At 45.1% G+C, this 141,031-nt stretch overlaps 3 protein-coding genes and 1 non-coding gene across 16 annotated transcripts in view; 2 read left to right on the top strand and 2 right to left on the bottom strand.

Moving 5' to 3' along the window:
- The window catches only part of ATG14 (autophagy related 14), a 20,342-nt gene extending 976 nt beyond the window's left edge, over positions 1-19,366 (bottom strand). The window contains exons 1-10 of the mRNA XM_074869155.1: positions 18,724-19,366; positions 13,254-13,316; positions 13,086-13,128; positions 12,594-12,675; positions 7,507-7,744; positions 6,862-7,091; positions 6,290-6,411; positions 5,108-5,194; positions 4,912-4,997; positions 1-2,110 (exon numbers count right to left, since the gene is read on the bottom strand). The exon at positions 1-2,110 is cut by the window's left edge and continues 976 nt beyond it. Coding sequence (XP_074725256.1) covers positions 1,804-2,110; positions 4,912-4,997; positions 5,108-5,194; positions 6,290-6,411; positions 6,862-7,091; positions 7,507-7,744; positions 12,594-12,675; positions 13,086-13,128; positions 13,254-13,316; positions 18,724-19,007 — 1,542 coding nt within the window. The 5' untranslated portion in view covers positions 19,008-19,366 and the 3' untranslated portion in view covers positions 1-1,803. The remainder of the gene's footprint in view (positions 2,111-4,911; positions 4,998-5,107; positions 5,195-6,289; positions 6,412-6,861; positions 7,092-7,506; positions 7,745-12,593; positions 12,676-13,085; positions 13,129-13,253; positions 13,317-18,723) is intronic.
- A 2,370-nt stretch (positions 19,367-21,736) lies between these two features.
- On the bottom strand, positions 21,737-31,562 carry TBPL2 (TATA-box binding protein like 2). Its single transcript, XM_074865259.1, has 7 exons — positions 31,514-31,562; positions 28,141-28,549; positions 27,045-27,132; positions 26,266-26,357; positions 25,227-25,394; positions 23,585-23,679; positions 21,737-21,867 (listed from the first exon to the last, which is right to left on the bottom strand). The coding sequence occupies exons 1-7, from the start codon at positions 31,560-31,562 to the stop codon at positions 21,788-21,790; spliced, it is 981 nt and encodes a 326-aa protein (XP_074721360.1). The 3' UTR covers positions 21,737-21,787.
- On the top strand, positions 31,392-31,463 carry TRNAG-UCC (transfer RNA glycine (anticodon UCC)). Its single transcript has one exon. It is a non-coding gene; the product is annotated as a tRNA-Gly (tRNA).
- A 12,566-nt stretch (positions 31,563-44,128) lies between the features above and the next one.
- On the top strand, positions 44,129-123,035 carry KTN1 (kinectin 1). Of its 13 annotated transcripts, none has more exons than XM_074869131.1 (45): positions 44,129-44,224; positions 51,967-52,119; positions 68,908-69,359; positions 71,047-71,184; positions 73,691-73,858; positions 76,158-76,288; positions 78,421-78,537; positions 81,154-81,294; positions 83,400-83,506; positions 85,109-85,241; positions 86,263-86,350; positions 86,660-86,826; positions 87,473-87,541; positions 89,361-89,398; positions 90,005-90,095; positions 90,417-90,485; positions 91,202-91,239; positions 91,355-91,445; positions 93,758-93,826; positions 95,135-95,169; positions 95,304-95,394; positions 96,307-96,375; positions 97,253-97,290; positions 97,923-98,013; positions 98,176-98,244; positions 99,863-99,900; positions 100,575-100,665; positions 100,784-100,861; positions 101,768-101,805; positions 102,846-102,936; positions 103,040-103,108; positions 103,525-103,562; positions 104,490-104,580; positions 106,626-106,712; positions 108,534-108,623; positions 109,732-109,812; positions 110,272-110,361; positions 110,451-110,543; positions 111,895-111,966; positions 112,434-112,517; positions 112,712-112,795; positions 115,148-115,231; positions 116,559-116,651; positions 121,330-121,453; positions 122,537-123,035. In XM_074869131.1, the coding sequence occupies exons 3-45, from the start codon at positions 68,942-68,944 to the stop codon at positions 122,539-122,541; spliced, it is 3,987 nt and encodes a 1,328-aa protein (XP_074725232.1). In that variant the 5' UTR covers positions 44,129-44,224; positions 51,967-52,119; positions 68,908-68,941; the 3' UTR covers positions 122,542-123,035. The 13 variants fall into 13 exon arrangements, with proteins under 13 accessions (XP_074725232.1, XP_074725226.1, XP_074725229.1 ...); XM_074869125.1 differs by having other exon boundaries at positions 68,908-69,464; XM_074869128.1 differs by lacking the exon at positions 87,473-87,541 and having other exon boundaries at positions 68,908-69,464.
- Positions 123,036-141,031: the final 17,996 nt, after the last annotated feature.

The raw sequence follows: 141,031 nt of genomic DNA, 5'->3' as shown, positions 1-141,031 counted from the left end.
GGAGAGGCCGGGGGGCTCCGTCCCCGTTCAGGCTGCAGTAGTCAAGGGAATCTTGGCTGTTCTCTTAAAACAAACCCAACTCTTGGATTTAGACCAAAAGAATGGTAGGATCGAGGGTGTCTTCATCTAACACCGTGCGTGCTGTTAGTGCGGAGTTAAGGGTCTTTGGTTTTAAAAAAAAAAAAAGAACTGACAACAGACGCCCATCCGCAAGGCCAAAGAGAAAGAGCTGCCGTAGGAGAGGGGCAGGGGGCTGGGAGACACGCGACTCAGCCAGTACCCCTGGCGTGGGGCTCACTGGGTACCAAACTGCTTTTCCACCTGCTCCTCCTCAGTGGAGCCAGGAGGCAGCACTGGCTGGGCGGCAGAGAAACCCCCTGGCTCTGTGGCAGCCAGAGCAAAACCACCACAAACCATGCCAGGAGACGGCCGGGGAAGCCAGCCCCGGAGCTGGAAGGACATGCAGGAGGACGCTGCCTGATGGCAGGGACGTGGCTCGTGCATCGCTCCCCACAGCCTCGCCGTGCCCCCGTTACGAGCTGCATCGCCACGGGGAAGCTACAGGGAAGAGTGGCAAAAATCGTCCCTCCCGGAGGGCTGGGAGGATGCTTTTACCCTGTGGAGGAGTAACGTCCCAGCTATATAAAATGTAAACCATACGTTGGAAGCCTCGCTGAGCAAACCCATCTTTAAGTAATACACACGGCAAGGCAGAGGAAGCGGAGGAGCACTTGTTAACGGACGCATCTGTCAGCGTCGCACCTCCCGTAGTTTTACAAGCCAGCCAGCTGCGCCGCGAGCATTTCTGCAGTGAAATGAAATCAACTTCTTGGCATTCAGTAAACAAGAGGAAAAAAAACCCGCCATAAACATAAAATAGAAGAGGGTTTAAAACGCCTGTAGTGTGGAAACCGTGTGACTTCATTAAACTAGCTTGAAATGAGGTTTTTTTTTGAATATTAAAAAGCGGCAACATGGTGTCGTAACCGATTATTGCAACAACGCAATCCTGTATCAGCATCAAATGTGGGTCTAGCTAAGAGAACGTCCAGTGTTTCTTTGGTGTATGATATTAAGAGTAAAGAGCCTGTGTGCTTTGGACAGCACAACACGAAACTTCTAGACTACCTGCCAGTGGAAACAGCATGAAACAAGCCAGTTTTCTGCAGCAAAACTGGGTAAAGATTCACAACCAAATCTAAAATAAGAGCAATTTGCTGTGTGAATTCCTGTCCACGCTGATTCTTTGTATTAAAAATATGGCAACAGAGATTAGAAAACATGTTAAAAATGCATAACTTCCATGTTCCTGAATGAAAAAAATTTAGAAATACGCATTTTTGCATTATGCAAGACAGATTTAAAACACACACAAACGAAAAACCCTGTAAGGAGTTAAGAAAATGTGAACTGCATTTGCACCACCGTCCAGACTGCACACTGAGCAGCCTTCTCTCCGTACTCATCCCGATCCAAATACTCCAAAATCTGTTTCTTCTTTAGAAAGTAGAGCTGGAGGCTGCCGGGTCCTTATTCTTGGATACTCAACAATGCAGACAGAACCAAGACACAAAGTGCCGTCACAGAATCCGTCAGAAGTACGTAGCTAGCTAATTTACAAAATGGTACTATCACAGTCATCTTGGGTAAATAAAAAGGTTTTTCTGGTTTACAAAATGAAAGTCTGACCTTTTCTTTTGTTCCAGGCACTACTTAACTGAATAGGTAAAGGTTTACTACAGCATTGTTGGGGAGGGATTCCTTCCTTCCACAAATCCTATGATCCTTTTCTTCGCGTGCTCGTTAGCGATGTCCAGTGTACGCCTTCAGCCATGAGGTCACCGAGGCAGCAGCGGACGAGATCATTCCACCAGCGCTGCTGCTGGCGATGGGCTGGGACACCTGCGTGCTCTGGCTCTGCAGCATCTCCACCTGCTGAGAGGGGATATCGCAGAACCTGGGGCTCGGCAGATTCTCCCAGTCTGTCCCTAGGTCTGTCTCTTCGTCGCTGACATGCTCATCTCCGCTCTCATCTGTTTCGCCGGTGGCACTGGGATCCACAAACTCCATGGAGTCTTCGAGATCAGCACTAATTTCGAAAGGCCCAGACCTGCAAACACGGACACAAGGCCGTCAGCCCGTTTGGTACCACGCAGGAGAGGGGCTGTCACGTCGCTGGGATGAGTCCTAGGCGTGCCAAAGCACCCTGCTCTGTCAAGCATACAGCAGAGAAATTAAAACCACCTCTGTGTTTATCAGTTGGCAGGGAGAAACTCACTGGCTACAGAGATAACTGTATTATGAACGGTGAAAAGAAAACAGTTGGCCAAAGAAGCGAGAGCTGGGTTCCAACCCATGGAGCAGGAACGGTGGAAGAGCTGTTCCGCTTTGGTGGTGGACAGTGAAATACGTACACACAGAAGAAAAAGCTACTGCTAATAACTCACAGCTCCACTGGTGGCAATTTCAGCTCGATGTGGAACAGCTTTTATTTTTAACACTAGCACTGGCCAGGCCAGGCCGGCCGCAGCTCTGTCAGCAAGAGGAAGGGTGTAGCTTACGACTTACAGAGCTGCGTTGGCACAACTCACTAGTGGAGACTTCACCCTGAGCAACATCTCAAGATCTTTTTTACTATGAGGTTGGTCAAACACTGGAACAGGTTGCCCCGAGAGGCCGTGGAGCCTCTGTGGGAGACAGTCAAAGCCCCACCGGCCACCGAGTAACTTGCTCCAGTTGGCTCTGCTCTGAGTGGGGCAGTGGCCTGGGTCTCCAGAGGTCCTGCCCAAACCCACCTGCGTGGGACTCCCAGTTCCCTGCTGCCGCTGCCTGGTGGGAGAAGCAATTACATCCCTCCCCATCCCACTGCTTTGCACTAGAGCACGGGCAGCCGAAATCTGAAATATCTTCACTAAGCCAAAGCAGGCAGTTTCAGAGGCCTGTGACCCACGGTCCGAGTGCGCAAGGTTTTCGCGGAGGCGGCAAAAGGTGGATTCCCCACAGCAAGCAGCGTCCCTGCCAAAGTTCATTCCAAATCACGAAGCTGCTCAGTGAAACAGGAGCAAGAATTTAACATGGGTAAGAGTGTTTCTCCAGCCTTAGTGAGAGAAGAAGCCTGAAGGAGCCATTTAACATGGAAAATTGTAATCCAAACGATTAAAGCTTGGTAAAATTGTATGCACCTGATGTAGCTTATGAAGGGGACTATTGGGCAACTATAAGCCTAGATATTGAAAGGAAAATAAAGAGAGCTGGTTGCTGCAAACTTTGCAGACAGCTGAGAAATTAAAGATAAACACTCCTCTTTCATAATCCAGAAAGGAATGGGAGCGCTGCCTTCTGGCAAAGCATTCTGCTTAACAAGACAACATAAGAAAAGAGTCATCAGGTTTAAGGCCAGAATGGAGCATCAGATCATCTCGAGTGACCTCCTCTGTAACAAAGGCCATTACGTTCCACCCGTTCCCCCTGTCCTGAGCCTGATGAAAGCATCCATTCCAGAAACTCATCCAGCCTTGACAGGATGACATCAGGAAACAGAGAATCCCCACCTTCATTCTTGCAGGTAATTAAATCTCCGCGTTAAGCGCATGCGCCTCATTTCAACCTAGCTCAGACTCTTTGCTTCCAGGGGTGTCTATAAAGCCATTCAGTAGCCTGTATTTTCTCCCCGTGAAGGCGTGGAAATGAAGTCATGTCTCAATCTCATCTCTATTGAGCTAAGACAGTTTTATAGGACTAAACTATCCCCCTCACTGGTAGGTATTTTCTCCAGCTCTTTCCTGTAACCTCCTCTTTTACTACGTGGACCCAACTGATGCCTGTGGAGCTCTGTAACATCTGCACAGAGACGTGAGACCCACTGTGGTACCTGGACCTTTTACAGCAGCTGCTTTCCAGGACACAGTTCTTCGTTCTCTGGGTATTTCCTGCACTCTCCATGTTTTCAGGCAAGCAGCATCAAGCACGTAATTTTTTCCAAACCGTTACAAAGATTTGGCTCCCCATATCTTTGGGCTGAATCAGCAGGGACATATCCAAAGAACTTTGGGTAAGTGGTTAGAGGTTTGTGCATTCAGTTCCTCTTAGTGGCACTGCAGGTTTTTAAATAAAATAGATCTGTACACGAGAACAAAGTGGAAAAGTGGATTTCAGACTATTACTGTGTTTAAGGGGGAATAAGCAGTAGTCAGATTAAGCAAATATTTGCAGACTGTCTCAGGCACAAGTGACTTGTGACTGGATTATCCCAACAGGAAATCAATGTTGTTGGCTTTCTCGTATTTAAGTTGTAAAAAAAAAAAAAAAAAAGAGTATTAAACCTGGTGTGTGCAGGCCACAAGAACTGATGTTCTTTTCATCACATACTAAGTTAACAGAAAAGTTGTCTTTAATCTTAATTTACATATAAATTAATATTACTTGAAGAGTTGACTTTGGTCTAGGGTGTTCACTGACTGGAAGCATTCTAGGAAAGATTTACCTAGCATTCATTTTAGGGTTTATATTGCTGGGTGCTCTTAGGTATTTACGTGTTGGAAGATGTGGGTAGGGTCATATTAGGAGCACAGGGAGAGTGCCTGGCATATGTGCTGCTGTCCAGGGTAGGGAAGGAGTTCCTGCTTCTGGCTGTAGGGGAAACAAGTCCATAATCAGCTACAAAGCCTCCAGCTGAGCCTGCCATACACAGAAGCACAGCATGCACACATCTCTGAAATCTGATTTCCTACCCAGGACCCCCTTTTTCTGTTCTCTCTTGTCTCCTCCTTGTGACTACCCTGATTTCTGATGTGCTGAGGACTGATCTAGAGGTAGAGCAGAAGAGAAGAATTCCTCTCCTAGGTAACAAGGCAAATGCGTAACTTCAAAAGGGATTCAGTCACAGGTGAGTTGAGATACTGCTTTTCTTACCTGCCCAAGTTCTCAGTGTCTGGGCTGACCAGGTACATAAGGTTCCTGAGCGTATGCAGTGGGTGCAACAGATCTAAATTTACATGCTACCATGGGGAAGGTAAGAAAAAGACATGATCAGTTACAGGAGGAAACCTGCAGGCACAGTTGCTATTTTAAAAGCTATTCAAAGAATCCAGATGTGCATTCCCCCTACCTGAGAGAAGCAAAGGTGAAGGATATTAGCATTCAGCTTCTTCACTGCCCGCGTGAACCTGTGTCTGCTGAGATTCTCTCCACAGAACTCGCTGTTGAAACACGACACACACACACACATATATATACAGAGAGCAAAATGCTCTGAAAATACACCTGCTGGAGACGTCAGCAGCCTGTGCTCTGGCTTCCTAACAAATCCCGGAGTAAACATCCTCGCAGTGAGCACTTGTTTAAACTGCACAGCCAGTTTTAGAGTGCTCAGGAGATTAATTTTTCACCTAGCAAGACTGTTAGCATTTCCTCAGCAAGCACTGCTTGCCCTACTCTCACCAGTTTCAGTAAACTGTACGTAACTCAAAGATCCACTGTAGCCAAGCTATTTTGGCTCTCCTTTTAAATCTTGCATCATTTCCTGTTCCCAAGCCTTTCCTTCTGTGAAGACTGAGCACCCAAATAATAGCATAAAAAAACCTGCAGAGACCCTGCACAGCTTTTGTGCCCACGCTTCGGCAACCACTATTTTAAACACTTAAAAGAATCTCAGCAGCGTATTTGAGACTCCTGGAAGACTTGACCAGGTCTACAGCTCCCTCAGTACTTCTGTAGAGATCCCATCTGCTCCACATAGACATGAAAAACCTAACAGTGCTTTTCATCACAAACGGGGTTTATGCAACACACTCCCAGATGTCTGGCAGCCAGGTATGTTCCCCATTGGTGCTTTATCCTAAAGAGAATCACGTTGCTGTCATGCCACATTATAAGGCCTTGTTCTGCAGCACTTTACGTAGTGGAGCTATTCAAGATGACTAAGAGTTGCTGAATTGGGCTGGGATTTTGTAAAGCACAGTAGGGTCTCATAAAATGAAAAGTGCTATTCATGGACTGTCATATTTCATTTCTAATTTGAGGCTGCTGAATACGTCAATTAGAAAGCTGTTATTTGCAACTGTGATGGTTGGTCTACACTCTCAGGAGGTAAAAAAGGAGGGAGGGACTATTAACTGCGGTCTAAAATCCTACTAGCCCTCCACTCAAAATTAAACAGCACAAAAACCCATGAGCTGTCAACTGTTACCATATAAGCTGTTCCAAGTAATGACTTGGTTCCCAAAACCAAACTGAATTAGGATCAGTCAAAACTGGTCACTGATTCACCTCCTCAGAGGCTTGCATTTACTTGCCTGTTGCAGAGCTTCTTAGGAAGATTTACATCAAGTATGAGAGACAAAGTGTTAACAAGCTGAGTTGCATAGCACAATGCAGCACTGATGGTATAAGCAGGGTTATTATGTTCCATATCTAAAAGAAATAAAAACATAATGAAAATCTCATTTTAAATGAAGCCTCAGTGGGTGTGTTAATGTGTTCCTGGTCTAGTCTGGAAAATGTCATCTGTAAGTATTGAGAACTACCTGAATCCAGCAATCATTTACAGTGAAATCTGTCAGAAGTCGGGAGAAAATAGTAATTCTTGGAATTCCTGTTAAAACGACGGCAGGTGAACCATGTCAAAACTGTGAATAATTAACTTTACCTATTACATTGTGCTGTGTCCCAGTGAGCATTTCCTGCAAAAGAGGATTTCAGTGGACTAATCCCTGTACTGGTATTTATTTCTGACTCAGGTTTGCCGTGGTGAGAACAAACAGACCAGGCTACTGCTCCTCAGTGCCTTCTGCTGGCACCCAAGGCTGCGAGTTCTGTGGCTTCTGGAGCATTCCAGATGCCTAATCAGACCTTGCTCCTCACCTGGTCCTTGTGTAGTCTTCTTCTCTTCCACCCAGTTGTAATACGCTGAATAGTCTCCGTTATTAGGAAGGGTTATCCAAGGCCCTGTGATACTGATGCTGGTGTCCCCGTTATGATCATCACACACCCATCTCCCAGAGAGATACGTGGTTCTCCTGGCTTCCGCGAGCTTGCTCACAGTGCTAGAGGTCATGGCATTGTCACTCTCAGAAGACACATCTGCAGGATCTCTATAGCACCCAAAGAGGAACAGAGTGTTTTTAAAGAAGTTTTAAAAATACAATCAGAGGTGCGCTCGGCAGGCACTTAGCCAGATTTCACAGACAGCAAAATGCTTGCAGAAACACTCCTGCAAAACTCCTTTTTCCCAAAACTACTTTCCTTTGTTCTGGGGTTTTTAATTATCTATTTTAAGAAGTTTAACATTGAACACACAGCGCAGATCTTTCAGCGGAGAGATGCTACCACCTCCAGATTCTTCTATTCTGGACCTCTACCTTTAGGTCAGATGCTCTGCCTTTGGGAAACACCCCCTTCTCCCCACGGATGCTAAGGGAGCCAGAGTGTCTAGCTTAGACTTACATGACTCACTTCTGGGTGTCTAAAGCTAAGCAAAACAAGTCCAAAAGAATAAGCCCTCTGTACCTCATGCTTGTCTTTACTTCTTCAATGGGAAATATGACTGATGTTAGCTCCAGGATATGCGTCCGACGAAGATTTGCCAGATGCTCATACTGGGTTTTCAAGTCATAGGTTTTTTTCTCTACCAAGTCTCCCAGCTTGCGGTTATGCCTCTGGATCTTCTCTTTCTTCTCCTGATGCCGCTGAGCCCTGCGATAATGCTTCTGGTTCTCCTCTTTAATTCTCAGAAGCCCCTCTGCATCTGTGAGAACAGCAGCAGATGTGAGCCTTGGAAAAGGAGCTGTGAGGTACTTGTAGTAAGCTTGAGAACAGCATTATTAATATTTATAGAAAACAAGATCTATAGCAGCTTAAAACAGAAAACCCGGCTAAACTATTAACATTTTCCAGCTGCTAAGTGCTACAACTTTTTAATCTTTTCTGAAGATCTCCAAAGAGACTGAAATTGGGATTAATCTTACCCTATCCTTTATCCAGCTATTTTTGGATTTGGAGCAGAAAAGCCAAGATTTCACAGTTTAATTAAACTTCTGAGGTAATCATCATGACAGAAATAGCTTGACTGTACACGTCTGCATGGGGCTGGCCAAAAAGACATGCATTGCTTGCAGCCAAAAAGCAAGTGCAGATAGCATCTTCATTCACCATTTCTGGCACTGCTGCTGCTCTCGGTGTATGTTACTCGGGCTTCGCGCTCACGTACGTGCTCTTAAAGCACTTGGATCCCAACGGTGCAGACTTCTTGTTACCACAAGGGAACAGTGACTATCTCCCTTTCCAGTCACAAAATGAGAAATGCACTTAATATACTGAAGGGCTGCAACTGCCTGAATTTACTCCATGAGTCAAGCACACTGAGGCTTGGAAAAACATCCTTCAAGAGCATCTGCTGATTCTCCTATAAAACAACTGACTGCAGTAATGCTTCCACAAACATATGGTGCTAAAGACGGTGAGTTAGCCACTTCTGTCTTTCAAAAGCATAGGAAAATATTTCTTATACACACTCTCCAAATCCATGTCTAAAGCTCTTAATGTACCCTAGTTTGAATGAAAGCCCTCATCTACTAGTCACTCACTTCCCATTTTTATGGCTGAAAAGAAACAGCGTTAGTCAGGTTCTCTCACAGCAAGGAATCACTTTCCTGTAATCAAGAAGTGGGATAACTGTCCCTTACACAGAATGAAAGCACTAAACCCTGACATTGTTTTACCAGTATATTTTGATTGCAAGGCACAGATGAGACCAGAGCTACAAGAATGCTCTGTGGCATCTGCTACTCAAAGCTGCTGCATTACATGATACTAAAATCAAGAAAACTTCTAAGCAGCTACAGCCACCTCAAACACCACGTTCAGAGTGTCAGTCTTCCCAACAGGGGAGCACAAAAATTAAAGGCTACATCCAAAGAATGGGACCCAAGACCGATTCCCATCCCAGAATCACAGAATCATTCAGGTTGGAAAAGACCCTTGGGATAACTGAGTCCAACCATCAGCCCTACTCTACAAAGTTCTCCCCTACACCACATCCCCCAACACCTCATCCAAACGACCCTTAAACACATCCAGGGATGGTGACTCCACTCCCTCCCTGGGCAGCCTATTCCACTGTCTGACCACTCTTTCTGTGAAAAACTTTTTCCTAATGTCCAGTCTAAACCTCCCCACGGGTGTGTGCCCAGCCACGCTCAGCCAGCACACGAGACCCTCCTGCTAGTCCTGGTTTGCACCTGCAGAGCTGGAACTGCATAGACCTCCAGCCAGCCCCTGGTCTGGCAGGGTGGGAGACCAAGGCTGCTGGTACCCCTCAGAGTGTGCCTGCTCCCCCAGTCATCGAGTGTGCTTTCTCTGAACGTCAGGAATTATTTCTAGTCATCTAACTGATCTGTTGCGATCCGTGACGCGTTTGGTAGGAAGGAAGATCTGATACACGGGAGATGCAAAGTCCCCGATTAAAGATGAGAATAGCTTCCCCATGCAGGTAAGAACTAATAATTCTCAGGTTTATAAAACAAGCGACCCCCTGTTAGAGGAACCATAGAAAAATTGACTTTTCTCTGAGTGACACCAAGAATCTTTATGTGTCAGCTAGTAATTCAGTTTCCTTTAAGCACTCCTGTAACATCAACAGAAAATCAATTAATGCTTGCATTCATATTCCCGAACTCTTCCTTTGCATAAAGAATAAAGACAGAGGAGGAGTAAAATGTCCATCTGTTCAATTTTCACATTCATGTTGTACTTGAAAGGCCACTTTTTCACAGAGTGAACTCCCTTTTCTGCAGGTCCAACAGCAATTATTTGAGAAGCAGGGGAGAACACTGCACACACATTTCTTCTTTAGCAGTCCCGGTGCAGAAACAACTGTCCCTTTTTTTTTTTTTTGGCATAGCACCTCTGCTTTATGACCCAGTTTATGAGGTGATGAGAATTTGCCCCCAGAAGTATTTCAGGACACCACTATGTCCCACACATCTACACTGCCAGTACAGGCACACCGATCTCTGCCCAACAGAGAGCTATGCCAGATATTTGCAAGACTGTCTCCTTGAACTGTTCTCCATAGACATAAGGTAAACATAGATATTTTAAAAACTTATTTTAAGAAGCACCTATTATTGAGGTATCCAGTCAACTGCAAAAGCAGGAGCCCGATGTTCTACAAATCATTCTTATTTCAGAAAACTAAACTACGCCAGAGAGAAACAACCTATTTACATTTTCTAATGTGGTCCAAGAGTGAACCAAGTTGGGTTCCTGATCTACTGGCTATTCAGGGCAAGAGTTCATTTTGGGTCTACCTGCAAGAGCAATTTTGGGGTAACTGAGCTAACAACAGGTCAGCTAGGCAATAGTTAGGCCAGTTCACGGGTGAAATCTAATCACGTTCACCGTGAATCAGAGAAGTTGCAAAAGCTGCAGATAATACAGTTCACAGAATAGTAGAAAAGTGGAGGAACTCCATTCCCCAGTTGGTTCTAGCATTTCGCCACCTTCAGAGCTGCATTTTGAGAAAAGGTGACTAAGCTCCTCAAAGTAACATTGACATCCTCTTCTCCTTTCTTCACAGGCTAAAGAAAAAAGTAATTAACTTCTTCATAATAATCTTACCCACTGAAAAGCTTTTCTTCACCTCCCTCTTCTCTAAACCAAAGCAAATATCAATTTTCTTAGCCATTCCTTGTGTTTTATTCCTAATATTCTCTTCCAGACTTTCTCCAGTTGATTTGTATCTTTCTTAAATTGCACAAATCGGACACCAGACTTCCACTGAGGCAACATCAATGCTGGGCACAGCAGGATAATTGTTTCCATCTTAAATACAATGCTTATATTAGTATAACCCAGAATGAGGTCTGAACCTTTCTGGAGGAGCATCAGATTGATAATTTTTATTTAATTTGCAATTTCCCGGATCCTTTCCTGTCAAATTTCACCACCGTCCTCCACTTTAGGTTTGTATGTTTCTCCTTCCTAAACAACATGCACTTGACTTTGTCCTTCTGAGATGATATGGTCAATTTATCTGCAGGATTTTGAATTTGATCCTGTTCTTCACAGAAGTCATATTGTCACCCACCTCAGCTTCCACCATTCCACCCTTATTCTACCATGCAAGTTATTATGGAAAATATTGAACAAAACTGGGCCAGGAACCGGCTCCTGCTGAGCTCCACCTGTCTCACCACTCTGAATGCAGCCTTTCTAGCCTTTTGTGTCAACCCTCCAGTGATTATACCCAGAGCAAACATCTTCTCTTCCTCCTAAGACAGTCTGGGGTAGTGCCCAAAGGCATCTTCCACTTCACGCTCCGCTAGACCACCCGATCTGCAGACAAGGGGTTGATTTGACACGGCCTATTCTTAATTACCTTATCTTCTAACTACTTCCAAAATGGCCAGAGGTTTATAACAGGATTACTGTGCCATCAGTTTAAGGTTCTCCCTTCCTCCACCCTTTGAAAACAGATATTATTTCCTCTCTGTTTCCTGGGACATCCTCTCTCCCTCATGTCTTCTCAAGTGCACTCTACAGACTACTTCAGCTTGTTCCTTAAGTTCTCTAAGGTGAATCTCATAAGGCCTTGCTGACATAATCAAAATAATATTTAGCTGGCTGTTTTCTTTCCTTAGCCTGCAGTCCTCTCATGATGTAAAATTTAATCTGGCTAAGCAGCTGATCACATTTTCTTTGTGAGAAGACGAAGCAAAGAAGGCGCCGAATGCTTCAGACTTCTCCTCACTGTTATTTGCTCTCTTTCCTGTTAACTAACAGACTTGCCTACTCCTTCATCTTTTTCTTATTATACATTTCTCACTATCCATCCACCTTATTAATTGAAAATCATTTTGCATCTCAGCCTTTTTGATGTTATCACTGCAAGCTTGTGCTATTCCTTTATAATTGTTCTCAGGTATATGCATCTGCTTCCACTCCCTGTACAGCTCCTCTTGAATTTCAAGTCATAAAAATGTTCCTGATTCAATCAATATGCTTCTGAATATGCTTCCTATCTTTCCTTTGGATGTAGCTTGTAGGGAGTGCTGCATATTCTCGTCTGAAAAATGACCCTACAAATCTCTCGTGTGTAAAAAATGTAATGAGTTTCAAAGCTGAAGCTGCTGAACGGTAGCAACGCACCAGCCTACGCCATTATTTCAGTGACTCTTGCTCAAGTTGGATTTTAGGATTTCTAGACAGGTGTGGGTTAAAATTTATCAGCTGCATGAAATTTGTAACAGCTGCAGAGCTGTTTGCTCCTCTTTATCAAGAGGAAGTGATCAGAAACACTACACTGAATAAAGCCATCTCCAGGGACAAAGCCAAAGTCATAGGCTGCTAAGCATTTACTTTTAGAGCTGTTGCAAAATGATCTCCATCCAGCTGAATAATGTCTGCTGTTTGCCAATTAAAACCCAAGCATAAAAAAGCTAAAATCCACTCACCGATTTGCCTTCAAGCTGATTTAAGAAGTGACGGTTTGGAAAGTCACCATTTTAAAAAACTAACACTCAAATTCACATCAATTGATTTTTCACTCTAAGGCACAGAGTTTTCCACATCACAAAAGCACAGGCATTACTCACGTCTTGTCATTTCATCATTTTCTTTGCAAATGGTCTGTTTCAGCTGCTCAATCCTCATCTTGCAAGACATTATTTTCCATCTCTGAAAAAGAACATTCAGCAACTCTAGGGCACAAACGACTTCAAACACACTGACTAATGATTAACAACAAAGCCAGCAGCTTTAGTGCAAAAGTAGCAGGATGTTCTTAATTGGATCAGACGAACAAATAAATATTTCATATACTGTTCTGTGCACAGAAGAATGCTACAAACAAACCGAATGCTTAGTATGAAGTCAATCAGTATAATAAGTTATTGAACAAATACCTAGTAAGAAATTAAAAATATTGACAGTTCAGAGCACTCTGCTTGCAGAGCCAATTTCAGTTTTGCTTACAACATGCTTTTTGGGAAAGCAACACGATGCCCTCAAGGTAAAGTGTAACTTTAAACTATGAGATCTAGGAATTCAGAGAGTTTAAAAGCTATGGGACACTTTGAACAACTCACCAGCTGATCAGTTATCTCTTTCCCTTCCATGGCCTTCAAAACACTAGAGGAAAAAACATGATTGAAAGTTTTATGACCATCTGGACTATGTCTGTCTCTAGTGACAGCACGTTAGAGAGACTGTTTTGTTTTTCTGAGAGTTCTTTTCATTTAATAACTACAACTTACTGTTTTTGGAATTCTCTCTGTTTGGTTTTAAGATGCATCAGCCTTTCTTTCTTGTCTGAAAACCTGGAAGAGATTAAGTGTTTTTATTGATATTTTGCACAATATGGCATTGTAACTTGTCTGGAAAGATAAAAAGACTGAAGCTTGTGGGAGTCTCTAAATCTCAACTATCTGTCTTAATCTTGAGAAGTAATGGCTACATGTATAAAACTCTTGCAGAATTCTAGAGCATATGTCTCACAGGAATTGCAGTAGAACCTCTAAGCTGAGGAAACATCAGCTTGTTGTGTTATTGAACTTGTAAGCAAATTACTTGCTATTTCTAGATGTATAGCTTATGAGTATCAATATTTTGTGTATTCAGAAAAACATATAGTACTCTAAAAACCTTTAGTCACTGGAGAAATTAACAGTATCATCTCAGATACCGTAGTAAGTCTGAACTGTGTTTTTTCACAAACTGCTGGTATTATCTGAGTCCGCTCTGGTAGTGGGAAATGCAGGTTTTCATACACTCTGCATTCCATTTTTTCCCTTCTAACATGGAACTGTCTCACAGTTTATTCATTAATGGGTCCAAATGGGACAGCACCCTCTCAAGACTTTTACATAACATCCAAATCTTTCTTGTATTAGCAGTAAATTGCATTGTCTTCTACTTATTCCTACTAGGCACTCGTCACCATCACAAGTCCACGACCCAAACATCTGCTTGAGTTAAGCTTCACCGGCTGTCTGAGGTATAGGAACTGCAAAGAACTGATCAGAAGGGAACTTTTTTAGGATCCACCGCCCTGTGTTTTCACCCTTTGAATACACAGCACCCACATTCTGCTCCCCTCCGTGTTCCACAATGTATTGAGAAATACATTTAAAGAAAATATGAATGATGCATATTGAGAAATTACAATGAAGCATGAAGTGACAAAGCCAACAGTAAGAGCAAACAGCAAAGGAGACAGCCAAGACATTTAGACAACACAAAAAATAGCAAATGTGCTTTGTCTTCTGCCAGCACATGGTTTCCCAGCCTTCCTTTGTGCTTGTGATGTTAACAGCACCGTCCTGATCCACGCCTCAAAAGTGTGTCTTGGGATGAATCCAGGTACAGAAAAACAATTCATTATAGTTCCCTTTGCAACATGTGGAATTGACAATTTTATCCTAACAGAGGCCTAACATTTTACCTACAACCCATCAAATCCTTTATTTCAGGGGTATCTAAGCTTTACTTAGAACAAATTCTACAGTAAGCCTTGACAGGATGGCATCTTGGGCCTCCCTCTCTGCTCAACTCTGTGGGTTTGATTTCAGGTAAAACTTTAAAATGTTTCATTTTTTCCCTTGAGGTGCTGAAATCTGAAAGCTTGGTGACTAACTTTGCTTTCAGAAAGCGTGTAATCACCCTTCCAGATGACATTAGCATTAAGCCAACAGCAAAACTACCAGCTGCTGCCTTCGCAGTCAACCAAAAATACCTGTTTTCCTTCCAAAACAAACCAAAACCAAATGCGGGTGCTTGGCATAAAAACCAGAGGCCACGCATGAGCCGGAGGAATGTGGTGCAACTGGAGTCTGGCTGCTCAACCCAGCGCCTTCGTTCTTCCTGTGTGTCCTCACCCCACCAGTCATCATGGAAATTACAAAAGGGCACTGTACTAGACTCCTGTTTACCAGAGAGTAATGCACACCTACTGTACCCCTGACCTTTGGCTGCAACCAAAAATAACTTGGCCCAGAAACACACGACTCGGCAGTCACACAGGGAGAGAGCGCTGGGGTAATTTGGCAATTCTTGTTTTCAAAGCTGGATTCATCTGACTAAATGCAATTACCCAAACGACGTCCATCGCATTAGCGAAAAGCTGAACGATCTGTCAAGAATCTGGGACCAAGTTCTTACTGGGGAGAGAAGATAGAAATATTTGTGAAAGGCTGCAAAACTTACAGCTCACCACGCAGTTCGGCAACTACGTCAAACAGCTCCTACAAACTTCTTCAGCAGGTTTCTCCTAAGCAAATGTTTCCATTTCTTCATATAGCCCTAATTTTAATTAAATTGCATGGTGTAACTAATTTTTCTCTATGTATCTACAGCCTTTCAAGTTGGCAAAGAAACAAAACTTAGGATGAACTAGTACAGGAACTCCCATAAAATGTAAACTGAGAAAAGGACAGAACTCAACGTCTCAAATGATCCATTAAATGTTTTTCTTTCCTCAAGTCTTATCACATGAAGGTGAGATTTTCTACAGTTACCTGGCTTATTTCTACATGTTCATAATTAGAGGGAAGCAACTAGGAAGGATGACTTCCTAATCTATAGGAATTGATTAATGCTGGAGGAGTTGAGGACAGCAATAGGTACATCCATTACTATACCTATTCGCTATAATAAAACTCCACTGCTGCAAAAAGTCACTATTCCTAACCATAACGCACAGCTCAGAGAAGTCAGACAGGCTTAGATCTCACAATTATATTGTCTTTGGCTTTTGCCACCAGCAGACACATAAAGCAAAGCAATTCAGTACGCTTGTAAAATACACTCTGAGAATTTATGTATATGAACAGGCTGGAGTAAGCTCCCAGGAGCAAGAAGAATCTCCGAGCTGAAACCAGCATCAAGATACCAGCTTAGCTTTTGAATATACAACACATTACTAATCCAAAGAAGAATGTCAGTGATTATTTTACGGGAGGACTTCCGGACAACTCATCCTTAATTGTAGCTGTACTTCAATAATGAGTCTTAACAGCTCCTCAATCTCTCCCCCTCACAGATACAGGGTGTGATTTTTGTCAGACATATGAACAATCTTACTGTAGCTTTTATAAAAATTCACACACAAACCAGTCCAATTAAAAGAAATCTGAAATAATTCTTACTGTTAGAACGTGAAATAATTTATCTTCCTATAAGAAAAACTCACATGACATTTCTAAAAATAAACCACCACTGGATACAAGGGGTAATGCTCGCTTTCTTCACTTTTCACAAGAGGGAGGACAATCTGTTCTTCACAATCTGTAACACTTCAAAAAGACAAATGGGAGGCCCAAGTGACCCCATACACTTCCACATTCTGAATTTCTCACACGGTGCTTATAAGCAAGTCACACAGAAAAGCCCTTGTCGTGACCCTGTCAGCCTCCTCCAGCACCGGCCATAACGCTGATCTAAAATTAACCCAGGTACTACTAGAAGGCATAAAATAAACAAATAAATAATGATGACAGTAAACACAACCTGAAATCCAGCCAGTTAACCGCACCTGTCCCTGCATGACTTTGCCATGGTGTGTGGTCAACGTTTAAAAAGTCGCTATCTCTCTCTGTGCTCACATCGCAAGAAATTCGTAGACACCCGCTTACAAAGAGGAAACAAAAACTGACCTCTGAGGTGACAGGCTCCTTCTTTTATATCTGCAGTTCCAAGTATTAATCATAGAATGCAGACAAAATATTTCAAGCACAGTTTTAAAAATAAGTAACTCCATTATCTTCAAAAGAACAAGAAGAAACCCAAGCTTTACGGGGCTCTGTCCCTACACTGAGTGTTCCTGCTGCAATCAAGCATGCTTCTGTTATTCACGGTGTGTTATTCATATGTGTTATATTGTTCCTTTAATTCATTAATATGAAGTTGCTGTTTTCAGTGAATTGCACTACTGCTCGGGGAAGTTTTGAGCAGCAGGGGAAACAAAGCCTGGGGAAATTGAGCATGCAGGGAGGCCCCCCAGAATGGAGGGTCTGGGAGAAAAGAACAGCAGTGATCACCACAGATGGAACCATGATGTCCAGACATAGGGAAAAAAAAAAGAAAAAGACAAAAAAAACCACAAGAGACTTAACTTCCTGCAGTTAAGAAACATAGTGTAAATATAAAGCATCTTGGGAGGATGCAGTGAAAACTGTCAGGCAGAAAAGCTGATCTTGTCTGACGTGAGAAGATACAAGGAAGACAAAGAGGGTTTTTTTTTCAACAAACTGTTGCTTCTGATAATTTGGCGAAGGCTGCTTCTTTATGGTTTCATTTTTCTGATGGGTAGAGAAACTTCTTAAGCCTTGGTTAATGCAGAACGACAGTAGTTCCACTGTAACAAAGGCTACAATTGAATTTCTATAATTAAGCCTGAAGTTTAGCCAAAATCTTAAGGCTACAAAAGGGGCAGGGAAAAAAAAACTTGGTTTATGTTCCAAACTCCAAATCTGATTTTTTCATGGAAGCTGCAGATAACTCCAAGCAGTCTGACACAAATGCAAGTTTTCCACCTATTTTAGAAAGACTAAATATAGTTTGTGATTCCATGACACAGTTTTTTATGTAAAAAAAAAAAAAACAAACCAGAAAGCCCATCCAGTGGCAGACTGAGGTCTCCATTTTGCAAGCTGACTGACACCCTGTGCCCACTCCCACCGAGGTTAATGGAAGAAAGACACCACCGTCCCCTCGGCTGTTCTTGCCTTTGGCAGAAGGACGCAAAGAGCCTTTGGTGCGAGGACCCTACTGCACCACATGCTGCTTACCACCGTCCCAAAATAGTCCAAGAAATCACTCTCAACAGCTGCTAATGAAGCTACAAACGAAGAACCAAGAACACGGCGTCAGCCAAAAATCAGAGCTATTCCGGAGACGGTGCTGGGCAGACTTTTTAAGAATCAAGGATGGACATACTGCGAACGACAGCTACAGAGAAGAGATCTGCATCTGAGTCATATAATGAGAATATTTGCTTATTGATGTGACACTCATTCAGCCGCCCTCCTGTAGAGCCAGCACTTTGCAAAAAGGAGCAGGAAGGTGCATGATTAACTCAAGCAGAGTATGTTTGGTAATTCTAAAAGGGGGCCCATGATTAGGACTATTTATATAGACAGGAAAATTAAAAAAAAGTGCTGTTTTCTTGCACAGCTTCCTGATTTTGTTTAATGATTTAGCAGACTACCAGTTTAACGCATACTGCTGAAAATAGATATGCATTCCAAATATCCTACCGCTCGGCTCTCTTTTTGCCCTGAACTGTCTGGAGCTTCCGCTGGCCACATCAACACGGGCACGCCTGCCGACAGCTGCGCCTGACTATGTGAAAGTGGGGGTGCTATATTATTTTTTTATTATTCTTAGCAACGCGCTGTGGGTCCTGCTCTCCCTGCCTGGCGCCCCCCCAGCAGGCAGCCCGGCGGTGAGCCCGGCAGCGGCAGGACCGTTCCCCCACCCCACACCCAGAGACCCCCGCCCCGCCTTTTCCGCCCCCCCCCGCCCCGGGGCCGCGATCGAACGGTGGGGAAAGGGGGGACAAACCGGCCTCCCCCCCCCCCGGCCCTGAGGGAAGCGGGGGAGGGGCAGCCCAGCGGTCGCCGCGCCAGGCGAGGCAGAGCGGGCCCCCCCCCTCCGTCCCCCCCCGGCGACGGGAGGGACAGGATGTCCCGTTCCCCGCCGTCCCCGTCTCCTCAGGGCCGCCGGTACCTCTCGGAGTCGCGACCGTCGAAGAAGACGAAGTCGCCGCTCTGGACGCACTTGGCGCAGGTGAGGCGGCGACGCGTGGTGTTGCAGAGCGGGCACCGCTCCACCGCCACGTACAACCCTTCAGCGTCCTCCTCGGCGCCCCGCAGAGCCGCCGGCCCGGCACCGGCCCCGGCCCCCCCGCCACCGCCCTGCCCGCCGGGCTGCGGCCGGCAGCCGCTGGGAGACGCCATGATGGGCTCCGCGCGCCGCCGGTCACGTGGGACTTTGTTTTCGGGCAGGGGCATTGTGGGAAGCGGGCGCTGAGGCGGCGCGGGGGGGGGGGGGAAGGCCCCGGCCCGGCCTCCCTCGGCCCCCCCCGCCCAGCCCTCAGGGTGCGGGACACCCCCACCCGCCGCAGGGCTAAGAGAGGAGGAAGAAGCGTAACAATCGCGGCCTGAAAACTAAACAGGTCGGTTTTCCTTCTGTCAGTTTCGCCGTCTGGCTGCCTGCAGCACCTGCTGAAGGGAGGAGGGTTCAACCGCTTCCCTGCTCCCCGAGGAGGAGCCCCACAGCGGGCAGGTCAGGCAGCTCCGCTGGGCCTGGCAAGGAAATTGTGCCGTTGTCTTTTCTTTGTAAAAGCTGAAGTAAAAAAAAAAAAAAAAAAGTAGACGGCGTCCCCTACAGTTCTGCCGTCGTGCTTATGAAAGGCCGGAGGAAGCTGTGTGATTGTATTCAGCTTCCTGCGGTGCTGGGTGTTCAACATGAACCTCAGGCAGGCACTGGTGGTCTGTAACCCAGGAGAGGCATGATTTAACTTCCCAGGGTAGAACACACCGACCTGGAGCAGGGCAGTGGTGGGGCTCTAACTGCAGTTCTCCTCATTGCAGTCCCAAGGCAACCATCTGCACCAGAGCCAGTCAATAAAACTGCTGCATGGATGATGTATACCAATCAAAGCCACTCCCTCTATTTACAATAACATCAGGAACAATTTGTGTAAGTGGCAAATATTGATACACATCCTTAAGTGACACACTAGTAGGTTTCCTCACCCCAGCGTCAAGGTTGGAGCCAGAATCAGGTGTTACATATTAGCAACTAGTATGTAGAAGCAGAGAGCCAGTCCTCTGTGTCAGAATATACTTGGAAACACCAGGGAATTCTGAGAGACAGGGAGCACACAAGCCACAATAACTTACAGCAATATCCCCCTTCCAAAAAAAAAAAAAAAAGAAAACAACCCGCCAAACCAAAACCAACCAACCCAGAACAAAACATGTCCCAGTTCAGGAAAGAAAAAAAGAAAAAGAATCCCAGCCTACCCAGCCTATTGTTTCACCATCCTAGTGTATTTAAGTGCTACAAAACACTAGCATGAACAGCACTACATAGTTAAAAAAACAATTATCTTGGTTTTACCTAAGACAGGAGTTACCATAGCAAATATTAATCAGTAGCTCAGTGAAAAGGCACAGAGCCCATTATCTTTAGGGCTTTATCCATACTTTTTAAGAGCATTAACCTTACTGGTGAAATTACATGGCAAGCTCTTAATTAAAATGCAATTTCTTGAAGAGGGCTCATCTTAGACAAACTTTTTCTAGCATCACAGTAAGAGCAGGTTATTTTTCACTTGCAAAAGATCATTGTAACTCAAGCTTATCAGCTATTACAGCTACAGTGCAAATAAAAGTCCAGCCCATAGCTGCGGAAAGTCCACAGTGTTGGAAAACAAACAGAAAAGTAAGCCTCTGTTTAGAGTAGATTCGAGTGTGGAAATCCACAGTTTGACTGTGACAAAGGAACTGATAACATAGTTAAGGCCAGTTTATCATAAGGAAGTGCATGAAGTTCTTCAAAATTTTTTCCAGAGGAGAGACAGTTATAAAAGCACTTGTGAGACATATTAGACACAGAAATGGAAATCACATCCTCACCGAATCAGAAATAAACTTGGGACAGCAAAACTAAGCCCAGCAAGACTATGATACCCTGTTCTGTATTAAGCCATTGCCCATACTGGGTATTTCTATCAAGGACAGAGGTAGCTGTTGGCCTGGGTTACGCGTAAGTCATCTAACAGCAACCTCTAGTGGCTCCGGGAGTTTCCTGACAGATCTGTCCTGTCTTCAGCAGGAAACAAGGGGAGAACTCAAGACAAACCCCAAAACAGCACCAAAGTCCTGTGCTGGAAAAAAAACTTGCTTCCAGGGAATCCTGGGAGGTACCAGAACAGCCAAGGGATAATCTTTACACTGTTCCTAGTCACATCACCGCTCTGAGCATGACACCTTTGTGCAAAGGGAGCCTTGAGTTCACCTGGACATAAAAAAAAGTACAAGAACCCCACTGTATTTTCCTCAAGCCCACTTTAAAGGCAGTTCCTAACCAACATGTTTTTGTCTGGGCCAAGCAACAAACTCCCATCATCTGAGGGGACTTCAGTAATACAAGTGGGTACCATTTTCTTAATTTGATTAGTTACCCCTCCACCCACAGACTTCCTAGCTATGTACCAGCACTGTCAGGGGCCTTGAACGTCTCTGTAAAAGGAGTAACACCACCATTACACACAAGAGTTTATCCAACCGGTAGGATCAGAGGGATTCGGTATATGTCCTTTACAATCCCGGTCTTCAAAACACTGAAATCAACTCATGCTGGATTTTGTAAGCCACACTGTAGACAAAAAATATATTTTGAGTTTAAACATGAAAATACAACATTGCAGAAACTAGGTTTCAGTACACTTAAAGCTGAGGATTTTGATAAAGCCAGTTTGAGGTGTAGCAGGGGAGAAGACACAGGGTTTCTATTACAAAATACTTTTAAGTGCCACCTTAATATACATTCTATTAAAAGTACATTAATTTGGCAAATTTGTCATCTTGACAGAAGTGGTCAGAACAAGTGGATTACAAACAGCTAATCTGAAAGCAAAACAAACATTTCACAGTCTGTAGAAAGGCACCAGCACTTCTAGCATTCAAAATAGCATCATTTGCTTATTAATCCACACCCTTGCTCTGTTCCATGCATAGTAGTACAAACTCATGTATTATTCTTAGTTGCTTTATGGGCCGTGTTATGATGCTTTCTTGAAACCTTTTAGAATGGGGTAGATGCTCTCAAATGCCTCATAGATTTCAGAACGTTCTTTTGCTCCTAGAAAGACATTTAGGAAAAAATGGATTAAGAATTAACTGAGTGTTGAGAATAACTGAATGCAACTCAAACTTAATAAGATTACAAACCATGAAGAAACACAGGAGTTTAAAAGCAACTTACTATTAGTCTAAGGCAGAATTTCTATCGTACTTCTGCCACCTCACAAAGAACAATTTCTAGCTTGATTTGCTTTAAGACTAGACTAGTTTTGTTTAATCTGTGGAACCAAAACAGGAGTTAGCTACTCTTGACAGGTGCAAAACACTGGCTTTGGAAAAAAAAGCTATTGGAATAACCATGGTATTATCTGCCTGTTGATAAGGTAAGTAAAGAAATTAAGGGTATTTATTTCAACATGGGAAGCTGATCCACAGTTTAAGAACTCCCCTCCTCCAGTTCCGAGAAGCATTTTTAAGCTTTGTTAGGGCACCTGTGATTTCAAAGCCAGCCTTTTCTATCTTACTGCAAGCAAATCTTTAATACCGAGTCTTGTACGCTGTATTGCGGTAGGCAGGAATGTTCCTTGGCAGTGACACTACTCTATCATGCTAGTGCAACAAACATTAGCTACAAAAATACTGCGTTTAAATGAACTAGCAGTTGGATTAAGTGCCACTCAGGATGAATGTGTAAAACCTTTCCCTCAGAACACACTTGGATATGACTAATTCACCTACATTACAACTTTTACTTTCAAAAGTAAAGTTATTTTTAAGTTATTGTTTTGATAAGGGGAAAAAAAACCTCACAGCTCGGCAAATTCAAGTTTTGTCATTACAGTTGGGCCCAGCCTTCACAGACAAGGACTTACTTTAGTCCTTCTGGGCCCGCTGCACATGCAAGGGTATTGCAATTACAGTACCCAAAAGGGCAAGTATCAGCAAAATGGAACTGGCCAGTATGATTTTACTGGACCCAAGAAGGTGGTGGTGGGACATTGGAGGGGAAGGCATTTAAGCTTTGTACTGACTGCCCCATTCTTCAGTTAGCTGAGCTCATTCATGAGTTATGATTGTGAGAATCTCTGCCTAAGGCAGGCACTTCTCTTTTGTCTTTCACACACCTCAAAGCTGTGTTGTGAATATACATACAGCATTTGGATCCTCTGGGAACTAGTACCATTTACCTTTCAGTACATCTGAATAAAAAGTATTTTCATGAGCTTTACAAAAGAAAGCGTTAGGAACACGCACTCAGGAATTCAGCTTTTTTGACGTGGGATTTGAGGTACAGATATCTGCTGAGCACGCTTACTCAGCAAGGCTTTTGCCTCATGAGTGTTTTGCCAAACAGTCTGGGACAAGTTCTTACATCTCCACCCTTTCCTCTCATAATCCCTACTAAATGTTTTTAGTGAAGTGCTTTAAGAAGTTTGCTTCCTGTCCAAGCAATTTTAAATTGTTTACTGTGATATTCCTCTTTAAGTGACTTGAGTAGTTACTAGCACATCAACACCCTGCTGGGATTCTGTACGTTGACACATGGTATTATGCTTTGAATAAAACGAAGATACTCAAGGTTAACAACATGGAAATCTGAGACACTATACAAAGCAATATGATATTCTAGTGCAACAATACTGATATTGTTATCTGCAGAAAACACAGATAAGCAGCAGTAGGCAAGATATTAGTTTAACTAATGTTCAATTTAAAGGCTTTCTCAGAGGATGTGGTAGCACTTGATTACAGATACACAGTGGGAGACCACTTACCCGTCAGTACAACTTTTCCAGACACAAAGATAAGCAGCACTATCCTTGGTTTGACCATCCTATAAATAAGGCCAGGAAATAGTTCAGGTTCATAGCTGTTTCAAAGCAAGCAGGTAAGATTAGTAAAATGCAAATACCGTTTCAGTGCAGTATGCATAAACTGATCTTTAATTATACTAACAATAGAGTAATTAAACCCACAGATTTTAGCTAGCTAACCAGAGAAAGGCAGGTCAGGTTTTAGACATCTTCAAGAGAAACCTAGTAATCCCAGCTGGAGCTGGTAGGAGTTCTTCATGCTTACTCTTAAAGACTTCTGAGCCACTTCTGAATGATTTTCCATAGCCTTGGAACCATTATTGTAATCTTCAAACAGTACTCAAACCCTTCCTAGTTTGCAAAGAGCCCTTATCAGGAAGCATCTTGTGCAACTAAGACAAGACAACAGCCAAGTGAATCTTTAATATATATTTAGTCCTCAAATTAAATGCAAAATATTAAACGCAGTGCTAAAAAACACAACTGAATTTTGATTTTGTCAGTGCCAAAATCTTCATCCTTTCCTCAGTGATGGCAATAACCAGTTCTGAACAAGCCAATCCTGAAGGCACAGCATGCCCATCACTCAACTACGGGTTTACTTTAAATTGCTGGCTAATAGACATCCAGACAGAAAGAACCAAAGCGATATCACAGAAACACTATATTTTCAGTTCTGTATTTTGCAGCTGCTGTATGGCTTCAGGTCTGAAGGTTAGAAACCTTATCCTTGCAGAGAGGCAGCTGGTTTGACAGGAGTTAAGAGGTCTGCTTAGTATTAAAGGCTCACAATGGAGCAAGGGCATAGACCAGGTTCAAGTAGCTTAAGAGCTGCTCCAATTAAACCTGAAGTATTTAATCAAGACTTGTTATTTTCCTATTGATATGGTTCTACAGTGAAGAAAAATACCCACTAAGGTTTGATACTGCACTTGGCAATAACGGGAGAATAGGAAAATTGTGATCACCAACACTGCTCAGATTAATGAAAATGGTGCACATTGCTGACATGCAGCAACACTGAAGATTGTGTCAGCAATATTCACGGTCAAAGAAAGCTTTTACAAAACCAGAGCCTCTTTATTAACCAACTAGGCAAAGAACTCAGGAGCTTCTTGCAGTTCCTCAGCCCTTCATCTTAACCAGATCTAACGTGCATCCAATTTACCCCAGAGTGACCGAACACTTGTCTAGTGTGCACGCACTTGCAACGTTTCTAAAGCTGGTGTTTATGGTGTCCCTGCAAGGAGAAAGCAGTGAACACCACACAGGAAGGCAATTTAGAAGAGCCCTTCACTGCTGAATTGTGTCAGTCAGTGTTTCAAGCACTGGAAGCTTTACCGCTAGCTGTGGTACGTCATCCTGGCAATCAAGATAAACCTTACTATCTTTATTGTAACACATGGCATCTACAGCCATTTCATGCTTCCTGAACCAGCAAGCAAGTCTTTTTGCTCACTAAAAGACACGTTTGATATTCAGTATCCAGTTAATTATTACTCTCTTTTGCCATGCTTGTACAGCTTCAGAATTTGAGTCTGTTCGCAGCTTACAAAGACACTGCTCCAAGTTGCACGGGGTTGTAACTCTGACTTCCACATACCTGCTGAACTGCTGGTGAGTGAGAACCAAGCCTTCCAGCCGGATGGGGAACCTCACGTCACAGCTCCCAACCATATTCTGTATCTTGAAGTCCAGGAACTTGGCAGGGAACCCGAGCTTCTGTACCACACGCGCGTACTTCCTGGCTGCGAGCCGTGATTGCTCTTCACTGAAGGCAGAGCAGAAGGGGAAAGCAGCTTCAATTAGTACTTTCTTCTGCTCTCAAGATGGAAGTCAGTTTAGAGCCACCACCGTGCTAATCTGTGCTCTGGGAAAAGGTACGCTACTGCTCAAAATAGCAAGCTTCTATCCCCAGAACCACTTCAGTGAGTTAAAAGGAATAAGGCACTTTGTCATTCACTTTCCTGTGGTCTGTTTGAACACACTGGAGCACGTTGCATTGCCCAGGAGTTCCCCTCTTCAGAGGTTTCTTTCTCAGTTCCTTACAACAGCTTCTCAGAGCTGATCCAAGAGGTAGACTGCAGCCACCAGTACAATCATCTAGCTAGTTTGGGATGGTGGTAGGGGTTGGAGAAGAGTTCTGTAAGTTAATGCATTATCCCACTGACAGTTTAGGGACATAAAAAACCAAGGCAGCTGATGAACTTGAGGAAAAGAGCTTCCAAGTACAAAAATAACCTCTGCTTTTCTCCAATTCCCATTTTCTCTAGAGGCAGATGTGTTGACTAGTGAACACAGACACTGAAGAGAGACTTGACAGACACAAGTTATGTCCTAACTCACTTTAAAGTCAGTGAGAAATGCAAATAATCCCTTAACAATTCCTGGGCATTTTAGCAGCTTTTCTGTCAATGTTTGCTCAGCTCAATCTATATTCAGGGACAGAAGCACATAGTTCAGTAATTACTAAACTGCCATCGTGAAGAAAGTTAGACATTTTTCAATATCCTTTTTTCCTTGCAATTATGACAGCCCTTTGATAGATCATTTAAACAAGGTTTTCTGTCATTTTTCATCAGAATGTAGGCATAGCTGCAAGACCAGATGTTAAAGGGAAGGAAAAACAACACAAAAAATACCTTTTTGCTCCTGTGCAGACCATTTTTCCTGAGCTGAAGATGAGGGCTGTTGTTCGTGGTTCCCTGATTCTCATAATCACAGCAGCAAACCTCTACAAATTTGAAGGGAGACCTCACACAGTGCAGCTGAAGGATTTAGCTGGTACTGTATTTCTGTTCATATTTTGTAGAATTGTCACTTTCAATGCTCAACACAGCATGCATCTACTTTGTAAAATTTATTTGATCACCCTGAAGTTATTTCCCATCCCTCTAGGAACAGGGGGCTTAAGACAACAGTCACAGGACCACTGCCTTGTCCCTTACATTTTGTTGAGCAGTCTGGAGTCACTTATAGAAAGCTCATTATTCCCAGCCCATTATTTCTACTGTCTAGGCTACTTGCTATAAGTATCATGTAATACCAGTTTGACTCCAGTAATTCTCTTCAGCCAAGAGTTTCAGGGCAGGTCTTTCCTCCCCCCAGTGAGGGCTGCTTGAGCCATTTCAGCTGGAGGTAGATGGACACAGGTGGGAGGGTTAATCAATCCCCTTTCTTAAATAGTTTAGTAACATCTCATTGTTGGGGCTTTTTTCAAAGAAAAAAAAAAATCTCCTTGTGGTGCCCTGTATTTCTTTTCATTTAACAGGCCCAAGTTGCAGATTTTTATGACTTTCCCTTGTGGATCAAGACAGCGCTATTTAGAAAAAGTACAAAGCTTATGGTGAATTTGTATATTAGAATCCATCAGCACCGAGAAAGGGAATGGAGGGTAAAGCTTTGGGTCCTTAACATTTACCTTTGGGTTATACTCTGCATTTCTGGCACGCAGAGCTATGTTCTTCAGATCTAGTTTACAAGCCAAGTTTACAGTTGACACTATATTCCTGAGGAATGAGAGGAATTTTCTTAGTGCAAAAACAAGCCACTGCAGAGCCAACCCCCAACATTATTAGCTTAATGTGAAGTCACACTCCAATTAATAATTGCCATCAAATTATTTCCTGCCTACCTCTTTCCCACTCTAGCATTAAGCTACTTTTGGCAAAACTTAAGTAATTCAATACCAAAATTACAGTTTCTGAGCTATAACAAGGTATGAAAGTATTAGTCCCTGAATACTAAGTTTGTGTGTCTTCCAATAACTACATCACTGAAGCGTTATAGCTTTGAATTGAACCATTACTGAGTGTTTAGAGTTACTACAGCACTCTTAAGGTAGGTAAGGGTATGTTGTTCTCTACAGGTATAAGCTACTCCACACTGGACAGGACCTTTTAATGAGGCCAGAATTTCTCACACTTCTTTTCATGCCCCTTCCTTTCCCTTGCTCAGTTCAGACTGTTTCTGCTCTCAGAAAAGCAGACTGGCATCTTTAAACCACTGGAGTCTGCTGTCATCTTTAACATTCTCCTTGCTGGAAGAAATCCTCCTTTTCAAGTATTTTTGTCTTTTCTTCCTGCAAACTGAAGTACCTAACAGTACATACTAGATATAAATAATTTCTATCAAAAACTTCTCCCGTGGAGAGACTTCATCTTTTGTCTCCCAGAAGAGACTTTTCCCCCTTAACAAGCCAGAGGCATTTCAGATACTCACCCAGCATGTTTATCAAGTCCACTCTCCCCTGTTTTCCTAAGCTGCATATTGCTCTGTGCCATTTCCATTTTTATACTGCACCGATCAGCACAGCATCCAGTTGTCTTCTCATACTGTCAGTTCACTCGCTCCATATCTCCTCAGAGGACTAACCATCCCCCTAGTTTTTTTGAGGAGGCTTATTTAAGACAAACCCACACTTGCTACATTCTCTGAGAAGTCAGAGCAGTACCTTGCAGTTTAAGCCAAACTACGACTATTACATATGCCAGATATATAATACTACATAAACTTACTGTAACTGGGGAACTATGCCAGAGCTTTCTGATGCAGGTGTCACTGGGGTCATTGGAGCCATTGGTGTCAGAGGAGGACACACACCAGATGCTTCAGTTGCTTGAGATGCATCTGGATAGGCCAAGCTGCTTTCATCCGTGAGGATACTGCTGTCCTCATTTGATGTTGACCCATCAAGCTCTTTTTGCATTTCATGACCATCTTCAAATAGATTTTGTTCTTTGTTATCTTGGGTAATATCTGGAAGAAAGCTGAGATCCACAGAGGAGAAGTCTGTAGGAAGCTCTTTGGGCTGGTTAAATTGAGAACCGAACAACACATCTTCAGTTGTTTGAATTGGAAGGTCTACATCATAAGGGCTCATGGGAGTAAACAGCTGAGGACTAGTTGAGAGGTCATCCTTGAATTAAAAAAAAAGTATCATTAAGGATCTTGTATTAAAACATTTACTTTAGTCAGGAGACTAATCTTCATTCAATTAGGAAGTTGAAATAATTTTTGCCCATACATATTGTAGCAAAGAAGAATCTTAAGATTTGAAGCGTGTCTGGATTTTTATATGCTGCTAGCCAAGCAGACTTCTATAGCAGAGAGATATATTTTCCTGCCACATTTCAAAGGCAGTCTAGAGTACTCCTGTACCACCACAAACTGAGAATCACTCTATACCTGCAGCAGCGACTGGAGGTACAGTGTTGGCACTGTGCCCTTCACAGCCGTTGTTGTGCCTCAGTTATGCACAAAACCAACATAATTGCTCACGAGTTTTTCCAAGGAAGACAGCTGGCATTTTCTGGCTGGCTTCAACTCCCATTCAGTATATTACTGTTTCCTCTCCGTGCTACCAGGGGACAGTGTTGTGTTGGATTTGTGCAACAGAGGGCAGCAGCTCACAGAATCACGAGCAGTTTATTCTTTCAGCTGCTGGAGGTCACCGACTAATTTAAGCGAGTCGCAATCAGCAAAGCCAGCATCTTTTCCCAGATCAAGCATACAACATATCTGGAAGCAAGTTCTTGCATACTAATGCCCTCCTTTATCAGCTGTTTATTATTAAAAGCTATTTAAAAGGCATCATAATATTGAGGAGGCAAGAGTTTAGGAGAGGATTTCTTCCCTTCTCCATTAGGGCATAAGCCTTTAGTTAGTGAAAAGCTTCTTTCAAGAAGGTGGTTTCTGCCAATACCCACAGCAAGTGACAGCTTGGACTAGATGATCCATACAGGAGGTTTTGTGTTCATTTAGGCTTTTTTGGGCTTGAGAGCCAAAATGACTTGAAAAGTCCTAGCACAAATCAGAAGAGGGAACAGTGCACAAGACGGAGGCCCTTGAGTTGGCAGCAACTGCCCGAGCTCCAGCAGGAGCAGGGTTTCCAGATCAATGCTTTTCAGCCTTGAGCTAGTGCTGCTCTGTGTGCTGTGCTAATCAGCTCGCTTAGCAACACAACCATGTACATGGGGAGATCTCTGCGCCTACTTTGCAGTAGACACTTGAAAAACTCTTACTAAGTGACAAATCCTCCCAGAAAACTCTTACTAGCTTGAATACAGATGTAATCAGGTCAAGCTCTGAAAGCATCATGAACACCTAGGTTCAAAACTGTGTCTAAAACCAAGCCCTATATGAGATCAGTTAGGGCAGAGTGCTACTGAGTAAGACTAGGTACTCCTTAACCCCTCAGCTCTTCGGGAAACTGGATCCAAGAGCACTATCTGAGAATTAAGAGGTCAGATACCAATAAAATATACTATGGAATAACTAAAATCTGTTTTAAATAGATATTTTTCAAGTTTGCCACAGGGGAAGGAAGGCACAGTCTCTGCAAGACCTCCAGTGGACTGAGGCTTATCTGTACAGGAGCTAATTAGGAAAGTTTTGTATTAACTGCGATGCAGAGAAAATGGTACAAAAAAAGCCTCATCACTGCAAACCTGGAGGACTACTCACACATCATACTAAGTGGCATCAGAGAATGTGATAAATATAACAGTCAAAAAAACCCCACCCCACAGTTTGTGGTATAGCTTAAAGAAAAGGAGCTGATGGAGAAATGAGTGGTGTATGAGGCTGGAAGTATTAAACAGCTGTAAAACAAGTTTAAAAAAAGTGTATAGAGTAGGTAGAAACAGAAAGCAAATCTTCCTTTCTCAGCAGGTTTCCATATAACTGGTCTGGGAAAAAGCCCATATAGGGTTAAGTGCTGGGGAGGATTGCTTTCTTGTTAGACAGATGCTCAGAGGCTGTGAAAGGGGGCACAAGACCATGTTTATATTGGGCTGGCTGCCAAGGGTTATTGCTATAGACTCTAGGTTAATTAACTTCACTTGAAGGCCCCATCAAGTACATAGCTTTGGACATCTCCCAGCAGCTCCAGGAAGATTTCACACATAGATCCTGTCTGAGATCACTAAGTTTGGGGCAGCTTGAGGGGAAAGAGCCATTTTCACTTCCACTGCAGGAATCTCTGCAACCCAGGTACACGTAAATCAAATCCAGCTGCTTTAAACAACAGCCTTGGGTTGGTTTTATTTTTTTTCATCTGCAGTGATATCTCACACATCTGCTATTATCAAGTATCCCAGCAAGTCTGAAATAGAAAAAGCTCAGTAACATTTGTAAAACCCTGGTTATACCTCACTACTTTATAGGGCCATATTCGGAGGGCTTTACTGACTGCTGCTAGGAGGTCTCTGCATTTAAACAGCCTGTGTTAAGCCCTTTTCTGAGCTGAAAAGTAGTTTACAACAGAATACGAGTAAAGAAGTTGTGTTCCCTGGGTGAAGACGATGCTCAGCTGTGGAGTCCAGCCCTCTCCTAGTCCCTCACCCTGTTACCTCTGCAGTCACCTGAGACCAGGACAGCTATTCCAAACACCAAACCAAAAACATTTCTGCAAACATTTACCAACCAGCACGAAGAGATCTGAGCCTCCCACCCCAGCACACAGGCTGGTCCTCACAAGCACCACCCCACAGCAAGAGTTTAAACGCAGCAGCATTCTTCTTACAGCAGATGAGAACGACCCCCACCCATCAGAGAGCCCCCCCAAAGGCTTCTCCATGCTCCCAACAGCTCTGGACGGTTATAGCTCGCTACTCCCCTATGCAAGGCTGGGCTGGCGATGGCGGCCAGGCTGGCCCGGGCCAAGGAGGAGCCCCACAGGGCGGCCGAGCCCAGCTAAGCCCGACCCAGACAGGAGCGCAGTGATGGCGCCTCAGTTGAGGTGCAGGCGAGAGACTCTTTCAGCGCAGCGTTGGTGGTATAGTGGTGAGCATAGCTGCCTTCCAAGCAGTTGACCCGGGTTCGATTCCCGGCCAACGCAGCTTATTTCTTGCTATTTTTATTTTTTTTTTTCCCCTCCCGTACTTACCTGCCCGTCGCAGCGCTCCAGGTACCGCTCCAGCAGCGAGCTACCGTCCATGGGCGCAACCACCCGCCCCCAGACCCCCCAACACCACCCCCGGGCCCAGCTTTAAGCCCGAGGGACGGTACTGGGGGCAGGGAGAGGAGCCAGCACAGCTGATTTTAAATACACGGTCCCTCCCGGCTGTGATTTTTTCACCCCCATCAAGCAGCCTTTGAGCCTTTCACCTGCCCTTGACAGGGCTGCCCGCAAGGTCTTGCTCCATCGGGTGGAATGGCTAAAGAAATCTGGGTGCTCTCATGTGCTTTATATAAGCTTACAAACACAACCTGCTCTTGAGCCTGATCCCCTCTGTGTGGGGGAGATAAATGGGGGTCAGCGCTGCAGCTTAGATCTTACAAAGATAGTGTGTCACTTGTAGCTGATGGTTTTCAGCGACCAAGTGTAATATGCCCTTAATTTCTCCCACCTGCCTCATCAACTGCGATAAGGCACACCTGGTCCTTTGAGATGAGCCCCAGTCTAAAATCATAAACCTCAAACTCAAGGCATTGCAATGAAATGGCCTATTCTCAGCTGGGCTAGCCTTGCTAATGCTGCTTAGGGGGAGGAAGCCATTACTCCTTACATTCACTGCTGACCTCCCCTTGCTGCTATTTTCCCCACTTGTGTCTCTGTTTCTGTCCCCTGCGAGTGATGGTTGAAGGCCATTTCCTTTTCAAAAGACTCACGTGTGGAGAGTCCAGGCATGAGGCAGCATGTTCCCAGGAGGGAGTTTGTGTTGTGCCTCACTGATTGATGCTGCGGGAGTCTCGCGCTGCCGACGCAGCTCAGCTTGGGCGCTGCTTGACTCGACGCCAGCGGTTGCTGTCTGACTTGTTCCTGCTCTCCTGTCCTGTCGCTGCGTGGTGATGGATGGATGGGTTTCTGTGAACATGCAGCTGGGGACACATCCCTGTCTGGGCTGGTGGATGCACTGACTGCCATGATCAATGCTCTGCTAGACAGGCCTTTGCGTTTTGCTGTGAGATTTGCTTGCAGCTAGCTGAGCTGAAGAAACCCTGTGGAAGAAGATGTCAAAGCCTAGGCATGAAACATGTCTTTGGGAGGTGCTGCTAGGCTCTTCTCGCTGCCTCAGAGGTGTGAAGGATATTAGATTTGTATCCTTTATCCGTGGGGCAGAATGTACGTGGCTGACCAGCATCCTTCCCTCCTCAGCACAGCCTGCTGGGCTGGTTTCGTGGTATTTCTGGGACTCACCTTGCCCCAGCACTTCACAGGTGCCAAATCCCCCTGGCCCCAGAAAAATCCAGCCTCAAGCAGGTTGATATACATCACACAGCCCATCCCTGAGCACCCAGGAGGCAAGTTGAGCAGCAGAGCAAGTAGAGAGAGGACTCTCTTCGAGATTGCACCTTGAATTACGGAGGCTGGTGGAGCTAGCTCAGACCAGTTCAGGATGATTAAAACTAAACCGTCCCATTTAGTGCTCGCAGGTGATTGGGGTGGTGGCAGACAGCTCCATGGCCTCAGCTGCTTTTGCCAGCACAATGGGATGGGGCGTGGAGGGCAGGGGGCCCTGTTCCCACCAGCAGCAGCAAGCACAGCCCTCACAGCCTCCTTCATGACAGCGTGGGCCTGCGTTGCCCACAGGAGTGATTGAATTCATGGCAGGGATTGTGCTGAATTTGTTTTGTCCTCGCAGTGACATCTCATGGGGACAGGAGATTGGCGCTCCCCCACTGTGTGAACACTACTGCTGTGCTGAAGTTGGGAAGCTGGAGTGTTTCCCTGGTGTGGTCCTGTCTGTAGCGTTGCAGCTGTAGCGCTATGAGTTTCCTCAACTAATTAATCCTTTGTTGCACTGCAGAACCCCCTGGAGATGAGCTATGTTCATCCTGCAGCTCCCGGGGACTGGTTTGTCTGCATTTTGTGAACCTGAGATGGAGAGGTCAAACCGTGGTGTTTAAGTGAGAGAGGCTACATCAGAGATGAACATAAAATACAAATCCTTTAATATTGGTGTTGCTTCTTGCCTTGGATTGCATCCTGCAAATGGCATGGGCACCAGTGGGCAGCGATGTGATTTTGGTTAAGTCATGTTTGGTGCCTCTTCTGTTAAATGGGTATAAAATTATTTACTCATCGTGAGGTGGAGAAGAAAGGAAGATGTTTAGAAAGCTGAGAGATCATCAGACGAATTAAGAGTCACATTGTGTGGGCGATTCAAGCTCTCAGGATTGCTTTGATGTAGGGGAAGAATTTTCTGGGTGCTGCCCAAGGGAGGGAAGGCATGGCTGTGACTTGGGAGGGCTCTGTGCTCACATCCTCCTCCTCAAGGCTGGGCATCCACTCGTGGTGCCCAGCATCTGGGAGGCCCAGCCAGTGGGGTGCTCAGTGATGAGGAGCCCCACTGAGTGGAGGCCCAGGTAGTGGGAAGTCCAGAGAGTGATGATCCAGCGAATAGGAGTCCCTGGGCTTCCCCCTCCCTGAGTCTTCCAGTCTTTGGGTCTCCCATTCTTAGTCATGAGAGGCATCATCCTCTCTCGGCTGCGAGGTAGTGTTCTCCCTTCTTCAGCAGGAGACTCTGACCCTGTCATCAGTTGGACAGATGTTAATTTAAAATGTATTAATAGGAACTCATGAGACTTACCTGCTCGGTTTCTGATCATCCAGGTCAAATAACATTAGAAAGGGCAACTATTCTTCCCAGCCCAACTTAAAAAAGATTATTTCTGTCTCAAGCTGCCTTCTTTTTTTTTTCCCCTTTCTTTTTTCATTTTTTTATTCTTTGGAAAGCAGCAGCTGCCCAGAGCCAGGCCAAGGTGACTCATGAGCAGGACTGCTCCGAGCAGGGAGGGAGCCGCACACCCTCCTGCACGCTGGAGGCAGCCATTACACACATCCCTGAGCGGCAGGAGCCAGTTACGGGGTGATGAATCATCTGAAGTGCACAGTTACTGTAATGATGAATTGTCATGAGTCTTAATTAGCAAATTGGTTAATTTTACTTAGAAAGTTGATGATTAGTACAACAATAAGTGCTTTGTGCATTCTTTGTAAGAGTCATTCAGTATCGTTCTTCCTTGGATAACTAATTGGAGAAGACTTCCACAGAGCTTCTACTAGCATTCCTGTATCGGTCTCTTAAACATTTCTGTAGCAGACATTCCTGCATTACCTGGATGCTGTAATCTGGTTATGGAATGGGACTAATCACAGGAGACTTCCAAAAACCTGGAAGGGACAAGGAGCAAGTCAGTAAGGAAGCTCTGCCTGTTTTATTCATTAGTGCTCTCAATAGCTGCCTTCTATTCTAGCATGCCGTAAATGCCTTGCTGCTTGCTTTGAAGTTGGTTAATCTGGTTTGGCTTTATCTTATCTTTTTCAGAAGCCAGTTTGAGAATTAAAAGCTCATGACTGACAACGTTCTGCTTTCTGCCCTCCTGAGGTTTATGCTAAACTTTTATAGCTGTAATTGTCTCAGAAGAGTGTAGCTTGTCTTAGGTTTAGCTTGCATCTCCTGGTAGCCTCGCTGCCTGCAGCGTTAAAACCCTGCCTTTGGAGGAGGTGGAAGAGCAACTGAGAGCAGGATTGTGTTCCAAAAAAAGAGCAAGATATTATGCACAAAGTTCCTCCGAATGCAGCACCTTCCGATTACCCCAGGACTCTACGCTTCTCTACCAACAGCAGAATCCAAGTCTTGGTGATTCTTTCTGTTTGGTTTAGCCCTGTTTTGGTCCCTGCGTCTTGATTCCCTTCTTGCCAGGGATGTAAACAGAGTGAGGTGCTGAGGAGGACCCCAAAGAGGGATCAGAGAGAGGAGCAGGTGAGCTACAGCGAGGTTGGCGGGGTCTGTGGGAGTGAAGGACCTGCATGGAGCTGGCAAGCCTCTCGAGAAGCAGCTGCAGCCCAAAAGGCAACTCAGGGGTAGATGCTGGAGTGCCTTCGGTCTGACAAGTGTGACCATTGCTCTCTCATACTTATTTGTCCTGTAATACTCCATTCTAGACCTGATCAATGCTTGTCAGTGTCAGTAGATACTGGATTTATTCCCAGGGAAGGAAAGAAGCCACCATGACTACTCACTGAGTAATAGTGCGTAATTTGACTTTTAATTGTGAATTATTAAGTGTATCATCATAAGGTTATGCTGGTGTAAATACGAACAGAATCAGATCCATTAGATTTGATATTTGGTTCTAACCTGCCCCTGTGTAAATCAGGAGTAACCCTCTTAACAGAAGTGAGGTTACAATGGTTTGAAATTGGGTCAGAATCCTGTTTGATTTTCCAGGTTTACTGGGTGATGGGAAGACGGGCTGTAACTTCTCATTTACCCCCTAGTGCCAAGTGTCCCTCCCCATATTGGATGATGCAGCCCAAGTCACACAGTGGTAGGGCTGCCTCTTCTTTGTCCCAGTTAAACTGGGGCTCTCTTATTCCCTGTAAGGGACAGTACTGGGGGATTTGGTACTCTTTGCAAACATTAGTGGGCTCTCAGCATTTGACTGCTAATGCATGCGCCTTCCATGCTTGCTGGCAGAGACCAGCGTGGGTCAATGCTCAGCGTGCATTGACTTCTGGACCAGGAAAGAGAGTCACTTCTGTCAGATAGAAAAGGGGTAAACTGGCTAGAAAAGAGCATTTTTTCTGGCTTATACAGCACTATTATGTGTAATGAAGACACTAACTGCCCCCATGTCAGAGAATTGCTGAGAACCAGACCCAGAGAAGATTGCCAAATCCTCCACTGAATGCCAGAGGAAGCACTGTAAGTAAAAACCATCTGTCTCAACTGAAAGGCTGAATGGTGACTTTAAACTGTACAGTTAATTTCATTTAATTTTCCTATCTGTGCAAAGCAACAAAGTGATTAAACGAAGGCATTCTGTATGTTGTTTGCATAGAAATCCACTTGTCTTGGCCCAGCCGCGCTCTTAAGCCTTGTACTGCGGTGTGGGGGAGAGCACATTAGTCTATTTTTACTTTTCATTCTGTGTTGCATTTAAAATATGGCCAGAAAAGGGGGAGGCGGGGGGGGCTTTAAACATTGGCTGCCACCTTAATTGCAACCTAGCAATTAATGGCTACGGGCTTTCTTGGACAGCTCCTCCATGAATGTCACACATAAATATAACTGGCACCTGGGTTCAGAAGTATTCTTCCGTGCTTTTTGTTAAGTCATCTTTCTAATTTTTGTGCCAAATGGTCTGTCTAAATTGAATTGCATTTAAATGAGGTGAGTGTGCGATGGATCATCTGACTGCTGCTGTTTCCCTCCAAGTTTTGTGACAAATCGCTCTAATGCAAATGTCGTGTCTCATACCTTGAACTTCCTGCTGCAATTAAATACTTTAAGCCTTAGCTGGAAAAAACAATACACTAATAGCACTTATGCGCGTTTGCACAGAAAAGCAGAGAGTTGTGCGTATAGCAGATGCTAACAGACCTCTATTAATTTAGTTTGCAGAGGTTGCAGTAACATTGAAGACATGAGCAATGACATTAGCACATCTAGGACCTTCAGTGAAAGCTCTTCAGGAATCTGAGCATATCCTGTGATGCCTTCACTGCTGTGTCAGCTGCCTAACACCACCACTAGAGTATTTACTAGCTTATTGTATAGGGGAGGACAATGAAATACTATGCAAATACAATGAGCCAAGGAAGGGTGCTGACCAGTCACTGAAATCCCCGTAAAACTTAGTCTTGTCTGAGTGATCAGCAAGATGTAATGACTGACACTGCAATGAGTCTGCAGGGTGCACAGCTTGGCGATTAGTCAGTTCTCATTACCTCTTTCTCCAATTAACGGCAAGCAAATCGCCGCTTCTGAGTCAACGAGGACCTCAGGAGAAACTAGACTTCCCCAAAATGCTGCCAGATGTCAGCAGAAGCTCCAATCCCCCCGCCTTGACCTTTTTGTATTTTTAACACACATAATTAACTGTTAACAGTCATGTTTCTGTCACTCTAGCCCTTCGCCCATCATCTGCCAATAAAGGCAGTTAGCTTAGCCGAGACGAAGGAGTCCGTGCCCAGCTCTGCCATCGTGTGCTCCTGCGCTTCATCTCATTTCCACACTCATCCCAGCCAAGCAGGAATCCAGCCTGAGATCCCTTTCGGTACAGTCTCATCCCTCCATTTGGACCTTCCTCACTCCCTCTTGCTGCCTTTGCAGTTTCTGTTAATAAGTTTTCCCTTGAACAGTTTATGTCACTAAACTATGGACATCATGCTTTCTTACACCTTAGCTTTTATGGTTAGTGTGTAGAAGTGGAATATGAGGTAATTTTCCCCATACAATCCAAGATACTTTTATGGAATGTTTTTACATATTTTTGGTGTCTGCAGGCTGTGGAAGAAGCTAACTTGTCACAGTGCCCTTCCTTATGAAGGTCTAATTTTTTTCCACTTTCTGTTTCTTCAGTTCACTTATCTGCGACTTGTCAGAAATAATTAAATGCTGTGATTGCTTTGGCCTCCCTTCAATGGGCATTTACTCAACTCATAAATCCAAGAGTAGCTCCCCTGGGCTGTATTTCCACTCAGATCTTTTGAGAGGGTTTGGGTAGAGTTGCTAAGGTACACTCAGCAATGCTTTGAGGAAAATAAGAAACCCAGATGGGCCTGTGTTTGGGAGGGTCCTAAGTTGGCTGTTTCCTAAAACCCAAAGCGTGTTGCTCAGATCCATTAGGTTTTGCCTGTTAACATTAAAAATGCTCACATTTATCCCCAGGTATTTTTACAGTTCCCTTTACTCTCAGATTGGCATGGGCAATGCTGCTATCCAAAATAAATGAAGTGTGTGAAGACAGACAGTTTAAAGGTGTTGAGGAATGCAGCTGTTTCAGACCTCTTACATCTCACTCAACTCTCACCTAATTTGTTAATGGGTATGCTTTTCCCTGTAGGACAATAATGCTTTTCTCTGTGTCGTTTTATAAAGGACCTTCTAAACCTCCTTTTGTCCCTTTGGGTAAAATCAGTTGAATTGGCTTATTTTCTGGTGCCTTTCTATTTTCCCTAGAGAATCTGAGTTGGTTCTTAACCCTTTCTGTCCTCCAGGCCTTATGGACGGTATGATGGAAACCCCTAGACGTCTTATGAATCTAGACACAACACGGGCAGATGGTAGGTTCACTAGAGAGAGGCTTGTCACTGTCTAAAAAGGTTGGATACATGGGTGAAGAGAAGAATATTTGCTCATTCTAAGTACGAGGAGCTAAAATAACAACTCACAGAGGGATGTACGGTGAGTTTGTTGACACCGCTGGGAGTTGTCGCTGGATCTCCTGGGGCACTGGCGATCCTTACGCTGTTTGCAGAACGTCTCCTTGGACCCAAGGATTTGCAGGCATTTCCAAGTCTTCAGCCACCCTTGGGACACCGGTGCGTGTCACCACCAGTGGTGACAAACCGGGGACTGGAGAACAAAGATCCCCTCTGGTGTGACACTCATTACACCAGGCAGGCGACTGCATCCCTTGGGTAGCCGCAGACAAAATACTTTAATATTAGCTTACTCTGTGGTGGCATGAACAGCTGGGATGGTTCCTGTGCTCTTTGATTTATCCAGACAAGCTACGAGCATGTTTGCTGCACATTTCCTTAGAAGTTTGTCACAACCTGACACATGCCGTTCCCGTGATGCCTCGCAGAGCTCAATCAATGTCCTTCCCCAGCTGCGGGAGGAAAACATGCTGAGCCAGCCTTGCAGACTGCTTCAGCAGTGGGATACCTTATCCTCATCCTGAAAGAGCCCTTGGAGCAGAAGGTCTGTCTGACTTTCCCTTTCTTTTTTCCCCCCATCTATCATTGCATGTTGTTTCTCTTTGCTACCCATCCTGCTACATTTCAGGTGAGTTACAGGTCTGTGTAGGAGGGGCATTGCGTTGGTGTTGCAAAAACATGTTTTTTTGCAAAGGAAAATATCTTCATTCCATAGGTATTGATGAAGAAGAGTATTAATTTAAAACCTGCTATAGACTAATGTAGAACAGCATAAATAACAACTGGGTACTATGAATGATGAATGGGAGAAAGGATTTGAACTGTCACTGTGATACCACACAGGGAGTGTTTTACAGAAGACAAGATATTTTCTGTGTCATTTCTTCATTTGCTTTGCTTAACGATACCCATCCAATCTTAAAATATCATCTGCTGCTAGAATGCTACCAAGAAAGAGGAAGAATATTTGAAACTTGCTTTGAAACAGTACTCCTAATGTGAATTCAAAGCATCGTTATTATGATGCTGCTTGGAAAGCTGCTTTTCTGTCCAGCTTCCCTGTGATCCCTTTAGCTATATCTGATACTGAAGGCTTGACATCTCCAGATTAGAAATTAAATTCCACCTCTGTGGCCCAGACCTGATGACCCACTGGAGTCACAGCAAATAGGTTTTCCTTTATAGTGAGCTCTTCCAGCTAAAGCGGTTGCTTTTTGGTCAAGATTGAACTCTGTCAGAAGAAAAGATAATTACAGCCGTGCGATACAGGTGTAAGAATAATTAATGACTTGAAAATGAGCAGGTTTTATTGGGACTGATGGCAGGCCCTGATCTTGCAAGGATTTAGGTGGATAGATCAGTCGTAAAGGCTCCATCTTGGACTGATGGGGGGATTTAGGGTGGCTGGGGCATGGCCAGAGGCAATGAGCTGAGCAGTCAGGACAGCTGGGTGAGATGCAGCACTTATGGCATCAGGCAGCAATTGCTCTTTGGGTATGAACAGCAGCATTTTGGGAGCCGTCATGTGTGTGGCTTGGGTGCCTGGTATGGGAACAGCAGCCTGGGAATGGAAGGAAAAGGGTTTCCCACTGGGATTTCCATTTTATTTTGCCAATGTGAAAGCTGAGACTGACTAGTGCTCGGAGGTGAGGACTGAGGAGCCTGCAGGGAACCTGCCAGAAGTCATGATTTAGGTCTGATCACTCTGCAAATATCTGTCACTGAGATGGGCACGGGGTTGTCTGGGTGTCTTTAGTTGTGCTGCTCATAGTTGGTCCTCTTTTAAACCTGATAGAATTGAACAGCACAGTCTTAAACCCTGTTTTGGGCTTTTCAGTGCTCTATTATAATGGTGAAATCCAGAAATGGAAGGCGAATGTAGTTTATAAATAATCAGCTTTTTCAGTGAGTTCTGAAACAGTGTCTATCAGTTCACTTTATTAGCTGGATTTTTAGCAGTACAAAGTGTGACCACCATCATCTCAGCTTAATTAAAAACGTATATACATTGTGACAGCATATGGATTATGTGGAGACTTGTATTAGCCTGACAGATTTTCATACTGATCACATACAGTGTCATGATTTAGACCGTTGGGGTTTTTTATGAGCTTTTATTCTTCTCGCATGAGTTTCCAGCGTCATTTCTGCTGACAGATGCTGCTTAGGACAGAGAGGTATTTTTATTCCCTTATACTTTGATTGGATCAAACGTCTTTTTCCATGTAGCTCAAGTTTCTGCAGTAGAGTTACTCCTAATTTACTACTTCGAGAAGAAAATTGTAGTCCTTTTTGTGACCTCCTTTAGCAGAAGTTGAGATTTTTTTGGCACATGTGCATGTGATCTACTAATTTCCACCTCCTACCAGTTGTAGGAATTCATGCTTGTAAATAGTATAAAAAATTTAATGCAAATAAAGAGAGACAGAGAGAAAATCCAGCATTTGGTCATCTATTTTTTTCCTAGCTGGAATCAGTGAGATGTTGAGACTTGCAAGGCCTTTGTTTCTGGCATTGATAAGGATCTTTCACGTTCTTATATAAAATGCTAAATTAACAATAATCAGCTTCCATGACTTACAGCCCTGCTAAGCACATAGCTTGCCTTTCTCTCAGGCCTTCTCTGAATCCACAGATCTGAAGGCTTTTTTCCCTGTGATCTGAGAAAGCAAAATTCCTGACAAAACTAATGACTTGGGGCTCCTGCGGCATTTTAAAACCTTTTCTTTTTCCCCATGAGTGGCTGCCTAATGTGATTGGGATTTCAGCGACTGTTTGCATTATTTCCTCCCTGCAGTTGGGGATATTCAGCATCATTAGCCTGGCTGGCTGATCCGCACAGCGGTAGCTCTCCAGTGAGTTTTTTCACCAGGTTTTTCAGTCCACATAATCTAGATAGTTTATTGCCTTACGTGTTGGGCAATGGTACACAACGTATAATTTAAAAACATTTTCAGGTCCTTATATCATGCCTTGTGCTGTGATGTTGTGGCAAACGTATTAGACAGGTGAAGGAGCAGAAATTTCTGAGCTGGTAGTAAGTGGCATGTTCTCAGCTGAGACCCCTTCAAAGCAAGCAGTGACCAGACAGCGGGGCAATTGCCTCCGAGTGCTGGAAGGTGGAGGAAAAGAAAAATCTGCTGTAGCTGTAGCAGCTGGATTTGCACTCTCTGCTCTTCCATTCCCGCTCAGCTGCCGGCAGGAGGGGCAGCCCTGGCTCTTGGCCCCAGCTTTTCTCTCCCTGTTGGCAGGACCCCCCACCCCATCCATGGGGCAATAAATCTGTCCCTTCTCCTGGGAAACAGTGATTTGGTTCTGCTGGAAAACTCAGCTGTGGACAAAAGCAATTAAACACTGGCAAAATCTGCTGCTGCTAAGCCCCGCCACAACCACTGCGGCTACTGAAATGGTTAATATAAATAAGATTTGGCCTGAAATTTGCACCTTGCAAGCGTAGAGTGCGGATGCTGCCTTTGGCTGGCTCATGTGCTGCTCTCATCAGCGTTCCTGCAAGAGCGGAGTGACTGGCCCGGACATGCTGAGCCAGGGAAGCTCTGGGATGAAGCAGCAAAATGCTGCCTCGCCAGCTGATGGTCAGTCCCGCGTTCAAAGTGGCCACCTCCTGCACATCCCAGTGGCCACCACCACCATCATGGCCTTGCCTCTGGGCCCGCTTAGCCTCACATGCAAAGGCACAGCTTCCGCTGGCCTTGTGCCTTTGTTTGCTCCAGATAGTTTGAAAATGCGGCAGTAGCCCGCAGCTGAGCGACACACGTGGCTGGCGAAGAGGGCAACGATGAGATCTTAGCGCAGCTCGATGCAAATGCTTCGCTGTGGAGCAGTTGATTTCTCAGAGATGCTTTGGGACAAATAAACAAATTGTTTGCTCTGAGCAACAGGGCCTGGAAGTTAAACCAGACTTTTCATTGCCAGAGGTCTGAAGAAATGGCAGGAGGGTGCATGCAAAGCCCTGGGGTGATGCCAGCCATCCCGCTTCGCAGCAATAACTCCCTTTTGCCAACTGCTTCCCCGTCACAGAGCGACCAGCCACTGTGGACACCGCAGCCAGGCTCGGGATCCTGGTCCTGACCAGCGCCGGCACTGACCTGCAGCCACTGTCCTTGTCACCGCTCCTGCTACCAAAAAAGGTGAATTTTCTTGTGCACAGGAGTTTGGTTTTTCCCATCAATGTTTGGGGCTCTGGAAACCTGAGAGTTAATGTCAGTCCCCCAGCGATGGAGCTGGATGGGTGCTGTCCCATGGCCCTCGGTGGCTTCTTTTGCTGTTTCATTGTCCCCAAGTAACTACATGGCAGAGCGTTGATTTTCATCCCCGTGGGTACCCACGGATCCGTGGTCAGCCGCTGATCTCATGCGCGAGCGGTTGAGATGTTTAAGGTGAAAGAAATCTGCCCTGCAAGCGCTTCGGGAAGGATCTATGTCAGAGGGAAGAAAAAGTCAGGGCTTTAAGAAGTCAGAGCTGAAAAAATCCAGTTAAGCTCCCCCTGATTGCAGATTGAACGAGCCCTGGGACGTCGCGTGCTGCGAGCAGGGCTGCTCCAGATCCAGGCAGTTTTAAGGCAATTAAGGGAAATTTAGGGGCAACCCATGTTTCTTGTCATAGGGGAGCTGTCCTGGTGTCCTTTGTGTCCCCGGGGAGGCCTTGGGGTGCGCTGGGCCTACTTGCCCCGGGCCCGTGGGGTCCCCACGACTGCCCACCCTGTCAGCACCCACAAAGGAGGTGGAGGGGGGTGCGGTGGGAGCCGGCTGGCCCTGGGGGGGGGTTAGTTAGGGAGAGTGGGGGGTTTGGGGGGGTGATCCTCGTGGGGGACACACACACTCCTGTTCATGGAGGGTCTGGGCAGTGGGATCCCTGTGTGGAGTAGGTCTGGTGGGGTGGGGTGGTCCCCACGCATGGGTGGGGAGATGCCGGGGGGGGGGGGGAGGTCTTTGGGGGGGGGGGGGGGGGTGATTCCCACGCTTGGTTGGGTGGGGTCTGGGTGGATGCCCTCGCCCGCGTGGGAAACCTGGGTGGGAGGATCCCTGTCCATGGGTGGGGTCTGGGTGGGGAGATCCCTGGGGAGCCCCGCGTGGTCTGGGTGGGTGATGAGGGATTCCCTGCGTGGAGGCGGCCCAGGGCGGGGGGGGAACCCCACTTCTAGGGGTATCCGGGGGGGGCTCCCCACCCTTGGGTGGGCTCTGGCAGGGGTGACCCCGTCCGTGGGACAGGCTGGGAGGGGGGGATCCCCACGGGGGGAGGCGGGCGGGGTGGGGAGGGGGGGGATGAGGCGGCGGCGCGCCTTTAACGGGGGGGGGGGGGGCGGGGGGGGCCGGCAGACGCGGCGGACGTGCGGAGCCGCCTCCTCCCGCCCTGCCTCCCTCCCTCCTTCCCTTCCTGCCCGCCAGCGCCGCGCAGGCACCGGCTCTGCCGCCGCTCCGTCCCCGCCGCTCCGCACGGCCCGGCCCGGCCCGGCAAACCTCACGGTGAGTCCCGGCCCGGGGAGCGCCCGGCCCACCCCCCCCTCCCCTCACCCCGGGGCTGGGCCGGGGCCTGCCCGCGGCCTGCCCGGCGAGGGGCGGCGGGCCTAGGCCTCGGCGTGGCCGGGCCGCGGGCGGGCGGGCGGCACCGGCAGGTGGGCGGCGGGGCGGAACCCGGCCCGGTCCTGGCAGCGCGGCCCCCGCTGCCCTCCCGGCGCCGGCCTGGGGTAGGGGGGGGGCTGAGGGTGAGGGGGCTGCGCCGCGGGGGTGCGGGGGAAAAGCCGCTCCCACCCGCGGCCGTGGGGCGGTGGGGTGGCTGCAGCCGCGGGGAGGCGCGGGGAGGGGTGTGCGGGGGGATCGGCGCCTCCCGAGCGCATCCCCCAGTCACCTTCCTCAAGTTAACAGAGAAAAACGGGTGGGGGGGGAGGGAAAAAAATGATGTATCGGTCGTCTCCCGTAGGTCTGCGTCGTTACCTGCCCCGCTGCCAGAGGCACGAACCTGTGAAGGGCGGCTGAGCAAAAATATACCCCCCCCAAATATGATTTATACGAATTTCCCGTGGCTTTCCGACCCCTGGATAAGGTTGAATGAACCCAATGCTGCGGCGCCCGGGTGGCCTCGCAAACTTTCACGAAGCATTGCGCTTCGCTGCTTAAAACAGACTGGCCCATTTTGTATTCCTGTAGCGGTGTTAACCACGCACCGTAAAATACACTTTCTCCCTCGTTCAGAGGTTTGTCAGGGCTATTTTATTTCTTAAAATTGCCTGTGCCCTTTAGTACAGCAGGGGTGTGGATTGCATGCAGCTGTGTTAACCCTGGAGGAGTTAATACTCACCCCTGCCTCTCCTCCTCTACTCACAGCTTACTCCTTTGCTGGAAGCCTTCCGCCGGTGTACTGGGGGTGGGGAGAAAAGTTAAGGTGTCAAAGCTACGTGTTTTGTACCCAACTAATTTCAGTTGATGAAGTATTTTTATGAAGTAGGGGGTTATTGAGAATAACGTTGTGTCGCATCTTTTCTGCATTAGGGAATGCCAAATGCTACTTTCTAGTGATGTGCCTACACCTGTGTGCTTTAGGTTTGTCAATTTATAATCTTTTTTTTTCTCAAAGGCTCTGCTGTGTATTTTGAGATCACTGTTAGAAAAACTCAAAAGAAGATAATTTTTTGCTTTGTGGAAGAGGAGCTCAGCTGATACTCTGCTGTAGTTATTTTCTGTTTAAAATTCTCTTTTTTTTTTTTTTTCTTCTTTGGTGTTTCCACTGCTGCCTCTGTCCAACAGCACACATGGTATTTAGCAGACGTAACTGACAAGTTCTATTTAACATCTCTTTACATATGACAAGGCAAAAATCCCTAGCTGGAGAGTCTGAGTTGATTGCTGCAAAAGTTAAAAGGGGATTCAGTTCCCATGTTCCACCTTCTTTCAAATATTTTTCTTCCCTGTTCTCTTGGTGGATTGCTAATGTCCTTCTGTTTGGTTTGGGCTGGAAGCGTTTCTCTGCCTTGTGGACCTCTTGCCTATAACTGCACTGTAATTTCTGTCTGCGAACAGGCTATGCAACTTGCTTTACCACATATTTTTTCTCTTGCCTCATATGCTGATGCTGCTTTCTGCATACTGTGATTAAAATAACTTTTGTGTGTAACTGCAGCAGGGAAAGGTTGGGGTTTGGATGGAAACACTAATTCTCTGTTAGTGTTATTACCAAATACCGTTTTTGTCAGATTTTTTTTCTACTCTCCCTTATCTAGCCAGTCTCAGGAAGATGCTTTCTGCTCTCAGAAGTAGCAGCAGTAGGATATGAAGAACACAATTAGTTTTTAATTTGATCCTTTATCCCTCACGGTCATAAAACCCTTATTAGGGATAACTTAGCGTGCTAGCTACTTTGTTTTTGAAACCCCTTAAAGGAAGGGGAAAGACTTGCTCAAGCCTGTAGAAAACTGTAGTGTCACTCGGTAACAGCTCTTTTTGCATCACCCGTGCTTACTTTTGGAGATTAGATGGTTATGGCTCAAAAATGTCTAATCATTGCTTGACTGTCGGTACTGTAAACCCAGGGTTAACAAAATCCCTCAGAAACGGAAATTCTCTGTGAATTTCAGAGGTGATGGGTATAGATTAAATAAGTTTTTGGCCGAGACCCTTAAGCATAAGGACATGGGGGGAGAGGACATGTGTTTTATTTTAAGCTTCAAACTTGGTTGCTCCTAATCCCTTCCCCCGCTGCTGCCAAGACACCCACCTCTCGCCATTGACTTTGCGAGAGCTTCAGCTCCCAAGTTTAGTTCCCTGATCATACCCCAGTTACGTGCCTGAGTAAATAGCATGAATGCCCCCTGTGCTGTCCTGGAGGGGTGGGGAAGAAGCAGAAGACAGGAGGGTAATTCTTCATTCCCACTATCTGCTCCAAAAGCCGTGGCAGAAGCGGGCTGGTAAGAAACCGAGAGCGGAAGAGAGCCCCTGATCAAGTTTAGTTTCCCCGTTTATAGCACCCATCCGTGCTGCGGATGCCTTTCGTAACGTAACTGCTTTTAGTGTGAAACTTGATCGGTTTAGTCTTTGCCCCTATCTCCGCGGAAGAGCTGTTGGAGAGCCTCCTCTGAGTCTTAGAGCAATTGCTGAATTTCCATCCTGACAGTGTTTATGGCCTGTTCGTATAATTTGTTTTTGTTCCAGCGTTGCCATTTGGTTTAAGCGGTTGTTTTCCCTCCCTGATGTAATTAGAGGGAGCAGTCCAATCCCCTCTTGACCACTTGTTTTGATAGGTTAAACAAGTCAAAGTCTTTAGGTCTTCTCCTGTTGTTCTCTTATCAATATTCGCATGATTTCCTTGTCACTGAAAACCTCTTGCCTTTTACCCATCAAAACCTTTTTAATATAAAGGGAATTTTATGCATCTGTGTTTAGCTCTTAAGCTTCCTGTTCTGTGCTGGTAAAGCAGCAGGATTGGACTATTTTTAAAAAAATGAATATTTTTGGGGGGCCTACTTGCTGCACTAAGCTCTCAAACTTTTTGACATTCCTCGGGCGATTGTTTTAGGCTAACGAGACAGGGAGTTGCTGGGCTAAATCTGTCCCAGACAAATCACTTCTTGTTAATGACTGTGCATAAACTATGGAGATGATAGATTGGAGAATTACCAGCTCATGACTCTCAGGAATCTGTTTCTCCTCTCACTGTTATACAAGATGTCCAAGCAAATAAAACATATGATGCCCTTTTAAAAAAAAAAAGTATTTATTTATGTTTTTAGAAATGTAATAGCTTCTTCCTGTTCGCATGCCTGAACTACAGCTGGTTGCAGGAGAGGGGGTACTTCTGAGCTCTGAAAACTTCCTATTTCTTGCCAGAATGGAGCCTTTAAAGTAATTTCTTACAGTGTGGGCTTGTTGGCACTTTTTCCAGGCTGATGCTTGTGGTCTCTAGTTTGGGAACACATCTGTGCCTGCTGGTCTGGGCACTGCCCAAAAGACTCGGATTCCTGCTTTTTTTGGCCCCCATGGCTTTTAGTGGTGGCTGTTATTTCCAGTGAGTTCCGAGCAGGAGCAGCAGCCCTCGCATTGATAAGCACCGTACGTTGATCTGGACTCTGCTGCTTCTTCCAATTGAAGAATTGGCCTTTAGCTGCTGGGGGCGGGGGTTGAAGAAGCAGAGTGGATCCAGCTGCTGCTCCGAGCAGGGAGACAGTACGCAGGCATCCGCAATTCCTGCCATTCCTCTGCCAGGGTTTGCTTTCCCCCCGCCACGTGAGAACTGAAGTAGCATCTGGGCCAGGTTTCCTGTGTTTGAACTTGTCCTCTCTTGGTCACTGCCATGACTGTGTGCAGGAGTGCTGCAGTCTAATTAGATTATACTGGAATGAATAAGTGAATCTTAACAAATGAGCTTATGGGGGCACTGTCAGGTCAGCTCAGTCCCTAAATATAGGTACTGGGCAGAGTGCAGGCTCGGTGCAGTATCTATCCATACAGTGAAATTAAATGGAGATCTGCTGGGAATGCATAAATTCTGCTGCCTTGCCATCTTGTCGGCCTGGATGCTCCAGTGTCTTGGTATGAGAAATGCCAAAATCCACTCAAATATGAGCATTCTGTAATTGGAGCTTGGTGGGGAGTTGGAAGGGGAAGTCATGGTTTTGGAAACTGTAATAATCTGAGGTGCTAAAGAATGCAAATCTCATGATCCTTTTTAATGCTTCCCATTTAACTAAAGGTGATACTTTTTTTTTAAGTAATTCTCTTAAGATACTGTTGAAAAAGGGGAAAAAAAATGGTTTCTGTTGCATGTACGCATGTGAAAACTGTGGAAAGCTGCTCTGACTCTCACAAATAAAGAATATTATGTCTTCTTGCAACTATATGATGCAAAGAAGTAGCCTGGGAGCTTCAAGCCTTGAATTTTGCTGTGCAATGTGTGGGGGATGGGAGGGAGGGGAGAGGGATAGCAACTGTAATGTTTGTGGGTTAATCAGAAGTAAAATAATGACTTTTATGTAGCTCTCCTCCTTGTTTTCTGCAGTGTTCTTTGTTTTTTGTTAGTGCTTTGTGGCTGCCCTGCTTATCAAAATTCACAGCTCTAAATTCCTGTTACTGAAGAGAAGTAGATGATGTTCCTTCCCCTTTTCTTCTCAAGAAGACTTATTTAGAAGAATAGCATTTTTTCTTTCTCAAATGAAACCTCATCTTTGCTTGTAGATCACTGAGGCTGCATTATAACTCGGAGAAAGTGTCTGTAAATTAGTAATGTGGGCAAGCTACTAATTTTCTTGTACTAATAAGCCTTATTATAAATAGCCTTGTCCTCCGCTAGCATTAACAGCTCCCTCCTGCTGCTGTCACTGTCAGGTGTGCAGGGTTTTCAGTGGTAGTAAAGTATGGAAAGCAGCACTCCTTTGCTCTTTCACATTGAGCACCCTCCCTCCCGACTGATCCTGCTGCCTGTGCTGCCCTGTCTGGATCTGCTCACAGCCAGGCAATCCTGCAAATCACTGTTCTGCTCGAGAGCAGCCGGTACATCGCTAACCACTCCCCTGCTGCAGGAAACGTCTTTAAGCTCTTTTATGCTGTAAAGTTGAGGAAATAGAGCAAAACTCCTGGTTTCCTTCAACTTGTAGTTGAATGACTGATTAAACATCGGGGAGGGCTTTTTCCGTCTCAGAAGAGTTGTGTTGATGTCCAGCAAAACACAAGTTCTCATTTTTGGATTGCACATATTATTGAATAGCAAACCTTCTCAGCCTGCCTGTCTCGTGTCCAGCTCGTTGAGCATGTGTTGAATGACCCAGGGAAAATGAAGCTTGAGTTCAGAATTACGTGGGTGTCGAAGGCTTTTAAAGCTTGGTATATTTATGCCCGTGATTCATGGCACTTCTAAAAACAATCCAGCTCTCATCCTGTGGAGGTGAAGTACCTTGGTCCAGCGTTGTCCAGTGTTGTTATCTTCGGTTTTGCTGTGTCACTGGCCAGAGCAATATAAATTGCACCTGAATTTTTTTTGGGCCCCTTATTCCTTTACTTCCAAATCCCACCCTGCAAGGGTTTCTTGTTGTGGAAATGCTGGTTTAATTCTGCTTTATGCTCTTCTGTACGGACCGAAGAGGGTATTTTATTTCAGGGATGTGACAAACTTTAGTACATCTCATTCCTGTTTGTGATGTGAAAAGGTGTCTTTTGTCTGCCTGCAACCTCACAGGAAGGAAGTTGTTGAGTCCAGGAGATAAAAGCACTGTCTCCTTTCCTGTGAGGGGGCAAGCTGCCTGCTCCTCAGCTCAGCAGCACTCTGCTCCCGTCCTGCTTGTAGTAGGACGGAGGGGAAAATTTTCATGGGAAAATGTGAGTGGACTCGTAATCTATTTGCAAGTGCGTAGCTGTCAAGGAAGATGATGACTAAGCTATTGCACAAGGTGCAGCTTTTTGGGGAGCATGCCAGGATTGGACCGGATTGTGACTGACTAATAAGAGAGCCTATAATATCAGTCAGCTGATAACTTTGTTACTGGTTTAATCTGACCACTGGCTATGACTACTTTTTTTTTTTCTCAGCCTATTTGCTGTGGGGTTTTAAGTTGAAAGGTCCGTACTTGGTGAGTACAAAGAAAAAAGTCCAATTTATTGGAGGAAGTGAATGGTTCCTGAGCCTCTGGTGGGGACTGCGGGGTGGCAGGAGTATTTAAAGCTGATGTCTTGCATTCGGCTCACATGAATGTCTCTCTGCTGAGCGCCTGCACTCTGCCCTGCAGCCAGGTTCTCACACAGGTATTGTCCACCTGCCTGGTAGGATGAAGGGCACTTATCCTCCCATTTAACAGGAGGGAAAGCTGAGGCCAAGCACCTGTGACTGAAAATGCCAAGGTGTCACCATCAGACCAGCTGCTGATGGTCCCATTTGTGACCTGGCCCCCAGGGCATGCTGCCCCGGCTTTGCTGTGCTGGCAGGTAATGGGGAAATCGCTCTTCTCTGGGGACTGAGGCTGTTCCCGCACGCGTCTTCCTTTCAGAGTCTCTGCTGTGGTGTGGGTGGGAGGCCAGGTCTGGTCCCAGAAAGCGATGTTTCTTCCTGCCTCCCAAACTGGTTTGAATCAGAAATAGCGTGGCCAGCAGGGACAGGGAAGGGATCCTACCTCTGTACTCGGCACTGGTGAGGCCGCACCTCGATTCCTGGGTTCAGTTTTGGGCCCCTCACTCCAAAAAGGCCATTGAATGACTCGAGCGTGTCCAGAGAAGGGCAGCGGAGCTGGTGCAGGGTCTGGAGCACAGGTCTGATGGGGAGCGGCTGAGGGAAGTGGGGGCGTTTAGTCTGGAGAAGAGGAGGCTGAGGGGAGACCTCATCGCCCTCTACAACTACCTGAAAGAGGGTGCAGAGAGGGGGGATGAGTCTCTTTAACCAAGGAACAAGTGCCAGGACAAGAGGGAATGGCCTCAAGCTGCGCCAGGGCAGGGTCAGACTGGCTCTTAGGAAGGATTTCTTTGCAGAAGGGGTTGTTGGGCGTTGGAATGGGCTGCCCAGGGCAGGGGGGGAGTCCCCATCCCTGGAGGGGTTGAAGAGTCGGGTTGACCCAGCGCTGAGGGATCTGGTGGAGTTGGGAACGGTCAGTGTGAGGTTCATGGTTGGACTGGAGGATCTTCAAGGTCTTTTCCAACCGAGATGATTCTGTGAAAGGCTGCCGTGATGATTAGTGCTCCTTTCTCCACAAAGTCATTGCTTATGTTGAGTGGGGCATCCCAGCTTGACTTTCATGTAAGCATTACCTTTTTCTTAATGCTGTGCTGTTCATGGACCTAAAGACAAGTATGTGAAACCAGTTGCAGCATCTCTTCTGCCCTTCTCCATTTCAGCTCCAGGTATTCCCGAGAGCAGCACCATGGCTACAGCAGATCATACCCAATGGATCTTTCACAGGGCATTTTCAAATCTGGGAAGTGATCCGAGTTTAGCGGTGCTGAGCTGGGAAGGGCCCTTTCCCCTGGGGCTAGGTGGGAACTTTTCTGCCTCCTTTAACTTGCTGTTCTCTGGAGAGACTCAGCCTGTCCTCTTGGACCAGGCAGCGTCTGCAGTGGGGTGTGGTGCTGGGAAGCTGGCAGAAAATGGAGTTTACGGGTGAATGCTGTATCCCGTGTCACACCTACTGACCTTTGCTTGTGTAAATACCTGTTGGCAGCATGTGTAGCTTCAGCTCTGATGGATTGATAAAGGACTGTGCTGCTTTTTCTCATTACGCTGCCTTGTTTTGTATTTACAGCAGCGGTGGTGGAGGTCCATCAAAGCTTCACTTCTCCACGTTCAAACTCTGACCAAGGAGGAGTTGTTTGTGCTAATGTTTGCTGAGAAGATGTCCTCACCAAACCCGTCCCAGCGTGGACAGTGAGAAGCATTGTCCAGAAGAGAGGCAGAGGTAGCATCTCAAAACCTTGGAAGCCACCAAGCTGCAGGGAGGATTTATGGAGGTTGGGTTAGGATTTTATTGGGTTCCCAGAGCTTTCCCACGGCAGTTCAGCAGGGGTACCGATAGTTCTCCCTTCCTACCTTCACCTAAGGTCACTTCCATATCTACAGCCTGTGCTACACTACTGCTAGGATTGGGTTGCGTGCTAAATTTAGTAAACCTCTTTACAGCTTAATGTGTGTGTGTGTATGTAAAAACAGATTTTTTTTTTTTTCAAGTGGCTTTTAATGGGTTACAGCCTAGTTCAAGATGCACAACAAAGCTAGACTTTCTCTGCACAGGTGGCAGTGCACCAAGCTAGTTGTGGGAGGAACAGGTACACTTCTCTGCCTTGGTGTACTTCAACACATGGATTCGGCGAGGTGCAGAGCGCCGTGGGTGGGAGGGAGGGTTGCAGAGGCACAATTAACGACTTGCGTAACATGCTCTGCAGTCTGAGGCATGTGAAAAGTGCTAGTGAAGGGGTTAGGTTTCAGAAGTTTTAAAGGCTTGTGAAAATTCTTGGTCAGATGTTTCCATTCCGAGCCTGCCTTTTCAGCCCCCCGCCCTCGATCTCCCAGTTTCTACCTTTTTTCCATGCTGTTTGTGTGTCAAAAGAAGAATTTCTTGGCTTCAGGTCTGGTGTACCTGTTTCTAAGTAGATTTCTTAATCCCTGCTCCCCATTACAGGCTACTGGAGTAATAGCTTGAGGTGTAACCAAAGTTGGAGGTAAGTAAGTTTAGATCTGTGTGGTTGCAGTGAAGTGTTTGTGTTTAATCCTCACATGCCAAAGGAGAAGCAGATTGTGGGACAGCAAAGCAAGGGGAGTGAAAACCCAGAGAAGCATGAGAGAAGTGACCTCAATTACTCTGCATTTCTGTTGCTGAGCATTTTTAGGCCTTTTTAACAACCTGGCATGTTCCTCGAGTTCAAATCAGTACTGTGCTGATCAGTAAAGCTGAGTGCGTTGGGGTGGGTGTGCGTGCATGTGTGATGAGGCCGTTTTTGGGGGAGAGCTCTGGGTTGTTGGGTTATTGACTTGAACTCAAAATTCTGAAAACAGTGAAATGCATATTTGAAGTCCCTTTAGGAAACTCTTACAAGCTTTATTCCTTATGGATGCAAGTGGAGAAAACCAGGAAACCCGCAGAGATGCACTTTGAACACATCTTTCGGATGGTTCTTGTGTGGTGGTGTCCAACTCCCGCCATTATGCTGTATCTGGGGTTACACGGTGGGCTGGATTGTGGAACTGGGACCAGTATGGCTAAGGAGCGTTGAGGGGTCTGCTGGGCTGCTGCTGCTCAGAGAAACATCAGCAAGCCTCAGCATCACTCATCTGGGGCATCAACAGCTACGTGAGGAAGGTGGTAAAAGAAAGCTCCTTCACTGCATGGCCCAGGTGTAAATCAAGTGTGTTAAGTCTGTGGGGGATTTGGAGCCTTCTCCCTGATACTGAGCTTAGTGTCCTGCTGTGGGTGTTTAAGAGAAGATGTGAATATTGCCTTGGAGTCTGACAAAATACTGTGCTGGTTCCTGAGTGCATGTGACTTTCTTAAGCTGCTTGCCTGGATCCTAAAGGGTCCATGTGCTGAGATGACACTAGCTGTGTATCGTTTATGTGTGAGTACCTTCAGCAGACTGCTAAATGAAGCGCAGAGAGGTTAACAAGGTGAAAAGAAACCTTATGGAGAGGAATGTGTGGTGCTACTGTTTAGGAGCACATATGCTCAATGTAGACGTTGAAAGGATGGTATCTTGGTGGAGCTATAGCTAGTGAGGTCCCTGTCGTAGTGCAGGAGGTGTTTTGGATGGATGATGAGGTGAGCTCTTAGTGCTGCCCTCTAAATGGGCTATGTGCAGTGTCTCGAAGGAGAGTGGAGGGGGAACCTTAACACTTCACCTTCTCAGTACAGAAACAACCACAGTTTGGCAGTAACTTCTTAAACTTCATCTTGTGCTTTTAAATTGAGTTAAAGGTTCCAGCTCATTATGCAATTTATACTTCAAAATACACTGGGGTGACTTGTACGGTGCCAGTGCTGTAGGGATTGCTTCTAAAGCTTCTTTGTTCCTTAACTGTTCTGAAACTTTATTTCTAAGACTATCAACAGCACCATGTTCTACAGCCTAAGATATACGGCTTGGATACAGAAGCGTTATCTTTATGCCTGTGTGACAATATACTTTAAGATAAATGTTGATGGACAGCTTTGTTATAGAGCAGTCAAAGTAACTCATATCTGCTGTGGAAGGCTTGGTGATGGGAGTCTGTTCAGCCTTCAGCTGGTGCTAATTTGTGCTGGAGCTGAAAGTCAAAATACCGGTGTTGTAGGAAGCTCATCATCATCGTAAGCTTCTGTGGTCTGAATTTAGTCCTGAATGTACCTCTGCACATTCCCTGTGTTCAAGGGTTTTATAAATACAGCATGAACATCATTTTAATCTGGCAAATGACTTGAAATTTAATGCCTAGTTGTAATAAAATCCAACCTTCTTTTGCAGGTGTCATTCCTAATGGGACTATGGATTAAAACTCATTGATTGCTACTAGCAAAAGAGTGATAGATGCCTCTAGCATCAGTTAAAACGTGTTCCCTGCAGCCCTAGGGCTCTGGTTCAGCTCTGTAGCTAAGTGGCAGGAGTGGTGAGGAGGAGGTGGCTGCTGCTGTATGGCCAGGCGAAATAAAATAATGGCAGCCGTGCTCTATACGGAGGCTGCAGAGTCACCATTACAGCACTGAGCACCTCCTTGGATTGATGACTGAGAGCCATTTTTCCAACTTGAAGTCAAAAAGCGTTCATGGCCTGTTAGTACCCATTTGTTCCTATGCCAGCATTGTCCTCTGGCTTGAACCCCACCCTGCAAGGTATGAGCTGGAGGAAGCTGATCTGTTGGGTTTGCTTGGGTGTAGTTCGGAGCAGTGGAGCTTTACCTGTACTGGGGAAGCGAGGGAAGCAAGTAATGCCTGCTCAAGCCTGGCTGTTTGGATTTTCTGATGTTTTTGTGTCTTTCTGAACCACGACTGTGGTATACAGTATTAAAAACAAAAATAGGCATGGTGATGCAGTGCTTACCCAGCTGTGTAGGCTGAAGAGGAGGCAATTCCAGCCTGGAGAGGCTCATAGTACTCACATATCCGAAGTCCTAGTTTGGTAGTTGTGCTGTGCATGATGATGACTCTATTTATGATGCCTCTGTCAACTTACAGGAACTTTGCCTTCTATATGTTGCATCTGCATTCCTCCTATTGTCTAGCCTAAACTGAAGTTGCCCTTTTAAAATCTCGGGGTTGAGAACTAATGGCATACCCCTGAGTTTTAAACTCCTGGCATCTTTGAAAGTTTATTACCACTCTGAGCTTTGGTTGTTTAACTGATGGATACTTTTTTCCACCTTTTTTTTTTTTCACTATTCTGTATGCGGTGGACAGGAAGAAAAATCTTCCCTGTTGATTTCATCTCCCTTTCCAGCTGAAGAATTATCAAAATTTAGCCTGGTAATGGGGTAGGGTGATCTTCTTTCAAATGCTGCTTTTTGATGCCCTCATTTAGCTAGGTCTGTGCCACATTTACAGTAATTTTGATGCAGCAATCACACTTTCTTTCCCTTTAGAGAAAACTGAAATCACTCAACTCCTTAGACATAATGTGTGCAGTATATAGTATCTTCAGGTAGTTACAAGAAATGACATGAAAGCATCTAGATCTGATATGATTCACAATCACTTAAGAGTTTTGATTTCCCTCTATGAATTAAAAACTCTCCTTTAACTTGCAGCCTGTTTCAAACTCAGGTCAATCTCATTTTCCTCTAGGAATTCAAACAGAGCATCCATCTGCTGTGGCTTCTCCTTTTGTCCATTGCTGTTGAACAATAGGATCGTTGAGTCACTGAGAGGTTAACGAAGCTTTTTTTTTTTTGTCAGTGGTCCAATCTCTTTGTATAGTTCTGTCAAACAGCACACTGAACAGAAATAATGGGAAAATCTTGTTGGTGGAATGAACGGGTTTGTCATTTTGCAATACCAGGGTAAAGACCTGCTTAAGCTTCAGGCTTCGAGCTGTGTACAGGGTGGCTGATTACAAATCCCTCTGCAAGAACATTAAATAGTAGTTTCTCTGTATCTTTTGCATTCAACAGTGTTGGAGCTAGAGGGATCTGAATGACTATGGTTGGTCCAGCGCTAGCTTCCCGTTTAGTATTTAAAATGGTTTTGTTACAACGAGTCTTTTGGGGTTTGGCATTAGAAAAAGGGTGAATTGTAGCCCTTAATTACGAAGTGCGGGAACAATTGCAGCCGGACAGACAGGCAGCGGTCCAGCTCCTCTCTTACCGAGCGAGCAGTGCTTTTGTGCTGTGCCATCCCACTGCACAAATGACCATAGCTGTTGCTAGATTGATTGGTTTTGATCTCTTTTAGGAAGGGGTTTGAAAGCTCTAATTTTGGCTTTATCACAGTAGTCCTTCAGGCTTCTGCCCTGTTTCTTTGAGCAAATCTGTTACCGTGGCTGCCCCAAAGAGCTTCCCATGGAGGCAGCTGGTGGGGGGAGAGTGGGATTAAAAACCAGCTATTAAATCCAGTTATATTGGGATGCCGGTGGCTTGGCTTGTGTAGGTGCAGTGGCAAAGTAGTTGTGAGGAAAGACTTGAAGGTGCAGTGTTTTGCTGGCAGCCTGGCCCCTTTGCATGTGCAGGCTTTGAGGAGTTTGGGGGAATTAAGCTCCTAAAGGTGCGGGATGGGGCTGTGCTCTGTGGCATGTGGGTGAGCTGTGACTTGCCGGATGCCACCTGGGGCAGGGAGAAACTTCCCCTCTCTCTTAGCCCGTGGGTGAGGGCATCCCTTGCTCAGCAGAGGTGGGTGGCTATAGGACTTGCCAGAGTGCCTGCTGGTGGCAGTGCTCCAAGAAACTCTCGCCTTTTCCCTCTGGAGAACCTCTCCAGGCTGGGTTTCTCCTGCAGTTCAAGGCAAAGTGCACCCGTTATCAGTGAGGCATTGCTGTTTGCCCCAGCTGTGCCTCCTTTCCAGGCATGTTGTTAGGCGAAGACATTGTCAGCCGGCTCACAAACCACACTTGCACCGTGGTGCGCTGTGCTTCCAGCAGAGCTCATGCTGGGAAATGGAAAATACAGAACTCCTCTTCAGGACACAACTTCACTTTTTTTTTTTTTTTTCTCTCCCCCTCCCAGGAGCCTCCATGGCTGCTGGCATACGTATGGCAGTGCCTTCTCCTGTTGGGAATGTTAAAAATACCCGCTACGATTTTCCCTTTCCACATACCGAAATATATTAATGTGCTGCTGCTTTGATTAGTCATTTCCTCTTCCTTTGTTCCTTTCGAAACAGGGTAAAGGACTGCGGGCGAATACTTCAGTAAAGTCTTGTATGGTTAAGAAGTCTGAAGCTAAATAGATTCTCCTGGGTTAATACCTGTCTTTGTTGGCAGACTTCTGTTCTCATCTGTTAAATACACATTTAAAAATAAGTCTGGATAAAGTCACTTTTATGGTGTTCATACTAAGAGTATCTTTGCTGCCTGATTTATTTTTGTAGGGGAAAGAAATTCTAATATGAACAAGGTTAATACTCCTACCATGAATTTTAATATGATCTTGCAGGAAACTTCGGTCATACATTGCTATAGGAAAATTTCAAAAGCCTCTCATTTATTTTGAGGTTTCGTTTCTTCCTGTGCCATCACCTCTGTGCACACATGCTCCCCCTTCTTTGAGATCCTGTGAGACCAGTGTAGGGGAAACTTGGTGAAAACACCAGTGTGACCCTGTTAGGCTGTACATGGCTCAGCTGTAAGATGGTTTTGGCAGTCTACGCACCATTGGGGTGCGGAGGTACAAAGGTTAATAAATTCAGTAATACAGATCTGCTTAAACACTGCACTGAGTGACTTGCTAACCTTTCAAGGCTGGGTATTTTTTGTTTCTCCATTGCTGCTGCTGCTTTGGTGAGAAATTTGGAGAAAAGCTTTTAGCACTGGGTGATCTGGAGACCCACAGAACAAGCAGTAGGTTTAAAACTTTCATGTGTGTCTGGAGAAATTCAAGTAAGTAGGCTAAAATGTTGTCTGACCAATATGGTTAAGGGCAAAGTTGAGTAGAAATTCGGAGAATCAAACGATAAATTAAGACAAACCTCTTCGTAGGTATGTGCAAACTTCAGAAATACGTCCCCTAAACAAAATGCCGCCCTCGTTAGCAATCTGTCATGGTTTTCCTGTCGTTCTGGCTCTAAGGACATCTGCTTTGCCCTGAATTTGAAGCAGAGGACAGCTTGTGCCTGCCCTGGGAGGTGAGGCATGGGTAGCGGTGCTGCTCCTGCCAGGCAGCCTGAGAAAAACCGGCGGTGGTGGGGCTCTGCGAGGCTCGCAAGGGAGGTAATTACCTCTTCTGGGATGCATAGGCAGATAATACACTTGAGTTTTTTCCCTAACTATTTGCAGCTCTTGTATATAAAAACCTGTTTTTTTTTTTTTTTTTTTAATGAGCATTAGCCTCCCAGTACTCAAATGCCATTCATACTTTCACAGCAATCTGCCAAGGCAAAAAAAAAAACCTGCTGGACTGAAGACCTTTTCTTTTGTTTGTCTCCTTATTTTACATCTATTTTTTAAAATATAAACAAGAATACATAATACAGGAGTGTATATTTAGATAGTTATATTTACCCTATACACTGGGAAAGGGAAAAGGTTTCATTCCAGCTGTTTTTTCTTTGCAGATTGCTGTGAAAGTATGAGAGGAATTTGAGTCCTGAGAAGCTACTGCTCGTACCTGCTTTCCTTTATCCTTCCGTGCTTGCAGAGACTCAATTTGATGTAAAGAGGTGAAAGGGTTGTAGCAGCCCCAAATTTCTCAAGAGATGATCTTCAGATTTTTTTATTTGGAATTTGAGGCTCTGTCTCATTTGTGACCAGAGGGGAGTCAACTGTGTAATTGCTGTGGGTGCTGTATAGCTTGTTTTAATTGAGTTAAAGTACTAGAGCATGGCAGGGGTAGGTGCAGAAGTCTCAGAATAAATACACTTATGCTAGTGCAACTTATTCCTCTGTCAGAAAAGGATTAAGCTGTGTTGGAGTAAGATGGCCTGATACCCTCAGAGCTGAGTCCCTTTGCCTGGCCTTGTTTTGGCAGAGCCAGCTTTGGGAACGACGCTGCATGCGGTTATGACAGCAGATGGAGCAGGGGATGAGATGGTTGACGGGCAGCTTTGTGACCCCAGCCAAAAGACGTGCAAACAGTTGTGCTGGTAATGAAAAAACCCTGTCTCCTAGGAAAGGGTGCTGTGCTAGCTGGAAGAGCCATGGCAAAACCCTGAGCAAACCCAGCCGGGCTGTACAGCGCTCAGCATCGGAGCTATAGTATCATATCTGCTCCTGGCTTCAGGGGATGGTAGCTGTGCTCTCGGGCTTTCTATGGATCCGAGGTGAAGATTATACTGTGAATATATATTTATACAATAGACCACAACAGATGTCAAAAAGCCTTTGTTGAGGTGCATAGTGGCTTTAAACTTGTGTAAATGGCTTTTGTGTGTGGTAAACCCGAGCTGCTATGGACTGTCACATCAACTTGGCTTGTACAAACCTCTGTTAACTTTCCAGACAGCTAATCGGAATAACAAAACAGACATGGCTTGATTCGTCTCTCCCATCCAGGTGCTGGGCACAAACAGATTTCAGGTGTGGTTGTGTGTGTTTAATGCTTCTGCCTGGCTGACTCAAGAGTCCTGGCTTAAATCCGTACCTGGCTCTTGCTGCTGGATGGGTTTGTGTTGCAGGAGACCCCTTAGATACTTGAAAACTATGTGACGTGTGGAACTGCTGCTCAGACTGATAATCTAAACTCAGCTTTGGCCATTAATCTGCAAGCTTTGTCTCTTATTTTTAGTATGTAATCCTGCATTAATATGGCCTTGGCAAAAACCCAAATTCTAGCATTGCCTGCAAAGCCAGAACTAAGGAGTTAATCGATGTTGGGTTTATTGAAAAGTATTGTTATACCTTGAGCAAACCTGTGAGCGCCATGCGTTGCAGTGCAGCTGGGCAGTGCAGTGGTGAGAACAGGGAAGGTTGTTTTTAATCGAGTTGGTATGTTGAGACTATTAGAAATGTAAACTTAATTCTTTTCTAGAACATGGCTAAAAGATACAACTGCCTTGCTGGCTGGGTTTGGCTTGTATCTGGCAGCTTTGGAGAAGTGAGACTTTGCTGCCCATCTTGCAGAGGCAGTGCCTCCCTGAGCGGCTGTACTGACATCTTGCCTTGCCTTAACATCAGCAGAGTTGTTCATGCTGGTGTATTCGTATGGCTATTTGTGCAGTGTTTTTTGTTGTTGAACTCTGCCTTCTGATGTAACACACAAGATGGATAGTACCGATGTAATGGGGGATCTTCTGGCTGTTTGGAGCTGCTGTGTGAGCGAGTGACCTTGGCTGTTATCGCTGCCCGCTTGGGATGCGAGCAAAACCACAAGCTGAGAAAATCAGTGTCTGTGTTCAACCTTTAGTTTAGATTTTGCTGCTCTTTGGTCCTTTGTGAGAAAATGTGTTGGGCAATTTTTTTCCTTTATATTTGAGAAGTATCATTTCCCAGTTCCCCGTGAACAGAAGTGAGTGTGAAGAATAAATGTCAGATCTGGTCTCTGCTTGCAAGGAGAGCAGGGAAAGGGGAAACGCTTACCCAAAAGACTGCGAGCTTGCTGCTCGGTTGTTTAAATGCCTCTCAAGTAGTTCGTGGTGGTGTAGGCAGAGCGTGTCTGTACACGAGCGCGTGAAGGAAGGAGCTGGGGAAGCCTCAGGGACTCCCTGGAAAATAGCGATGGGAAGATGCAGACTTGCTGAGTAATGCTGAGAGCCCTCTTCAGGCACAGTCCTCCCCAGCCGTCTCCTGCTGGAAGAAGAAAACCTTTGATTCTTTACAGGCACTCTGGAAGAAGGTAGTGTGAAGATAATTTGTTATCTTCTGACTTTGGAGGTAATGGGGGGTGTGCGTGTGTTAGAAGTTAGTGATTTTAAGGGAAAATCTGCAGTTTCTGGGGTCTGGTGGGGCCAAGGATGCTTTCCTCTGGCCCTGATGGGTGCCAGCTTTTATCCCAAGTAACATCGCCCCACAAATACTGCAAGAAATGTTTTGGTTTTCTAGGACTTTTCAGTCCTGAATAATACGGAATCATAGAATTATTTAGGTTGGAAAAGACCTTTAAGATCATTGAGTCCAGCCATTAACCAAACACTGCCAAGTCCACCACTAAACCATGTCCCTAAGTGCCACGTCTACGCGTCCTTTAAATACCTCCAGGGATGGTGACTCCACTGCTGCCCTGAGCAGCCTGTTCCAGTGCTTGATAACCCTTTTGGGGAATAAATCTTTCCTAATATCCAATCTAAACCTCCCTAGGTGCAACCTGAGGCAATTTCTTCTTCTTCTATCGCTTGTTACTTGGGAGAAGAGACTGACCTCCAGCTCACCACAGCCTCCTTTCAGGGAGTTGTAGAGAGCGATAAGGTCTCCCCCTCAGCCTCCTTTTCTCCAGGATAAACACCCCCAGTTCCCTCAGCTGCTCCTCACAAGACTTCTTCTCTAGACCCTTCACCAGCTTTGTTGCCCTTCTCTGGACACGCTCCAGCCCCTCAATGTCTTTCTTATAGTGAGGAGCCCAAAACTGAACATGGTATTCGAGGTGCAGCCTCACCAGTGCCAAGTGTGGGGGGACAATCACTGCCCTAGTCCTGCTGGCACACGATTTCTGATACTGGTGTCTTCATCCTCATGCTTTGGTGAACCCCATGGGTTTCTGGTGTGACAGGGTCTGTGTGGTTTCGGAATATTCAGTAAGCTGCTGGGCAGGAGGGCAGAGTGTGGTTTTCCAGCCTGTTCCTTGCTCTGTGCCAACAACGGGCGTGCGTGCTTTTATCCCTGGATAAATGCGAGGTGGCTCGTTCCACTTTCACTGATGCTAATTCCAACTCTGGGCTTTATCCCACAGCCCAGGTGGTTTCAGGGCGTCAGCTGCTGCGTGGTGAATCCCTACCTTGCCTTATCTTGTCTGAACTTGCCTGGATGGCTGGGCTGCGGTGGAAACCTCCCGCATGCTCCTGGCAAACCCTTGCGGGAGGTACCTGGGCGCTCACCGCTGCTGGTGCTTGAGCAAGAGTGAGGTCATCTGCCAGCTAGCAGTGACAACGTCACGTAGCTGTATCGTGCCTGGCTTGCTCTGAGCACCGCTGCTGCATTTTGTCAGGTGTTAGCTCTAAAGCTCTATTAAAAAAACCTGAAAGTAAAGGCTTTTGTTGAAGCAAAGCTACTCTTTTCTGGAATTTAATAAATAGTGTGTCTGTGTTAACTAACATCAAGCAACTGAGAGCAGCAGAGCCCAACAGATGGTACAAACAGTGGCATGTTTGGAATGGAAAATATTTACCTAGAGGGTATTTGAAGCACTGAGATTGTGCTCTGCAAATGGCTTAATTGTGTCAGCGTAATCAAGTGAAGAGCAAGATTTATTGACAAGTCTCGTTCTCCTCTTGCTGTTAGGAGTTTGTAGGGGGTGTCAAGCACTGTTGAGCTTCACTTGAACAGGTCTTCTTCCCAGAGAAAAGTAACTTTAGTACATGAGCGGCTCAGTCTGTAATTTCGAGTGTCTACAGCTTTCTTCTGTTGCTGCACAAATGATGCTGTCAGGGCAAGTATTTGAATGAAAAAAACTTGGAGCTTGAACTGATGTTTATTATGCTTCCTCCCCCCAGTCTTAGTTTTGAGAGGACTTCTGTAAACAGAGCATGGAAATATTGCTATAAAAGTTTAAATACAAAAAAAGTAGGTTAAATTTTGCCATTGGATTCAAAACTGGCAGGGCCATTTAGACCTTCAGCTTTTCTAGGTGGTGGGTGCTTTGTGCATGCCTCTGCCTTGTACAGTTTAAAAAGTGCCAAGTGAGAAGAGTGTGTGTGATCTTACTGGAAGCTGTGCCTTTTTTCCTTACATAGATGGCAGGTGAGATTTATATGTAGTATCTTATTTTCCTGTCTTAAAACCAGTGTTCAGGTGTAGTCGCCTCCTTGCTGGTGTTCACCAGGCAGTGTGAGGCAGCTCTGCTGTCCTTCGTGTCTCATCTTGGGGCCTGAAGAACATGTTTTTTCAGTGACGTGTAAGGCTGCTTAAAAAACCTAAACTAAGCCAACCTAAATTCTAACTCTGCAGTTTTTTCTTTAGCAATGCTGATGTTCAATGAACTGCCTTTAGGTTTTTGTGGCAGCCCGCCTTCCTAGAGCTTGAGCCCCTCAGTGCTTTAGTTAATTAATGCTTGTGAAAAGTCACAGAGAGCTAGTTGTTCCCACTATGGATGAGGAGTAGGCACGGCGTGGCTAAACGCGTTGTTTCATTTTATATTTTACCTGTGGCAGATCTGGGTTGCCTTGTCTAGCCCTAAGTTGCTGGGCATCCTCTGCCAAAAGCTCTGGGGGAAGATGAGCGATGAGCTTGGGAGTGAAGCAGTTTTCAAGAGGTTCCTCTTTGCAGCTGGCTGATGTGGCATGTGTTGGTAACTGTGTGTAGAATAAGGAAAAAATACTGTTATCTGAGGGATTTCTTGGATACAGATACTCATCGGAGACTTCTTGCTGTGTTTCTAGTGACTGTTCAATGTGAGGGCTTTCTCTTAGTCCGCTTGCCAGCTTGAGAAAATCCTGGGGAAAATAAATCAATTAAAGAAGCTGTTGCCTTAGCTAAATCATATGTGGTATCTCTTAAACTACTGAGTATTTTTTTAAAACAAATACCTTAGGTACCTCTGTTTTCTCCTCTTCAATGTTAGTTTTTCAAAGAGGCACAAATCCCTGGAGATTATGTACATCTTGGGACCCAGGCATTTACAGAAGCTGTGTTTCTAACGTGCTGGGGCTAAGCTATGAGTGACTCATTAGCCAGATGGAGCTATAATTTATTTTTGTCTTTTCAAGTAAGCTAATCCCCTGGACCTAAACTGAATGAATGTCCTGTGAAATGTGGTATCTGTGCAGGGTGAAACTTGAGATTTAAGTACAAAAAGCGAAGGGTGTGTTACAAAATCCAGGACAGTGTTAACTAGCAGAGGAAGTCAGGTGCAGGCAATAATACTGTGCTGGAGTTCAGAAATATTATTTTCTGTGGCATGGGCTCTGTTTAGGGGAACGAAAGTGCAATTCTTTTGTTAAACGCAGGATGGGAACAGTAACCGAGGCTGCGTGCAGGCTGGGACAGATGCGGTTTGTTCCCCTTTTTCTGAATGACTCAAGAGATATTGCGAGTTCTTGAATTTACGAATGAGATAGGAGCGTGTCTGCAAGTGGAGAGCCTGGCGTGGGCACTGGGCAGCCAGGCTTTAAAAAGTGTGCCTGATAAATATCAGGTTAAATATCAAATACAGATGAAAGGTGAGTATATAACCAAATACCTTGGAAATTTAAAGATAGCTAAAGTTGCTGTGCCTCTTGCTGGCAGTAGTAAGGGGATGTGTATGTGCAATTTCTACCAAGTGTGCCTTGCCTGGGGATGGCAGCTTTGTGGGGGTAGAGAGGTGATGCAGCTACCCCAGAAAGTTGTCCTAGGGAGGGCTGGGGGTCATAAAAGTCCCCTTGCATCACTTCTAGAGGGGAGAAATAATATTTTTGTGCAGTGTCTCATGTTTCCGTAGCTAACAGGAATGGTAAAACTAAATCCTGAGGAGCAGTTAAGCTGACAGGTGAAGGTGTTTTAATGTAGGATTTTCTTTTTTTCTGGTTTAATGAAAGGAGCTTCTCTGTCCCGTTTCTTTTTGTATGGCATAGAATTTTTTCCCTATAAATTGATCAGCCAACTCCATATAAACAGAAGCAATGTAATGCGGAAGTATAAATGGGAACGGAGAAACTTTTTTAGTAGTTGTAGATTGTCGGAGGACAAGTGGAACTGTGTGAGCCAAAACACTGCCTATTTACCTTGTGGCAAGAATGCCACTTTGTAAAGATGACTTGACAAGGGGCGGATGGTGAAGGATGTCATCTTGGCATTCTGCTGTAAGCCAGCAGCAACGGTATCCTTCTAGAAGTGATTTTTAAATGCCCTTGCACATGCTGGGCTGAGATGGGAAATTAGTGTATTACCATCAGAGCAGAGCTCTTGTTTGGGGTTCCTGGGTGTGCTTAATCAATTCTAGTGACATCCTGAGGCTTTTACTTGTTTGTCTTTTAACCCTGCTTCCATGTGACAGTCTGGATTTGCGTATGTGAAATTCCTTGCTGGACTTCAGACATTAAATCTGCATGCCTCTGATCAGTGTTTGGGGTGGAAGTGTTCATTTGGCTCACGCTCTGCTTCGCCCTGATGAGCAAGAGGAGAACGGGAGTGCTAATTGAGTCCACTTATTATTGCAACGCTGTGCTCTGGATCTGGCGTAAGGTGCGAACCATCCTGTTGCACAAGTGGAGGGAGGGGAGAGCAGGGCGATGGGCAGAGGCTCCGCAGAGCTCACATTGCTTGGCCAGCTCTGAGATCAGACCTTGTCTAGTCCAGTACATATTCCCCACTCGAACTAGCTGTTATAATTATGTATTTACGGCTCCTCTTGAAGCAGCTGAAGCTTTTAAATGTGTCTAGCCTCTCTGGTCTCAAACCAACAGTCATTTTCTGCTTATACTTGGTCCTGCCTTGATGACCATCATGCCTCCTGACACTTGATGTCTTGAACCTTTACAGCTTGTGTTTTGCTGAGTGTGTGATTTGACCTGAGCATCTGGTGTTGGGTGCTGGGAAATGCGTAGGGATGGCTGCAAGGGTGTGATAGTCCTGGCTTGGCTGAAGCACTTGGATGAATTTACGGCCAGCTGCGTGCTTGTGCATTGGCAAGGCAGAGGTGGGCTGTTCTGGGCTCTCTGTGGTTGGGTATTGTACTTGTTGCAGTAATGTATCGTAATGATCAACCTGTGAAAAATCTGCTTAATTACATATTTACTTTGGGGATTAACTTCTCCTGTAAGCATTCAATATTGACTTTGGCTGAGACCAATTTTCAAGATATGCTTCCTTAAGAGATGACTAATATTAGATCACTTAGTGCAGGAAGCTCATTTTATCAAGTAGCTGTAACTAATAATTTTGAAAGCTCCAGCTTAGTTTTGAGCATCTGTGCTTTTTCTCCCTAAAAGACAAGCTTTTCCTTCCATCCCTCTTAGACCTTCTGAAATTTTCTGTGCTGGTGTAATTCTAGACCCAGGCCTTTTTGATGAGCTGTATTCACACAGAAAATAAATACAAACTGGGAGGAGACTTAACATTAAGACAACTGATGAATAATCAGTGTATTGAAATGTTAGTCTTTTATTTGAATAACTTAATAGCCAAATTAGAGTTCCCACTCCTTGCTTTCTGTGCTGCTCAATACACTGTACAAATACATTATCACAGTAACTCTTCTCTGCCTGGAAACTATTACACGTAACAAGCTAGAGCCAGGCTCCAGACCAAACTCTCACCAATGTGGCAGGATGGCAAGCCAGTTTATGATAGCAGCTTCCAGCACAGCCAGGAGTTGAGGTAAAACAACCTTAAATGTAATACTATCAGGTATTTCAAGAGTAATCCTCTGTCTGCCCAGAAGCAAGGAGTGCCTGGCCTCTCCCTGCACCATGCAACTTCTACATGGACTTTATTCCCTCTGTGCTCAGTAGGCACATCTATTTTCTTTTTCACAGAATCCTCAAGGTTGGAAAAGACCTTGAAGATCATCCAGTCCAACTATTAACTTCACACTGACCATTCTCAACTCCACCAGATCCCTCAGCGCTGGGTCAACCCGACTCTTCAACCCCTCCAGGGATGGGGACTCCCCCCCTGCCCTGGGCAGCCCATTCCAACGCCCAACAACCCCTTCTGCAAAGAAATCCTTCCTAAGAGCCAGTCTGACCCTGCCCTGGCGCAGCTTGAGGCCATTCCCTCTTGTCCTGGCGCTTGTTCCTTGGGTCAAGAGACTCATCCCCCCTCTCTGCACCCTCCTTTCAGGGAGCTGTAGAGGGCCATGAGGTCTCCCCTCAGCCTCCTCTTCTCCAGACTAAACCCCCCCAGTTCCCTCAGCCGCTCCCCATCAGACCTGTGCTCCAGACCCTGCACCAGCTCCGTTGCCCTTCTCTGGACACGCTGGAGTCATTCAATGTCCTTTTTGGAGTGAGGGGCCCAAAACTGAACCCAGGAATCGAGGTGCGGCCTCACCAGTGTCGAGTCTAGGGGTAAGATCCCTTCCCTGTCCCTGCTGGCCACGTTATTTTTGATACAATTTTTGATATTTTGATACTATTTTTGATATTTTTTTCTAAGCAGCAGTGGAAATACTCCAAGCAATAGTGCTTTAAAAGGTGTGGGGCAGTTCTTCCTACTGTTTTAGGGTCATCTCAGTTATGTCTAAGCCTGTGTGAAGCTCTCCTCCTCAAGTTGGTTGAGGAGAAGCAGAAGGGCCGGCTGATGTAAAACTCTGCCCAGAGTCACTAAAGATATAAGCTTCCCCACGTGGTGTTGGGGATATCTGCACGCGTTGGCTGTGTTGGGGGATGCTGCAGTTGGTCAGTGGTTGCAGAGAAGGTGACAAAGATTATGGGAGACATAAACTGGGTTAGATCACTTGCTTTTCATTCCCAAGAGAATGGGTCTCCCAGGGGATAGTTGTGTTGAAGAGTCATCTTTTCATGTATAGAGGAAAACGTAGCTGAAGCATGTACTTTCCGTGGTGGCTTTCAAACTGAGTTTATGAATCAGGAATTGCACTTGCTTAATTAGTTTTGAATTGTGTTTTTCAATGGTTCATGCTTTTTTTTTTTGCACTTGGAACAAACACTCTGGGGAAGATTTGAAATCTTCCTGAAAAAATCCAGGTCTTTTCACAGTGATTAGTTGTGAAATGGGAAAATTGGTCTTGTCTTGGCCCCAGAAGTAGTTTTTTAGCTTAATCCTGACTTTTTTAAAACTATCTGGTTCCTGCTTTAAAAAAAAGAGTAATGCTCTGAGCATAAATAGTGTTTTCAGCAAATTATCCCCGAGTCATCTGGTCTGTTAGTGCCCTGGAAGTTGTATACTGTTACATGCACAAAATAAGTAACAGATCTTCCAGTTTTCCTATAAATGTGTGGAATTTTATTGAATTTAAAGCTGGGTTTTAGACTTCAAAAAGCAGTTTTGAAAATACGTGATTCTTCATGGTTGACTAAAATTCAGGGCGCTCTCCCTTCTTCTCCTCACTCCACTTCTGAAGCTGTCATAAATCCGGGAACAGAAGGAAGTTGAAATTTAACTCCCACTTGCCAAGATAAAAATCTTAATTTGTTATGTTTGATTTATGGCAAAAATACCCAAGTGTTGCTTGGCATGTACTGGTTCTTAATTCACAGCCTCTGAAAGTGCTGTCTCATGTATTTCTGAAAACACTTTATGAAATTTACTTGGGAAGGGAGAATGAGAAAGATGAGGAAAAGTAAGGAAAGAGGAGAACTTCTCTTTTCCAAGATCAGCGGTCTTGCAAACTGGAGTTCCTTCCTATCCAGGCTAGCAACGTTGAAGCAAATAGTAAATGATTCTAGAAGTTGTTCCATGACTGATATAGCTTGGTAATTTTATTAAAAGCTATTTTAAGGCCTCTCTGAAACAATGACAAAGCTTCTTTTTATTATTATAATTGGTGGGGGAAATAATATCAAGGAAAACCTGTTCAAAACCTAATTTTTTTTCTTTTTCCTCTATAGGTTTTTTTTTTAAATATAGCTAAGAAAAAGCACAATGGAGTTTTACGAGTCTACCTACTTTATCATCCTCATTCCTTCTGTGGTTATTACAGTCATCTTCCTCTTCTTCTGGCTTTTCATGAAAGAAACTTTATATGATGAAGTCCTTGCAAAACAGAAAAGGGACCTAAAGTTTCCACCTACCAAGACTGATAAAAAGAAAACGGAGAAGAAGAAGAACAAGAAGAAAGAGGCTCAGAACGGGAACATCCACGAGTCTGACTCTGAAAGTACGCCTCGGGACTTTAAGCTCTCTGATGCCCTGAGTACAGATGAAGAGCACGTCGCTCCTGTTCCCTTGAGTGTGACTGAAGCATCTACTGGTGTTAGAGAACGGAAGAAGAAGGAGAAGAAGCATAAGGCCGTTCAAGATGATCATGTAACTAAGGAGTCGGAAGGATCCAAGTCTTCAGGCAAGAAAGTAGATCCAGTCCCTGTTACAAAACAGCCCACTCCACCATCTGAATCAACAGCATCTAAGAAGAAGCCTGGGCAGAAGAAGCAGAAAAATGGAATGGGTATCTGATGTTGCATATGCTTCTTGCACAGAACGCCAAAACTGTGTTCTGCTTTTTGCAAGGCCACAGAGTGTCTCTCAGCTGTTCTGCCTGATCTCTTACGGGGCAAAGCTCACTTCTAACCTTTTCCTTTTTATGAGCTATTGCTTTTTTCCCCCTGTTTTTCATCTGGCAGCAATGCTCTGGTTTTCCTCCTCCCGTCCTTGCTTTCTTCTGCTAAAGATTGTTGAGTGAAACAGAGTAGCTTGTATCTCTGCTTTGCTCTATGGTTTGGCTACTTTGCTCTCAAGTTGTCAAAATTTTGATTATCTGAAAGAAGTTGTTAGATGTATGCTGTGCGCATTCTGATGTCAAGCTATGAAAAAGTGGTGTCCTAAGAGTGGTTGCTCTGATAAGGAAGGGCATCTAGGGAAACCTCATAGCAGACTGTGCAAAATAAATCACTGTTTAAGTGCAGGCTTAATGTACAAAGAAGTGTTTGGTGGCTGATTCATGGAAAGAAGCACTTAGAGCTGCTTCCCACCTGCTACACCTCTATAATTGAATGAAACTGATGCTGAAAGAAAATGGAAAAATCCAAGCTAGAACAGAACCAAAACTGTAGTCAGAATTGCCTGTGACTGTCTTCACCATATCCTCAGCATGAGTCGATATGTCTCAGCGTGGTGGTCTGACTACGAATAGAAGTTAAAGAATAAAAATACCCACTTTCAGAAACAAGTGAAAAGAGAGGTATTTGCAAATCACCCCTTTGAGATGCAGGCATGATAGGTTTGCTCCAGGGAGTGAGGAAAAAGAACAACATTGCTGCTTGATGTGGTGGATTTTTTCTTTTTCTGAAAAAAGGGAGAAAAAAGACCCACCCACTACCAACAAAAAAATATCAAATCTTGTTTGTGGGTGTTCTCCAAAAATCTCTGTGGCATGGTTAAAATGTGGTCTGCAAGCACTGTTCTGAGGGCAGCCACAACTAACTCTTATCCTTGATTACAGGAGCTAACACCATAACCCCAGATTGTGTGTGTCGGCTCTGACAAGAATATTATATAGCACAGGCTGTCCAAAAAGATAAAAAAATTTCTCATAGAAACAACTTTTTAAAAGAACAGTTCCCTAATGTGAAACACTTATTTTCTGCTTCTCACAGTCCCAGTAGCTATTGGGGGTGTGTGTGTAAAATACCCAAGTGGGTTCATGGTGGGGAATAAAATACTTCCTGCAAACGAGAAACTAATATGGGTAACATGTGCTGTTGCAGTAAAACCTGGATTGGATTTGTTAAACTGTTACTTGCGTTGCCGTATGTTCTGCTTGCAGATAAGATTTCTGTCTGTCAAAACACTAGGTGCTGTGGCTCTTGATTCTGCTAAACCTTCCTATTGCTTTGGGGTTTCATCAGATACAGAGGTGTATGTGTTTGTGAGTGCGTGTGTGTACATATGTATGGATAACTTCGTGCTCTGGTTTAAAATACATGGGTTTCTCTTTTCTGGGAGTGGACTTTGTTTATTACAGATTTACTGATTTAAAAGTGATGATGAGAATATACAGAAGAGCATATTGTCTTAATTGTCTGTTACAGATGATCAAGATACTAAGACTGATTCTGTTGTATCTCCTGCCAAAAAGCAAGACTCAGTGCTGCTCCACCAGGAGATAAAGCAGGAAAATGTATCGGGAAAGAAGAAAGTCTCTGCAAAGAAGCAGAAAGTTGATAATGGTGAGAATACAAACTATGACTTAGTTCACATAAATTTGACTGTTAAACCTTTTTGCCATCCGTAGTTTAGTTTCTCTTCCTTTGGAAAAGAAACTTTCAGAAGAATAACTCTCCTAATTTGAAAAGTGGGAATTCCAGATAGGAGAGATTGTTCAGCCTGAGATACTTTTATTTTCTGAACATCTGGTACCACTGAACATGGGATGATGCTGTGAACCTTTTTCAGCTCATTTGGATCCAAACATCCACACTTGAATCGAGGAGTGATGTGTTGACTTAGATTATAAACTGAGCAGGCTCTGAGTTGCTCTGAGCAAGGCATGTCTGGAACTGCTGCAGTCATCTGTCCCAAACAAGACTACAATTTTTTTAGCCAGTTGCTTTGACCACGTTCCTCCCCTATTGTCCTTTTGTTAGCTAGCTGTTGCTCCACGATAAACTGTTCATCTTTGCTGTCAAGGCCTTTACTGTTTGTCATCCTTCGTTCTCTGCCAAGATGCTGTTTCTTGTCTCAGTGTGCCTCCGTTCTGTTTTGGTTTTTTTGGTTGTTTTTTTTGGCGGTGTTTTTTTGGGTGTTTTTTTTTGTTTGTGTGTTGTTTTTTTTTTTTTTTTTACAATGAGTGCTGTTGTGCCTGTGGCTTTTGGGAAGAGCGTGACCGTGAAGTTCTGTGAGGCCACCTTGTTAGCTTCTCAAAACTCTTCTTTACTGGGACAGTTATGAAGAAGTTGGCAGCTGGTGGACTGCTCTGAAGTAGACAATGTTGGTCACTGTTTCCTTTATACTTGGGTCAGGTCATCGGGGTCCAGATCAGTTGTAGGCCCTAGTCAGACCAGGAGGGGGTTCCAAGTAGTGTTCCTGTATGTTACAACAACTGAAAAAGTTTAAAGTTATTCCTGAAAGAAACCTACTGGTGGGGAACCTAGCAGTGATTACCTCTTATGGATGTTCTTGTGCTTTTCCCCATGCATCCATTGCCCTTTTCTGAGTGGCCATTTTATGGACCACAGACTTGTCTGTCTGTGGCAAATAAGTGTCAATACCAGCTCCGCCAGCATTAAAGCTAAGCTGCTAGTGCTACACGGGAATAGCTCATGCATTATTTCAATGCAAGCTGTTTTCTTTTAAAGCCACCTCTCCAAAACGACAGAGCAAAAATTAGCTGTAGTGGGCATCTGGATTAGCCAAGACAGTACTATAGGGATTTCAGATGTTACTGACATTGTGAAATGTCTCACTGATATTAAAAAGATTTTGAAAGGAGGGGAATAAAATGAGGAGGGGATGTCAATAAGGACAGGAAGAGAAAAGGTAGGGATGGTAACTGGATTAGGTGGTGGATATTAGTGCTAGAGGAGAGCTCTCCTCATTTCTGAACTTGCAGTATACCTGCAGGTGTTTGGCTGCTTCGGTGGAAAGACTCTAGCAGGTGATGCAAAGAGGTCCATCTGGCCTATTCTGTTCCTTAACAGCAGCCAGAATGTGAAAATGTTTTATAACTGTCTCTCTGGCAGCCAGAAATGTGTATTTGTCTTGCACCGATGCCTGGAACCTTGCATCCCACCCAGTTCTTCCTCTCTCTGGTTTGCTGTGTGACATCTGTTGTCCATCAGCCCTTCAGTCTGGGCTGGCTGGGTCAGTGAGCTTTCCTGCTGGGGCATGGCTCTGTGCACAACATCTTGCATACTTCAGGCAGCATTGGACTAGCAGCTCAGGAGCTGGGCAAACAGCAAATGCAGCTCTGCTGGCCATATCTGTTGTCCCTGATCTGTTGCTCTTGCTCTCCCCTCCCCTGCTTTTGTCTTGGCAGCGTGGGCTGAAAAGTTCTTTGCACAGAGGCTGAGCCTCACCATGTTTATACAGTGCTGTGTGAATGGAGACCTGAGGTCGGTCAGTACCTCTGGGTACCTCTCTGAATATTAATGATGCTTAAAGCCTGCTCTGACAGATGAGATATCTTCATTAAGTGCAGCTGAGTCTGCATGTGAAATAAGCTTGATTGCTGTCCCTACCACACATTCTGCCTAAATGGTTTAGTTCACAGGTGATGTAATCTGGGTGAAAATGCTGGCAGTAAGGTACCTGATTTTAACAGAACAGAGACAAAAGACTTTGCTCATACTTCAGGGATGCTCAGTGATTTCATATGCAGCCACAAGTAAACCGGTCTCATTGATGCTATGTGCAACTTTCTCATTAAAGTGAAATGAAAGTCAAAACGTAAAGTTTCTTCTCTGCCACTTGTTAAAATGACAAAAGGCAGCTTTGGAAATAGAAATTTAATTGAAGCTATTAAATTACTATGCATTAGAAACCTTTATTTAATGAACTTACCTGAAGAGCTTTAATGAGTTAAGCTGTGAAGGGTAATAGAAATAGACAGTATAACTAACTATTGGGGTTAGGGATGATTTAATCCAACTCTCTAATATGTTATGCACCTTTTCTAAAAATGTTGACATTAATTATTACAAAGCTATAACCCATCCTGTGGACTTTTGATTACAGTTTTGGTGGATGAACCTCTTATTCAAGCAACTACTTATATTCCTTTGATGGATAATTCAGACACTGCCACTTTGGAAAAGCGAGAAGCGGTTGAAGTAGCAAAACAAACCGTGAATGAGGGGATCCAGAAGAGCAGCGGCAAGAAACTGAAGAATGAAACGGATAAAGGTAAGAAAGTGATAATACAGTCTGTCTCTGGTGTAGCCTGCTTGCAAACCTGAACAGGGAAAACATGCTGTGTATGTGGGCAGGGGAATCCTCTCTTAAGAGGAAGAAGTGATTTGAAGAAAACATTTGTGGCTACAGGACACTTGTTTGTTCTTGTCTGTGCTCGTTTCTCCCCTGTCTTTGGCACTGTTGAGAGAGCTTTGTGCCATCTGAATCCTTTTAATGCTGACTGTAGGCTTTTGTGTCCTCGCAGTGAGCAAACGGGTGATCACAGACCACATAGATGCATGCGAGCTAGTTTACAGTAGATAGTTCAGGCATCGCTAACAGTGATGAACTCTAAACCAAGAGCTTTCAGCACGGGCTGCTGGAGTCTGAGACTGGGAGTGCAGCCTGTACGCTCGTTCATGGAGGCAGCTGGGGCTGACCAGCCAGAGCGCGTCTCGGAGCGCAGCACGGAGTTACCTGAGCAGTGGAGATAGTCTGGTGGTTTCCAGAAAGAGTTTGAATTTTCCTTTCAATGCAGTTGGAATTGGTTGGGACAGGGGAGCTTCCTTCATGCTCTCCCGCAGAGGCCTGGAGTGATTCATGAGCATTGTATCCCACCTTTAAACTTTAAATAGGCCACTGACCTGCTGAAAGCATGCCAGGCTTACTGAGCCATGAGCTGAGATCCTCAAATTGGTGGGCAGCCAGAGAGGAGAAGCCGAGTGACTGAGCAGTGATTCCCTGCTCAGGTTTGTGCAGAAGGCTGGCTCTCCAACATTGTCTGCCTGGTCACTCACTGCATTGCTTGGTACCCTCTTTTTAGACTTCTAAAATGCTCGCTTGAAAGCTTCCAGGCAATTCTGTGAGGTATCTACATTGGATTCCCACTTGCCCGAGACTCCTCCTGAGCTTCTAACTCGGTGGCTGTGTGTTACTGCTCTGCAGCATCAAAGCCTCTCATGTACTCGTCCCTTCTCATTTCCTTTGCAAGCTGTAACCTTCTATACGAGCTCCTAATTCTTCTGTGTCAGCTGGGATTTGCCCTCCCAATATAGAAATCTTCCCCTATTCTAATTATAAGCTTCTTGGATGCAAGGGCAAGGTCTTCCTGTCTTCAGGGAGCACAGGGCTCTGGCTGGTCCAGGCCAAGCTGCCATAGACTCCTGGCTAACTGGGCTGGGGTCTTGGGATTTTGGCATATTCCTGGTAACAGCGTCATTGATGATGTCAGTGCTGCAGTGATGTGAGCTGAAAAGTCTGTGGCCAAGACTAGGAGATTTAGGCTAGGAGAGAGTGTGCTTGGATTTCTCAGCACTTTCCCCCCATCTCCCTGCACTCTGTTGTTCAGTGATCTGCTTTTATGCTCGATAATTTCTCTTAGGCTTAGTATTACTTTTTTGTTCTTCATTTATTTTTTCAAACTGGAGAGGTTTGAGTTTGAGGTGTGGCTTGGTTTCAATGGCATGTTTAGCACCTGTGGTGAGAGACCTGGACAGTTCTCTATAAGCTCTGGGACACTTTCTGAACCAAGCATCACTTTTAAGCTTTATCCTCTTTTTTTCTCTCCAATCCCTTCACATACTTCTGTGCACTGGTGATTGACAGATACTGGATGCCTTGGTCTTGTGCTTCCATTTACTTAAGTTAGGGGGCCACCTAATGACCTACGTACATGCAGCCTGGTTTTTTATGAACCAAATGTTTTTTTGTTGTTCCTGTAAGAGCATAGTTGTGTTGAATTGTGTTTCCTTGTTTGTGTCTTTTTAAACACTTACAGATTTATCTTCCTACTGCTGAACTCATTCTGCAGCAGTTCATTTCCAAACTTAGACTGAGGGAATATTTTTCTGGTTTCCGTATATTGTAATCAGAAATGTGCCAGTTCTTAAATTCATTATCTTGTCATTTGCATATTGCTTGTGGAGCCAGGCTGTCCTTTAAATTGAGAGCTCAGTTTGAATTACTGTCATAATACACTAGAAAGGACTCTTCAAGTTTTCACATTCCTGCTATTTTTTCTCCAAAATCTGTGTTATGCTTTGTCTTCTTGCTAGTAACACTATAAATGTTACCAACTGTACAAACAAAGTGGTGGGATTTTTTTCCCAAAACTGTCAGCTGGCGCATTGTTATCGGATTTAAATCAGAGATATGTTGTTTTTGCTGAATGTTCATGACCTTTTACTACTTGGCATTTCAAACTGAAATTAAATATGATGCATGATGATACCCCATCACATGCTGTTTCGAGGCAAAATAAATAATTCTGTATGGAGTCCAAAGTAAATATATTCTCCCTTCTGTGTTGCAGAGAATGCTGAAGTAAAATTTAAAGACTTTGTAATGGCCATGAAGAATATGATCTTCACTGAAGATGAGGCCCGTTGCGTAGTGGAGGTCTTAAAGGAAAAATCCGGTGCAATTCATGATGTCTTGCAAAAGGTGAATGATGCGGGGGGTGGGGAGGGGGGGGACAAGACTATTAAATAAGCAGAAATTTGAAGAGATGCTGTCGAATTAGCTATATCTATGTTCTGTTGTGATTTGTACTTTCTGTCTTTGGAAGACTCTTTTCTCCAGCTGGTCTGTGCTTGCTTTGCATGCAGAAAGCAGTTGTCAGATGTCTGTGTGCTGCCATCTGCCATCCCATGGGCTGGCTAGACAGGCTGATGGCTTTTGACCGCTCCTAAAGAGCAGACATAACCATGGAGAATAAGGTATATAACGTAGGACTGCTGCTGCAGCTGGTGTGTGTGTGTGTGTGGGCATGGGGGAAGGCTTATCAGATGACTGACTTTCAGGAGTGATCTTTTGCAAATGTGTAAATAGGATAAATTGTAGCAGAAATTAAGAAAAAGCTGCTGTGGCTGTGCACTTGACAAGCTAATTCTGTGTCTTGCAAGTCTCTGTCTTACAAGTCCATACATTCTAGTCTGCTGACTGCTTTGGATATTTTTCATAGGATTGTAGGGCAGTTCAGATTTGGAAGGGGCCTCAGGGGGTCTGTAGTCCAACCTCCTACTCAAAGCAGGGCCAGGTCTTGCGGTCAGCCCACACTGCTCAGGGCTTTATCCAGTCTGGCTTGAAAACTTCAGGGACTGAGGCTGCACAACTCCTCTGGGCAACCTGTGCCAGTGCTTGGCAGTTCTTTTTTCATTTTTGTATTAAGACAGAAGAGAATGGTGAGCTCCCAATATCTTACAAATATCTACTCCTCCCTCCCATGACTCATTAGGATTGTCACTTTGTGCTCGTAACATCCTGTTTGTCACACTTGAAGTCTTGCAGTTCTGTATTTTTCTGCAAATATGGTACCAGAACAGAAATGCAGAACTGGATATGTGTCAATTCAGTTAATGCAATATAGTAACATATCACACAATTTGGGTTGGAAGGGACTTCAGGAGGTCATGCAGTCCAACCACCTGCTCAGAATGGGTTCAACGTTGAATTTAGAGCAAGTTGCTCAGGGATTTGTCGAATCTTGAAAACCTCCAAGGACAGAGACTTCACATTCTTTCTGGGCACTTGTTTCAGTGCTTGACTGAAAACCCAATAGCAGTACGCTTGCAATGGTATTGCTTGTTTTATTTGGAACAGCAGCCAGCTTGCTGGCTGTATTTTTGTTTTAAAGGAAGGTTTGATGTTTTAAAGCTAAACACCTAGGATCAAAATGGGTTCCTGGGTTTGTATACAACAAAAAATGTAAGTTTCTATAGATGGAAATGTGAATGTTTTTCTACAAATTTTTTCTACTGTATTTTTTTCTTGCTCATGAAAGACATTGACAGTGTGTTTTCATACTGCATACATACACAGTACAACTAAAGAACTTCCAGACAAATTTGGAGTCCATTTATAGGCCTGACACTTCTTTGCTGCTTCAGTTATCAGACTTCATTGAGTGAAGTATGAGCACAAACGTTTAGAAGGTTTGCCCCTTACTGCAGTTATTTCATTTTTAGGACCAGTATACAAGTGGCAGGACTGTGGGCATTGTTTCTGTTGTTCTGTTCCCTGTAGTATCTCTGAAACTTTCCGTGTCAGTATACCAGCAGAAGTGTAATTATGTCAACTGGAGGCTCTCCTGTGAAGTGGAAGGAGAGACCAGATCAGCGTTCCTTTGTAGCAAGATACTTCAAGAGATGAAGTTTGTTGGATTTGCTTTGAGCATGGGTTGGACCAGGCGATCTTGGAAGTCCCTTCCAACCTCAATTATTGAATGATTCAGCATCTCTGCGTCGTTTTCCTTTATTTCTCTTAATGGGTGTTCATTGTTTTCCCCAGTGCCACCACAGCAGCTCTCTTCCAATGTGGAAGCACCTTAAGAGCCCATTTATTCTCATAATTGGTTTCAGTGCGTTTGAAAATGCATTTCTTTGTCTAATGAAATCGGTGCTGCAGGATCCATTAGCAGCAGAATTGGGTACTGGTGGTGCCATGTATGCCATGCAGACAGACGATTTGGGGGCAGGAGGGAGTGTTTTTTCCTCAAGTTTGCTCTGCTGCCTGCTAGCATGCTCTGCAAGTACTTCTGGCGTGTATGATAATTTTTCTGTACTTTTTTGCTGCAGGCCAGCAAGGCTGAGTCGGCTGCAGCTGTACATCAGCTACAAGACAAAGAGAAAATGCTTGCTGCGATGAAGGAGGAGGCAGCCGTTGCGAAGGAGCAGTGCAAGCAGCTAACCCAGGTAAATATAAAGAGGTTCAGGTGTAGAGAGCTGTGGGAGAGGAGCAGTGGCTTGTAGGACTAGCAGCCAGCAAATGCTGGTTTACTGAGCTTAGTATAAACTGAAAGGTGGAGTTTTGTATATTGGGAAAGCTTACCGAGACACTATGTTTGGTTTTATGATGCTATTAATGTATTTATGCAGAGTTATTTTCCAGTAGTTTTTCCAGAGAGTTCATTTACTGAGACTTTTAAGCTGAGACTGTTTTTCTTTTCAGAAGGTTACTTTAAAAACACTTCCTTCATGAGTATAAGATGGTTCTGTGGATGCAAATATTAAACACCTTTTCTGCATCGCAGTTTTAATTTGGTACATATTCTAGCATTCACATGCTTGTGTGCTTCTAGGCACAACAATCATCAGTTTTCTTCAAGAAGGGAGCTACAGAAAGTGTAGACTGCCTGCTTAGCCCCTGGAGCTGCAGCTCTGATTGCTTTAGGCTTACAGGGATGCTGATGCACAACTGTCAAGACTAGTATGAAACTTGACTTCATTTTTTTTGGTGAAGCTTTCAGAGGAAAGCAGTTACGGTAGAACAAATAATTAGGCAGATACGGAGTGAATTTGAAGCCTTTTGGGGGGAGGATTCTGTTTTGGCTAGTTTGGAAGCACACGGACATCAGGCTCAGGAAGATCGTGTTGCGGGGTAAAAGTCGGGCACAGAAAGCTGGGTGGCTAAAGATGGGAGCAGAGTGGCCAGAGGACACAGGAGTTGGGAGCCTTAGAGATGAGAAGGGAAGAAGGGTATTGTGTGAGCTCCCGGCAGGGCACAGGTGCATCTGCGGTGGGATCAAGAGGTTTGGGACACAATATGTAACTAGGGAGAAGGGACTTGTGATGTGTTTGGCAGGGAAAAAGAAACTGGCTCGGTATTGCAGAATGAAAGGGGGAGGCGTCTGCTGCTGAAGAAGCAGAGGGAATGTGTGAAGGAGCCTGGGTGTGAAGGAAGCTGATGTGGTTGGGAAGAAACATCTGCAAAGTGATGCTTGTGAAGGCAGGCAGGAGCTGTGGAGGAGTAGGGGTCATAGGGGGTGTTTGCTGTCTGGACTGGGGGAGGGAAGGGAGAAGGAGAAATAAAGGGGCGTTCCTGAAAGCTGCGAGAAGATGGGTAAAAGCAAAGTTGCTGCAGTGCTGAAGTATCAGGATAAACAAGGGAAAAAGCTCAGCTTGACTGACAAGAAGCTCTTATCTTCTAATTAACGTGTTTCTCTGAAAACACTGCCAAAAGCTACGGAGGGACTGTGAGGTGCAGAGATGTTCCTGCAAGGGTGTTGATAAAGATGATAACTGGAGAGGATAAATGAGAGCAAGAGGTGCCTGACCTCAGAGGTATTTGGCAAAACACAAGCTAGGTGAAAGTTAATCTTCCCAGGATCTCTGGCACTGCCGTGACAGGGTGGCTGAGTTAGTGAGGACTGCGGATGGATGGTGGAATTGGTGGAGGGATAGAAGGAAACTGCAGTATGTCCTGGTGCCCTTCTTTTTGTTGTGCCTTAGCAGATGCAAATATAACATGGAGAAGGCTTTGTATCGAGCTTTTACGCTGTGTTTGCAGAACTAACTTAAAACTTCTGGTGTGAGTCAGGTTCCTAAATGCCTTCATGAACATGGGCTTGGGAACTCGTGTCATTTAATTCATTCTGAAGGAGCAGCCTCCTGAAGCCAGTAAGTTGGATCTAAAAGAGAGAATAGCTTTTATTTAAATTAAAATGTGGGAAAAGCTATAATTACTGGATGGTAGAGATGGAGGGTATTCAGGCTAATAATTTAGAGGACTTAAATTATATGTCAGGGCTCCTTGGCACTGTAAGGAGCTGCGTGCTGTGCTGTGTAGCTGGAGATACCTGAAGCTTAGATAGTACAAATATCTCATTCTGTGATGGGAGCTTGCTGAAAGCTGCACTTAATGTTTTTGCTTACTACAGCAAGTGCATTTATGTTGCAGAGGAGTAGCTCTATGAATCTCAGGTGTCTGGGTTGAGTTACTGGCTAATAAATGATTTATCTAAATAGCAATGTGTATTTTCATTTGAAAGCTATAATATAGCATCATGATGGTGGGATTCAGGGCCTCTCAGGCTGTTGCTGGGTACTAATACCCCATCTCCTCTGGCAAAACGTTTGGCTTTACAACCTGCTACAAAGCAATTATTTGCTCTAGAACGCTCTGTTGTTTTGCCACTGTTCTTTACCTACGTTCTTCTGTTTTTCTAAATTTGGGATGAAGATCTAAGCTCTGCCTTGTGTGATATCTGCGATTTTAATTGTTAGGATTCTGTGTCATTTGGCCAAACTCAATAGAAGTAAGACTCCAGCTCTTCTGAGACAACAGAAGATCAGTGTTTAAATTGGCAAACCTTTTTAATAAATGTGAAAGTATGCTGATACTAAATCCTCATGAAGGTGCTGGAAATTTGGTCAGGTCTAACGCTGTAATTTCTCTGAGTGAAGATTGCTGCTGACTTTGGTTTGATGCACACTTGCTATGTTTTTAGTTATCTTAAAACACTAACTATTAGACTGTAGAAAAGAGCAGTAGATGACTTATTTCCCTTATTACTTTCACTCCCACCCAAGGAGCTGGTTGCAGAAAAGGAGAGAAACGGCTTGCTTACAGCGAAAATGCGAGAGCGTATCAACGCCCTAGAAAAGGAGCACGGCACTTTTCAGAGTAAAATACATGTTAGCTACCAAGAATCTCAGCAGATGAAGATAAAGGTAAGTGCTTTACCAAAACTGTTTGAGTTGACGTTCATGCACAAGCAGATCAGTGCTGAGAAGTCGTTGATTTAGCCAGGGTGCAGCATTTGTTGCCTGCTCACACAGAAATGGGCTTCACTAGTCACCCTGAGCCTTGAATGCAGTGTGCTGGTAGCTGGGGGTAACACATCTGCATGGGGATGGGAGACTTTGTGACAGTTTCTTGACTTAAAAGACAAATGTGTTCTTGTAGGCGACTTTTGCAGTCTGTAGAAGACCAGTGCTAGCTAGACAGCCTGTATCTGATGTAGTTACTTTTTCCTTTGTGGTATTCTGCTGAAATTTTACTCAATTAAAATGTAAAATCTAGTTGAAATACTCAGCTTGAGAGCCACTAATGCTGATGATCATTTACTATCTGATAAATCTAACTTTTAAAATTGTAGTACAGGGTGACAACATAGCATAGTATACAAGGAATGTAATTGCCTGGGAGAGTGCTTTGTTGAAAATATTTGAAGGGCTGACACTTGCCTTATTTTTAAGACCCTTGTTACTCTGTCCTGAAGTTACATTGTAATAGAGTGACCTCAGAAGAGTTTTTTATCAGATTAAAAAGTTTAACTTAAAGTTTACTAAGAAAAATGGCTCCTCTTATATCAACTTGGTGCTTAAATTTCATATTCTAATATTTTTTTTCCTATATAAATGTCACAGCATCAAGCCCAGCATGGGAACTTTCCAGTTTAATACTGTTATCTTCTGTCTCGGCACTTCGGAGAGTAGCATCTCTGCAGTTTTGGAGCAGAACTCTGTTCTCCTGAGCAGGGACAACTTTCTTTGAACCTATATAGACAACTGCATAACGAGAGGGTCCTACTGGTGGCCGGGAAGGGTGAAGGAGATGTGGGCAGGACCGGGTGGCTTTTGCTGCTGTGGCAGACAAAGCTGGAGGAAGGATGCGCAGAGGAACCAGTGCTCAGGTTCTGCTCCCCCTGCTGATGTGCTGTAGCATTGCGGAGAAGCAGAAACTTAATTGTCAAAGCTTCCAGTTATATGGGATTTGTGCCCCTGCTTCTGTTGGGATCTTGTATATCTCTTGGCATTAAAAAAAAAAAGGGGGGGGGGGGGAGGTGAGGGGATGGGACACCCCCACCCTCCCCCAAACATCCAAGGACCAGGTTGTTGCGTGTGTTGGTGTTGAGCTGGAGGTGACTGCTATCTCCTGCTGTGGTTGTTACGTAAACATTTGTTTGGATTTTTTTATATACAAAACCCTTATTGGTGAGTCAGCCATTTGATGAAACTGGGTCTTGGAAATGGTGTCGGCTATATCTACAGACTGGCACTGGTAGAGGAAGAAAGCGTTATAGCTGCATGTGCTCGAGGATTTTCAAAGCAGGCTGTTGGGCTGTAAGAACAGCTATGCTGTCGTCTGCATATGCAGGGTCTGTTTTCTTTTTTTTTATTCCTTTGAATCCTGTCTTTTGATATAGTTTGCACTATTCTGAAGCAGCCTTGGGTTCTCAGGGCTTCTTTCTGCCTCGGTTTGGAACCATGTTGAAAATGCAATCAAAGTATAGTATTGCCTAAATAAAGGATCTATTTCATAATCTTGACTTCAGAATATTAGATGAGGACTAGCCTTTTGCAGTTTACATGCTATAACCTGTGTACTGTTACTTATTTTATACTTTTTCTGCTTTATTTAAAGGCTTTGTAAACTTCTAATGTTAATTCACAGTACATTTATTTTATTTCCCTTTGGAAAAATAATATATTAATTTCCAGTTATTGACAAATATCTAAAGTAATACAGCTGAGCAGTTGGTGTGCTAAGTAATACTTGTGTAGTCTTTTAAACACGAAAAAGGTTGCTGTAATAAATAGATTGATACACTGGTATAAAAGGAACCTGGTGCTTTTATCTGAGCAAGAAGGTCTGAGTTGCACAGTTTAATTTAAGAGTGGGTGTGTGAGGAAGGACATAAAGCTGTTCCTCTCCCAAAAAATCCACCTAGTTTTATTTACTTAAACTATTGTGGTATCTTATCTACTGTTACAAGTTTTTTATTGCTCCTTAGTTTAATCTTTTTTGGAATCGATCTTTCTTTCCCCATCAGTTCCAGCAACTCCGTGAGCAGATGGAGGCAGAAATAAGCCACCTGAAGCAGGAAAATGGTATCCTGAGAGATGCTGTCAGTACTTCTACCAATCAAATGGAGAGCAAGTATGTTAGCAGCTACTTGGAGCTCTGTGTGTGTTTAAGCCTTCCCTGAAGGGTTGTTCTGGCTTCTGCTCCTTTTGTTTCTATCTCCTTGGCTGTTTCTGAATTTGTGGTTAAACTATGAACAGTTATTTTGGGCTGGGGAGGGAGCTATTTGTATTTGCATTGAGCCAAGGCTTTCCAAACAGATTACTGTCTTTTATCAGTTTGAAGCTTGAGATTTTTGAGAGTGGGTGCTGAGGCTTTAACAGAAAGAAGTGCAGAAATGCTCAGCCACAGTTAGTGTTTTTGGCAGGGTATGTATCCTTTCCCCTGGGGCTTTAGGAGAGGTGCTGAAGCTGGTCTCTTGGGAAAACAGCAGCTCTAAATTTCTAAATCAGCCTTGCAATAAGAAAAAAATATTAACACCCTACAGTTAACGACACCACTGGCATGGCCCTTGGATTTATCTGCTGGTGTTGCAAATGTTTGGAGGAACAAAAAGGCATCTCAAGGTTTTGTCTTTTGTAAGTTATGACTTAAGCTGTCCCTGAGCTGGCAGAGAAGCTTGTATGTATTGTGGTAAAAGCTGAGCACCCCCGTAAGGTGTGTATCAGACGGGTGAATTGCTGCTAGTGGGCTTCTGCCTGTACAAAGCAAAGTGGACATTTATATGCTCTCAGATATTTGTTGCTGTTGGAGACTAGAATGTCAAAACCACTGTCAGGTCTTGGAAAGGGCTCAGCATCTTCCTTTTCTGGCTACACTGTTCTTGCAGAGATGCTGCTTCTATATGGACCTTCCTGCTGACAGCTTCTGCCCTGTCAGGCGCAGCTCAGCAGAGGTGTGTTCTGCTCCCTGCGCTTGTCCTGCCAGGGCAGGTCGATATAACAAGAGCTTGGAGAAGGGTACTGATACCCTGATTTTAAGTGTCCTATTTGTAGAGATGAAGTATCATTATCTCTTAGGCAGTTATCTTAAAATCCTTAATTGAGGCAAACTTAAGATAAGAATAAAATGCTTCTTATTTGCTTAGACACAAAGGGGAGCCTTTTAAAATTCTTCCCTTGGGCTAGAGAAATGCATCTTCTCTCCCTAAGTGAGAGAGTGCATCAGATACCTTCATAAGTTAAGTCAAGGCCAGGAGGCAACGTATAGGCCAGAGAGATGCCAGAGAGATGCGTGCAGTTAGTAGTCCAGGAGGAATAGTCTTGAGAAAGTCTGGGATCAATAATCCTTTATGGGAAGAAGAAAGGCATGCGGATTTCCATGTGAGACCTTGCTTTATGCTGAGCCTCTTTAGTTTATATGAGCCTGTCCAAATTATGCCCATCAGCTTGCAAATGTTTTAAAGGAACTGATGCTTGTGGCTTATTGATGACCTTTTGTTTCTGACTCAGTGGGTTGTAGCTGCTGTGCTGTGCTGATGGCCAAGAGTACCTGACCCTCATCCCTTTCCTAGGATGAAGCAGTGTGAAAAACAAACAAAACCCAAAGCAAACCCACCCAGTATAGCCCTCTGGCTGCAAATATAGGACTTGATGTTGATATTTGAGTAGCTGTTGTTATGGCCTTTGCTTCTTGTTTAAAAAAAAAAAAAAAAGCTGTGAAAATGTTTATTTTTAGGCAGTCGGCTGAACTGAACAAACTGCGCCAGGATTATGCTAGGCTGGTGAATGAGCTGGGAGAGAAGAGCAGTAAGCTGCAGCAAGAGGAGCTCCAGAAGAAGAATGCAGAGCAGGCAGTTGCTCAGCTGAAGGTGACTTGGGTTTTCTCTGCCTGTCGAGTTACGCTCAAGGCTTTATCTGAGCCAAGTTCTGAGTTGGGTGGGATGTGTGGTGCGTGAGAATCGCTTTACTGTTTCCCTGACCACTAAATCTCTCTGTCGTCTTTATATGCACAAGTATCTATTACCAGATAGGCTGAGTCAGCCTATGGGCTTATTTAATGGTTTTATTCAGTACTCTGGGTTTTGAGTGATTACAAACCATCCTGTGAAGTGAAACTTACCCTTCCAGGTAAATATCTTTAAAAAGCTCAACAACTAGTGCTGTTGAACTTTGCTTTCTATGAGTGTACAATTCGAGCAAGATTTGATATTTTACAGTGGTTCATCCAGATGACACTCCTTGTGTGATTTTTATTTGAAACTACATGCTTTTGATTAATTGTATGTTTAAATTTTTAAATAAATATAGTTTTTTTAAGAGTTAAAATGTAAATGGACTGGCTTCTGGATGCATCTCTCTTCTTTTGAAGAAAAGGTCTTTTGTATATTCTTTTATTTTTCTCAGAAGAGGAAGCTAGTGTTTTCAGCTGAGGATGCCAATCCAGAGCTAATTATTTTTTTCATACTTGCAATTAAGTCTTAGCAGACGTTCTCCCTGCCTCTAGACCTTGCAGGTGGAGGGTTGGTATCTAGACTTGAGACATGTTTTAATTACTAGGTGCAGATTTATGGGATGCGTGGCTAGTCTGGCTTCTAGTGTTAATTCTGAACTTGCAGGGCAAAGATGCTACATTTTCATATTACAGAAACCATCCTGTTAAGAGCCTATAATGAAATCTGTTCACAATTTGCTTTTCAAATTAATAGGCTAAACTACTCTAGGAGGAGGATTACGGGGCACTCTGTCTCTCTGATGTGCCCTAATGGAAGCAAGAAACAATTTTACTTCATTGCCATATGTTTAGGGAATAGCACTGAAGAGATGCACTCTGAATTCAAAAATAAATTAAAGGTTAAACGTCTTTTCATCACCTCTCTCTTCAATGTGAAGGTCCAGCAGCAGGAAGCAGAGAGAAGATGGGAAGAAATCCAGGCTTATCTCAGGAAAAGAACAGCAGAACATGAAGCAGCACAACAAGGCATGTATCACAAAATTCCTATGTAACACAGAATTCCCAAATAATGCTTACTACAGTGATTTGGCTGTTGCCATTTGTAAAAAAGGGCATTTTTGAGTAAATGGCTTAAAGCTCAGGTGAAGTCAGTACTGCTTCAGCACCCTGGGAAAATAGTATGTTGTGATACCACTTAGTTTGAATGCCGCTGAGAGCTGAACCTTGGCTTGCTGGAATGAGGCTTCTAATCAGCCTCCCTGTTTACAGTAAAAATTATTTCCCCCAAAGTTAAATATTTACTTCTGAATTAAAATCCTGACATTTCTGCTACAGATGTGCAGAATAAGCTTGTGGCCAAAGACAATGAAATCCAGAGCTTGCACAGTAAACTTACTGATACAATGGTGTCAAAACAGCAGCTGGAGCAGAGGATGTTGCAGTTAATGGAGGCTGAGCAAAAGAGAGCTACTGCGGAGGACTCCATGCAAATGCAGGTGCAGGTAATATTGCTCAAATGCCTTAAGGGTTTGGTTTTTTTCCTCCCACTTTGTGCCTATGGAAACACAGTGATATCCTTGAAATGCTACTTTAGTAAAGCTTCCCCACTGAATAAAGAATTAGAAAACTGTGCCAGTCTATCATCTGGCAGCTTATGAAGTGTGAGACCTTGTGTGTGGGGCTGTGAGGAGGTCTGGGGCCATCTCAGACTTGAGAAGCACTCCAGGCAAGTCAGGAAAACGTGCTGACCCAGGCAATTTCCCAAGCTGTGAAATGACGCTATGGTCTGGGGAACACCCTGGAAGAGCGGCTGTGTACCTTTGATGTTTGCGTGAGCTCTTCTGGAGTGATCTCTCTCTTGGCATCAGGTGGTGAGAGGCAGTGTGGACATAGCTCTTGAGGGCTTCAGGGAAACCAAATGGCATACAGTGGGGCAGGGAATATTTTTCTTTTAATACAGAACAGGTTCTTATGTTTCCACTCAAACTGGTTGATCTTAGTGGGGAGAAAAACAGCGTCTTTGAAAAGTGTCTGACATGTAAATGCTAAACTGTTCTTACTAACGTAATCATGGCTAAGAGCTAATCCTAGCAAAAGTTGACTAGCTGCAGATCTCAGCCTGCTTTTCTTTCTGTGCTCTCTTACAAGGAGCTGATAGAGCAGAATGATGCTTTGAATGCTCAGCTTCAGAAGTTTCATTCACAAATGGCAGCCCAGGTACAGCATGTTCTCAGACTTTCTTTTGTAGTCATGAATTGTGAATTTTCATTAAAAGTCAGATTTTTTTTTTTTGTAGCTGGATATGAGTTATGTAATGCTGAAAGCAAAGATGTTAGCATCCTCTTTTCTCATATTCGAAAACTGGTTTAAAACTTAAGCTTCTGCTGTCCTTTTGGGGGGGAAAAATCCACGTATTTCCTCCTGTAGTGGCTTTCAATTGTAACCAAAGGGTAGAATACCTTTTTGAATGTTTGTTTTTCTGTAGCTTTGCATGTGTACAATTCTGTCTTGTGGTTCTTTGGTCTTTTTGCAGTGCTCCTGTAAATCACCTGATCATGCTTTTCCCTTGTACATTGGGTTTGAAACAGAGTCTTCTGGTATCTCCCATATAAAGCTGTTTGTTCATTCCAGTGATAATTTTTGTGCAGAAGAAAAAAACCCAAAAAACCACTAAATCTGCACAATACCTTTCTCAGTTCTTTTCATTTCTAAAATTTGTTTGACTAGTTTCTTTGAGAAATGATTTCTATTGTAAACCCTGTGTAAAACATCAGAGTGGCTGAAGGTGCTTCCATGTAGATACAGGTCACAGGAATTAGCTCAAAGGCTGTAACTTCTGTGGGCACAAGTGGAGACTGTTTCTGTGCAGTTGGGGGCTGCATTCTTTTAATCATGGATGTGCTTGATGCAGTTTGATTAAATACGACATCAGACTGAAAATCTGTCATCTGGCTTTGCTTGAGGTGCTTTAATCCATTGGGTGGGGTGAGTAGTGCAGGAGGAGGCACTGTGGATTTACAGCATCTTCGTGACCTACTCCTCTCATCCCCAGCCCTTTAAAAGGGTTCTGAAAATAAATCCCTAGCAAAATTTTACTTTTTAGCTCTGGGTTACAGAAAGAGGCAGTTGGAAGGAGGTGTGTGCTTTCCCTGCGTAGCCCCACTGGCCAGGAAAATGTGTGGCCATTTTTCCACTGTGGACAGTAGGTGTGAAAATAGCGCTTTGGGGAAGCGAGGTTGGACTGAATACTACTCTGGACATCAGGGTTGATGAAACTGTTTTGGTCATTAAGGAGGACTGAAACTATTTGTTCCCTTTTGATTTCCACCCCCCCCCCCCCCCCCGATGCTGTTCTCTGTGGTGTGATCTGGGTAAGGCAGTATGGGAGCTGCGATAGGATCCCTTGGGCACAAGCACTGCGAGATCCAGGATTCTGGGGGAGGGTGAGGCTGGATAAGGAGAATCATGTACCCGAAGCACAAAATGAACATGGAAGTTCTGCCACAGCTGCTACCAAACTGTCTGTGAAACAGTCTGCAGAGGTCCCTTGATGCCTTGATAACCAGTGTGATGGGTCTCTCCTGCCCTGTTTTAGGTGACCACATAGGAAGAGGTTTTTTCCAGGGTGAAAAAATGCCACTTGCTGGTTTGCTGCTGCTGCTTCTGTTCCTAACACAAGTCCTGATGCACTGTGCAGGGTTTTCTTTTTTTAAATTCGAGTGATTTGTCAGCAGAATGTCCCGTAACGCACTTAATCCTTGGGAGACAAGTGCTGGTGGTCCCCGTGGCTTGTTTGAATCTGGTAGAGGGCAAATAAGGTGGTTCGTTTTTTTCTGTTGCCTTAGGCCAAAGAGGAAGGGACACTGGTATGTGCTGGTATTCCTTCAATCTTCCTTAGCCAGGGAATAGTTGGAAGCATCCTGTGTGAGTTTAAAATAACTAGACAAATTTTACAGATGCTATTCCTGGCTCACTGTAGGTGATACTTTGACTTGCTTTACCTTCAGCTATTTTACTTTTTTTTTTCCTTCTGCAGACCTCAGCTTCAGTCCTGGCAGAAGAACTACACAAAGTGTGAGCATTCATTTCCTCTGGTATTTGGGAGGTGTTACTGGCTGTTAATGCATGCCACCTTTCCTCTGTGCACGTGCCGTGCATATGGGAGGGACTGGTGAAGGAAATGTTGTTGTCTGTGCTCTTAACTTCTCGCCATGGGAATGACTTGGGAGCTGGGAAACTGCTTCCTGCGGATTTCCCTTCCATGTCTGGCCTCAGGTTTGGAGTCTGTTGTATGTGGCTCTATATGCTACACAGAAAGCCATGTCTCCTCTCTTGTTTACTGCTGCCTGTGTACAGGGATCAGTGCAGCGTGCAGGAATGTGTGTGACCATGAGAATTGTTAATATTTGGGCTATATGGCTGTGCCAGGAGACTTCTTCCTTTGGGAGATGGGGTAGTTGTTGTGTTTCAGAGCTAGAGAATGTCTCATAAATTTTTGGCAAGCACACAACATTTAAAACGGATGGAAAAGCTTTTGGACCCAAAGTGTACTGTCAAGCAGGATTTAGGGTAGGAGCTGGACTTAAGGGCCAGCGTGTATTTTGTGTTTAGCCTGATGCTTCACATGCTGCTTTCATCCAAGATCTTTTGGTACTGATACGTCATTTCTCATCTGTGCAGGATTGCAGAAAAGGACAAACAGATAAAGCAGATGGAGGACTCATTAGGCAATGAACATGCCAACTTAACCAACAAGGAGGAAGAGCTCAAGGTATGATAAAAGCACGTGTAAATGCCAGCTGATACAGGGAGAGGCTTATTGTCTGTGTGTATAAAATGAAGCCTGCAAGGCAACTGCCTTTGGGTCTAGAAACAGCTCTTTCCGCTACAAGTGTGCTGATTTTGCTCTTCTAGGCAAGACCAGTGCTTGATGCTGGGAAACTGTTGATAAGAAAGCTTGAGGTTTTTCCTTGCTATTATCTCTAGAGTCCTTCTAAAAGTAAACTGAAATACTTTGCACTGGAGAGTGAACTTACCTGAAGTACTGTCTCTATGCAAAATGCAAATATATTTCTTTTCCTCCTTCCTTCAGGTCTTACAGAATATGAACCTATCCCTGAAATCAGAAGTACAGAAGTTACAGGCTCTGACAAATGAACAGGTAAAATAATTGTTTCATTAAATATTTAATTTTACTCTCTTCCCACTACCTATTCTGTCATAAATGCAAATGCAGGTTGGTTGGCTCTAAGCGAGCTGTGCTTAAGCACATTAAAGGTGTGTGGCTACCGAATCAGGCTAATACGTGATTCCCCAGAGTTCCTGCAGCTGATGGGAGGCCTATTTCTTACCCTTCCTTTACCAGCAAAATCTTTCTTACTTGGATATCCACGTTACTGAAGCAATTTGCTTGGTTTAGATTTGCATGCATGCAGGAGTGAACACAACTGCATTTGAATATGCAGATCTGGAATTTATATACAAGGGTCATAAGCATCCGTCTAAAAACCCCAAAAGCACACAATCCTCTCTCTTTCACGACATATCTTTTTAGAACCAAACAAAATGCTGCCCCTCTGTTACTGCTACGTGGTTTGTTCATTACAGAGGTGAAAATGAAGTGTTTAATTAGAGATAATCCTGGTTGTCAAATGAACCTCTTGGAGATCTTCTTCCCTTTGAGTAACTGCATGTTTGCTTGGTATATTTTGGTGTTTTAAGAGGGCATGAAGACAAGTTTAACCCCTTTCACTCTTGCTGGTGAGTCATGTGCCGAGAGGCCAAATGACTTGTTCTAGCTTTTTAATATTGTGGAATGAAAGGTTGATTGAATCATGTGATGTATCCTAAGTCTGTGTTAATCCTCTTTATATCTAGGCTGCTGCTGCACATGAGCTGGAAAGGATGCAGAAAAGGTAAATAGCTCTGGCATTTGATAAACAATGTTTGTCAGTCTTATGTTCTTTTGAATCGATGCTTTTTATAAGAATTGGATGAGGAAACATACTTAACTGTTCTGCTGTGTCTCAGCATTCACATCAAAGATGACAAAATAAGAACTCTTGAAGATCAGCTTCGAGAAGAACTTGCTCAGATTTCAAATACAAAAGAAGAATTCAAGGTAAGATACAGAATAGCTGTTCTTGTGCTTATTTACATTAAGTTTTCGAGATTTCAGAGTTGGTGGAGCAGTTCATACAACTGAAAGTTGATTTGTAACATAGAACTAACTTTTGGGAGTTAAGGTAAATTACAGTATTCTGCTCACAAGGCAAGAGCAATGTGAGTTGTCACAGTAGTAGCAACAGACTGTGCAGCAGAGCAAGAGAGGGGATAACACAAGTGAAGTGCGGCGTCTGCAGTTGTGAAGAGTGAGATTTATGAAATCTGCATGAGGAGGTTGTGTTCGGTAAAAGCTATATGGTTTTCCTGCATCCCATCTTCTAATATGACTTTCAAGGCCTTGACATGTGCCTTTGTTGCTTGGATTATCATGTTGTCAGGTCTTTTTTTTTTTTGTGTCAAGGTAGGTGTAAAAATGCTTATTTTTCTTCTGCTGTCTTCCAAGTTGTTTCTCATAAGGCTGCAGCTAAATTGCCAAAGCTTCTAGATCTGACATCTGGGGTCTGCACAGCAAAGCTGGTACTTGTTTCTAGATGGTGTGCGCAGAGAACAACTTAACTCCTCCTTGCTCTCTGCCACCTTAGCCTTTTTCTTCTGAACTTTAGCTGTTAGAAATAGACCTGCTTCCCAGGAAAGGTGATGACTCCATCTTTTAACTCCTTTAAAGCCCATGTTTGGTACTGCTGCTCTTCTGATGTTGCTGGTGAAAGGTCGCTCACTCTGAATCTCATAATGTCAAGTTGGTAGGTTTGCTAGTGAGGAATAGAGCGGGTGGGGAGTGGCAGAGGCAGCAGGCTTTTGTAGGGGAAGCCACGCCTCGTGAGTCTCCTGGAGTCTTCAAGGTGTTAGCAAGCAGGTGGTAAACTTGATCCGTGTATTAAAGTGTCACTTTCAAAGAGGTTTTGATGAGAGTCCCTTGCAAGGCTCCGTAGTTTCTCTAAGCTGTCAGAGAATGAGGGAAGAAGTTTGCTCAATTAGGAGAATAGGAAACAAAGTACAACTTCTGTTGATTTTTGTAATAAAATTATTGACTGAATCTTCAGTGAAGTGTGTACTGGGTAATGGCTGCATAAACTGTCTGCAAAGGGGAGTGGGAGGAGATGACAGGCTTCAGTAAGTCGGCAAGTCTCAAGTTTGTGATGCTCTCGGGGCTTTCAGAGTGGTGGAACATTGTAAAATGGCAGGTGAAGTGGTGACAATGAATACAAGGAGGAGGAATAATCTGAACTTCCTTTAGTGTGATGGTTTATGCAGTAACTGTTACCCAGGGAAAAGGCCTTAGAAGCGTGGATGGTTATGTGCTGAGATCAACTCAGTGCTAAGTAATGGCAAAAATCATCTGGAGGCAATGGTAGCAGTTCTTGGGGAGTGAATAGAGAACTGAACACAGATCGCCATCATAGTGATACTGTGAAAATCCGTAGTGTGCTCTCAGCATGAATATTATGTGCCCTTCTCGTCTCTTCTTCCTCCTGTCTTTGATCCCAAACATAAGCCAGAGCAGCTCTGTACTAAATGCTTCCACCTGAGGAAGTGTTGCTTTTTTCCCATGTGCCTGAAAGAGGGCGAAGCCACGTTCAAAACAGAGCAATTCCTTTAATCCTCACCATTGCTGTCCCTTCCCACTTGGGTTGTCCCTGTAAGGCTCTGGGTCCGAAGCACAAATCATGTGTCCTGCTTTTTACTTCTGTAAAACACCAAGCAAGTCTTTTTAAAGACTTTATAAAGCAAAAAGCAATAAATAGAAGAGGATTTTAAAATACAGACAGGCAGCCTGTTAAGGACTGCTGTGACTGCTGCATGGAGGAGAAATGCTGGAGGGGGGGCAAGGTCTGTGGTATGGTTGTTGGACTGCAGTGTGGGAGCTAAGCAAACCTCTGCTGCTGGACTGCCAATTCCTTGCTGTGCATCCTCCGTGTTAAGGCAGCTGAAGAGAACTAGAGGTGATCCCAGACCATTTGCTTCGCCAGATGAGTGTTTTGTAAGAGGAAGCTATCAAATCTTGACATGATGCTGATACTGCTTGAGGAGAAAAATGCAGTTTCTCTTGCCTCTCACACTTGGTACTGTCTGATTCTCTGCCAAGGGAATGAAGATGGTAACAGCTGAATTTCTCATGGGAACATAAGGACAACAGTAATAATACAGAAAAGCAAGAAAGAAGGGGAAGGGCCTCTTTGTAATCTTGTAGCTTCCAAAGAACTCACTCTAACGACTTCTGTGCTATTTAATTGCCTCACTGCTGTTATGAAAATGCCATAGTTAGGGTTTGCAGTTCTAAACTAATAGAATGATTAAATTTCTTTCCAGGTTCTCAAGGATCAAAATACAACTTTACAAGCTGAAGTTCAGAAGCTGCAGACTCTCCTGTCTGAGCAGGTATAGCCGGTGTTTGCTGAGGCTGTGTGAAAGATCTTCTGTTCTTTTTAGCTTCTTAAGTATTTTTTTTTCTTAAGCTGGCCCTAGGCTGAGCTGCGTGGTGTCAAAGCCTGTTGCTTTTTAGGTATTTTCTCTTCCATGGAGGGTTCAGTTAAGGCAGTTGTGACTGTCTTCTAGACCCAGTCACAAGTGTCCAAACAAAATGTGGATTTTTTTTCCTCCCCTGAAGAATGGTAGCTTAACACAAGCAAGAACTTATTTCTGCATCCTCCCCCAGTTTTATTGGCAATTTTTCTAGAATAAAGAATTCCCATGAACAACCAGCCCTTCCAGGGGAGAGAGGGCTCTTACTGGGCTGTGGAGACACCAGAGTAAGATCTTTATCCTACATGTTCTCCATCCTGGAACGAATTCTCAAACCAGTAGTAATCAAAGAACAGACCCATGGAATGGAAAGCTTGCATTGTGATGGCTTTTGTCCCTCCTCTTGTATATTTTTGCCCATGGCCCACCTGCTGCAGCCAGCCGGACTGGTACTCCCTCAGGATGCTGCAGGTTCAAAGCTGTCGTGTTGCTCAGCCCCATCTCCTTTGCGAGTGTTGCCTGGGAGAGCTCTTGTGAACACCCCTGACTTTGTACCATTGTGGAACGAGAAGACTTCCTGAAACACTGGAAAAAGACTTGCAGGACAGGAAACTTATTTCTTGTGCACTAGTGTCTGCTAGTCAGCAGCTCCCTGTCTGGAGCAGCTCCCTTTCTTCTGGTGGAGAACCAGATTTTGCAGCCTTATTCTCCTGGGTCTGGCTGACTTGGTGTCTGAAATAGTGGGGCTGACTTTTCTTTGTAGCTGGCTTATGTTTCTCATGTGTCTCTCACAATGTTCTGCTGAGTGAGCCTCATGTGGAGCTTGTGGTTTTGATAAATGCTTAAGAGAGGCAGATTTTTCAGGTACTGAGCTGGCTGCTATGGATTAAATGGCACACAGTACTTGGCATGCTTGATACTCCCTATGATCACTGGGACCCCGTGTCCCACGGCATCTTGTCACCAGAACACCTGTAGTCCGTCAGTGTAAAAATACCAAGGCATTTGGGCTGGATCTGTGCTTCCCCTGAGAGACTGACATCTTTCCAGCATCAATAGTGGACACACATGCCCTGTGGACATTCTCCCCCTACTTTATCTTCCCTTTTGGATTGGTGTGGTAACTAAGCTTCTGGTTAAGTTGATGTTCTCCAGTTATTTGTTTTTTAAAATCCCAAGCCGCTATTGATCCCATTAATGATTACACTATTGTGTTTTTTATAGGCAAACAAAGACTTGTTAGAGCAGATGGAAAGAAGGTAAGAAACTTTTTTTCTTTTGAATCAGAGGCTAAAATAAAGATCTAGTTTTGTGGGCAACAAGATTACTGTTGATAGATGAACTGCCTTCAAAGGTTAACTTTTTTTCCTAATACTCACTTTTGATTTCTCAGCATGAGAGAGAGGGATGATAAAATCAAGACAGTTGAAGAGCTGCTTGAGGCAGGACTCATACAGGTGGCTAATAAAGAGGAGGAGCTGAAGGTAAAATCTCTTGTATTATCTTTTTATGGGGAAGTGAAGATTAAGTGCTCTTGTGCAAAGTGTATGTTTGAGTGCTCATAGTGCAGTCTGAGATAATTCCCTTTGAGTAGGAAAAGCATCTCATGGAGACAAGGTTAAAACCTTCTTGGTAAGATAGACTAAGTGTGAGCATTGATGGCAGACTGCAAGTGCTTCTCTCTGCTTAGTCTAGAGCAGATTTTGCTCGGATGCATACCTGGTGTCTTTTGGAATAAAGTGAATACATCTCTAGAGCTGTATGTTTAGCCTAATCTGCAGCAAGTCTGTCTTTTAGGAAAGGGTGTTTTGTGAAAACTTGGCAGTATGGGACTCTTGCATGTGTTTGCTTAGGTGGTAATCGGAAGGGTTAAATGGACTGTAAACTAGTGACAGTTCTGGAATGATGCTAAAGGTATTTCCTTCCTCTTCTGTTTTTAAGGAAGCTAGTGATGAGAAGACAGGAAAGCCAGTACAGAAATCCCTGTCTGTTTTCAGATGGGTTTTGCTGGAAAGCTGTGTCCTCTCTACCCAGACATAGCCAAGACAATGCTCACTTTGTTAATGTCCCTAAATTCCAGGTGCATCGCTGACACCCCTGTACTGGGGAGGGGTTGCACACTAGCAGACTGTCAGGTTACTAAACAGCCAAAGGCGTGAGCACGTCACCTTGATGTTTCCCTGGACTCTGGATTCCTATAGATTGAAGCCCACTCTGAGTTGTCCGTAATGAATAATTAGTCCATTGAATACTTTGGCTCCAGCTGCTGCAGAAGGGGGTCTCTTTCAGAGTTTCAAAGTATTTCAGTTGTTCTAAAAGAAATTACTTTTCTGTCAAGCTTAACACTTTTTCCCCACCAAATGAGTCTTTCATTATCTGTGTGTCTGCTTTCAAAGGCATTGCGAACGGAAAATTCATCCTTGAGAAAAGAACTTCAAAGTCTGCAAATCCAGCAATCGGAGCAGGTAGTACTTTTCATCTAAAACTTCTATTACACCTAAACTAAATCTAAAAGAATCTTGCTGTGGTTGCAAAAGTCAAGGGAAAAAGGTGAAGATATCTTTGAAGCCTGTTGGCAAAGCATCCTGTTTTCTTCCAGCATTGGTCTGGAGCTGATATTTGGTCAAATATTTCCTTTGCGTAAGTGTCAGAAACGTGCAGATGTCAAGGTTCCAATTCAGCGGTGGTTCTGGGTTGATTTGAGTTTGCCACATGCTGATATGGGTGTGGGTTGCTTTTTTTTTTTTTCCAGCAGCCTCGTGCAGCAAGCCTAGCTGGTAGGCAGCTCATACTGTATCAGCTTCATTTTGCTGGTTATTTGAGCTTTCTAGTGTTAACCCACACTTGTGCAGGTGTGATTTAGTCCCCTTCTGCTTAAGTCTCTGTTCAGTGACACGGTCACAGTATTATAATTTTTGATGTGCACTCGATGCTGATTGGGAAGTGCCTTTCCTTGACATCCAGCTTTGCTTGGACAGCTCAGGAGGGCACTTAATTTCTAGTAAATCTGTTTCTGGGCAAGGAGAAGCACAGTAACTATGGAGAGGTGTACAGTAGTGCCAGTATGAAAAGGTTAGCTGGTCCTGAACCTCAGCCTCTCCTGGTAAAGATGGTGTGGGTTTGCTTTTGTTTTTGTGGAACTTGCAGCAGACTTGGTATTAGTGGTTTACCAGGAACTGCAGACCAACAGCTAATTTTCTCAGGAGCAGCCAGATAGATGAAGCCAATAGGCTGCTACTTAGTTTACCTAGTGCTGGAGTACTCAAGCTCTCCTTACCCCTCAACACTTGCAGATTGTTTTACTCTCTTCTGTTTTTCTAAATTGAAGCTCTTTTGAAACAGGTTTCCTTCCAATCACTGGTGGAAGAACTTCAGAAAGTGTAAGTTACTGCATGGATTTAATTTCTGATTGTTACTTCTGTCTGTCTTTATTCCATGATTACAAGTGTTTTGCTTCTCTGAAATGAATTGCTTTTAAATGGGTGAAGCGTATGTGTGTGTGGCAGGAAGCATTATCACTTTGGAAACACGTCACGTCAGGTCAATACCTTTTTGAAAATCCAGTTGCTTCTCTGCTAAGCAGTTAACTTCATAAGCCTAACTTTGACTAGATGAGGCATTGCGCTGAATTGTCAGATAATTGTTTTTCTTCAGTAGGCGCTCTGAAAGGAGTGAGCTTCTTCACTGTCTGTGTGGATATTTGAAGTTGATAAATACTTGGCTGGAATGTCCAGTGAATGCTGAAGTTAAGTGTGTGTCATTCCAGGGACTATGGATACCTTCACTTGCATTTTTAGACAGTAATTGTATCTATTTAGCATGTGAACTACTGGTTATATAAAGCCAGCTTGTTCTGCACTATTCCCAGTCTTATTCCTCCTGTTTGTTTCTCCTGCTTGGTCCCACTGTGATCCCAGAGGCTGGTGATGTGGTAACAGAACCAAAGCTTGTGTATTTGCTCAAATAGCGCATTTGTTCAGCCAGCTAATGTTGCTCCTGTGCTCTTTTTAAGGATCCATGAGAAGGATGGAAAAATAAAATCAGTGGAAGAACTGCTACAAGCTGAAATCCTTAAAGTAGCAAACAAGGAGAAGACTGTTCAGGTATCTATCTCTGCAATACCTGCCTGCCTTTGTGTCTCTATGCCACCGACTACCATTTGTTTGTTACTGCATGGCATTCTATAGTGATGGATTTGTAGCATCCATTTTTGTGGCGTTTTTGTGTTTCCATTGTCCAATCCTGTCTGTTTTGTCATTGAAAAGGCTTTGACACAGGAAATAGAGGCTCTGAAAGAAGAAGTAGGAAATTCCCAGCTTGAGATGGAGAAACAGGTAAAATACCTTAGTGCCAGAAGTGTGAAACAGCCTTGCCTGCTCACTCATTTCTGTTCTAGTGTTTTCTTTCACTGGTGAATGTCATTGGGAAAGGGAACTTTTCAATGGTAGAGCTACACTATTCCTGAATATAAAGCTGTAAATATGTAGTATAACTACTGCTGTTCTTCAGAAACCACATTCCTCTGGATGCCTGAGCTTTTTGGACTTTTAGTATGAAATTTGGCAAGAATTGCTATAACTTAAAGCATTGTAGCTCTGGCTGGGCATATTGCATACTGTTCCTGTGGTAAACATGAAACCCTGGGACATGCTTTGAGGCTGGCAACTCAGAAATCTCAAGGGCTGAAGGTGCTTCTCCTTTTCTGTGTTGCTAGAACAACACTACGGGCCCAAAGAGTGTCTGGTTTCCAGGTAAATCTCAGACTGTTTTCTTTCCAGTGTCCAAAGAAAGCCTGTCTTGGCAGAGTAAGTTTTACTCTAGCTATCAGGAATGCAGAAATGGAGGAGTATTGGCTTTTTTGGCATGTTTGCTGCCTAGCATCCAAAACAGCGGGAACCCACGTTTCCTTAGGGAGCCCATTCTGCAGGCAGCTTAATCCATCCTGCTGTCAGGAAGTTTGCTTGCTTGTTTGTGTGGGGTGTGTGGGTTGTTTTTTTTTGGTCTATGCTCTTTTTTTTTTGTGTGGTGTTTTTTTTTGTTTGTTTTTCAGTCTTTCTAGCTACATTCCAACATGTCACCCCCTTTTCTTCTTTCCCTAGTGTTAAAGTTTTGTCCTTTTTAGGCAAAGCTTCAGAGATTGTGTTTCCGTCTTGGGCTTTTCCTCCAAAGCAAATTCCCAGGAACTGGAGGAATTGCTTGTGTGTGTTTCCTTCCCTGGAACTGACACAGAGCCCAGAACAAAATGCAGTTTAGAGTTGCTGTCTCTGGAGAGCTACATGTGAGGGATTCTTGCTCCAAAGGTGGTATATTTTGCACCTTTTGGTCTCCTGCAAGCAGAATAGTTTTTTGGGAATGTCTGAAACTCCTGCCATGTTGTGGTAGAGGACTAAACTAAGCTGTCTGGACAGCCAGTATCTGCACAGCCACTGTCAGGCTTTTATGCAAAATTCAAAGGAAGTATTCCTACTAAATCTCATTTCTTCAATCCATGTTCAGCCTTAGAATTGGAATTTAAGGGAGTGCTGACATTGGAGAGAGCGTCTAAAAAGCACTTGCTTGTGCAAAAGTCGAACTGACCAGGGATGATCTCTGATTTGAGCTGCAGTTGCTAGTGAGATGGTTGTCATCATCAGTGTCTGCTTCTTCCTCTGTCTCTTGTGGTGGAAGGGTGCTCCAGTGGGCCTGCTTGTGTTCCCATTTGCACGATTTTCTTTTCTGCTCTGGAAGTCATATTTAAAATATGTGGAGAAAGTAAATAGTGGAGACACTTGCCTTCTCATAATTTATTTTCCCACCAAAAAAAAGTGTGGTTGTGCTTACATCACTGTAACAAATAGTGCTTGTCTTAATAATGTCTAATGAGTTTCCCCTGTTTCTCCCTAGAGCAGTTTATAGCATTTATGTGTCTTTTTCCCATGTGCATTGAACTGAAGTACTGATTATTTTCTTTAGGTGTCGATTACATCACAAGTCAAAGAACTTCAGACTCTGTAAGTACAGTTGTTAACATGTCTGATCTGCCCTGTGAACCCCTTGCTTCCCTGCTCCAGTCTATTTTAACTTAAAATGGTCTTGCCTTGTGTTTGCGCTTCACTGAAATGATCCAGGCTGTTAGCACTGACCTTAGTAGATGTGTATCCTTATTAGAAATACTTGGTCCCGTCTGAGGCAACAAACAAGATGAAGTGCTGCATGGCTTCATGAGCCCCAATTAAACTACAAGGGATTAAATTCAAGACAGGATGGAAAGATATAGGCAAGTCACTATGGCAAACTTACTTTGGAAATATCTGTGCCATAGCTGGGTGGGTAAGTGAGAATTTAGCCACCATGGTCATCAGTCCCTTATGTTCCCAATGGGAAGGGGGAAGAAAGTATTTTTAGATGAGGAGAGCACATGCGTGTGTAATTCCTGCAATATATGTCAGTGCAGAATTTGTCTGCTTTCACTTAACGAGAAGTACCATTGATCAAGGGCTTCTCCTGCTAATCCAGACTGAAGTGGAAGTGTTCATACGTTGGTTTTTAGTGGCTGAATTGTGTTTGTGCCATTGATCACATATGCTGCTTTTGTTATGTGCTGCAAAGCACAGGATGTCTCTTTTCCAGATGGATAAAAGAGCAAGGGTTTATGCTGTGTGTCTGTGTGTGTTTAATTGTACAGGTTGAAAGGGAAGGAGAAGCAGGTGAAAACCATGGAGGCCTTATTGGAAGAGAAGGAGAAAGAGATTGTTAAGAAAGGAGAATGGCTGCAGGTAGGCTTCCTTGGTATTCTAAAGGGAAATAAGTTCTGTTGCAGTATTTCTGGCTGTGGAAAAGTTATGTTAACAGTTCTAAACTTGTTGTTTGTCTTTTTTTTTTTTTTATCCAAAGGGTCAGAAGGATACTATTGCACAATTAACCAGTAAAGTTCAGGAGTTAGAACAACAGAACCTGCAACAGCTCCAGCAGGTACGGCCTCCAGAGTGGATGTGGTTTGGGAGTGCTACTCCATTGAACTGGAAGATGTTGGTTTTGTCCTCTACCTCTCGCAAAGGGTTTGCATTGGCTTCAACCTACAGAGCTATTTTAAATCCTGCTTGGCTAAACTGGTAGTCTACAGTGCAGAACCCACTAGTTCAACTGTGTTCATCCAAAACAGGTTTTACATGGATGACAAGGTCTGAGGGCTTTTCTTTAACCTGAATGGTACTGTGCATGATGAATAGCTTTGGTGGTCTGAAAACTTTGAAGCTCATAGACAGAATCATGGCTGTGTCATAGGTAGCTCCTTGCCAGACTTAAGTAGCATCTCTCCAGGGCTATGGTCATGGAGGAACTCTTGCTGTAACTGAACGTAGCAGCTCCTCTTGAAGTGGTCAGACTTTGCTGTGATTTCTTCCTGCCTTTATCTGTTGCAGAAGTTGCAACTGGGTGGAATATTTTGGCTTTCTAGTTCCTGCACTGGACTTGAGAACAGGCAACTGGACATCCTTGAAGCCAGTTGTTACTTAATGGAAGAGTTTTTCCAGTGACGTGGTATTCCAGCTCGGTTGTGATCTTTATCGATGATAAAGGGGAGAAACTGAGTTGCGCTTTTGTTTTGGGTGGATGTCTAGACAGGCATTTATCCCAGGGGAAAGGTGTAACGGAGAGAAATTGGCTGGTGTGAAGTTTGGGATGCTTGGTGTAAGCTGCGCTCCTGAAATCCATCGTATTTAGATATTCTTGGAGCAATGTCTGATGCGAAATTCCTGGTATTTTTTTGGCGAGTATCTTGCAAGCCGTGTGGTGCCCCTGCTCATGCAAAGAGTTGCTGTTAAGTTGAAAACTTTACTGTGCCATCAAAATGAAGTTGGGAATTATTTTGTTTTTCAGTTACCTGCTGCATCCCAAGTCCAGGAGCTGGAGAGCCTGTGAGTATGCTTAGTAGCAGTTTCTCAAGCGCCTGCTGATAATATGCATTCAGTGCTGGCGCTTATCTTAAATTGGAATGTACGAATTGGTTTCAAGAATTTTATGGGCTTTGCTAAAATAAGCTGTTAGTGCTGATGGACGTACACCAGCCAGCGCGTCTGCTGCTGTGTATAATAGCAAGCGTCTGGCGTCCCTGCCTGGCGTGCCTAAGTAGTAGTGCTCATACACTTTGTGAAAGTGAATGATCGCCCAGGGCTCTACTAACTAGTGAAATTGCTGCTACTTCTTGTGTCTAGTGATAATTTCTCCTTCTGTTTAGCATGTTTAAAAGAGTGTGGATTTTAAGTGCCTGTGGCTGAGTCGGTAAAAGCAATGAACAGATACAGTTTGCCATTTTCAGTCTGAGATGCAATAGCCAATTCTCCAGCTCCTGTTTTATGGAGAAATGCTGCCAGACTTTCCTCTGTTTTGACTCTGCTTTGTCTGGCTGCTCTAAGTCAGAAGAAGGTTGTATGAAACTGTGCCAAAAAGGGCTCTGTCTTCAAACCAGCTCTTGTAATGTGCTGCCCTCCCAGCAGAGCTCCTGTATAGCCAGAACATGGTACCTAAGGCAGCCTCACCTTTAGGAGACTGTCCCTGGCACCTTCACACCCAGCTGGCTTGCAGGATTTGCTCAGGTGATCAATTGCTTCTCTCCCACTTTGGCTCTGAATGCTGTTGGGATCAGCTATGACTAAATGTGTTTACTGATTGATGTATGAAATGAATAGCTTGCTTCAGGCCAGTTCTTAGCAGGTAAGTGTTTGCAATACATGTTGTTGTAGCTGGCATGTATTTTTGTTAGCTTTCTTGGTTTGGAGCCATAGTGTAATGGTTTCTTCTCAGTGTGTGCATGTGCTCTCCTTTTGGCTGATTGTTATATATAGCATACAAAAGACATTTATCTTCTGCTGCTGAAAACTGTCCCAGCTAGAGCATCCATCCCTTTTTAGCATAAATTCTTACCCTTTTTTTCTTTCTTTCTAAACCATCTCTGCAGGTTGAAAGGGGAAGAAGAACAAATGAAGAAGTTGAAAGCTGTGGTGGAAGAAAAAGAGAGAGAAATTGCAAGCCAAGTACAACAGCTACAGGTAAAGTTTTGATAGAAGTGTCTTGTGTTGTAAGGAGTGTGTATGTTTTGTGAGTGTATATCTGTATGTATACATGTGTATATATTGCCTCCTCTTTCAACAGGATGTGCAAAAGGAAAACGAATCTTTTAAAGTTCAACTTCAAGAACTAAAGCAGGAGAATTGCAAACAGGTACAGCTTCCAATTACTGAGTGAAGTGGAAGGGGGTGGTGGTAGCTTGAATGGGTGGCATGGAAAACTGGTAGTTGTATTGACCATTGAAATCCAGGGGCAGCTTTGGGGTCGGATTGCACAAAGCCAGCTTTTCTGGTGGTTGCATATCTCTTTCTGCTTCCCTTTATCGTGTGAGTTCGCAGCCTTGTGCTCTTCCTTACGCCTGCTGTGTTCTCATCTAGCTTTCCACCCCTGTCTTTACACACTGTATCACAGCCTGGCTTCTGGCTGAAGGAGGCTGGACAAGACTCCCTTGGAGGCCAAGAGTGCAGCTGCTTAGTGTTGCAGCAGTGCCTGTTAACAAGGCAGATCACGCCCTCTGCACCAGTCTTTGGTGCTGATCTGCTCCTAATGAGTTTCTGATCTGTTTGTAGGCATCTCTGGCTGTCCAAAGCGAGGAGCTTCTGCAAGTGTGAGTACTGCCAGAAGTTGCATGTGATAAATAAGCGCTTCATTTCACTTATCGCTCAGGAAATTTAAAAGATGAAATAAATGCCAAATGTACAATATTGATGTGTGAGAAGTGGCCAGTAAAACCAGATCTTTACTATCTAATAAAACTTAGAGGTTCTGATCACGCTAATAATTCTCAGCTGCAGTCTTCTGCAGACAGTGCTTGCAATATGTTGTGCCCACAATGTAAGCAAGTCATGATTGATTTAATTTTAAATGCATGCCAGCTCAGCTGTATGTCTGAAGAGTTAAATGTTGGTGTTTCAAGCAAAAGTGACAGGCTTTTTTCTTGGAACTTCATCTTAGTAGAGGGTTGTTCATATTATAAAATCATCTGGTGGAAATCTCTTCCGAGGGAGAATCTCAGGGGTAAAAATGTGTTGAAACATAAAGCTGAAGCGCACTAAAGAACTATGTGGAAGCTAATGCCATACCGGCTTATATTGTGCTACATAAATTGCCACTGTCATGCATTTTTGGCTGCCTGATTTATTTTTCTTTTAAGTTAAATGACTTATAAATTGTGGACTAGGTGCTTGAAAAAGAATGCTTTTATCCAGCAGGCAGTGCCTGTTCCGTGGCATTGTACTAGTGTGGGCTGGCTGACTTATCCTCGTCTAATGCGTTGCCTTTCCGTGGCCTTGATAAATGTGTGCAGATGCCTGTTGTAGGCAAACAACAGCTTTACAACGGGCTTTGCTCTGGCAGCCCGCAGTTCACAGAGCAGTAGGAAGCAAGCGGTGCTGCCAAGTCAGTGAGAGCAGCTTTTCAAAGAGTGTGTTGCTGGAAGGGAAGGCACGTTAGTGTATGTGAAGGGGTGTCAGTGCTTCAATTGAAACTTTTTAAATGTCTCCTGACTTGTTTATGGTTCTTTTTGCTAATTCAGGGTTGCAGGGAAAGAGAAGGAAATCGCCAGTCTCCAAAATGAGCTCGCCTCTCAGAGAAATGCTTTTGAGCAACAGAGGAAAAAGAACAACGTAAGGAAATTCTTCCCCAACGCCCCAAAAAACCCCAACAACCTAAACCCCAAAGAACAGCCAAACCTGTGTGCACTGCACTCGTCAATGCCTAAGGCATTCTGCTGAGAACATGTTTCTGACAGTTGTCTGCTGTATTGTGTCCCCTGGACACTCCTCTCTTCTTGGGAGTGACTAAACATACCTCATTTTACTGCTCCAGGTTTTGTGAGCTCTTGGACAACTTGCTGATTTGATGAGAGGGAGGAGACTTGCTGGTGGGGGACACATCCTGTAGCAAGTTCTCAGACTTGGATTCAAGCTTTGTTAGCCCTGTTCAGAAACACGTCCTTTGCCAGGGGAGGAAGGAGGAGTTTGGGGAGGGAGGATGGGAGGATGAAAGGTGCTGTGCTCTGACTGAGTTACGGTCCCTGTGTGTGGACATGGGAGGAGGCATTACCTTCAGGGCTCTCGGATCTGGCTCTTCCTAAGAGCAACTAATCCTGATCTTCTGAGGAGGTGAGGGACAGTGAGCCTTCCTTCACAGCAGCTGCTGATGCTGCAGTATGGGTTGTTTGGTGGAAGTAAAGATTGTATCTTCCATCACAGAGCTGTGAAGTTACCTCCTTGTTATACATCACCTGTGCAGGGCAAGAGAATGGCATCTTCTAAGTTGTATGGAAGAAAGCTGTTAAAATACAGGATTTTTAGCTCACCTCTCTCTCCTTGATAGCCTATAAAGTCCAGTGAATACTGTGCAATAAGCTTTATTGCTTAAAAGTGGGACAGTGTAAGGAAGATGCACCAGGAAAATACTGAGGATGTGAGCTTTTGAGCAAATAGTGTTGCTTAAGAGCTGAAATAAAGTAGAGGGAAAGTGGCTGAGTAGTCGCAGGAGACAGATGAGCTGGAATGGTAGAGCATACGCATGCCTGTTTCCTGGGGAATTGCAAGGTCTAAGTACCCTTTTGTGGTGCAGGCAGAAATCTGGCTACTGCTGAAGGCAGACCGTGCCTGTAGATCCCAGCTTTCCACATCACAATTTTATCCAATCTTGTTCTTATGTCCTGTGAAACAACCCTTAGGATAGCAGGCAAGTGAAAGTGGTAAAGTAAAAATAGCATAGGTACATGCTAGGATTTGGATGCCACTTTGTGTGGTGAATTAAAAATACAACCTTTCAGAAAGGTTGCTTTGAGGGTCGGGGAAAAAAAAAATCTAAATCCCAAGCACTGTAATCTCCCTGCAAGGCCCACCATCCTTCCTAGATAAGAGCTGCAAGGCTCTTTTTATAAGAGCTCTGAGCCTCCTAACTGAGCTTGCACGTTGACATCTTGTGGAGTACACGTTTGATGACCTCGCCAAGAAAGATGCAGGAGCGCAGCACGGCGCGGTGGTGTTTCCATGCGGATCTGGGGCGTGCTCCCCACTGGTGAGATCCCAGAACCTCCCAGGAGGGCTGCTGAGCAGCAAACCAGTTTTCTTTGGGTCCAGTGGAGAGAGCTGCCTGGGTAAATGCTGCAAACCAAGGCTCTGAGCTTTGTGTTTATAAAATCAGCCCTGGCGTAGTAGGTTTGTGCTGAGGCCCAAGGAGCTACGCAGCTAGATCTGGTTGCAAGATCAGGAGCATCAATGTGTACACCTCCATGTATACTGGGGTCCATGCTGGGTTCTGCACCGCGACATGCCTAACACTCTGTTGTGTAATCTGTGGTTTGGTGTCTGTGTTCCTCACTACTTTTGAAAACTTCCCTCTTTCTTCTTACAAGTGCAGTCAAAGTGTGGGATCGCTGTAGCGATACTCTCTGCAGTAACACTTGGATCAGTTTTGGACAGGGGGGCAGGTTGGGCAAAAATTGGCATTTTTTTTCCCCTTTTCATTCAAACTCTTTGAACATCACACTTGTTTTTGCTAGTGTATGTCATCTTACCCAGCAAAATGATCTTGCAGTAACCAGCATTTAAATGCAAATGGTGGAATGTAATGCAAAATATATCTCTGAAGTAAAAGCGGAAACAGTTTGAATATTGGCTGAACTGAAATCATTCTTTCTAAAAATGATTAGGACCTTCGGGAGAAAAACTGGAAAGCAATGGAAGCATTGGCATCAACTGAAAAATTGCTGCAAGACAAAGTGAACAAGACTGCCAAGGTTGTAATGTTAACTGCTAGAAACGATGCGTTAAGCTAGAAGCAGATCTGCAGCTGGTTTTTTAAATGAAATGGAGGCATTTAACTTTTACTGCAATTTAAATAGTCTGTTCTGAGTGATCATTCATATACTCTCACCTCTGCTTCTTCCTGTTGTCTTTAGGTTTCTTTTTTTTTTTTATCCTTAGTTTGTGGGCATGCTGATTTTTGATTTCTGTTTGCATAATTGTTAGAGCTGTTGTGAATCGTTTTTTCTTTGTGGGGAGCTCTAGAATAAAAACTGTGCTGGTGAGCAACCTGCTTTCATCTACTGGGCTTTCACTGTGCTTGAATAAATTTATTGGACCCGTGAAGAACTAGAACTAGATTATTATTTAAAAACCTGGGAACTTCTCAGCAAAACGGTGTCACCACAGCTGTGAATACTGTCCTTGAAAGCATATGAAGCTCGACAGGTCCCGTCAGAGCTAATGTTCAAAATGATACAGGGTGTGAATTGCTCTGAAAGGAGCTTGGGTTTGCTATGAGCCTGATCTGGTGTTAACTGTCACCATGCAGGTTTTATTAAAAAAAGCATCAAAATAAAGCCACAAGTCAGGTAGCTAGAAGCAGAGGAGCTCCGGTTTGGGATTGTGCGTCTGTGTTTTGGAGATGTCTCCGCTCGGCCCCGCGTTCAGAGAAGTCGTGTACCTGCTTTTGCTGTGTGCTAACGCTTGCTTGCTTTCTCTTGCAGTCGGAAGACTTCATCAAACAGCCATTTGCCACTTCTCGGTGGTTCCTAAATTGCTGAAAACTAACACACTTAGCGCAGCTTCACAACCTAATGTCTCCTGTCCGTTTCTGTCACTGAATCTCAACCCACTAATGCCACCGATCTCTTGCAGCAGAGGAACTCAGAGCAGCAAGGCGCAGTAACACTGATGTCACAGAGAAAAAACAAACCCAAACACTAGCAAAGGATTTTTGCTGAAAGCTGCCTTCTGCGCAGGGTTTCAGGCTTTCCGCATTTAAACTTACACGGGAGCCTGAGCGTCCTATGGCTAAATTAAACCAATCTGCCACAAGCACAGCAAGCAAATTGCCTGTGGCTGGTTTGCTTTTAACGTTAAATAAATGGAACGATAGATCTGTGGTGCCTTTGGCTCTGTGTATGTATATTTGCAGAGCAATGACAAAGAAAACCTCGAGATTGTCACACAGCTCTAATAATTATTTCCCATTGCATCCAAGCTTGGGGAAGGAGGATGTAAGGGTCTCCCTCTTGAGTACTTAACAGTAATATTTAGAAGATACAGTCTTGCTTTCTTGGCCTGGTTCAAATGTGCATTAACACAAAGTTTCCTTTTGACTTTAATTCTCTGTTTTTGATGTGGTGATGTTAACTTATGGTGATGTTTTTCCCACCTAAAACTGTTTAAAATAAGTACAGATTTTTAAAAAACTGTTGATTGACCAAACTTCTTGGTTTTGGGATCGCTCAACTTCAGTGGCAGGGTTGGTGTGATCTGTGGATGCAGTTACTCAGCACAGTGTAGTTTGTGTTGTGATCAAGTGAATGATGGTGTAATTTCTGTACAAACAGGCTAGATTGGAGGAAGAAAACAAAAGCTTAAGCACGAACAAATGTGAAGGCCAAATTCTGAAGCAATTCAGTGTCAATTTTTGAAGCAATTTACTGGCAATTTTAGAGACTATAGCGCCTTTCTCACTTAAACAAAATGACTTTCTGGGTTAAATAAGTTACTCTAGGCATAGAAGAGGCTATTTGCCAGGTCTGTGGAGCATGTTGCCCAGTTTCACATGAGCCCTTCTCTTGGTTTAGGAGAAGCAGCAGCATTTGGAAGCTGCGGAGGTGGAGACGCGTGAGCTACTCCAGAAGCTGTTCCCTAAAGTCTCTCTTCCTTCTAACGTGGTAAGAGAAGGGACTTTTCCTACCCTACTGCTGGGGGCTGGGGAGCTCTGGTCCTGCTGTGCTGGGCAGTCTGTAGCGGTTCCCCACAGTCCCTTCTGCCCTAAGGCTTTTGCAGTGGGACATGAGTGTCTTCTGCTGGTAATACCTGTCCTTGCCAGCAGCAGAGAGGCAAAGCTTCAGACTGTTACTTCAAGAAAAGTGTTAAAACAAGGAACAAGTTACTATCTTTTTTTTTTTTTAAACATCCCAGCATCTGATTCATCTGCCTGTGTTATCTTGTGTCTAACCATGATAATAAATTTTAAGGTTGTCTGCGTGTTTGCTCACTGTCTGGCATGATGGGGATCCATATCTTCCCTGGCAGTTATGCAGATAAGGGCTGGCCCCCCTTTCTGAAGGGACTGTGCTGCCTCAGTGCCAGTTAATACAGTTCAGGAGGGTTTGTTTCGTTCCCAAAGTTCCATTGAAAACCACCAATTTCCACTTTTATATTCTTGGTGGCTTTCAGTTGTTCGCGAGGGAAGTGCATTGGGTTCATATGGTTTGTATTGTGTGAATGATGGGAAGTGAGGCTGGAAAAATGGCATCTTTGTTTCATTTGTAATGTCTAGAGGTTTTGAATATCCATATTTAAAATTATTCTCTAATGTGCTAAAGTCAGTCTTCTGATGAACTAGAAATAGTCTTAAAAAAAGACTTTCTATAAGGTTATAAAACAGTCTTCTTAGTGAGGTCCATAGAATTACATAGCAAGCGTCTGTTTTAACTGCTCAGGGATTTTGACAAAGATTCCCTTAAGTCTTGAAATACTTTTTGTAGAGCCCTGACGCTTGTGGGGAGACCTCTGTCACCCAGTTGTATTCCAGCACTTCCAAGCCCCTGTGAACTGTGTGTGTCTCACAACCTCACGCTCCTGGATTGCTGCCCGCCGACTGTCAGCTCGGCTGCCTGCAGTACTAGCTCAACAACTGCTGTCAGGCTTTGCGTTAGCTCCGGGGAGTTAGGGGACTGAAACACGACTCTGTAAGCCTGCAGTTGGGAGGCAAATGTCCTGAAGATAGATTTATTCAGGTTATTCTCAGCTTTAACCGAATGCGTTTCCCAACAGAGCCACAGTGAGTGGATATGTGGGTTTGAAAAGATGGCTAAAGAATACTTGAGAGAGGCTTCAGGATCTGAAGATGTCAAGGTAGGCACAAATGGTGGATAGCTTCCTTGTGTATGGCACGTGACATTTTCTGGTATAAATCTTGCAAATTGTGCTCTGGATTGTGAAGTTCAAATCGGTGAACAGGTGACAAGAAAACTGGTTTATGGATGTTTGCATCTTGTAAATCAAAAGTGTATTTGCATCTTTGGAAAGGGCCTCGTGGAATTGTGTGTTGAAACTCAAAATCTCAATTCTCTTTTGCAAGTCATTCGTTTGTTTTCGGGTAACTCAGAGTTAGTGCAGTAACACATATAAAGGTTGCAATTGAGTATTGAGAGCTGTAGGTGAACATTGCACTTGCCGTTGATGTCTTTGGGTTGGAAAGGCAGACCTGCCAGTGTGAACGGTACTATCGTGCCTGTTGAGCTAAGATAAATAATAGAACTCAAATCCGCCAGCTGCGACGTGACTCATCTGGTCCCTTTTCTCCTTTGCCAGGCTATGGAGCAGAAGTTGAAGGAGGCCGAGGAAATGCACGTACTGCTGCAACTGGAGTGTGAGAAATACAAATCGGTTCTGGCGGAGACGGTAAGCAGGATGTCTGGTCGCCTGTGCCTTGTGATGTTGCAAGCTGCCTTTCTTCTGCTGTATGCTTTCAAACCCTACTCTCTTCTTAGGAGGGGATTTTACAAAGGCTACAGAGGAGTGTGGAAGAGGAAGAAAGCAAATGGAAGATAAAAGTTGAAGAATCACAGAAGGAACTTAAACAGGTATTTCTGAAGATCTGCTTTTTGCGGCAGCCAGGCAGTTTCTGCCTGAAGTCACAGAGTGTGTTTGAGCGCTGTGAAGGCAGGTGTGGAACAGCCCTGGCTGCCTGGTTTGATCTGTGCGTGACCAGTGCACGAGGAAGGTGAAGTCTGCAACTGGTATAATAGGAATAATCCCTTCTTATAACAATAGTATTTTTGGTGCTCTGACACTTAGTTTCACGCTAAGAGTAATTCTTATTTTTTCGAAGAACGTATTTCCATTTAAACTAGAAAGTGGAGGAATAGTCGCATAAGTCTAAAGACATCAACTATTCCTGTTGCCATCTTTAGAGAAGCAAGAACAAATGAACAGCACAGGTATAAGGTCTTTGACCATTATGACAAGCCTGTGTCACAGTCTTTGGCAGGTGGTGCAGGAGGCAGCCGAATAGCACGTAGTAATAGTAGTATTAATGCTGATGGGATAAGAAGCCAAAGATTTAGGAATGTATATGTGTCCCATTAATGTGCCCAGGAATATATATTTTTCTGATCCTAGCAACTCGGACCATATTTCTGTTAAGCACCTCTTTTTTTTTTTTCAAAGTCCATTTGTGAGCAGATACAGACTCTTTATGCTAAAATTTAAGCGTCATATAATCACAACAATTTTTTGGAAGATGTTAAAATACTGCTTAATCCATTATGGTCAACTAATTACACTTGAAACTGTCTGTAAAGCTTTCCTTTTTAGGAAGGCTCTGTTGCGAGCAAAAGTGGTAAGAAAAAAGCCTTTTATGTTTCTTTCCTAATCTAGAATTAAAGTAGGTCAAAGTGCTTTTTTGAAAGAAATTATTTCTAAAGTGGTTCTGCTTAGTAAATTTGAGTGCCAGAGCATGAGCCTGGAGCAAACAGATGATTTATAAACATCTTGTTTGAGGAGCTTATAAAAGGCTGTCAGATCTTGAACTATAGATGTGCTACCATCTGCTGCACTTAGGCAGCCTCTAATAAGGCTAAATATGCTGGGTTTGGTTACGTATCGTACATGGATGGAGACGGTCTTCCCTGTCTAGGAAAGGTATTTCTTTTACCATCGCCAACAGGCAGCTGGCTTAGTCTTTATATTCCAAATCTTTTGGGCATCTAGGCTCTAGATGTTAAAGAACTTCTTACGTTGGGAGAAGTAGGAGAGGTGTTCTAATGGAAACTCAGTATATTGAATTATTTGAGCGAGCATCTTATTTTATTTGGTCGCTGTGATTTCATCCTTAATATGTTTAAATCGTAGAAGCAAGCTTGTCTGTATATGGAGAGTTTGTCTTAAACCACCCCAACTAAATGATACATTTCTCTTTCTTGAAAACCGCAGATGCGTTCTTCAGTCGTTTCTTTGGAGCACGAGGTAGAGAGGTTAAAGGAAGAAATCAAAGAAGTTGAAACTGTACGTGCAGGTGTTGGGGTTTTTTTTTTGTCTTTGAAGCTTTCTGTTACTTAAACGTGATTTAAACTTACGCTGTAAGTCTGAACTTCCTAGGACTTCTCTCCTGCAAGTAATGCAGCCTGTGCTGCAGTTTAAACTGAATCTTTTGGCCAGTGTTTTTGAGAAGCAGAGAAGCTGGGTACTGGGAATTGTCCTTTTTTTTTTTACTTCTGTGCTCACTCACTGGGCTCCTTCTTGTGAGACTGAGCAGTTTACTGCTTGTTGATGATCTTGGGCTTGATGCTTTTTCTTTTTTTATCTTTTAAGTGTGACAGTTTAAATCTGTGCTGTGCAATCACTGGATTTGAAATGCTCTCTAAATGTCATGAAATATTTGACAGAAATTTATAGCTAATTATAAATTGAGAAAATGATACTGCAAGAAAGCATTAAAACCGTCTGTTTTAACTCTGTTTTTCTCTTTCTAGCTTAAAAAAGAGAGAGAACATTTGGAAAGTGAACTAGAAAAGGCAGAAATAGAACGATCTACTTATGTTTCAGAAGTCAGAGAGGTAAACATCATTGACCAAACTGTTCTTTTTCTTTTGGTTACCAGTTGGCTGGCGAACTAATCTAATGCTTAGCCCCTGTGGCTGAGGAGTTTATATGCTTGTGACCTTAGGGTAGAGCGACACACTAATAACTGAGCAGAAGAAAAGTGGGCATCCTAAGGAGACAAATCCTAAAACTCTAAACTTCATTTCAGCTCAAAGATCTGTTGACTGAATTGCAGAAAAAACTTGATGATTCATATTCTGAAGCAGTAAGACAGAATGAAGAGTTAAATTTGGTAAGAAGCTTGTTCTCTGCTGGGCACAAACTAGGCTCCCAGCATACTTACGAAGCGGAGACTTATTTCAAATCCTGTCTGTTCTGCTAACCTCTTCAGCTTGATATTTTTGTCCATTGCAATCATTTATGTAGTCTTGACTTTTACAATTTGTCTCTTTCTCTGCTCCTAACAATAGCATGTCTGGTTCTTAAGACTTTTTCCAAAGTCTATAAGACTTTCATTCCTGAAACTCCTTGAGAATCAATGTTTTACAGTGTAGATGTACGCAACAGCAAATATAATGTCCTTGAAGCAACAGAAATTGTGCTCTTATCGGTTTAACCTGAGGATTATTCTCTGGTGGTTTTTTTCCAAAGCTTTTGAGGGTGCAGCTGTGGTATCCATGCTCTGACTGTGCAGAACCTTTTCCATCCTCCTCTGTATGTACAGAAATTGGCCAAAACCAATGTTAGATTAATTCAGAGTATCCAGCCTCAGCAGCTGGCATCCTGATGTGGCTGAACAGCTGTGCTGGCTTTGGTGCATGCACTGTGTTTGTCTAGAAATGCTCTCCAGCCAAGCTCCTGTACCAGGTTTTCTCAAGAAGGAGTTGGATTAACCGAGACCAGACATACAGATCCAAAGATGCATGGTTTTCCAGTTTGAGCCCTTTCACTTCTCACTTGTTTAAATGACACGTTTTTTAAGGCTGCAGGAGCAGTCAGATCCTTCCTCTGCTTGTGTTGAACTTTCTTGCTTTTGAGCCAGAATCGAGGAAGGTTGTCTCTGTCACCACGTCTTTGTGGGGTTTTAGAGTAGTTGATGGAACAACCTCTCACGACAGGCTGAGCTGCTGATCTCACCAGGATACTGCCGCTAATGTAACTGGGTTAAAATAGTTGATTTTAAAAAAACTCACCACAATAACAATCTGCTTAAGTTAATAGTATGCTTGGCAAGTCTAGTACAGCATTGCTTAGCATCCTGCCTCAGCAATCAAAGCCTCTCGTTTTGAAAGCAAGGGAAATGGGAATTGAATGCATATCTTAGAGTTAATCAGTAAACGCCAACCTCTTGAATATAAGAGGCAACAATCTATTATGTCTGTAACAACAAAAGCTTAAAAAGCTGAGCTCCCTGCTAGGGCAGCTTGATTCTGCAGTCTGATGATGCTTTGCTGGTAGGAGCGTGAGGAGGTGGTAAACAGCTGCCTTCATGCAAATGGCTCAGGAATGCTGTCCAGTGTGTATGAGGGGTTTTTGCAGTAGGAAGGAGGCTGAGGAATAGAAATGGTGGGATTTCAAAATACGTTTCCCACTGATTTATAAGGCGAGCAAGGAGAGAAGCTGAAACGGCAGAGGAGCTTAACAGTGCTTCCCCAAAATGTAGAAAACCAGCATCCACCAGTCCAGGTGCTCCAAAGGGGGGGAATCTTCCAAGGGTGAGACAAATATAATGTGTAGGTTTGGAATCAGTGAGAATTCAGGGCTCTGAGTAGCCTATTGTTCACTTCTTTAATCCCCTGCTGGCTCCCAAGAAGATTGACAGCAGGAATAGTGAACATTAGCACAGTGCACTTCAGAGGCACAAATCCAACAAAATTGGCACTCGAGCTTCTTGTTAGCACTCCTATTTGAGGCTCAAGCCTTAAGTGCTGTGTCTGGTTCTGTATGCTGTGTTGAAGAGCAATCGAAATATTCTTTAAAAAATGTTTATATCCTCTGGAAGGCTGTAGTTTAAGGGCAGCCAGTACAAAGTATTCATCCCTCTTGACTGAAATAGTTTCACTTTTTAGGATTGAATCTAAACACAATCGACAACTTAATACACCCCTGTCAGTGATTCATGCCTTAATGTGACATTAACAGACTGGTTGAGTCAACATAGTTGTAATAAGTGGTGCTTTATTAAGATGACAAGTAGAGCTTTTTAGTTTATTCAGCAGTAAAGTGACTGTTTAGCCTGAATTAGGAAGATGACAATCTACATTTTTACATATTTGCTGTGAATTAAGTTGAAGTCTGGGCTGACTTTTGTGATAAGAGTGCTGGAGAGACTTATGTACTGTCAGTATTGCTAATACTCCGGCTGGCAACTTCTATAGTTTAGAAGTTGAAAACACTTGTAATGAAGCTGATGTCTTTTCTTCTGTAGTTTCCATTCTTTAAATTTATCTTTACAGATGAAGTCTCTCTTCCTTGACTGTCCTTGTAAACCTCATCATACGTGTTGACTAATCCAGTGTGCGCAGTAATTGTTAGTAATCTTACTCTCTTTGCAGTCAGTGTGCACCGGGTTAATCCGTGGGACAGACAAATGAAATCTCTGTGTGTGTGAGGAAAACTGATTTTCTTTGTTACTATTTTGCAGCTGAAAACGCAGCTAAATGAAACACTATCAAAACTCAAAGTTGATCAAAATGAGAGGCAGAAGGTAGCTGGTGACTTGCCCAAGGTAAGCAGAGACCCTTAACAGTTGCAGATTTAGGTATTATCAAAACCCTCAAGATCTGTAGTTTTGCAGTGCTGGAAAACCTGGTGACTTGAGCAGTTCGAGGAGGCTGCCTGCCTGCTGGGGTGTCTCGCTCCCCTCACTGGTTCTCCAAGTGACTGGGACTGTGGGTGTAAGAGCTCATGCAAGATACCTGCATGTCTGAAATGATAAAAAGGCAACTAACAGCTCTGTTTAATCTTTGAAGAGTCTCTTCTTCATGATAATTTTATGCCAGTGGGAACAAGTGGTTATTTGGGGCTGACAAATAATTATTTAAAGAAACCCAGCCTAATGAAAAGCCCATTCCACAGCCCTGCACCCACACCACAGCCTGAAGCTTTTAAATCCAGTCTCAAATGACAGTGGTTACAAGTGGTTTACAAGCCATCTGCCCATTTGCACGTGGTTACAAATCGGCTATAACCCAGGAGACTGCAAATCTTTAAAGTTAGCTCTGCGCAAGCTTGATGAGACAAGCAGGTGGGTTACCCCTGCTCTTCCTCAATGGCCGCTCTTGCAAGATAGATTAGAGTGGGAAATCTTTAAGCCTGAGAGGTCTCAGTGCTGTCTGTCACCCCAGAAACAAACCTCTCACGGGAGAATTGATAAATGGAGACAAGAATAGCCTGCAGAGTGTCTGAGTTCTGGCTCCAGACTGTGTATATAACACCTTGTTCCTTCTGCAGTAGATGCATAGTAAGGAAATTGGGCTGAATTCTTGCAGGGCTGGAGAGGGGGGAGTTGTTGGTGGGGCAAGTCTTGTCCTGGAACAGAGACAGATGATCGCAAAAGCACTGCCAGGAGGTGAGAAGGTAAAGGAGACCTGCTGTAAGGTGTTTAAAACAAGTTGCTCAGGACAGTTCTGTTGGATGTTGACATATCAAGTGAGCTGTGCTGATGTCCATGGTTCATGGTATATTCTGTATAAATGCAGATCTATGATTAGGCTTTTGGAGAGCTGTCAGCACTGCTACTCTTGCACAAAATTTTTTCCTGCACAGTTTTTGCCTAATAACTTGACATGAGACTATTAAAGCTTCCCTGTAGAATTGCTCTCAAATGCAGGCAGGCTGACATGCAACATGCTGATTGTAAGGAGACATGTCAATCTTGGCAAATGTGGTGGTCCCCTGAGCAAATCTGGCATAAAACAGATTTCCTTCTGAACAGTATTTTATCTCTGTCTCTAGTGCTCTTGCAGGGATGGGGGTTTGCTTCTCAGCCTTTGCTAATTGTTGTGTCTCCCCTGTTTGTGTGGGTTTTGTTTTGTTGCTTTTCTCCCCTACAGGCCCAGGAGTCTTTGGCATCTCTTGAGAGAGAAATTGGAAAAGTTGTTGGTGATGCCAATGTTATTGAAAACAGCGACGTTTGCACAGAGTCGGTGAGTGTTTCTTTTGAGCCCATGCTCCGGGGCAATGCAAATCTCATGCAGAGTATGAACTTTGGGAAGTGAGGTCCAGCACAGGAACAGGATCTGTGCTGCTGATGGTAAATTAAGGCTTGATGAAACTGCCTGTCCTACAGCTTGTCAGGGTGGTGTCCTGGAGCTGTATCCCAAGGACGCGTTGGGAGTTGTGCTGTCATCTGGATCGTGACCTCCTTCCCATGGCTCAGATTTGCAAGGAGGAAGGGGAGAGATTCTGGACGTGAGATCTGAGATTCCAGTGGGTTTGGTTTGGGCAAAAGCGGGAAGATCCCCAGACTTGTCCCTTCAAGAAGGGAAGCTAAAAATAAATCTGCTGATAACTAAATGAGCTTAAAGCACTAACTGTTGGGTTGGCACTTGCTGACATCTCTAACGCCAAAGGTGGTGGGCAGTTTTGCATGTCCTGTAACACCAAGGCAGAGAATGTCTCTTGCCAGAACACTGACCCCTCTGGGCCTCTGTAGCTGTGGGTAAGAGCCTGTCCTTAGCCACTGGTAGGTGCCAGAATTCAACTTCAGCTGGTCCTGGCTCCTGGGAATTTGTGCCGACCTTGGTGTGGTCCAGCAGCAAAATCTTGCTAGCCTGAGCTTCTGTAAGCAACAGACTTGAGCACTGCCTCGTGCTGTGGGTGGGAGGCTCCCCAGATCAGTGGTGGGTTTTTATATCCTTCAGTAATGGCATTGCATTCACAAGGTCTGGAATTGGGTGGGTTCTGTCTGGGGTGGCCTGCTTTCACGCTTGGAGGTAACTCATGTGAGCCTGTGGGTTCCTGCTAGCACAGATGATTGCTGAGCTGCTTGTGTAGCTCGTACTCCTGAGTGTTGGCCCTAAAAAAGACGCCATGTGTACAAGTGGTTGAGTTGTGGCTTAGTAACTGGGCTTCTCCATCTCCGGAAACTAGAGCTTTCACACCAGCTTCAAAATAGCTTCAGCACAGCTTTCTGGAAGGCAGTTGGGAAGGGGACGGCTAAAGCAGATGCCTTCCCAGCACGTTTTACACAGCTAAGTGGTGTCAATGGAACTCATTACCCATTTTCTTCTTGTGAGTAGAGTGGAAGGAAACGCTGTCATTTGAGGGGGAGAGGAGCACTTGCTGATAGGACAAATAATTCATATCGACTCCTTTTTAGCTTGTGAAAGTAAGCAGCTTCATCAACTGTGAGAGGAAGCAAGGAGTCTTCTGAGGAGTACTGTAGAAAAGCTTTTGCCTTTGTAGTTGTCAGCCGAAGTGAAATGGCTTTCCCAGAGCGATCAGTCGCAGACGCTGATGGGCCCTCGTGGTGTGGGCTCGCTGTGTCTGAGCAAGAGATGCCGCTGGGCCTGTGAGACCATGGGTGTCCCAACCCTAGGAGCTGGGAGGGATGGTAGCTCTGTCCAGCCCTCTCCTGTGTTGTCAGCCGGAGGCCGGTCGGTGATGGTGACAATCGGGTGCTCTGTGTCCCTGTCTGCAGCAGGCTGGAGGAGAAGAGCCCTCCTCAAACCAATGCCAAACTGCGTCCTCTCTGCTATGCCTTCATGGCTTATCTAAGTGGTACATCAGAACGGTGATACAGTCAGTCATTTTGGGGCTGGTGACACTGGTGAGCCCTCCTGAGCCAGGTGTCATTAGATGTGCCCTGTGGTGGCCCGAATGTGCTGGTTTGATTTTAACTGCTTTAGCCTTAACTTGCGTAACCCCTCTGGCTCATGCATCGCTCCGCTGTAACAGCGTGGGCACATTGTGGAACCCTAACCAGCTTTCCTCCAGAATATCCGTCGTTTTATTCTGAAGAGGAGTGTGGAAAAACAGTTCTAATAAACCTGTAATTAAGCCTTCATTAGTTAAAAATACATTAATTGTCTAAACAGCTCTCTTGACAGGTAGCCATTGGCAGAGGCTAGAATTAGAACGTTTTCTTTATCTTCTTCCCCAAGCTCTTTTTTGCTGCCTTTTTTTTTAGGGGAAAAAAAAAAAAGCTGTCTCCCCAGAAGCCTAAAAACCCGGCTTAAAATAGCTCTGAGATTAAAAAAGAAACTCTTCCAGCCACTTCCACCTAGCAACAGTGTCTCTTTTTTTAAGAAGGACCTGAAAACACATGCTCGAAAATGAGCGTATTTGTTCCTTCTGCGTACTGGAACCAACCCACAAAATTGAGAAATGATGCTTGTGTAAACCCTCAAACATATTCTCTGTGTTTTCTTTAGACTCCTTTTCTTTCTGTTTAAAAATAGACCATTTAGTTTTTCTAATCAGCTTCCTTGTCAGTTATGGGACTAGATGATGACTAAAGGGTGCCTTTTAGTATGCTTTAAGGAAGTAATTTATATTCAGCAGCTTGCTTAGGCAGTAAACTTACTTTGAGGCTTATATGAAATCGAATGTGCTTTCCCCCCTACCCCAAATCTCAGTGTAAAAATCATCGCTGTGTAAAAATCATCACTGAAAAGGGGAAGTGATGCACCTATAGAGCATGATGGAGGGGAATCTGTCAGTTCAGCACCCGTCTTAGCTACCAGGTCTGTGATCACAGGGGGTTCCCCACTACCATCCTCTTCCTCTCTTCATCCCTATGTCCCAAAGATGTGCTTTCCCCTGAGTCACCGTGCACTCCTGGGTTAGCAGAAGCTGCAGTATGACTGTAGCGAGCCCAAATCCATCGGGAGCTGGTCAGGATTGGCCCCAGGAGGGTTGGGGATGTGTCTATACTTCATGAGTAAACTGCCTGAGATTAGTAAAGCCACAAAAGAGAAGGGAGAGGAAGCAAATAAGGGAGAGAAGAGCTCTTCCCAGAGATGAGAGTGAATTGAAAAGCTCCTTCGTTGCTTCTGCTCGTGTGGTGGTTTCTGTGCTAATGCACATGCGCTTTCATACCCGGCACTATCGGTCAGTGCTGTGATTCATCTGTTTTCTGGGATGATAATTGCATTTGCCTTTATTCTTTCAGCAGTCTGGTCTAATGGAAGGTGTCCCTGCCCATGGTACGGGAGGGTTGAACTACATGATCTTTAAGGTCCCTTCCAACCCAAACCATTCTATGATTAATCTGTACGGGATTGCGAAGCGAAGTCTCAGTCTTGATTTTCTACTTTAATAAGGGTAAAATAGGTTAAGGCTACCCTAATACAAATTCCCAATGATTTTCTACAGTAGAAAAATATTTACCAGTTGCACTCAAGTAAGAGCTTTGTAATATATGACTTTGTTCTCTTGCCGGAGCCCAGAGTAGTTTCTGTAATGGTGCAGGTGGTTGAGTTTGATTTACTGCTCGCTCTGCGTTACAGCAAGTCTAGCAGCGTTTCCAGCCAAATGGGAGCTGGGAAAGTGGCCTTCTCTGAACTCGCTCTAATTTCCGTGAAACTCTAGGGAGAGATTTGCAACAGCATTATGCATCAGTCTCATTCTGTTAGTAAAACCGCTTTCAGTTGGAGTGGGGTTGGCCGATGCTGAGCGCTTGCGAACACCTCTGTGCTCATGTTGAGAATTGGGTACTTCTGTATTGCTGACACCAAGGCAGAGTTGCTTATTTTTAGCTGTTAAAATTGGAAGGGAAAGCTCTCCTACAGGTTATCTTCACGTCCATATTACGAGCTGAATAAGGAGTAGTAATGTGTGTGTTAGGTGTGGAGTTCTTTGTATGTCTCTGGAGGAGCTAATCAATAAAGGTAATAAAACAGGGATTATATCACTGTTAGCTCAGCAAGACTGACTTTGGGGAGGAGGGCACGCAAGAGGGCAAGAGTCCATTTCCAGTTGTGACACTTCCCTATTAATAAACTGTTGAACTCCTTAAAAAAAAAAAGCACTTTTGTTTAGAAAAGCAAGTTCAGCATTTTAATTTCAGTGCAGGAAGCCGGTTTTCTAGCTCTTGGTAGCTTTCTTTTTTCCTTTGGTGTTGACTGGTGCTTAGACTGCTTTGTGAAGCCCTCATCCAAGTGCAGGTGTGACTGGCAAGCAGGAATTTCCCCGGGGCTCGGAGCAGCGGGTGAACCTGTGGGCTGGCTGGCAGGCAGCACGTCCTGAGCCTGGGCAGGACCATCGGCGCTGCGCTCTGTGAGGGGAAAGGTGTGGATCTCCAGCCAGCTGTTCCAAATGGTTTTACAGCTTGGAGCTGCCTTGTGCTTGGGTATTACGTACCGCTGAGGACACCATCCCACAAATCCTGCTACAGACCAAGCCCTTGGTGGTCCAGCAGCCTTGTTGTCACAGCTGGAGGGGTCAGAAGTCATCCCTCCCGCTGGGCGCACCGTCGCTGCGCTGAGCAGCCTGTGTTATAAACCGCGGGCTCTCATCCGCGTGGGGTTTGCAGGCTCGGGGGGTAATAACTTCTGAGGCTGGATCAGCCGTGGTTACAAGCACAATTCCGGGAAGCAGCGAGTAAGTGGAGTCCCGGGCAGGGAGGGTGGGAGCTGGAGGTCAGCGATGCTCTTGCCGGCGTTCGGCGCTTGCAGGTAATTCCTTGGAACAGGAAACAGTTTCTTGACTTTGAACCATGTTCTCTTTAAATGTGGCCATAACCCTCTGACTTACAAGAATTGTTCCCATCTGCACAAGGAGTTGTAATTTTGTATGGAGGATCTAATTCTAGGCTTTCTTGGTAATTAGATTGTAAATGAGTTTTTAATGATTTTTTTTTTTTTTTTTAACTTCTTCCAGGAATTGACTGATAAAAGACTAAATGTGGCGGGGAATCTTAACCAGGATGTAGGTCATCTCAAGAAGCTGCTCGTGTCAGTAAGCCAAATGCTGTCAAAGGGACGAGAACACTACCAGCTAGTAGGTAGGTGCGGCTGGTGACCGTCTAGTTGAACTGGTGGGCAGCTGTCAGGAAGGACACTGCTCTGTGATGGTGGGACCCTGTTCAGATTTGGCAAGTCAGGTGTCAAAATCTGAGGCTTTCTATGTGCAAATCACAAAAAGCTTCTAGTAGGCACTGCATTTGTTCCTTTCTGGATCCATACTTCAGTTATCTGGGACTGATCTTACATCCCACGTCCCTCTCTTGGCATGTAACTCTCTCCCTCCCTTCCTCTACCTGCTGCTTCACGCAGCCGGTTTTCCCAGAGTTTTGTTCTCCAGGTGCCTGTGCCTTATTTCCTTCATCCCAGCTAAATGTTTACACTTCAGTGCTCTGATTGCTTTGGGATGGAGGATATAACGTAACCCACTGGGCTTTCACTGAGCTCGCAGCAGCGGCTTGCTGTGGTCACGGGGATACGAGTATCTGAAGCATCAGTCTGGCATGAACTCTTCATCCAATTATAGATGCATGAACAAGGCTTTTATTTTAATATACGGCCAGCTTGGAAACCTGGGCCTTTGTGGTTGACTGCATCATGCTGGTAGACTTCTTGAATGACCCAAATTTAGCTAATGGTCAGATAAACTCGAGACACTAAACTTTCTCAGGAAGCCTCTGCTCTGAGCTGGCTCTGAAGGCAGGTTGTGAACTGCTCGGTTTGGGAGGCAGCAAAGCCTTGGCACTGAATGAGCTGCTACAAGAGGTGTCAGAACTCCCTCTCATCTACTGAGGATGGGGACTTGTGTTTTTTCCTGCTTTAGGTATTTTTTTTTCTGCTCCTACCTCTGTAATACAGTGTGGGTGGCAGAGCTGGTCTTAAGGGCCAGTAAGGTTGGTGGTGGGGTGAGCCCAGCCTTCTAGGATGGGCTCAGTGCATGTGGGAGGAAGGTGGTACCTGCTCTGGGAGGCTGTTCTTGCTTGGCCCCCACCACCCTGGCTTGTTCCTCAGGGTTTCATCATGGGCTGACACTAACAAAGCGGCTTGCACGAGCCGCAGGTTTGCTTCAGCGCTGCCCTTTGGAAACTGCTGGGCTGATGTGGTGTTTTGTGTTTCTCTTGCAGAATGAAGTCACGGGGGAATCGTTAATTTGAGGATAGCAGAAGGCATTGTATTATATTTTGCCAAATTAAAGCCTTATTTATGTTTTCACCCTTTCTACTTCGTCAGAAACACTGAACAGAGTTTTGTCTTTTCTAATCCTTGTTAGACTACTGATTTAAAGAAAAAAACCCAACTCTGTAGACACCTCCAGAGTTTAGTTTTATAATAAAAACAAAGCTGTTTGGATAATTAGACCTTTACATTCCTGGAGAGACAGTAAACTCATAATCTTTTATCTTATTTTGCTCAATAAAATTTGTTCAGAAAACTCCAACGTGGTAAAGTCACCAATGGGATATAACATTTTAATACTGATGTTGTACACTGTTTTACTTAATTACATTTTTGGGATTAGCTGCCTCTGACTTCAACCTCAAGTAAACACTCTTTTTTTTTTTTTTTTGGTTGCTAATGTAATCAGTTTTTGTAATGGTGTCAGCAAATAAAGGGATGCTATTATTCAAGGTGTTCCTGCTCTCTTCTTTAACTGAATGTGGATGACTCAGGTGACATTTCCACCTCTCCCCTCCCTGAAATGAGCATCAGGCTGCACTTGGGGTACTTGTTTTTGGTCAGAGGACGAGGCACAAGCTTGAGAAGAGGCAAACTGGGGTGCTTGCAAACTTCAGAGCAAGTCTTCCTTTTGAAGAAAAGGTAGTAAAAGTCCCAGCAAACCATCATGTGAACTGTGGTTCCATGTCATATATCCTCTTTGGGGAAAAATCAGGGAGGACAAGGGGGAGGAACAGTTGGAAACACCGGATTGTATGGCAGAGCCAGCTTTGGTGGGAGTGTTGGACAAGGCTGCCAGTGGTGTGTGGAGTATCTCCCTTTGCCCCGGAGCTGCCTCCTGGATGGGAGTCTGTGGTGGAGTTTTGGGGGGGTTGGATGCTCTGTTACTGGGTGCTACATTGGGAACACATCTGGGGAGGGTCTTTGGGACAGGGATTCTGGGGGTATGGGGAGATCAGGTGGCCCTGCTCTGCTTTGGGTTTTTAAGTGTGTCTTAGAGAAACCCTTCAGCTCCGTGGGAGGTGCTTCAATAAGCGAAGTGAGATGTTGCTGCTTAGTTTTTGATAACACTTGAGAACATGATTATCCGAGGGAAGGCAACAGAACAGGGGGACAAAGTGGATTAATTGTAGAGGTAAAGTGGTTCAAATTGCTCACCCCGAGCTTTTCATGCTCTTGCCTTTGTGGGATTTTTTTGTTAATATTTTTGTCCTTGCTCACCAACCCCCCTTGACCAGACAGGAGGTGAAGAAGTTTCTTCCTGACATGGATCTAGTGGTTTCCTGGATGATGCAAGTCCTGTTGAGAGCTCAGAAATAGCTCAGAAGAGGGAGAGAAAACTGAAAAACCTGTATTTCTTCACAAAAGCTGCCCCTGGGTTTCAACTGTACTGACTAAACTGTCACGTTCCTCTGAGATGTTACTTCATTGAGTGAAAACTCAAATGCTTTATAGGTTTGAAGTAGAAAGTATTTCTTAGTGCCAGAGACACCCCTTGCAACTAGATCTAAGGAAAACCTGAACCCTGGAGGGTCTCCACACTTGCCCAGGCTATGATCAAAGGCTCATCCTTTGGCAGACATCTAGGCACCTATTTTTTGGGGTAAGTAGCAGTTTAACGGATCCATGCAGGTTTGACTGTTTGGAAACTATTTCTGAACATAACCCACGAGCTTTGGTGATGGTAGTTTGGGCTGGGGGTGTTGTGGTGGTGCTCTGATTAGGGTCCTGCCTGTCTGGAGAGTCCCCATGGCCACCCCAGCTGGGAAACTCTTCTTTTGGAGCTCTCACTTAGTAAAATACATGGCCATGGAGGCAGGTGCTGGCTGTGGCGGTTGTGTGGGAGAGCAGCCCTGAGTTTCTACTATTGTAGCTGTGTTGTGGCATGCAGCTGAGTGGAAACTCAGCCTTCCCCTGGATCAGATACTCTCCTTTGTCTGCTCTGTGAATCTGAGTCTCGGCTGTGGTTTTGCTCCTCTCCTTTCCCCTTAGGAGTAAGGGCAATGGACAGCAGGAATCTTCACGAGGAGCTGTTTCACATCCTCCTTGGGCTCACCAGGTAACAGTTCTCCCAGTATATGTGGGTAACTGGCCTGGGGGTACCCAGAGCCTTTCTGTGTGTCTTGCCACGGGCGTTGCTGGTTGGAGAGCACACAGAGACGGGCACCAGTGAATTTTAGGCGTTGGAATGGGCTGCCCAGGGCAGGGGGGGAGTCCCCATCCCTGGAGGGGTTGAAGAGTCGGGTTGACCCAGCGCTGAGGGATCTGGTGGAGTTGAGAACGGTCAGTGTGAGGTTCATGGTTGGACTGGAGGATCTTCAAGGTTTTTTCCAACCGAGATGATTCTGTGAATTCCCTCCATCATTCCCTGCGTCGTTCAGGTGGGGCAGTAGCTTTGCAAGACCCTGGGAAAGCTGGTGGTGAGACCCAGGTTGCACAGGTACCAAGTGGAGCAGGGTGGATTCACTTCTATCTATCCCCAGTGTGGCCCCGTGAAGGCAGAGCAGGTTGAGGAGTTTCCCTGTTCATCCTGCCTCCCCCTCTGACAGCTCGGCTGGAGCTTGGCACAGGTAATGTCCCAGTGAGAACTGGGGTTTCCAGGTAAAGTCATGTCCCTTTTTCCTCAAAAAGGTGGTTTTGCAAATGCTGATGGTGCCTTGTTCAAGGAAGAAATGCTCCTAGAAAGGATGGCAGTGCCTGGAGAGCCTTTGGAGGAGCAAAGGCGGTGTGGCCATGTCTCCAGGATCTGGATTTTCTGTTGGGTTAAACTGCAGAGCAGGGAGTGAAGGTGCTGCTGCAGTGCTTTAGTTTCAAGGGGGAGAGATTTGCAGTGTCATTCCTTTTCTCTCTTGGCAGAAATCCTCCCAGGAGAGGATGCAAGACCTTTTGTTTTGTAATTTAAGTACACGTTTTTATTTTGCTTTGGGAGGTGTGTGGAGGTGTTAAAAGCAGCTGTAAAAAGATCCCCTGAAAAACCCAGCTGAGCAAACCCTAATCCCCTCTCTGAAGGGTGAACAGAGGTCAGGATGGTTCCCCAGGAGCAGTGGGAAGGGGGATGGATGCTGTTTCATCTTGGTGTCCTCTCCAGCCCTTGATAAAATGGGGTTGTTGGCGGTTGCATCTCAAATTTGGAAGGCTTTAGCGTTCCGATTTGGTCACTACGAGATCCCTCCTGCTCTGAGCATCTGCTGAGATAAAAATCTAAAGACCCAAAAAAAAAAAAAGTGTGTGTGGGAAGCTGATTCATCAATGCAAAGGTAGAGCTGGTACTTGGCGTGTTTTCCCAACCCTCCGCAAGCCCCCAGTTCTCTGCAGAGCTTCAGCCCTTGGTTTCCAGCCAGGCTGGGAGCTGCAGCCACGGCAGGAGGCAGGTTGGTCTCTGCCCGCGCTAGAGGGAGACAATAGCTAATGGATACAGAGACGCTTTTCTTGGAAAAAGCCCAAACAGGGATGTTTAGATACCGGCAATGGATTTTTATTTATTTTTTAATCACGAGGCCGGGGTGATTTGCACTAGGAGAAGCTGTGCACCGTGCGCCACGTGCGATGCGCCTTCCGCCGTGGTGCTGGCTATCGAGTGGTGCTGGGCCTGATTTGCGTACAAAACTGGCTTCTCTTGCTCTCTGTTCTCTATCAGCCCCTTCAAAATGGAAATGAGAAACGCAGGGGAAGGCTCTGAGCTGTCTGTTTACTCTCACTGAAGTTGTGCTGCTGCTTCGTCCCTAAGCACGAACCTCCCACCCTTTCCCAGCTGTATCCAGCAGACGCGAGCACTAAGTTGTTCATCTAGTAGCTGCTGTCGGGTTTTCTCAGGCAATGACTCACTTGGCTATTTATTATTGTGATTAAAAAAGAAATCTCATGCAACTTTAATTCTAATTCAAATGATTTTGCCATAAAACCCCTTTGCAATGACGCAGCTGTGTTTTCTCCCCGGGACTGCTGGTGCTGTGGGGGTGCTGGTGGTCCATGTCACCATGTCCCCCTTGCTTAGTGTGTGACCTTGGCCTTTTTCTGCAGCACTTGCAGTGCTCTTCGCAGTCAGCTGTGAATATTCCTGAGCCGTTCCATGGTCACCGAGGCTCTTGCCAGGGCTCTGCCTTTTGTGTTGGGCAGTGGGGTGGTACTGGGGGGCTCTTCTGCAGATCCTGGTGGAAGCTGTGAGCGGGAAGAGCTGCTGCTGGCCGGGTGGGAATTTCTAAGGAAGAATCCAGAAGGTGAGAAACACCATTTCTGCCTGCCTTATTGACTTCAGTGTCTTGGCTAAACTTAACCGGGACGCAAAGTCAACTAACTTCAAGGCAACTAACAAAGGCAGTCTAACTTCAAGGTAAGTATGGACAGCACCATGCAGGAGCTTCCCCTCATCGCCTGGACCTTTTGATTTACTCAGATTTGTTTGGTTAAACATCATCTTCCCTGTGGCTCCAGAGCATGCCTGTGCCCTGGCTGGAGAGGAAAGGTCTTGGGGAGAAAGTCTTTGGTAATGCTGTGGGATGCTAAGTCTTAGAAAGCTTTAAAATAAAATGGAGATAGTGTGAATGCTGGAAAAGTAGTAGTTTTCTTTCATCCCCTTTTGGAGATTTAGCTTGCTCTGACAAATCCCTGTGGATCCCATGCCGGGTCTGGCTGGGCTCCCCTGAGGCAGCTGGCGGGGAGTGATGGGTGAGGGGTGCTCCTTGGAGAGAGGTTTAGCCAACTATCTTCATGGAGGGCATTTTCTCTCCCAGATTTGCTTAAAATAAGCCTGGACTAGCTTCCTGGAGGTACAGATTATGTTGATTTTGCTGGGAGATCTGCCTGTTGTGGGGCCAGGACTAGAGACCCGAGAGGTGGCCTCAGCCAGTCGGTTCTTCATCTGGGTGTTGTCCTCTGCGAGAATCCACCACAGCAAGCAGGTCAGTAAAGGCCTTGAGGAGTTTCCTAAGTCTACATGAGAGACCGGGAGTACAGGGACAACCCATGGGAACGCCAGGACTTGCTTGGGTGATCACTGGGGGAGGTGTCCCCTTCCAAAACCCACCTCTCCTCATTCCCAGCACACCAAACCACCGACAAAACCCTTGTGAGGGGACAGGTGTTGCCGGCATCCCTGGTCTCAGCAGCTGGGAAAGAAATCATCCAGCCTGAAGGAATGGTGGTTTTTTTTCCTGAAACTGTCTCCCCCAAAACAATTTTTTCTTTTTCATGGAAGAAACAAAAGCCAGAGTTGGGGCCAAAGAACTTGCTCTTGTGTTTTTTATTCCAGAGTGAGGTTTGTTTTTTTTAATGAAAAGTCAATTGAAAACTATTGTAAGTGAAAAATGACTTTGCCAAAACACCTAAAGCACCTCCAATCCTTCAAAAAATTGGATTTCCATTTTTCAGTTGGAAGAAGAGGAAAAACAGTTTTATTTTTTTCCTTCCTGTCTGATGTTCTTTCTAGGAAAGAAAAAATTCCTTCTGAACTACCTGCAATGACGATTTCTAACAGCTTGAGCACAATTTTGCCAAACAACCTGAACCTGATGGCCATGAGCATTTTCTTCTTTAAGCCCATCTCCATCATTTGCCGAGAGGAGGGATGTCCTGCTGCCCCCAGCCTTCGTTGGGCAGCTCCTGCCTGTCGTGTGTTCGCGCTGACGTGAGGCATCAGGGCTCTTCACCTCTGCTTCAGGTGTGGTGTGACACGGATTTGTACAAAAGACTGTTTTTATTAGCATATGTTTGGGAAGGTGCTCAGGTCCCTGCTCAAAGGGAGCTTGTTTTGACCTCCCCTGTGCTTGGGACGGGGGCAGGTTGTGCTTTTGGCTCCTGCATCCACAGCGCAACCTGCACGTGGCTCCTCAATGGCTGTTTTCAGCTTCCTGCAGGGATGCTTCTATTTTTGAAGTGGTTGCACCTAAAAATACATCTTTAGGCTCCTGGGGAAGCTGGCTCTGCATCATTGAGGAGCTAATTAAACTGGGGGGAAACGCAGGCCCTCGAGCAGGGCCTGTTCCATGTTGCGGAAAATGTGCTTGAAGCACAAAAAAGAAATAGCCTGAGACCGTTTCAAAGCTTGTTTTCAGAGCCAGCAGTGTTTCTGTGGTGTGTTAATGCTGCCTGGGGCCATCCTTGAAGTCCTGATCTCTTGCTTAAGCAAATAGGCTTGTCCTAATCCAACCCTGTCAAAAACAACCTGAGCTGCATGAGGCGTTGGGATATAATTCTTTAAAATCAATAAATATTTCAGGAGCAGAGGGAGCGGGTTTGTATCAGCAATGCCAGTCCTGGCGGTCATTATTAATTCAATGGATGCAGTTGTAAATTGGCTGAGGAAGCTGAGATGTTTTCTGGATCTTCAGGAAATCTGAACGGGACCATCAGCTTTCAACCAGTTGTTAGACATTGCAAAAAAAATAGTTTTGCAAAAACACCTGGGTCTGTATCCTTGGTCCCTGGTTTTATAAAGCTGTGTACAGCAGGACTTTGACTCCCCAACAGTAAGTTGTCCTCTATAGGATGTTTGTCTGAAATCTCCAGCTCTTGGGCTGTTGCGATGGAGTGACAGTCTTGGATTAAAGAGGCTGTGCAACCTCCTGGCTGCATGACAGCAGCGGGATCAGTCCCTGTTCCCAACCCAGCAAGGCATTTCGTTACCATAAGCTTCACCTTTCCCCAGCTGAAATACAGAGAAACTGATACCTCTCTTCTCTCAAAGCTCTTTTTGAAACCTGATGAGAAAAAACAGCAAGAGAAAGCTGTTGTTGGTGCGGGAGGAGAACCCAACTCCTCTCTTTAATATGTGTTTGTAGGGGAAAAAGCCTAAAAATGGGACTCCTGGGGAATGGAAACATCTATATATGCATGTATATATGTGTATATTTGATCTATTATATATACTTTAGATATTATATATATTTTTATATTTCAGATATTGTATCTATTTCTTTTACATATATACATGCACATACCCCACCTCCTCTTCCCCTTTATTTTGCTGGGGAGGACAGGTGGGTTCTGTGCTGATTTGGGGGGGATGCAGGGCCAGGGTGTGACTTTGTGACCATGTCTCTCTGCCCACTTGATGAGAGGTGCCCTTCGAAGAGCTTTGCAGCACACAAGTGTCTCTTAAACACACAGATACATGTTGCTGCCAGGTGCTTGGGGGCTGGAGGGGCTGTACAGGCAGAAAGAGAAACTGTCCCCAAGTTTTCTTTGCTCTGGGATTCTTGTTGTTGCTGGTTGGGGCGAGTTTATCATAGATCTTGCGGTATTTGATAGTTTTTGGCAAGTTGCTGTTTGCAGGGTTGTGTAACCAGTGTCTCAGCTCCTTTTGGAAGCTGAAGCAATTTCACCCCTTGTAGCTGAGTAAAGGGGTGAATCCTACAGGACTGGGACCAGGAGAGGGTCCCCCCGTGACTGTGTGTTTAGCGTGTCTTGTGCCAACTGGGGCTCTGATCTGATATATATGCACATATACATCAGACACACACATATGCATCATATATATGTATTTAACCCACGAGGCTAGGAGCACTAGTTCCTAATTTGCAGCTAACGTTGGCCAAGGACGGCTAAATCCAAGCATGGATTTTTTTCTTACATTTTACTTAAGATCTGTGTTAGAGGCTCATCTTTTACTACTTAAATCCACATTTCAGGATCAGCCTTTGCTGTTGTCTCGGCTCTCTTGGCCCTGTGGTCGGCAGTAGGCTGCTGTAACAGCAACCAGCATTAATGGGAGGGCTACTCTTAATTACAGGAGCTGCTGTTTATCTCCGCAGCTCTGTTTGCTGCTGACAAAAGCCAGCTCGGGAGGGGGGTCTCTTGATAATAAGCTGCATGTGCACCCCAGCAGTGATATATTGATGTATTTTTAATAAATATTCTCTTTTAAAGGACCACATATGTATTCTGTGCTAATCCGCTCATTACAAGATCGCAGGGCGGCTTGCAAGGTCTGTAAGCGTGGGCCTTGCAAAGCTGGTTTTCATATTCATCGCTGGTACGTTAGATCTTGTACTTCCTGAAGGGGAGAGATGATGAGAGTAATAAAGACTAGCTGTGCTAATTATTGTCATCCTTGAAGTTTAGAGGATGGAGGTGCACCACCTCAATTAAGAAAAATGGGGAGCAATAACCTGATAATAGAAAAACCTTTCATTAATCAGTCCCTCTGGAAATGGGAGGCTCCTCCTCCGCTTCCCCCTGTTCACCGTTGCCAAATGCCTTCGCTGGGATGGAATAATAGTGAGAGGAAGGGGGATTAAGTGTTGGGGGTGATCTGCAGCGGTGGGAGCGGGTCGGCATGGGGAGTGGGATGATGGGGAGGAGCTGGCGATGAAGGCTTGTGCTTGGCAGAAACCCTTCTAGCGCCGGGCATCGCTCTGTGCCGGGGTGGATGCGGCGGCGAGGACGTGGGGCCACGTGGCTTTGCTGTCCAAGCTGAGCAGAGTGAGCGCTGCTCGTTTGTGTAGCAAACCTGAAGTTAGTGGGATGGGAAGGTACATTAAACCTTCCCTCCTGGTGTTTACCTTACTCTCCCACTCGGTTTGCATGGACTTTAATTTTGTTAAAATCTGATTAAAATATTCCGTTACCATTTGCTCACTGGCTGCATAATAAACGCACTGTGTACACTGTGAGCAGACCGACGGGCATCTCATGAAACGGAGACGAGGGCTCAGATTAAAGCAGCTAAGCTTACGTAGACCAACAGAACTGCTGCATCCTGATTTTATTCAATGTTTTCCACTCTTTTTTTTTTTTTCTAGTTTCATCATTTTTCTCCCACAGAAGTACCCCTCTTTTATCTGAAATCCCTGACTCTTTCCTTGTAGCTGCTGAATGGGGAGAATGACACAGGAAGACTTTTAAAACAGGTTGGTACTTGACAGAAGGAAACACTCCCAACTCCATACGCACGGTTTTCCTTTCTGTGGTGGCTCTCAATGGATCCTGTGCGCTGGTTGATAAAAACGCAGCATCACAATTGTGCAATTTCCTACCTCTGTCTCCCAGAGCTGCAGCATAGACGCTTAACAAAGAGCATCTTAATTAATTTTCTGAAATATTTACACATTACACAGAGCAATGGTAAGGGCAGTGGTGTGTGTCTTGCCAGTTTTAAGTGGGTTTGGATGATTCACATCTCTTCCTACCTGGCTTTAAGTAGCTCGGTTATCAGATGCAGGAGCAAGCGGTGAAGGCAGCTTTGGCTTTGCAGGACCCTTCTGCCTGCGCCGTCAGGTCTACTCTTGGTGGCCTGGAGCTGCAAGATGAGACAAGCATCAGCCTGGCTCATCTACAGCAGCCTGGAAGGGAATTTGAGAGGTGTGAGCCGTCTCTTGCCTCTCTGCCGAGGTGTGAGCGAGTCGTAGAGCCCCTGGGAGATGTGTGATGCTCCCTCTTGCCTTTTCCCAGTTGTTTTGGTAATGAGGATAGAGATTTTCTTCATCAACAGCCAACTTGCAGCAGCTGGAGGTGCATCACAGCACGGAGCCTGCATTAGGGGCTGCTACAGCATGTGCCTCCATGGAGCTCATTTTGGGGGACTGGGACTCATTTTGGAGGGCTGGGACATGCTACCACTCATGAGAAGGTTTGTCCCCCCCATCCTCTTGGCTTGAGATGCTGCTGTGAGGGAAACCCTGTGCTGGGAAATCCTGTTCATGGGTGGATGCTGATGTCTGAGTCTGCACCCAAGGGTGATGCTCTGAGAACTTTTGCTCCATCGCTGCTGAATCTGGGGAGCAGTACGCATCCTTTGTGGCTGCAGGGATGGGGGTTTGGCTGCATCTCTGGTTTTTTTTCCTCCCCTTGCAGGCAAAGAGGGAGCCTGAAGGGGAAGGATTGCCTCCTGTTCTTAGCACTGGAGGAGGAGGTGGCAATGGAAATGAGTCATCCGTCTAGCAGGTCGCTTCTCCCCCTTCAGCACTGCTCCCACGCGAGAAGGTGGTAGTTCTCCTCCTTCCTCATCAGGGGAAACAATAAAGCTGTCGCAGCCCGTTGTCTCCTGCAGCGTGAAGCCCCGGGTTGCTTTCAGAGATGCCTTCAGCAGGAGTGGGTTGGGACCCTTTGGTGGGGACACCGAGGCCCTTCAGTGCTATTGCCCACCTCCCAGCCCCAGGGGCATTTGTGGTTTTGTGCTTCACCCAAGGGGAAAGAAAAAAAAAAAAAAAAAAGGTTTTTGAGGCAGGGTGAGAACCAAAACCTTACAAGCCCCGGCCCAATCTCCAACAGCCACCAGCACAGGGCAGAGCGCAGGGGCTGGGCAGGGTTGTAGTGATGCTCTCCCAGCTGTTGGTGATCTGCAGCATGGGATATCCTGAGCCGCATGTGGTTTCCATGTATTTAGTAATCATCCATGAGCTTATCCTGTCCCCCTTAGAGCCCACCTAACTTTGGTGTCCTGAGGCAAGGAGATCCACTGATTAAACACATGATAGGGATCCATCATTAAATCCTATGTGACTGTCGGTCCTGTGTTTGCAACCCCAAATGTGAACAAAGCTCTTAAAGCCTGCAAGATTTGTTCCAGAAATTCCTAACGTGTTTTAGCAGCTCCTGGGAACTGATTTCATATTTAGTACAAATGTTTCCCCGGCCCCTGTACGCAGAAGGCGAGCGAACGGCTCATGCGGCAGCTGCTGATGCCACAGCTAATTTTAGCCCCAAATTCGGCAGCTCTAAGCAAATGAGCGGAGATTGCCCAAAGGCTTCAGCTTTGCAATCCCCCTCCCCTGCAGCAGGGTTTGATTTGGGCGAATGGCTGCTGCTCTTTTTCTTGTTAGGAGCTGGGTTCAGACACCGGTCTGGATCCCAGGAGTTTGAAGCATTATTGTTATTAGCAGACACTAAGAACTCAGATTTAGCATCTTCTCAGGGCTCACGTGTGCTGCTTCAGTCCGTTGTCCCAGTGATTATAGGTGTTGGGTGAAGCAGCAAAGCCTGGTGGCTTTTTGTAAGCTATTGGAGAGCCCTCCAAAGGTACATGTGGGGGGAGCATGAAAGAGTGCTAGAAAGGGAGGCTGGTGGCAGTTTCAGGTGGTTCAACAGTCTGGTTTGGACTCAGGGAAGGGAAATAAGGTGGGTCTCTGTCCTCCTACACATGGGAGCAATGAGGAGGAACATTGCCTGTCCTTCAAATGTTGACTGGCCATGGTTTGTGGGTGGTGCCAGGCTGTGACCCATGGCAGAGGTCTCAGCCGTGTGAGACAGAAGGGGCAGGTGTGGGGTACGGTGGGCTCTGTGGAGGGACTGGGGCTGGAAGGTGGTGTGATAGAAACCTGAGTCGCACACAACTCCAGCAAGGCCAGGTGCCACCTTGCTCAGGATACTGTAAGAGATGCTTTTGGCTGTTGTTTTTCTTTGATTTTTCTCAGGAACTTCTTTGGCGTAACTCCAGTTCCATGTGAAGACGGTATTTCTACCCTCAGTGATGGCCTCTCTCATTCAGCTTAGCCCTGAACTTCCCCAGGACATAAGCTGGTGCCTCCCACTTTTACCCCCACAGCCCTTGTTTTGGTGGTACGTGCCTCCTCCTACCACGGATGCTGCTGGGGCCTCCTGGGGCTCTGCTTATGGTGGGTGGTAGCAGGAACTGATGAATGTCCTGCTGTTTTGTGGGGCGAGGGGATGGGGTGAGGTGAGATTGAGGGGAATCAGCAGACAGTGGGCATAGGGCATCTCAGTCCTGCTGCCGCGTGGTGTGCACAGAGGGTTGAGGCAAGGGATGTGCTTGCGGAGAGGCTGGAGCAATGTCTGGGGCGGGTGTCTGCTTTGGTGCATCAAGGTGGGTGATGCTGGGGACATCCAGTTGTCCTCCTCCTCCTCCTCCTCTTCTTGTACCATGGAGCTGCCTTCCTGCACCTTCAGGCCTCTGCTCCCACCCATAACACTGGTGAGAGCAGAGGTTTTATCAGCAGGACCTATGCCACTTTGATGTGTGAAATGGCCTGTGCTGGTACAAACACTCTTACGGGATGTTGCTCTGAATCCGGGGTCCTTGGTGACAACTGGGTTTCCCTGCCAGGGCTGGACTCCTGTCCTTCTCGAGGTCTGCAGAAGCTGGTGTCTGCTGGTGCCTGGCAGCGTCCAGGCTGCTTTTCAGCTTCAGCGTGAGGAGGAGGCGACCTTGCCAGTGACATTTGGGGATTAAAAAGAAATTCCCCGCCCATGCGCGCGTGGCTGAGCCCCATCACCACCACGAGAGCACGGGCCACAGCGATCCGCTTCCCGCGTCCACCCGTCCATCGATGCACTCACAGCTCTTCCTCTGGCCCCGGCTCCCGCTGGCCTTGTGGCTCTGTTGTGCTAGGAAAGGTCAGCGCTGATATTAATCTCTAGGATTTTTTTTTTTTTGGCTATTTATAAAGTGTAGCTTGAACTAAAAAGCCTATTGTAGCAAATAGTAGGCTTCTTGTGTGGCATCCTTGAATAGGAGGGTGTTATCCCGTCCCCATGACAACGAGCATTTGAATTAAGAGCCGTCTACTCTGAACAATTTGCCGTCACATGGTTCGGAGGAAACACTTTGAAACCCTTGTAGTCTTTTCAATAGGCTTGATTGTTAGCGTCTCCCAAACTTAATCATTAACAGGGCTCTGCAACAGATAATTACTGTGCTTTGCATTTTTCTGCCCCCCACGTGACTGGTGCAGTCCTGGGGATGCAGGTCGCAGTTAGCTCTTTCTCCTTTTGGAGGAGGTGGATGAGAGAATTGGGTGACAAACTTTGGCCAGCTGAAAAATTTGGGCAGCAGCCCCAGGCGCTAAGGGATGGATGGTTTGCAGGAGAGGAGGCTGAGCCCTGCTGGGAGGCGATGTCTGCAGGACTGCCCACGTAATGTGTGGGACTTTCTTTCCTTCCCTGGAAATAGCCAACCCCCTGCCGTGTTTCCTTGACCGTGCAGCAGTCATAAACGAGGGGTTTAAAATATATCCTAATGCTTTGCCTGATTGTAGGGCTTGGTGGAGGACAGCTGGGTGCCGACTGTGCTACTCGATGCCTGGAAGAGCCAGCCCTGCGATGGCAACGCCGCCTGCTCCGACATCAACAAGAGCAGTACCATTGACATATAAATATCTCGTTTCTTGGGGGGTTTTTTTGGCTAATGAGTTTTTATTGCCCAGGCGAGGGGACAGTCATTCTGCAGCCCACAGAAGGACCATCTGCGAGGTGATCCCAGCAGGACCCAACACCCCTCAGTGCAGGGCTCTTCCCCCAAGCACTGTGGGAGCATCGGTGCTGCGCTGGTTCGGCCGATGGGCTCCCGGCAGCGTGGCCGGCAGGTGGGCAGCAGCCGGCTGTGGTGGAGGTGCCCCCTTGTCCTGCATTAATACGGTTTGCATTGTGTGGGAGCAGGTGGCTACAACCTCATTTGCAATTTCTGTGCCTGCCACATGTCCTTTCAGAAACAGCGCGTTTTAACAGGGTGTTGAAATGGATGGGGCCCGGCCGGCAGGAATGCTGCCGTGAAAAGAAACAGGCTTGAAAGAGCCTTGTGCGCCTGCAAAATGTGCTTGGGTGGATAAGATGTTCCCATCCCTCCTTGGCCAAGGCAACCGATGCTCGGGAACAGCCTGGACTCAGCGGGTCAATAACGCAATTGGCAACCTACCATCTATCAAGTGACATGATTACATCTCCACTGGTTGCAGGCTGTAATGTAAATTATGTCACCATGATAGAAGTGTTTGGAGGATTCATTTCTTCCACCTTTGGAAATAAATACCTTCCTCCTCCCTGCATTTATGGGGAGTCAGGGATAGTGTTATCCCATGCTAATGGTCTTTTTTGTTAATGCTATTACTTGATTAAGGAATATTTTCATTTTATTTTGCCATTAGAAGGGAAACCCTGGTGACTTTTCATCTGGATGGGTGATGCAGGAAGGGGAGGCAGCGTTGGGAGGTGTGTGGGTGGGGGTGGGCGTCCTGTCCCATCCCACTGTAGATCTCTGCCTCCAACTGCCACAAGACTTCCCTGGGTAATCTTCTCCCAGACTCTCCCTTGGGGAGAGAAGATTTCCTTGCCTTTGGAAAACCTCAGAAAATAGATGGGAAATAAATGCAGGATGAAGCCATCCTGCTACCTCCAGAGTGGTGGGGAGAGCAAGGCTGGGGCTTACTCTGTTACTGCTGGATGCTTAGAGCAGGAGAGCTAAATTCAACCCAGGAAATGGTAGAAATCAGAGGAATGATTTTCCCCAGGAGCTGTCTTTTGGTCTTTAATCTATTAAAGCCCTGCTCCTGTGGTGGGCTGAGCAGTCTCGCTTCATGCTAAGGCCCTGTGAAGGCTCAGCCTGCCGGCCGGGGAGGATCGAGGGCTGGACAGCAGGTTTGCCAAAGCCCACGTGCCCACCTCTGGAAGTTGCAAAATGCCTTGGTACATGAAAAGTGGGGGGACATGGGGAAAGGGAGGCTGCGAAGAGCTTTAAAGGCAATAAAACATTAGTGGCAAAGTGCTGTCATGGAAGCAAAGATATTATTCCTTCAACAGGGGCCTCACTGCTGTTGTTTTGTGTGTTTGAGTGAGGAATAATGGAGTTTTACAAGAACACTTCAAAAGGGAAGCAGGGGCACTGCTGAATGCCCAGACAACACAGACAGCATCTTTTCAGATGCAGTCACCTAATTTTACAGCTATTTTGTTCTCGGCTCCTAAAAAGGTCTGCTGTTGCTCTTGTTTTTGAATGGAAGGTATGGAAAGAAATAAGGAAAATAAACCAAAACCCTAAACCAAAAAAAGCCAAAACAAACTCCTAGCAACAGGCATTTTAGATGGGATCAAACCCTCCGAGTCCTCTGCCACGAGTGCTGGGTCGGTGGGACTGTGGCTGGTTCACTGTCCCCAGGGATGGTGCCTGATGGATCTGAACTGGCTTATTTATTTAGTGTTGGACCTGAGCTGGCTTATTTATCTAGAGCAACAGGTTTCTGCTGGGTAAGGATGGTGCTGCCAGGCTGATACCCAGGGCAGAGGAGCTGATGTGAGCCTGAGCCCTGCAGCAGCAACCAGCTGCACATTTGGTGTTTGCAGGGTTCTGTGTTGCTTTTCTCATCGTGCTGGACCCTGCGTTGGCTTGTGGGTTTTGGTTTTTGTATGCAGAGGGGCATTGAGTTGCCTTAGCTTTAAGCTGTGATGGAGCCTCAACAGAGCATCAGGGCCAGACACTGGAAGGGAAGGATGTTGGACAAAACGCTTGCGCTGTGCGCTTGGTGTGTTCTTACCTGTCACGTAAGCATGGAGTTTTTAATTTTTTAATTTTTTTTTTTTTTTAACAGAGGTATTTTGTCCCCTCAGGATGCAAAATCTTCGTGGGATTTGCAGAGGGATGGAGAACTGAATGTATGGTGTGCTGGGGCTGGAGGGGGGCAGGAGGGGAGGATCAGTGGGGCCAAGGAAGTGAAGGGTGACGGTGCTGCCTGTCCTAGGGATGCTCAGAACTAACCTCTGCAAAGGGACCTGGGCAGCATCTGCCCTTGGGCTGGGTGGATGGACCAGGGTGGTGTCCCATCCCCTGGCTGCCTGGCCCCACTTCCCATTGGATTTGTCATTGGATCGTGCCTACAATAAAATCCCCAAGAGCTGGAAAAGGCAGATTGTTGTGCAGTGATGGGTTTATTAGCAGGCAGGGTCAGCCTGTAGGCAAAAACATGTTCCTCTCTGGTTTGGTGTTTCCCATAAATGATGTTATTTCTGCTTATTTGCAGAAACCAGAGCCGAAAGATCTTTGCTCCCACCATCTCCCTGTTGTGCCAATGCACTAATCGATGGTGACCCCAGGAAGGCTTTGATACTACAGACCGATGCCAAACTTAACATAGACCGTTTTTGGCCCGTGTGTGATGTAGCCAGGGTGCAGCAGGGAGGTGGTGGCAGCCCCAGGGGAGCAGCACCATCCCCACTGGCCGCAGCATCGGTTATTAAGGGCAGGGGAGTGCAGTGGGCATCAGATGTGATTGCATTTTTTTCGGGGATGGAGGAATAATATTGTTATCCTGGAGGAACTGGGCGGTGAGCAGTGTCTCGGGTGAGAAGCAGCTGCACATTGGAGCTGGCCCCCAGCGTGATGCTGTCGTGCCATTTGGAAATCTTCCCGGAGCTCAGAGGCAGGCGTGGACTGAATTTCATCCTGTAGCGTCAGAGCTGGGGGAAGGGACCTGAAACCATGTGGTGAAAGGAGATGTGGGGCCGGGGCACTGGTGGCTCGTTTTGGCCGAGCAGGTTGGGATCACGATGCACATCGCCTGGCTTGGAAGAATGGGTCCTGGGATGACCCTACTGGTACCCAGAGAGGGGTTCTGGGTGTAGCTGGTGCTCCCAGTCTCCCAGAGATGAGTCCCCGTGTCTCCCATCCCTCCTCGTGGGGAGGAGAGCACCTAGATGAGCCAACTCCTCCTCTTCCTCTGTGTGGGCTCTGCAAAGCAGAGTTTTTCCCATCGTTCATGTTTCAGGAGCAGGGGGGGGTCTTGGGGGCAGCAGTGCAGATGCAGCGTTGGACTCGGCAGCCATAGGGCAGGGCTTTTGGCACAGGGTCAGTCGGTACCTGAGCCTGCAGCTGGTGGCCAGTGGCTCTGAGATCCTCAGGATTTCAGCTGACCCAGCAGTTCTTGCTTCTCCCTCAACTCCATCACTGGAGCATCTCCCTTTCCCTGTTCCCAGATGATGAGCCCCAGCATCTCGTTTCTTAATAATTATGCCATGCCAAGGTCGTGTTTGCTGCCTGCGGCTCAGGGAGCTGCTCCTCTCTCCTCTCTCTGGGTAGGGACCAACCTTGAAGCCTTGCAGGGATTTAGAAGAGCTGCAGGTAACCACAGCCACAAGCCACTGCGAGGGCTGAGCTGAACAAGTCCAGGCACCGGGATGCAATTAGGAATGGATGGTGGGAATGAGCCTGGGAGGTCACGGCAGCCAGACATAGCTAGGGGTTAATGTGGCTTAATTTTCAAACCAGCCCTTGAAAACGAGAGGGCAAAGGAACAGGGACTGTGCATTTCCTTTTAACATAAAAAGTGTGAGGATTCAGTGCATCTTGTTTGTGCAAACCTGCAGATGGGGCGTCCTGGCCTGAGAGCGGAGTGAGAGCAGTTCCCGGCTCTGTGGTGGGGGCAGGTGGGGAATTTAGGCACAGCAGAGTGTGGGACAGTGATTTATGACACGGGCAGGAATACTGCTAACACACTCTTCCTTTGGGGTTGAGGTTTTGAGCACCAGCAGAGATTGGGTCTGCATGCACACAGACCTTTGATCTCACCCAACACTTCCATCCTGGGTGGACTGAAACCTTTCTGTGCGTCCAGTCCTAAATACCCAAAGAGGGAAGAGCAATGGGTTTGATGCCAACCATGTAGGAGTGCTCCCCAGAGCAGTATTTTGGGGTGAGAAGGGGCAGAGGGGGTCTCTTACCCTCCTTGGAACAATGAGTGGCCAGAGGAAGGTTGCTCAGGACCAGTGGGAGAAGTCAAGGTTGCAAACCCTTCCAGGGTTTCACCTTAACCAAGGGCTGGAGGTGAGGATTTGGCTGGGGAGAGGTGCCAGGCCCTTGGCTCTGGGTCTACGTTTGTACAGCAATGACCTCCTCTGCTGCTTTGGGCTTTCTTGAGCCAAGGATGGGCTTGTGTGCTGCAGCAGCGTGAGCACGGGAAGTCTCCCTGCAGCTATTCACAAATTACCCAGCCTCTAGCCAGGCTGCTGCTATGCAATTAAAAACTCTTGCCAGTGAGAAGCTTAATTAAGTCTGGTTTTCTAGGGTTATACCCACACATGTATGTTTTGCAGCTGGGTCGTTCTGTTAGATTAGCTGGAGTTTGGCCCTGGCTGCAAGAAATTCCTTGTGGGACTTGCTTGGGTCATGGCAGTATTTCATTTGGCTGGTGGTATCGGGCTCATGGGAGAGATACAAATCGTGTGACTGAAGCATTTCCATGGGTAGGAAGGATAAATGCAATGGGGATGGAGTATTTTAGGGTCTTGAAAACCATAAACCACCAATGATGGTGATCCCACCACCCCCTGGGCAGCCTGGACCAGTGCTGTAGTGAAGGAAGGTCTTGGTTTGAGCCCTGGCTGTTCTACCCGTTTTCTGTCCAGCTTCTACTAAATATCTCCTTCACCTGTAGTCCTTCACGTATTTAGATATTCAACACCACAGCCCTGCAGTTTTCAGGGTGTTTGAAGGTGTGTAGTGGAAGGGAGTGGATTTTGGGTGGGCTGTGGCAGTACTACATGCCAGTGAAACAGCAGAAAACTGGTGGGATGACACAAGGCGATTAACATTTCTCTAACTTTCTCTTACAAGGCACTAACAAGACTTTTCCTTGCCCATCCTGCTCCCCATGCTGGTTATGAGATCACCAGCAGGAAGATGTTAGCCTCTTCAATCTGAGCCAGTTTTTAGTTATTAGGGCCACAAAGCTGCTCCTGGCTCTTACTTTCACGGCACTCAATACTTTTAACAGTCTCAGTTAAAAACG

This window comes from Strix uralensis, chromosome 4 (assembly GCF_047716275.1).
Source record: "Strix uralensis isolate ZFMK-TIS-50842 chromosome 4, bStrUra1, whole genome shotgun sequence".
Classification (NCBI taxonomy): Eukaryota; Metazoa; Chordata; class Aves; order Strigiformes; family Strigidae; genus Strix; species Strix uralensis.
Note: the sequence above shows the minus strand (reverse complement) of the source record. Positions and strands in the feature narration are given on the sequence as shown.

What these genes read in the sequence shown, in the direction of transcription:
- KTN1 (XM_074869125.1), top strand. Translation starts at nt 68,942, where the DNA reads ATGGAGTTTTACGAGTCTACCTACTTTATCATCCTCATTCCTTCTGTG. An exon ending in CTCAGCAGATGAAGATAAAG is followed by an intron (nt 81,295 to 83,399) that starts GTAAGTGCTTTA and finishes TTTCCCCATCAG; the next exon opens with TTCCAGCAACTCCGTGAGCA. An exon ending in AGAAAGGAGAATGGCTGCAG is followed by an intron (nt 100,666 to 100,783) that starts GTAGGCTTCCTT and finishes TTTTATCCAAAG; the next exon opens with GGTCAGAAGGATACTATTGC.
- TBPL2 (XM_074865259.1), bottom strand. Translation starts at nt 31,562, where the DNA reads ATGGACGGTAGCTCGCTGCTGGAGCGGTACCTGGAGCGCTGCGACGGG. An exon ending in GTCTGCACAGGAGCAAAAAG is followed by an intron (nt 25,395 to 26,265) that starts GTATTTTTTGTG and finishes CTCTGCCTTCAG; the next exon opens with TGAAGAGCAATCACGGCTCG. An exon ending in TGGAAAAGTTGTACTGACGG is followed by an intron (nt 21,868 to 23,584) that starts GTAAGTGGTCTC and finishes ATGTCTTTCTAG; the next exon opens with GAGCAAAAGAACGTTCTGAA.